Below are 144179 nucleotides of genomic sequence, written 5' to 3' on the forward strand. Positions count from 1 at the left end.
GAGTTATCACTGCTCCAGAAGGAATTGGAACAGCTGAGATCGGAGAAGGATGTTTTAAGAGAACAACACACAAAACTGCAAGCTGACTTCCAGAGCTATAAGGAGCAGGAAAAGAGTCGGTGGGAAGAGTGGTGGCAGGCTTACTTAAAATCTTCAGCCTTTGCCCAGGAATTTGTTCGCAGGATAGTGGGTGCTCTAAATCATTCCGTATCGGGAGTTATTCAACAGCTACGAGAGGGTGGATATCTACCCAGGGAACCTCCCCTTTCTTTCATAAGTCGTCGCAGGCTTAATGAAGAGTTACCCTCAGATTTGAAAGGCCCTTTTCCGAATGTTTAATGAATTTATTCATAAAAACTTGTAAAGTAAGAATTGATAATGAGAAAAAGGTGCAGTAGATACTGAGTGATTAAGTACTTGCAAGGTATAAGAAAATTTTAACACTTACTTGCTTCTTCTTTATGCTAGTTTGAGAATACCCCTTCCTGAAATGCTTTTGATTGCTAAATATAAACTTTATTAAAAAATCCCTTGTTCATCTTTCAAAGTTAAGCCTTGTCTTGATGGATTCTTCCTTAAGTAACATCCAGTATGCTTTGTATCTCCCCAAGGATGAATGATCTTAGTTGAGACTGGATACAGAATTGTATAAAATTATTGATCTTCAGGCTGAGTATAATATCCCAGCCGGATTTTGAATAAAGGCTTTCATATATCTGGGCTCCCGTATAGAATCTCTTCTCAATTCCTGCTTAATTAGGCTTCGAAGCCAGGAGATTCCCTGATTAATTATGCCTTGCGCTAGTTTGAAATCTCAGATTTCTTCTGTGAAAACTTGCCTGATGTATTTCATAGAATTTCCCGATCGGCTCTGGTTTATAGTCTCCGGTTCCTCCTATGAAGACCCGACCGAATTATTTCATAGAATTTCCCGATCAACTTTGCTCTGAAATAGTTTAGAGTCTTCGGTTTCTCCTATGAAGACCCGACCGAATTACTTCATAGAATTTCCCGATCGACTTTTTCTCTGGAATAGTTTAGAGTCTCCGGTTCTTCCTATGAAGGCCCGTCCGGGTTACTTCATAGAATTTCCCGATCGACTTTGGTTTATACTGGTTTATAGTCTCCGGTTCTCCTATGAAGTTCCGTCCAGGTTACTTCATAGAATTTTCCCAATCGACTTTGGTTTATAGTCTCCGGTTCTTCCTATGAAGTCCTGTCCGAGTTACTTCATAGAATTTTCCCGATCGACTTTGGTTTATAGTCTCCGGTTCTTCCTATGAAGTCCCGCCCGGGTTACTTCATAGAATTTCCCGATCGACTTTGCTCTGAAATAGTTTAGAGTCTCCGGTTCCTCCTATGAAGACCCGACCGAATTACTTCATAGAATTTCCCGATCGACTTTTTCTCTGGAATAGTTTAGAGTCTCCGGTTCTTCCTATGAAGGCCCGTCCGAGTTACTTCATAGAATTTCCCGATCGACTTTGGTTTATACTGGTTTATAGTCTCCGGTTTCTCCTATAAAGTTCCGTCCGGGTTACTTCATAGAATGTTCCCGATCGACTTTGCTCTGAAATAGTTTAGAGTCTCCGGTTCCTCCTATGAAGACCCGACTGAATTACTTCATAGAATTTCCCGATCGACTTTTTCTCTGGAATAGTTTAGAGTCTCCGGTTCTTCCTATGAAGGCCCGTCCGGGTTACTTTATAGAATTTCCCGATCGACTTTGGTTTATACTGGTTTATAGTCTCCGGTTTCTCCTATGAAGTTCTGTCCGGGTTACTTCATAGAATGTTCCCGATCGACTTTTTTTCTGGAATAGTTTAGAGTCTCCGGTTCTTCCTATGAAGGCCCGTCCGGGTTACTTCATAGAATTTCCCGATCGACTTTGGTTTACACTGGTTTTAGTCTCCGGTTTCTCCTATGAAGTTCCGTCCGGGTTACTTCATAGAATGTTCCCGATCGACTTTTTCTCTGGAATAGTTTAGAGTCTCCGGTTCTTCCTATGAAGACCCGTCCGGGTTACTTCATAGAATTTCCCGATTGACTTTGGTTTATACTGGTTTATAGTCTCCGGTTTCTCCTATGAAGTTCTGTCCGGGTTACTTCATAGAATGTTCCCGATCGACTTTTTCTCTGGAATAGTTTAGAGTCTCTGGTTCTTCCTATGAAGGCCCGTCCGGGTTACTTCATAGAATTTCCCGATCGACTTTGGTTTATACTGGTTTATAGTCTCCGATTTCTCCTATGAAGTTCCGTCCGGGTTACTTCATAGAATGTTCCCGATCGACTTTTTCTCTGGAATAGTTTAGAGTCTCCGGTTCTTCCTATGAAGGCCCGTCCGGGTTACTTCATAGAATTTCCCGATCGACTTTGGTTTACACTGGTTTATAGTCTCCGGTTTCTCCTATGAAGTTCCGTCCGGGTTACTTCATAGAATGTTCCCGATCGACTTTTTCTCTGGAATACTTTAGAGTCTCCGGTTCTTCCTATGAAGACCCGTCCGGGTTACTTCATAGAATTTCCCGATCGACTTTGGTTTATACGAAAGTATAATATTTGGGCTAACCTCATGCTGGCTCGTAATTCCTTAAGGGGAGCTGAATAGGCCTTTAAGATTTCCCCTTATTTTACTGCTTGAAAAATAGAAAGGAGGCTTCTCCTGATACTTATCAATTTGTATGAACCACATTTATTTCCTGTGTCGATATTTATCTTGCTTGGCTTTCATCAAAAGAAACAAAGTACATAAACTGCAAGTATCTCAATTCGCCACTGTGAACATATTTAAAGTAGTAGGATCAAATCAGGCTCGATAGGGTTGCAAATGATTAGCGCTCCAAGGGCGTTCCAACATTCTTCCTTCGGCATCTTGGAGATAGTATGAGCCTGACGCGAGCTTTTCTATCACTTTATAAGGCCCTTCCCATTGTGGTGCCAACTTACTGACATCTCCTATAGGCTTAACTCGTTTCCAAACCAAATCCCCTACTTGGAAGAATCTGGGGATGACTCTTTTGTTATAATTCTGTCTCATCCGCTGTCGATAAGATATAAGACGAGTAGCAGCTTTATCTCTTATTTCCTCGATCAGGTCCAGCTCCATCAGTCGTCGATCTCTATTATCCTCATCATACAATTGTCTTCTGTCAGACTCTACTCCTACCTCAATGGGGATTACTGCTTCTCCTCCATAGAATAACTGGAAAGGAGTGATTCCTGTAGCTTCATGAGGTGTAGTACGATATGCCCAGAGAACACTGGGTAACTCATCTACCCAGCTACCTCCGACATGATCTAGCTTAGTTTTCAGTCCTCTAATAATCTCCCTATTAGTTACTTCTGCTTGACCATTGCTCTGCGGGTAAGCTACAGAGGTGAAGGCCTGGGTAATCCCATAACTTTGACACCAGTCTAGGATTCTATCGCCTTGAAACTGCCTTCCATTATCAGAGACCAACTTATGAGGAATGCCGAACCTGCAGATTATATTTTTCCATAAGAATTTAATGACCGCGTCTTCTGTAATCCTAGCAAGTGGTTCTGCCTCCACCCATTTAGAGAAATAATCCACAGCCACCAACAAGAACTTCCTCTGTGCAGCAGCCATAGGAAATGGACCCACTATATCCATACCCCACTGATCAAAGGGACACAAGACTATAGAGGTTCTCAATAACTGGATAGGGTAATGTAATATATTCTGATGCTTTTGACAAGAAATACAAGTTCTTACCAGTTTAGCGGCATCTTCATGTAGAGTAGGCCAGAAATATCCCGCTAAGAGGATTTTATGAGCCAAAGATCTTCCTCCTATATGACTACCACAAGAACCTTGATGCACCTCCTGTAAAATAAATTGTGTATCTTCTGTGCCCACACACTTGAGCAAAGGTCTGGAAAAAGCCCTTTTATATAATTGCTCCCCCACCATAGTATATTGAGCAGCTCGTTTCTTGAATACCCTGGCTTGTTCTGTATCTTTCGGAAGAAGACCTTGCTGTAAATATAATATGATTTGAGTTCGCCAATCACCCTGAATTTCTATATCGGTTTGTCTCTCAATACAAGAAATTAACAGAGTCTGTTCCACTGGTCGGTCAAAACTCCATGGCACTACAGCAGAGGCTAATTTAGCTAATTCATCTGCCACCTGATTCTCAGATCGAGGAATTTTTTGTATGTTTACGTCTTGGAATTGAGACTTCAACTTATCGAATGCTTCAGCATATAACTTAAGCCTGTCATTATTGATTTCAAAATTACCTGATAATTGTTGAGCTGCTAGCTGAGAATCAGAATATATAAGGACTCGAGCTGCCCCTATATGCCAAGCAGCTTGTAAGCCAGCTATTAAAGCTTCATATTTTTCCTCATTGTTGGTAGCTCTATAGTTCAACCTGATGGAAAGTTGAAGTCTATCTTCTTTCAGGGATATAAGGAGAATACCAATTCCACTGCCCTGTCTAGTTGCAGAGCCATCCACATAAACCTTCCAGGTATCTTCTTCTTCTGGGCCTTGAACCTCTATGATGAAATCTGCTAGAGCTTGCGCCTTGATGGTTGAGCGGGGTTGATATTGAATGTCATATTCCCCAAGCTCGGTTGTCCATTTAATTAAGCGTCCCGATGCCTCGGGGTTGAGTAATACCCGTCCAAGAGTGCTATTGGTTAAGACAATAATCTCATGTGCTAAGAAATATGGGCGCAACCCCCGAGCAGTCAATATTAGAGCATAAGCTAATTTTTCTAGTGTAGTGTATCTACACTCAGCTCCCTTTAATAAATGACTAGAAAAATATACAGGTTGTTGCTCTTTTCCTTCCTGACTAATACAGAACCTACGGCGTTTTCATTAGCCGACAAATACACCCACAGAGTTTCTCCTGCTATAAGTTTAGCCAATACAGGGAGGTAGCGAAATAATCTTTCAATTCTTGGAAAGCCTTATCACATTCTTCATTCCATTGAAACTTATTAGCCTTTCTGAGTATTTTAAAGAAATGGAAACTACGATCGGCTGATCTAGAAATAAATCTAGACAAGGCTGTGATTCGGCCTGTCAATCTTTGAGCTTCCCTCATGTTGCGAGGTGGCTCCATGTTCTGTAGTGCCTTGACTTTGCTCGGGTTGGCTTCTATCCCCCTCTCGGACACCATATATCCAAAAAATTTTCCTCCTTTCGCGCCGGACAAGCATTTGTTTGGATTTAATTTGAACCCATACTGTCTTAATGTCTTGCAAGTTTCTTCCACATCCCTTTTCTTGATCTTCTTTGGCCAAGGGGACTTGATGATAACCTTGATACGCATCCAACATAGAGATATATTCGCATCCGGCAGTGGAGTCAACCAGCTGATCGATTCTGGGTAGTGGATAATAGTCCTTTGGGCAAGCTTTGTTGAGATCTCGAAAGTCAATGCACATTCGCCATTTATTCCCGGATTTAGAGACTAATACCACATTGGCCAGCCAGCTTGGGAATTGAACTTCCCTGATGTATCCGGCCTCCATAAGCTTGGCTATTTCTTCCTTGATAATCTGATTCTGTTCCGCACTAAAACTCCTCTTTCTTTGCATGATTGGGCAGGCATCTGGGAAGACATGCAAGGAATGTTCCATGACAGCAGGAGAAATGCCCGAAACTTCTTTGGGAGTCCAGGAAAACACATCATTATTCTTCTTCAAACATTGCACCAACTCAGCTTTAAGATCAGGATCAAGGTCGGCTGCAACATATGTGGTAGCTTCCGGCCGCTCGGTCTAGATCTGAACTTCTTCCTTTTCTTCATAAACCAGGACAGGTTGCTTTTCCCGAATGGCATTAACTTCCATTCTTTGAATCTTCCGGGCGGTGTTAGCCTCAGTCCGAATGATTTCTACATAACATTTCCGGGCTGTCTTTTGATCGCCCGTACTTCTCCGACCTGATCCTCCACAGGAAACTTAATCTTCTGACAGAAAGTAGAAACGACCGCCCTGAACTCATTCAGGGCAGGCCGACCCAATATCACATTATAAGAAGATGGAGCATCTACCACCATAAAATAAGATCTCCTGGTTCTCATCAGGGGTTCCCCCCCTGAGAAATGGCCAACTTTATTTTCCCCAAAGGTTGCACTTCATTGCCTGTGAATCCATACAGAGGAGTTGCAATCGGTTGAAGTTCCCTTGGATCAATTTACAGCTGATCAAAAGCCCTTTTGAATATAATGTTGACAGAGCTGCCCGTGTCTATGAAGGTACGAGCGATGGCGTAGTTAGCTATCACAGCTTTGATGATTAATGCGTCATCATGAGGTATCTCTACCCCCTCCAGATCTTTAGGTCCGAAGCTTATTTCAGGACCGGCCGCTCTTTCCATGCTGCACCCTACTGCATGAATCTCCAATTTTCGGGCATGTGCTTTTCTGGCTCTGTTAGAATCCCCATCTGTGGGTCCGCCCGTAATCATGTTGATATTGCCCCGAGCAGCATTGTTTCTATTCTCGTCTTGACGGGTTATTGTGGTTTCAGAAGGTGCTTTCTCGGATACTTGGCTAGTACCCGCCGGGACCGGTATTGCTTCTTGACGGGTTCCATCCGGGCGATATTCCGGCTTGAGCGGACTCTGCTGCCTAGGGTACGGTTGCCGGTAATAATTCTGTCTCTGATATCGCTCTTTATTGACTCGTCTATTTCTCAAAACAAAACAGTCATCAGTGTGATGACTGCTAGTTTTATGATAAGTGCACCATCTCCTCGGTGCCTCCGGCTGCATCTCTACATGCTGTACAGCTTGTGGACGATAATCTGGTTGCCGATGAGGTGGATGAGTTATTCTAGGCCCTCTTGGTGGGGGTACTGGGGTCGGAGCTTTCTCCTTAGCATGAGTAGGAGAAGAGGGAACACCTTCTTTCCTACGAGCAGCTTGGGCTTCTTCTACGTTAATGAACTCAGTAGCCCGCTCAATCAAGGAATCAAAATTAACAGGAGGATTTCTTACCAAATCTTTAAAGAAATCATTATCATTTAAACCCTGAGAGAAAGCACTTACTAATATTTCAGTAGTAGCATTAGGTACATCTAAGCTACCTGATTGAACCTTTTGATATATGCCCGGATGGATTCTTTAGACGTTTGCTTAATTGAAAATAGACTCCATGGGGTCTTATGATACCTTTTGTTACTGGAGAAATGATGCAGAAAGACTTTCTTGAAATCCTTGAATTTTCTGATAGACTTCTCAGGTAACCTTTTAAACCAGCGTTGTGCTGCTCCCCCCAGAGTAGTGAGAAACATCCGACACTTCACTCCGTCGGAGAATTGTTGCAACAAGGCTACATTCTCAAATTTCAACAAGCGATCTTCTGGATCCGTAGTCCCAGTATATTCTCCAATTTGAAGATTTTGATATCGTTTAGGGAGTGGGTCATCTAATACACTTTGTGAGAATGGGGAGATGACCTTCTCTGGTGAACTATCACTAGTTATCATCTTGATCTTACGCTTTTCTCTGTCCGGTGCTTCGCCAGAGGACTCTTGGAACACCGGCCTCTTACCCCCTGGATCCAAAGGGGTGCGAAGGAAGGCTCGTGGTCGTCTGTGTTGGTGCGGGAGCATCCGACGATCGAACTCGTGTTTTGATAATGGCAAAGAATTCAAAGTTAAGATGTTTGGTTGTCACGCCCCAGAGGAGTCCCTGTCCGAGAAAATTTCGGCAGCATCTCCCCTGTACGGTGGACAATCTGAAACTTTTCTACATCTCACAAATACCTCAGCCACAGGCGGCTGGAATAATAACAATAAAATAAAACATCACCACGCAGTTATATATAATCAATCAAAGTAGTAATACTCTGATTTAAAAAAACAAGATAAAATAATACTCGAAATCCACCCTACTCCACTACACTCGTAAAACTCAAATCCGACGAACTCACCTCTTCTGCCGTCCAGGCAGGCATGTGGTAGAATAAAAACCAAATCCAAATCCATCGATATAATAAAATCTATATCATGTCCATAAGCAAATAAATCCAGAACATAACAAGTGCAAACAGTCTAGAACAGAAAAGGAAACCAAACGAAAAACCAATCACATCCTCGAGGTCTGTAGGGACCAGCAACTGGAACTCTCTCCTGACAGCATCAACCTGAAAATATCAACAATGGAGGCGGGGTGAGTCCAACACTCAGCAGGTACAATTGATATGCAAAGTAAAGAAATAACACCTAACACTAATCATGCGTACAGTCTCCTGATATAAGAAAGATATAAATATGCATCTGAAGTAAACAGGAGAATGCTGTACTAACCAGGTCCTGAGTATAAGGTCAAACAGTCCGAGTGGTATAGGAATCCTGTATGCATGTCAAACATAGGCATCCAAACAATATGCAGCATATAAATGCAAAAACCACAAACACAGCAATAAATGCATCATGCATATGATGCCAATGATGCGCCCTGGTCACCCCAGTCGATCGTCTCATACAAAAGTGAGGCCGAGTGGGGAGGACAACCGTGCACTCGTCATCACTACTCATGAGTGACCGAGTGGACGGGATGTTGTCGGAGTACACCTATCCTCCTACCCCAAATCATAGATGGGGGCGCACTCTCAACTCCCGGTACACAATGACGGGGAGGAATCCCTGCCGGATAACACGTTGTGTCACACTACCCATGAGCGGACCAACGGTGCCTAACAGAGTCCCTGCTGCAACACACTCAGCCTGAATCGACCACTAACCCATGAGTGGTGGTGTGTGCAGATCCATGTAACTGGCGATGTGCTCAACAATAATGGAGCGGACTATCGCACAGCATGCAATCATGCAAATGATGCATGGCAATAACCATATAAACATCCTGACCTAATCCATACATATATAAAAATGCATCATAGGTCAACGAATCCAAAACAATCCAAAGGTATACAGAAGGTATAAAACCTAGGTCCTGAACATGGTCAAGCATGGCATATCACTACCCCTATAAGCATGTATAAACAGGTAAAATATACCTGAGATGCAAAACTCAATCAATCAATCAAGCATGTAAGATTTGGGTAGTGATTAACCGAAACAGATAAGAAACACAATTAATGCAACATGTTAATTTAATTACTAAGCATATCAAATGACATAAGTCAAAAGTACCCGCCTCCGAAAATAGAAAGGTCCGATCTGACTCCGAGATACTCGTCTCGCGTCAAAGTCCTGTGTTAAATTGCACAGTTTAGCTAATTCAATTTTAAACAAATAGCTAAACTAATTCCTAATCCACTAACCAGTTAGGGTTAGTTACATTAACCCCAATTACACCGTTATACAACTTATAAACCTAAATCAATAATTATTGCTAACCCAACTAGCAATAATCTAACACAAAGATCGAAACCATAAACCTTACCTCAAATCAACCGCTGCTAGACCAAGCTGCTGCCGGAAAACAAAACTCTACTGCTAGCAAAGATTAATTGCTACTGTAAATCAAAGGGTCGCTGCCAACAAACCTAATGATCAAATAATTATCAATTAATTATGTGTCAATTTATCCTTCACTCACATAAATATTAAATCACCAAATTCCTTACCCTAATACTGCTGGATCAAGGTTTGTGGCTGAAGTTACTGCCGGATCCAGTGATTGCAGCAAGGTGGGGGTCAAAATCTCCACTCAAACACTCCTAACCACATTGGCAGGTTACTCTTTGGTGAAGTGTGTCACTGATTGGAAACCGTAGCCTACTCCAGTGAGTGGGGAAATCGGCCGGAAACTACGGTAGAAGATACCGCGGCAGTGGCACTGTGCAAAGGCTAGGGCACAGCTCTCCGGGAAGATGGCGCCTCCAAGGTTAGAAGAAACACAGTGGAGGAGAGGAAGAAAGAAGCTCGGTGCGTCGCCGGCGGCTAGGGCTTCGGCAGCAGAGGAATTAAGGCCTCGGCGTCGACTGTGGTGGCGGCACCGGCGCTAGGGCATGGAAGGGGAAGGCGTCGGGCGGCAGTGAGGAGAGGCGCCGGCGAGTAGGGCAAGATGCGGCGGCGGCGACCGACGCTAGGGCACAGAGAGCCCTTGTGGCCGACGCTCGGCGTCGGCTGGGGCGGCAGAGGAGAGGAGGAGAAGGAGAACCGCCAGATGGTCGGCGGTTAGGGCAAATTCGGCTCGGCGAAAGGGAGAAGAAGAGAGGAGAGAATGAGGGCTCGGGCACGGGCACAGTAACGAGGAAGAAAGAAAAATATAAATGAGGAAAAAGAAAAGAAATAAGGAATTTATAAAGAAACAATTCCTCGTTAAAATGGGGTAGCCTAAACAGGCTTTCCCGGAACCCAAATTTTATCCCCGTTAACTCGTCCATACGAGCTCCGAAAAATTTCCGAAAAATTACCAAAAATTTCGAAAAATTTCCTTATTCATATCCGCCTATTTCCGGTATTTTACATTGGTAGTCTAACAAGTCTACTTGAGGATTTCAGGAAAGTCCTAGTTGCGGTTAGGCAAGGGAAAACCCTAGGGGGCGGTAACCCTAGGTCATAGGGGGTGGTAATCCTATGCGGAAAGTCTTGGTAGGTCGATGTCTTCAGGCAAAAGTCCTAGGGGGTAGTAACCCTAGGTGGAAAGTCCTGGTGTCGCGAACCAGGTGAAAGACTGGATTGGCCGGGAAGCGGATGTCCAGCAGAAAGTCCGGAAGCGTCGGGTGCTGAGCAAAAGTCCAGTCGATCTGGAGGATCGACTGGCAACAGGTAAATCTCCTGAGTGGAGTAGGTGAGGACGCGTTCCCCGTAGAGGGAACAGTAGGCGTCGGGTCGACCTAGGGTTTCCGGTCGGAAACCCGAAGTCAGACTCGGACAGTCTGGAGACTGTCTATACTTTATTTATCATGTGTATTGTGCTAACTTTGTGTTGCAGGATTGTGTTTGGGACTAACATATCTTGCAGGTGCAAAGGAGCAACCTAATTCCTCGGATGAACAGTGTCCGAGGCGCCTCCAGGCTGGGTCCGAGGCGCCTTAAACAGGGGTTGAAGGCGCCTCAAGCTGGAGGCGCCTTGAAGGCGAAGGCGCCTTGAAGGCGCCTCAAGGTGATAAGCGCAAACTGGTCAGCGCTCATCTGCACGGTGGACTCGGAGCCTTGAAGGCGCCTTCAGAGGCCTTCAAAGCGCCTTGGATGCCCTTTATAAGGGGACTTCGAGCAGCATTGAAGAATAACAACTTCCAAGCGATCCTTGTGCTGCGTGCTGCTCAATCAACGACCCTGAAGTGCTGTTACGAGTCCACGACGACCAGGAGCTTCGAGATTACGATTCTGTCATCGGTATACTTGTTTTTAATTATTGTACTAATTGTAAATCTTGTACTCTTTTCCGTACTTATAAGTGTTGCCCACCGAAAGCGATCAAGGATCGCGGGCCTTCGAGTAGGAGTCGACCTAGGCTCCGAATGAAGTAAAACTTCTTGTGTCCTTCTGTGATTGCATTCGTTATTTCCGCTGCGTATATTTACTTTGATAGTTTTACGATTCCGATACGATCAAAATAGCCGCGAGCGCTATTCACCCCCCCCTCTAGCGCGTCTCGATCCAACAGTCTGGTCGGAGAAACAGTAGCTGGAGGAAAATATAAATGTTCTTCTTCTTCTAGCTCCTTCCCTTTCCGGTGCTCAGTGGTTGATATCGCTGGATGGTGAGCCGTCGGCAGAGTAGCCCCTGTATGAGCTTGCAGTTGTTGTTGCTGTTGTTATAGGGCTTTCTGAACATGAGAATTAATGAGGAGATCCAAATCCTCGCGACTGATAGTAAGTAGGTTCGACTTCCCAGCTTCTTTCATCACGTAGTCTCAGATTCAGGTGAAGTTCCCACAGACGGCGCCAAATTTGATCCTGTCTGAGAAGCTGACCGTGAAGGAGATCCGGAAGAAGGAAACCCACCGTACTGATGAAGAACAATTCCGATAGAACCTCGATCTGAGAAACCCAAAGCGGATCGAGAGAAAACCAGGATCATCGGAAGTAATCTGATAAGTCGGAAGAGATCGTAATCCAAAAGGGGAGAGAAACCAAACTCCCAAGCTTCGAAGCCCCTGCACACAAGAGACCAACCAACACTATTGTCAGTGACCTAAGACCGGGGTGGGAATCCCTGGCTAGGCCCTCCGACGCTCAAGTTAGTGATCTCTCTTGATGTGAAGAAAGAAGAAGAAAGAAGATGAACAGTAGTCAGAAAATTAGGGTTGTGAAAGTACACGATGATGTGAACTTACCTAGCCAACGGAGAGGATTCCCCCTTTTATACCACTTCATATAACCTCCGCAGTCATGAAGTGGACCCCGGTTTGTTAGAGTTCGTTATGACATCAGCTGCGTACTTGGGGAAAATGATTTTTAAGGAATCTTTTTTATACCCCAGATGTACCTTCTTTGTCGTTTAGCGCCTGCAAGACAATCTGAAAGCATATTCCCCGCCAAAATATATATTCTCTATCATGAATTATTCTATTCGATATATTCATGCATGATTCTTCTTCCTGCGACTTTTGTCTTGTCAAAAAATAATATTTTATTCAACATGTTTCTAAGGTATTTATTGAAGGAAATGTGTGGGTTCTTTGCTCGAAAGAACCCTCTTGACCGATATTGGCCTATCTTTGCTCTGAAGGTATGTCCCGACTGATATTGGCTTACCTTCATACGGCAGGCATGTATCGACCGATATTGGTCTATCTTTGCTCTGAAGGTATGTCCCAACCGATATTGGCTTACCTTCATACGACAGGCATGTATCGACCGATATTGGTCTATCTTTGCTCTGAAGGTATGTCCCGACCGATATTGGCTTACCTTCATACGGCAAGCATGTATCGACCGATATTGGTCTATCTTTGCTCCGAAGGTATGTCCCGACCGATATTGGCTTACCTTCATACGGCAGGCATGTATCGACCGATATTGGTATATCTTTGCTCTGAAGGTATGTCCCGACCAATATTGGCTTACCTTCATACGACAGGCATGTATCGACCGATATTGGTCTATCTTTGCTCTGAAGGTATGTCCCGACCAATATTGGCTTACCTTCGTACGGCCGGCATGTATCGACCGACATTGGCCCACCTTCATTCGGCAGACATGTATCGACCGATATTGGCCTATCTTTGTTCTGAAAGTATGTCTCGGCCGTTATTGGCCTACCTCCTTTGATTCTTTCTTCCTTTTCTTTCCTTATCTGGAAACCCATAAAACCTAACCCATATCAAATGTGTATATGGTGTAGAATCCTAGTTATGACTTTCTTAATTAAAGTTATTAGTCTGTGACAATTGACATAAAGTCTGCAACTTAATAAGCACCATTGGGAATACTCTGAGATGATAACAAAGTCTAGACTTGTGCTCAGGTGCACTTCAGTAACCCATAGGAGTTGGAAAGTGTTCAATCTGAGCTTTCTAACTCTACTAATGGATTTTGATCAAAACTCATTGATAGAACTGGAGTAATAAAAAATCTAGACATGTTTTGGAAGAGGGTAGTGTTAAAAAGTTAGATATGCTATGAAATCATTATTCTAACTCTTACAAGAAGCTATGGGTCGGTGCCAATTACCACAGACCATGGTGCTGGTTTAGTACAATCAGTACCACCAAAATTAGAACCACAATTTAGAGACTAGACACAAGGTGATCCTGATTTTGTAAGAAGATCAACACCATCATACCAATAGACATTGTGTATTTCGTTTGGCTTAAGACTAAAGTGATTCCTATGACAATTCAATATAAACTTTACATTTCATACATAACATTGTTCAATATCGATTAACAACATGAATAACACAACCATAATACAATTATTCAATATAGTTATTAAGATTGATACAAATATACTATATACAATATACAAATAGTATAAGATTGATGAAACCATAGCTCTCTTGTATCATACAAATATAAATATATATGTAATATAATTACATAATTTTAAGTATATAATCTCAACCAATTGTTCTTGTTACAACAAGATGGATAATTAAATAGAAACTTTGTAGAACACGTTCCTCAAAATTGATAATGATACATCACTTCTATATTTTTTAATGTCCATTTATTTGAAGTCCATCTTCAGATCATATAGTAGATATCTAATATATTTCATTATAAAGAAGCAAAAAACATTGTTGTAAATAACATGAACAATTTAGAATTTCAAATTTAATTTAAAATTACATATTCATACTATTTCTCTTTTACTTACTTGACTTCTTGTTGTCGGCAATCAAGTGTGATAGAGACCTATTTGTCAATGGGATGGTGATATTCTAAACCAGGATGAATAGAAGTAAGTTTCTCATGAGAATATTCTATTAATTTAGATACCTATAAGAATGTAATGGAAAATATAACATAAACTATAGTTTATACTATAATATTAACATAAATATGAATATTGTATGCTCGTAATTGTTTCAAATTCTGATGTTGAATTATCATTATATACAAGAGAGTTGTAATGTTTAAAAGTTATTGCCTGTGAGTTGATAGACAGTAAGTAAAAGTGTGCATTATTAATGGTAATAGGTATAAAATAATACCTAACCCCTCGCTCTTCCATATTGATTTTTATGATATGTGTCGTGGCACACTCCCAAAAATATTTTAACGTTGCATACAATTATGCAAAGAGATATATAAGTAACCAATTAATATAAAATATTATCATATAATTTAAATTCCTTACAGTAATGCTGGTTGAATAATATTTAAACTTGTTATATGGTCTACCAGACGAGGAGACTCCCTTAAATAGAATCGAACAATAAATATCAATTAACTCTCTTATTATAAAAACATTACCATTTACATCAGAGAAGAAAGAAGTCATAGTTAAAAAAAGGTGTTTCCTCCCAAACCAATTCTATAGTAAACTTGCAAAGAAAATCAATTACTTTCAATAATGTATATAAAAACCTATCAATTATTAAACTTATGAAAAAATTAAATTAACTCTCTAATGAGGTGTTGAAACTAAAATATTTTAATTCTTCCAATGTATTGAATAAGTAAGTACATCTTCATCTTGTTTTTTCTTTTTGAAAGTATTAAATTGTTATTGACATATTACCATAAAAAACACATGTAATTAGTAATTAAAATCAAACTACTTAAACTAATTGATGTGTAAATACAGACTTATGACTATGGTTTTCAATCTCATTTTGTAAGTTTGGCAATCCTTCACGATCTCTCCTTCATAATTGTCTTCAGAAATTGATACAATATCTCTCTTTTCTTGCATATTATCCATATCAATTTTTTCCTTTTCCTATGTCCATAATAAGTTCTACTCCTCGTCTTGTGATGTTCTCAGAAGGTTCATAGATTTATATCTTGCTTCTCTTCTTATGAGGTAAAAACTTGTGTCACATAAGAGTATCAATAGGAGTATCCCTATAATCATAGTGAGTTTGGTTACATCCTCTCCTAGTTTTGGCTATAGAAGCAATTGATTCAGGGTGAGGATCCACTACAAGGCTGCTTGATTCAGCCCATATGCCTTGATTTTGTATTATTTCAAGTAATTCTTTCACCCTTAATTTAGATGCATGTTGTCCATTATTAGCTCCTTGATTTGGTTTTGATGAATAATGTAGTTAGGTTGTTCACTATCACTTGATGATCTACTTCTATATCATGTAATCATGATGTCTTTAATGGATGCGGAGTATCATTGAGATAAGGGTGGTTCTCAACTAATGTATTTTCAGAAGGGGTAAAGACTAGTTCAATAATAACCTATCAAATTATATAGAAACTACAAATGAAATAAAGTTAGGTGACAATTTTCGATATTTGCATCTTCAGGTAAAACTTGGTTCAACAACACTCTCACCTTACTAATAAGGAAAGGAGTATACCTCCACTTATTTATTTGTGCGCACCTTCAGTATTATATGATTTTTAGATTAGAACATACTTCAAAAATCATGTTTTGTTCATAATATGGAGCGTTACATATGTAAGATCAAACTCAATGTTGAGAGAGAGAGAGAGAGAGAGGGGGGGGGGGGTAAATAGCATTACGAATTTTTTAAACAGATAGTAACAAAAATAATTGAATTAATTAAAGTAGCACAACGGAAATATAATTACTTGAACATATTCAATAGCAAAACAATGTAAGCATGCAAAAGACTTAACTATAAATAGGCACGCAAGTAGTTGACCAACAAACTAGAAGTATAGACATAAACAATAGTTATAAAAATATGATTCTTATTTCTAATCTTCCCATTCTAAAAAGCCTCTAGAGATTGAAAAATCTCATAGAAAAAAAATCTAAAAAGTTAAGCGCATTCAAACAAATATGACAACACAAAAATAAATAAAAATATTATTCTAGATGTTGTCAATAAGAAATGAAGCGAGGGTCGCATCGTGTCATAACATAGAAGGCGAGAGAGTACTAGAGCATGAGCTCAATAGATTAAGAGAATGAGTGAATGGGTGATATCCAAGTTCTACTTGAAGTTCTTTTTATAGCCTATATTTGGTCGCCTGTATTAGTGTTGATGTGACTACAACTTCTATCCATGAGATAATATTAACAAAGATCTTTGATCGATTGGACGCCCTCCAATTGCTTGGAGAAGGGTCAAATCTGATCTTAACCTAATGTGCTCGGATTACTGATTAACTTCATCTCCTGATCACCTAGAAGTTGCCCTGGTCACCTAGAAGTTGCTCTAGTCACATGTATTCTCTGATCTCTTATAACTTGGCATCGTAACCTGGACCTCTGAACTTCCTTCGTCGAAAGTTGTTAGCAATTAGTCACCTTGGACTTCCTCTGATCGCTTAGAACTATTGAACCGCTTCCCTGTAGTTGTTTACATGTAATGAGTAAGATATAAGATTTAAAGTTACTCGCACTTACGTTGGGTCTAGATGTTTAGCCTGTTGGATTCAGTCGCATGTGAGAGGGGGGATGAATCACGTGGTTTTTAAAATCTTGTTCTTTTCGAATTTTAAAAGATAATTACGCAACAAAAATTAAGTAAAACAAACACCAAAAAACACGATCGATTTTACTTAGTTCAGAGCTTTCAGCGATTTCTACTCCAAGACCTAGGTCCCACGGACCTATCGATGGATAATCCACTAAAATATCTCTTTCGGTATCTCCGGAAGAGGGAATCAAGTACAAAGAATTTAGATGAAGTGTAATACACTACACTTCCCTTTTTCAGTAATTAAGTACAAAAAATTTGCTACCAACACTTAAGGATCGATGTGAGAGTACTCTTGTGTCAGTGTTAGTCTGCCGGTCATGACAGAAGTCTTCAGAGTAGTAGTCAGGCGTAGCAACTTTGCAGCAGAGTTGTAGCAGAAGTCAAAGCAGTCAGAACCTCGAATTGACGCATAGTAGCTCGTATAGTAGTTGTTGTATGAAGCTTGTTCGAGACTGACTTATAAAGGCCATGGATGGCGCCTTCCATAGGCGTTGAAGGCACCTCCAATGGGTCAAATCTGATCCTGAAGTCATTGTGCCTTATCTTCGACGACGTCCAAATTTTATCCCTTTGAAGGAACCGTCAAGCCATTGAAGGCGCCTTCCATGAATAGTGCGAAGGTGCCTTCCAATGCTTAAAGGCGCCTTCAGGTACTGTTCATCCGAAGGCTTTTTGCTCCTTTTGCCCTGCAAGTTATGTTAGTCCAAAATTAAAATATCTAACCTGCAAAACAAAGTTAACACATTGAAAATAAGAAGTAGTAATTATCTCCTGTCCTCCTAGGACCAGGAACTAGTCAAGGTCTTAAATTAGGTATCCAAAATGGACCTAACCTGGACCGACTCCTACTGTCCCTCAACCGGGGTGCGTCTTCACAAAGTTACTCTCCTCTAGTGACTTACCTTTACTTACCATCTTGCAATTGGTTGACTAGTCTTCTGACCCACCAAGTCTTCATGCCAGTTGTCCGATCCACGGATCCAACTGGACTTCTGTCAGTTGTCGGTCCCGCGGACCCAACCGGACTTCCTGCTAGATATCCAGTTAGCCTATTGACCTATATGGACTTCGCACTAGTTATCCGGTCCCGTGGACATAGCTGAATTTCAGCCTGGTGTCTGGTCCTTTAGACTTGTCAATTCCTACACACTTGGTAATGTAATTAGAACACAAAACATCTAATTTAACTGACTTATCATTCATCAAAATCTGAGTTAGACTGTTAGTACAAACTGCACCAACATAGCCTTCAGCTGACTCATCTAGACTGAGTTTCCAAGCTATAGCTCCCAGCTGATTCTGTTGGTGCGGCTAGCACTAACGATTTAACCTAGGTTTTGATGAATGACAAATAGGTTAAGTTAGTCTTGTTGTTGTCTGACACTTTGATCGAGTGTGCAGGAGAAGTCCAGCTAGGTCGACGGGCTGACCGGATAGCTGGCGAGAAGTCCAAGCGGGTCGACGGGCTGACCTGACGCTCGGCGAGAAGTCCAGCTAGGTCGACGAGCTGACCGGATAGCTGGCGAGAAGTCCAAGCGGGTCGACGGGCTGACCGGACACTTGGCGAGAAGTCCAGACGGGTCGACGGGCTGACCGGACGTCTGGCAGGTAAGTGAGGTAAGTCACTGGAGGGGAGTGACTTCCCGGGAAGGGGACATTAGGCGTCGATCCGGCTTACATCCATTTCGGATGTCTAAGTCGAGATCGTGACTAGATTCCGGTCTCGGAAAGACGGAATCTAAGTCATACTCTCTTTATCCATCTGTTGAACTTTAACTGTGCTAACAATTTGTTTTACAGGATGTATATTTGTCTCGGACTAACTTTGTTTTGCAGGAAAAAGGAGTCTTTCTGGAACAAGGTGGTCCGGGCGCCCGGAAGGCTAATTTTATCCAGCCAAGTCGCCGCCACGTGGAGCATCTTGGTTTGAGCAGATTCGTCACACTTGGAGTAGGAGGGATCCAGGCCCGAACGAAGTAAAACCAGTGAGTCAAAATCAATTTTTCCGAGAACTTCTACTCTGTATTTTCGAATCGATATTCACCCCCGCCCTCTATCGAATCTAACGCTCCGACAAAGTGCTCCTCCGGTGATTATTCAATTTTTCTTTGTCGGTATTGCTTTATTATTACTAGCATTTCCTGTACTTATTCTGTAATCATATTTCGACTTGTTAATGATTGCCCAACGAAAGTGGTCAAGGACCACGGGCCTTCGAGTAGGAGTCGTCACAGGCTCCGAACGAAGTAAAAACATCTGTGTCTACTTTATTTTTCCGCTGCGTTTATACTCGTCTTTTTCGAATCGATATTCACCCCCCCCCTCTATCGAATCTAACGGTCCTACAAGTGGTATCAGAGCAGGTACCGCTCTGATTTGGTGCAACCACCAATCAGACAGGGGTGAATTTTTTTTAATTAACTTTAAAACTGTTGTTTCGTTAACTTAATATTTTCTCTAATCAATTTAAATTAGTGCAACACGAATCTAGATTCCTTTCTATTTTTCTCTTCCTGCACTACTAATCCAATACCAAGTCTTGGGTTTTTTTGGTTATTTACCTGTGCACAGAATGTCCCAACAAGAAGGATTCAGCACAGTGCGACCTCCACTCTTCAACGGGGACGACTTCCTTTACTGGAAGAAGCACATGGAGGTCTACCTCAAAACAGACTTCGACCAGTGGATGAGCATCACGAGACCCTACAAAATTCCGGGAATCTAGTGGATCCTGAAGACTGGACAGCAGATCTCAAGAAAAAAGCATCAACAGAAAATAAGGCGATCAACACTCTGCAATGCGGATTGACAAGAGAAGAACTGAACAGAGTCGGTCCACACAAAAACGCTAAAGAGCTATGGGACAAATTGATCGTGCTGCACGAGGGAACGAGCGACGCCAAGGTAACAAAACGAGACCTTCTCTTAAATAAAATTTTTAATATAAAAATGCAGGAAGGTGAAACGGCGAATCAACTACACGCGAGGATCAAGGACATCCTCAACGGGCTCCATGCGATAAGCCACCAGATGGAGAACAGAGACTTAATAAGGTACGCATTAAACGCCTTTCCACGAAATAGTTTGTGGGCATCAATAGTGGGTGCCTACAAAATCTCTAAGAATCTTTCTAACTTAAAATTAGATGAGCTTTTCTGTGAATTAGAATTACACGAACAAACTAATGCTGGAGCCGAGAAAGGTATAGCTCTACTTGCAGGTTCCTCCAAAGAAAAGAAAAGCAAGCCTGAAAATGAAGATGAATCTGACCAAGACTCCGAAGACGAAGAACACCTGGTGAACTTGGTAAGAAAAATGTTCACCAGGAAAAAGAGGAGCTTCAGCAAAAAGGACCTTCAAAAGATCAACTCTCCCTCAGAACAAAAGAACGTGACTTGCTACGGCTGCAATAAAAAGGGACACTACAAGAACGAATGCCCAAAACTGAAGTTCGACAAACCAAAGCCAACCAAAAAGAAAGCACTGAAAGCAACGTGGGACGACTCCTCGGACGAATCAGAAGAAGAAGAACAGAAACATCAGAGCCACCTCGCACTGATGGCCCGCGAAGCCGAAACAGAAGACGAGTCGGAAGATGAAGACGGGTCTGAACCCGAAACAAGCCACGAGTCCGTACTCGTTTCCGAAGGCTCGAATGAGGTATACTTTAATTTAAACAAAATTTTTTTAGAATCATCTCCTGTTTAAACAGTAAATTAACTAAAGTTGAAAATGAAAATAAATCACTTCTTGAGGAAAATCAAAACCTCAAGGAACAATTAAAAAATTCAAATCCAACTCAAGATCTAACACTTGAAGAGGAAAATCTATCGTTAAAAAATGATGTTAAAAATTTAAAAGAAATGCTAGAAAAATTTACAACAAGATCAAAAAATCTAGACTTAATCCTAAATAATCAAAAAGCATGTTATAATAAAACCGGACTAGGATATAAGTCGAATTCAAATAAAACTTTCAACTCATTAATAACCCAATACAAATCAACCAATTTAGCTTGGGTTCCGAAAGCATGTCTGACCACGCAAGTAGGACTTAATCAATATTATATACCTAAAGAAAAAATACATTATATAAAATCGAATAAACCAAACCAAAATCCAAAATACAAACCTAAATCAAATTCAAAATCTAAACAGTTTGAAAATCAACAAAATTATCAACAAGTTAATCATAACTATAAAAAGAATCGACACAAGCCTAAAATCAAAATTTATTAAAAGTCAATAATTCAGGGGGAGGCTCCAGAATAGCTGACACCTCCAAAACTAACTTACCCGATAGGGTAACCCAAAATTTATCAACCCGGCAGGGTAATTAGAATTAGTTAAAAAGAGACCAAGTTTAACTTGAATCATGGTATTGGTGAAATTTTTGGATGATAGTACGTTAGGGAAACTTGGGCATCGCATGTCTAGAAAGATATGGTTTCGATCTGGTGCATTTGGCCAAGTGGAACTGACCAAAGCTACCCTTAAACGAATCCTAACCAGTTAGACCAAGATTTAGTACTAAGTTCCGTGGATAGGACTATTCGGAAAACCTCGAAAGGTTGGTTACTTCTAATGATGTCCTTGTGACTCACCAAGCTTAGAAGTTTATCCGAAGAATGCCTATTTGTGAAACCAAAGCTAAGTCTGAATCTAACACAAGTTAAACCAAAACTCTGTAATCAAACCAATTTCATCTCACAAAATCATAGGATTCCCTGATTGATAATATAAATCGGGTGAGATGAATAAGGCTTAAAAAAATTAATTTTAAAATTTTAAACTTAAATTAATTTTAAACTTAAATTAATTTTAAACTTAAAAATTAATTTCAAAATTTTAATTTTAAACTTAAATTAATTTTAAACTTAAATTAATTTTAAACTTAAAAATTAATTTCAAAATTTTAATTTTAAACTTAAAAATTAATTTCAAAATTTTAATTTTAAACTTAAATTAATTTTAAACTTAAATTTATTTTAAACTTAAAAATTATTTTCAAAATTTTAATTTTAAACTTAAAAATTATTTTCAAAATTTTAATTTTAAACTTAAAAATTATTTTCAAACTGTTAATTTTAAACTTAAAAATTATTTTCAAAATTTTAATTTTAAACTTAAAAATTATTTTCAAAATTTTAATTTTAAACTTAAAAATTAATTTCAAAATTTTAATTTTAAAAATTAATTTCAAAATTTTAATTTTAAACTTAAAAATTATTTTCAAAATTTTAATTTTAAACTTAAAAATTATTTTCAAAATTTTAATTTTAAACTTAAAAATTATTTTCAAAATCTTAATTTTAAACTTAAAAATTATTTTCAAAATCTTAATTTTAAACTTAAATTAATGCATGCTCAAAAGACTAACTTTAAATCCTACTTACTGTAGGAAACCAAGTGGATTTTGGACAGTGGTTGCTCCAAACATATGACTGGAGATCACACCAAGTTCACTCAACTCACTTACAAAAGCCTAGGAACAGTTGCCTTTGGAAACAACGGCAAACTCAAGGTAATTGGTATAGGTAATATTGAATTAAAATTAGACTTTATAATTACAAATGTCTTACTTGTTGAAAACTTTAAATATAATCTTCTAAGTATAAGTCAATTGTGTGATACTAGGTATAAGGTCAAGTTTCTATCTACAGAATGCTCAATCAAACATCTAGATAATCCTACCATAAGCCTAAAAGGTTTTAGAAAAGACAACATCTATGTCATCAACTTAACCATTTCTTCCATTAAGTGCTATTTAACACAAAAAGAAGAAACTTGGTTATGGCATAGGAGAATGTCTCACACCAACTTTAGAAATATAAGTAAACTAAATGGACTTGTAAAAGGCTTACCGAAGTTACCTAACTTAGATTCAACTATATGTAATGCTTGTCAACAAGGAAAACAAACTAAATCAACCCACAAACAAACAAATCAACCACAAACTAACTCAATCTTAGAACTTCTACATTTAGATCTTTTTGACTCCCATGGAGTCAAATCCATTAATGGAAACTTATATTGTTTAGTAATTATAGACGATTACTCTAGGTTTACTTGGGTAAAATTCTTAAAACATAAAGATGAAACTTTTGAAATTCTTACAAATTTTTGCAAACAGATTGAAAACGAAAAAGATATTAAAATTAAAAGAATTAGGAGTGACAATGGGGGAGAATTTAAAAATCACAACTTTAACAGTTTTTGTCTAGAAAACGGTTACCATCATGAGTTCTCATGCCCTAAAACCCCCCAACAAAATGGAATTGTAGAAAGAAAAATAGAACCTTACTTGAAGCTTCTAGAACAATGTTAAATGAGTATAACCTACCTAAATACTTTTGGGCAGAAGCTGTTAGTACAGCCTGCTATGTACAGAACAAAACTATAATAAAATATTTTATAATAAACAACCAAACATAAAATACTTTAAGGTATTTGGGTGCCCAGTTTTTATCTTAAATACAAGAGAACACTTAGGAAAATTCACCTCTAAAATTGAAAATGGAATTTTTGTAGGATATTCCCTAAATAGTAGAGGCTACAGAATTTATAATAAGGTTACCTTAAAAATTGAAGAAACTACTAATGTAAAATTCAAAGAAACTAAACAAGACATAGAACCTACACAACCACCGGAGTTTCTTCCAGAAATCAACCAAACTCTAAGTCATGAAAAAGAGGAACAACATCAAGAGAATCAACCTCCTAAAACAATAAGGGTAAACCCAAATCATCCAACTGATCAAATAATAGGTGACCCAGACTTAAGAGTTCAAACCAGATCATCTTTTAGAAACCTAAGTCAAATTTCATTAATTTCAAAAATTGAACCTAAAACTGTGGATGAATCCCTACTAGACCCAGATTGGATTATAGCTATGCAAGAAGAACTAGCCCAATTTGAGCGTAATGAGGTCTGGGACCTAGTCCCACCACCTAAGAATAAGAAAATAATAGAAACAAAATGGGTATTCAGAAACAAACTAAGTGAAACTGGGGAAATTACTAGAAATAAGGCTAGGCTGGTTGCCAAAGGATTTAGTCAAGTTGAAGGACTTGACTATGATGAAACATATGCCCCAGTAGCCAGATTAGAATCCATTAGAATGTTACTAAGTTATGCAGCCCATAAGGGATTTAAACTATACCAAATGGATGTTAAGTCTGCCTTTCTTAATGGACTAATCAAAGAAGAAGTTTATGTAGGTCAGCCTCCTGGTTTTGAAAGCTTAGAACACCCTGATTATGTTTTTAAATTAAAGAAAGCCCTATATGGACTTAAACAAGCACCCAGGGCGTGGTATGAGAGGCTAACATCTTACCTAACATCTAAAGGATTCAAATAAGGTCAAATTGACCCAACCTTGTTTGTTAAATCATTAAATACAAACATATTTATTGCACAAATATACGTGGATGACATAATATTTGGCTCAACAAATTCAGAATTTTTAGAAGAATTTATTAATCTAATGGAAAAAGAATTTGAAATGAGCTTAGTGGGAAAACTAACCTATTTCTTAGGATTACAAATCAAACAGACAAATGAAGGAAACTATATTTCTCAACATAAATACACCAAAGAATTACTTAAAAAATTCGGAATGGAAAATACAAAAGAAATAAAAACACCGATGGCTGTAAATACAATCTTAGATAGTGACCCAAATGGAAAACCAATTGATTTAAAATATTATAGAAGTGCAATAGGTAGCCTACTGTACTTAACTGCAAGCCGACCTGATATTTTATTTGCAGTTAGTATGTGTGCTAGATACCAAACTTGTGCTAAGGAATCCCATTTGACACAGGTTAAAAGAATTTTTAGATATCTTAAAGGAACGACAAATGTAGGAATCTGGTATCCTAGGACAAATAATTTTGAACTAATAGGGTATTCTGACTCAGATTACGCTGGATGTAAATTAGACCGCAAAAGCACAAGTGGTGGATGCCAATTATTAGGTGCATCACTTGTTAGCTGGTTTAGTAGAAAGCAACATTGTGTTGCTCTGTCTACAACTGAGTCAGAATACATAGCTATAGGCGAATGTGTTGCACAAATATTATGGATGATGCATACTCTAAAAGATTTCAACTTAAATATCACAAATGTAAAAGTATTAATTGACAATATAAGTTCAATTAACTTAACCAAGAATCCTGTGCATCATTCAAGAACCAAACATATTGAAATTAGACACCACTTCATCAGGGATCATGTTACTAAAGGCGATATTGAACTCAAGTACATTGAGTCCAAATCAAATTTAGCTGACATTTTTACAAAACCTCTCCCTGAAAGTGAATTTAGCAACTTACGACGAAAATTAGGGATGTGCTTAATAGACTAGGATCTTTCAAAAATACTTTCAAAAATGATTTTACCAAATTATAAGTCAAATTTATTTATTTTCAAACTTTCCATTTTTAGATTTTCAAAAACAGTTTTGGCCTTAGACTAGTTTTGAATCCTTAGAAAGCATGTACCCATAGGACTAGTCTTTGAGCATCTCACCAACACCCTAGGTTTACCTTGCTTGTGTTTGACAAACATAGAAAGGGGTGAGATGCATAGGCCAACTGTCTGGACTTAAGATGCTTATTTCAGTGCATCAACATAAGTCTGGACGTTAAATACAACTCAGATATTAATCAGATTAAAGTTAATCAGTCAAGTAAAAAAAAACTGACTGCTTGTAATCAACTTAATCTGACTAACCATGTGAAAGCTACTATCTTCTGATAGCTAGTTAGTACCTAATTGGTTAGACAGCTGGTTAAAGTTAAATATCAAGTTCAGGGGGAAAATTAACTCAAATTTTGTGTGTTTGAAAAATGTCTTTTAAAACCTAACATATGTTTGAACATTGAATTTAACTAAGTATTTGAAAAATGTGAAAGTTTAATCCCACCTGATTTTCAAACCTGATTTGAAAAGTTAACTATTTTAAAATTTAGCTTTTATCAAATTAGCCTTAAAAATTAATTTTTGACCAAAAAAAAAAATTGGTTTGAAAAATCAAAGTTAAAAAAACTTACCTTTTTGAAAATTAGATGTTACTTAAACATAAAAAGTAAATTTGAAAAACCTATTTTTGAAAATTTCCACACGCTTGAGAGTTAAACTTGATTAACTTTAAATATACTTTTCAAAACTCAATTTGTCTCCCCCAAGTCAACTTGACTATTTTTTGACTTGGTGTTAAAAATTGCACTTTTATCCTTCAAATTTTGAACCAAACTTAGATATCTTTCAAAATTTGATTACCTGTTACAGTAACTCTTCACTATGATTATTTACCTTTGTTCATTTTTTTTGATGAATGCCAAAGGGGGAGGAGGGTTAGGTGGTTAAGTTAGCTAAACCAATTTGAAAACACAAACTAACTTTAAAACCACACAAATGCATATTGTTTCTTGCATATGCTTTCACTAACTTAACCAGGTTGTCATTCCATCAAAAAGGGGGAGATTGTTGGTGCGGCTAGCACTAACGATTTAACCTAGGTTTTGATGAATGACAAATAGGTTAAGTTAGTCTTGTTGTTGTCTGACACTTTGATCGAGTGTGCAGGAGAAGTCCAGCTAGGTCGACGGGCTGACCGGATAGCTGGCGAGAAGTCCAAGCGGGTCAACGGGCTGACCGGACGCTTAGCGAGAAGTCCAGCTAGGTCGACGGGCTGACCGGATAGCTGGCGAGAAGTCCAAGCGGGTCGACGGGCTGACCGGACGCTTGGCGAGAAGTCCAGCTAGGTCGACGGGCTGACCGGATAGCTGGCGAGAAGTCCAAGCGGGTCGACGGACTGACCGGACGCTTGGCGAGAAGTCCAAACGGGTCGACGTCTGGCAGGTAAGTGAGGTAAGTCACTGGAGGGGAGTGACTGTGAGGACGCGTTCCCGGGAAGGGGACATTAGGCGTCGATCCGGCTTAGATCCATTTCGGATGTCTAAGTCGAGATCGTGACTAGATTCCGGTCTCGGAAAGACGGAATCTAAGTCATACACTCTTTATCCATCTGTTGAACTTTAACTGTGCTAACAATTTATTTTATAGGATGTATATTTGCCTCGGACTAACTTTGTTTTGCAGGAAAAAGGAGTCTCTCTGGAACAAGGTGGTCCGGGCGCCCGGAGGGGATCCGGGCGCCCGGAAGGCGAATTTTATCCAGCCAAGTCGTCGCCACGTGGAGCATCTTGGTTTGAGCAGTTACGTCACACTCCAGGCGCCGGAAGGGATCCAGGCCGGAACAGCATATAAAAGAAGCCCCAGCAGGAGCTTCAAATCAATTTCGAGAACTCTTCTGCTGGTCTTGCTGCTCGACGTTCAAGTGCGACGTCAACAACGCTCCGACAAAAGTGCTCCTCCGGTGTTTATTTAATTTTTCTTTGTCGGTATTGCTTTATTATTACTAGCATTTCCTGTACTTATTCTGTAATCATATTTCGACTTGTTAGTGATTGCCCAACGAAAGTGGTCAAGGACCACGGGCCTTCGAGTAGGAGTCGTCACAGGCTCCGAACGAAGTAAAAACATCTGTGTCTACTTTATTTTTCCGCTGCGTTTATACTCGTCTTTTTCGAATCGATATTCACCCCCCCCCTCTATCGAATCTAACGGTCCTACAGATTCTACTTGGAATTGTTCGCCAAGCTTTAGCTCCCAACTTATTCCACCTGAACTTCATCTGCCAAGTTTCAGCTCTCATCTTGCTTCACCTAGACTTCATTCACCTAACTCCCAGCTAGGACTTTCTTGCTTGGTCCACAACCAAGACTTAACTCATGCATGATTCCCAATCAAGACTTTAGCTACTTAGCTTCACTCACTATGATTTAGTCACTGCCTAGCTTCACTAAAACTTTTTAACTACCTAACTTAACAAGTAGAACTTTTTAACTGGTTAGCTTCACTCACTAAAACTTTTTCACTTGTCGAGTAACCTGTACTTGCATACTTAGCATCAATTTGTTATATCCTAACAAATTTAACTTCAACTTTAGTCATATATCAAAATTTTGGATTAAAAGTTGTGCTCCCAACACCAACAAAATACATATTAATGCCCATATAAAAATCAAATTTACTATTAAAAAATAAACTTAGAGTTAAAAGATCAGCAAATCCCTTTGAGTAGGGAACTGAGGTGGTCCTTTGATATGTCTTACTTGATGAAAAAAGATCCGCGATGGTAGGTAATTGAGAAGCAATAAATTGATGGATGGCTTCAACCCAATTGAATCTACTTAGTTTTTTAAAATTATCTACAATATCTACATGACCTAATGGAACCTTATATGTATTAGAAGAAAATAACATACAAATAAATATATACAAAATTTATAATTTACAAAATACTAAAATATTATCATTACTTTAACTCTATGAATATACATTTTAAGTAACTCCTTAATTTTTAATCTAGTAGGTTTTTTTTTATTAGAGAAGTGAGCAAGAACAGGGTCACCCTATGCATTAGTTGAGTTCATAGGAATGAAATCACCTTTATTTGTAATATCAAGCAACAAAGATACATCTCTTCTAGTGAAAGCAACTAGACACCTGAAAATTTAAAATGAATAGTTTGCTATTATGTGTTGACCAAACTAAAAAAACATACGGTTTCTCTAACTTTCAAACTTGGAGATGTACTTGAAAATCTAAAGGTTTGAGATGTTGAATCTCAACTTTGAAATATATTTACCAATAGACCATGAATTTGACGAATATCTTGTAAGTAAAAAAATAGCAAAAGAAGACTGTTTAATGATCACTTTGTGCTGAGCATGTAAACGAGCATACCTACGATGCTTTCCTTTCATTATTGGAGGGACCTAAAACACTAATCTAGTGGAGTTTCTAACCAACATCAACTAATGCCTACAAATTTTAAAAATTTAAATTATTAACATGAAAAAAAACAAATGTCTAGATGCACAGACAATAGTTATAAGATTTTGGCATTGGTATAACACTATATCCTTTGACTTCTTCTTCTTTAGCAATATATTAGTGCTAGTTTTCATATTCCAACACCATAGTGATGCTGATTTTTCAGAAATAGAATCACGTTGGTTGGTTTGACTTATCTATTTTTTAAAATTGGGTGGTGCTAGTTTTTAAACAGCAATACCATAATGGTGTTGATTTTTGAAAATCTAGCACTATAGTGATGCTGATTTAGGAAATTCAACACTACAGTGGTGCTGATTCTTAAAATTCAGAACCACCTTGTTCAGAATACCAGAGAATCATAATTTCTCTTCGGGGTGATGTTGTTCTTTGAAATCCAACATCAGGGTGGTGCTAGTTTTTGAACAGGACCACCACAGTGGTGTTGGTTTATGAAATTTAGCCTCGTAGTGGTGCTGATTATTGAAATTTAGGGTGCTGACGTTGTTTGAAATCCAACACCACCTTAGTGTTGAATTTTGAAATCCAATGAATTTTTATCAAAATTTATCGATGGATTTATGGATGCTAAACCCTAAACAAAGTGGTTGTTAGAAAACCCAATATAAAATCAAAGAATGTGAGTTAATGTGTGAAAGACAAATTGTAAACATGTGCAAGAGATAAGGACTAGGTTAGAAACCGAATACATACTTTTGGAGATGGTCAAGATGGAGAGGTTGAAACACCTTTCTGCACTATTATGAAACAGAATTATAATTTACAATCGGAGAAGAGGGAGATGACCAGCATTGATGTTAGTACACGGTATGATAAGGCAAACTAAACCCTAAACTTGATTGGGAGAAGGAAATCTTGTTAGTAGGCGAGTTTTAACGAAAACCCTAACTCACTTGCCGTGAGCTGAGAGGGGAATAGACCTATGTGTAGGGTTTTAGCTTTTGAGGTTTTCAATGATGAGAGAGAGATTGCTTTCGGTGGGCTGAGAAAGAAGATATTTGCTTTCCTCGAGGAGAGAGAGGAGATATAGGACTGTAAATAAATCGAACGTTCATGAATAAACTTGATATTTAGCTTGGTAAGAGTTTGTTTATGTTCATTTAATACACACAAGATTGATTACATAAATAAGTTTAAACAACTCGTTAAAATAAATAAATAAATTTGAACACGTATATATTCAATTCGTTAATGTTCATAAACAAAGTTCGTGAACTATGTTCATTAATAAAACTTTTATCAACATGTTAAATAAAAAAAATTAAAATAAATAAATAATTTTAAATTATCAAGTTCAATAACCAATCAAACAAGTTTAAATTGTGAGCTCGATAACATCTAAATGAATCAAACACACAAACTTGAATTGAAAGTTCGATGATATCTAAACGAACCAAGTTCAACTAAGTTCATCAAAAATAAATCAAATCAAGTTTGAACAATCATTTCAAACGCTTGATTAATTTTAGACTCGACTTGATTTAATTCGATTATCTTATCAAATAAATTTGTTACTTGAACACTCTAAAATTTAGCTTGACTTGGCTTATTTACCATTCTAAGAAGATATTTACTTTCCTTGTGTAGAAAGAGATGCCAAGGTTATGCGCATCCGAACCAATGAAATGTTGCCCTTTTTTAAAAATGTAAAATGTGTCTTGAATGCCTTAAAAAAACACAAACGAAATTAACGGTTAACAGGAGGGGTGAAATGAGAATGATGGGTGTCTTTTGGGAAATATAAAATCTAGGTGCGTCTTTTAAGCATTGGGAACTTTAGATGTACCTTTGATAATTTGCCTATTTCTTTTACAATTCTAATTGAGCCTTAGGACCTTTTCAATATATCAATGAGATTAAATAACATTGTTTAACATTTTTTTTAAAAGTAATCATTCATTACAAATGCAACTGCCTCCCAAAGACAGTAATTAAGCTTGAAAGAAAGATGCGACTGAAAAAAAAAACTTATTCATATTCATCAACTCCGTGCAGAACACGTGCACGAGCCCATGGTTATCTCGTCATCCCGCCACGCATCGCCGGAGCCCCCATCACAGGATCCATCATCATCCCTCGGCGCTGCCTCTCCGCGTTCGCCTTCCACCCTTCGCAAGATCAAATATTGAAGCCGAATTTAAACTCGCAGATGGTCAAATTACAGTACTATTGGAAGAAAAATTAACCAAGACCAGTCTATCCGGCAGCAGGCTCACCGATTCCCATGTCGAAGCCCTTCCTCCTGAGCTCGCGGTGCTCCTGGCACAGAGCGCAGGCCTCGCAGCAGCAGTGGACGAGGAAGTCCGGCGCCGGCCCCTCAGAGATGTCGTACCGCCCGCGGAGCTTCGAGCGGTAGCAGTAGGAGTAGAAGCAAGCCGCCCCGGTGAAACAGAGGGCGGCGTAGGCCGCGCCGCTCGCCACACAAGCTATTCAATCAATCGATTTTTCAGCATTTTCTCTGCTTTTCTTGGTAAAATAAGTCTGAAACAAAAGTGAAATTAAAACAAACAAACCAAAAGAAAAAAAAAAAAATCTTAATTACAGCAGCCGCCTTCGTCCACTATGTCCGCTATCTCTCCGAATGTGATGCACGGGCAAAAGCATGTCATCAAACCTGATTATTCAGGGAGCATTAAAGTTGTGATTAAATGGATGTATTCAGCAAATTATCTGCCTTCTGTATCTTTAAGACTTACAGTTTCCAGGGTCATCCATGCAGTGGCAAAGACCGGTCGACCAGGGAACAGTATGGCTGCCGCAAGAAGGCAGGGCGGCGTGCTGCGGCGGCGGCACCGGGGCCGGAATGCCGGCGGTGATTCCATGCTTGTTGTAGGGGTGCGAAGGATACATTATACAAATGCATCCACCAGCTAGCAGATGGAGAAGTGCAGCAATTATATCGATTCTCTTCATCAAAGGTAAATAATTAACTATAAGTTTCTCATTGAACTCCGTGAAACTTGAAGGAAGAATCTTTGACTGCCTTGATTGATTAATGTCAATTAATTATAGGGTTTGCTTAATTGATTTGCTCAATCTTGTAATTGTTTAGGTGGCCTCGAATCGAATATTGGACTAGTCAATTGACGAGGACGTCGACCTTAGCGACGAAGCAAAAGAACTAGGCCAAGTGTTATTAATTTAACTTGTATGTGCTTTGGAAAATGTTATGAATTATGATCCGTATCATATTTTACGAAAACCAACAGATAAACAAAAACTACTTTTAGCTGGAGTTGGAATTAAAATTAATTCTTATTGAGTTAATTATGGCTGCAAACTCGCATTTAATTCATGATTAATTGGTCAATATTTAAGGATGGAGGCTCATACGTGATGAAAAGGGGTAGTCAAAGATGGGTTAAGGTAAGGAAAAGTGATTACCGTGGAGGTTAAAGTTAAAAGAGTCAAAAGCTTAGGTCCATTGATCAGGCGAAGTTGACTAAACTGACCTCTAATGCGGTTGGACGTGACTATTTGAACGGCTATCTTTGAAAAGTTTACAATTGGGGTAGGAGATAAACAGTAAATTTCTCGGCCCACCAACACTGTCGAGCGGACGCCATATCTAGTCGGACAAAAGATAGTCCTTCGACTATAGAAAAGCCAAGTGAAGGAAAAATGCTCTGTGCAGTATGACTGAGTTGGGACTTCCTCGCCGAGCTGCATTCAGTCGGCCTAGGGGGACCCACTTGCATATCTCATCGTATACTTTTGGAAGTTTGTGCCGCCGACAGCAGAGCATGTCCAACATACAAGTCGTACTTTAAAAACTTCTAGTATGTCACATATTTGTGTGCATGCTTAAGGAAATGGATCAGAGACACTTTTTGACTTGGCTTTTCCTAGGACGTTTTGGAAAATATGTATATACTTTGAGATGCGTGCACAAAAACTATAGTGACACTATAAAATAGAATTTTATACACAAACGGAGGTATCAATTATTTTACTATTCAACACGTTCATTGCTACAGCTTTTCTACTATTCTTCATTGTACCGAGGATTTACTTAAGGGTGCGTTTGGTTCGGGGTTATTCTTGATAACCTTGGTTATCCATCCAAGGTTATCAGCAAAAACCTTGTTTGGTTTAGGTATTCGATGATTCCCGAGTAATGTTTCATGCCCGACACGTCAGCAAAAGGGTCATGCAGCCCGGAATCGGAAAACCTCAAAAAACTAAGGTTTTTCTTGATTCCGGGGTTATCGAATTTTTTTACCAAAAATACCCCCGATAAGGAAAAACATTAAAAAAAAAAGAGAAAAAATGTAAAAAAAAATATTAAAAAATAAAAAAAATGTTTAAAAAAATTTAAAATTTAAAAATTTATTTTTTTAAAAAATAAATAATTTAAAAAAATAAAAAAAATTAAAAATATAAATTTTAAAAATAAAAAATTTAAAAAATAAATAAAAATTTTAAAAAATTTTAATTTTTTTTAAAAAAATAAAAAATTTAAAAATTTAAAAAAATTTAAAAATTTAAAAAAATTTAAAAATTTAAAAAAATTTAAAAATAAAAAAATTTTAAAAAAATAAATAAATAAAAATTAAAATTTAAAAATGTAAAAAAATATAAAAAAATATAAATATAAATAATATAAAAAATAAAAAAACACATAAAAAAGTAAAAAAATATATCGGAAAAAGAAAAGTAAAAAAAAATTAAAAAATAAATAATAATAATAATAATAATAATATTATTATTATTATTATTATGTATAGTTGGTTTTGTAACTGAGGGTAATACGGTAAAATATTAAACTAGGATATTCATTAAAACCTTCAAACAAACAAGTTTTTGTTGTATTACCTAGGTTGAACCAAACAACATTGGTTATGTTTTATTCCCCATAACCTTGGTTATGTGATTACCAGGTAATCACATAACCAAGGTTATACATGATGACTTGAACCAAACGCACCCTAAGTGTCAGAGGACCAACACTGAAAATCCTTTTCCAACCCAACACTAACAATATTCTTTGTCTTACAGGACCCCACGTGAAGTTTTCATCTAGTTAAATATAGAGTCCCATCTTTAATTAATCATCTTCTTAGTTTTTAGACGGGATAAGTTACTAATTAGCACGTGTGGTTCTCTTATGCCTTGTTTATTACGGAAGAAGTCGTCAATTTTTTTTTTGGTTAAGTTGGCACGCCGAATAGATAAATTAGAGGATACAACTAGGCAAACAATGGAAAGAGAAAAGCAACAATAAAAAAATGTGGGAGAAAGGGAAGATTTTTTTGGGAAAAAATAAATGTTTTGGATTATTTTACATGATACCCTATTTTACAACAATTATTAGCTAGAGTGCACCTGTTGATTACATATACTTTACTGAGCTTTTTCATGGAAATTCCCATCGAACGAATATTATAACATATACTCTTTTTTTTTTTACATTAATTTCACATGCATTTGCCAGAGAACCTTGACCACCACACCATGCAAAGCAATGAAGAAATAATGAAGTTAACTTGATAGAAAGAAACATCTAAATCAAGGGGACAGCCAAATAGCTAGCTTCTTCGATCGATCACACTTTCCCCTGCTAGCTATCTATCACTTTCAATAAATTGACAAATAATGGCGAACAAAGTGAGCATCGATTCCCTACCCTAACTTGTCCTCCACTACACCTCCATCTCTTCCCATCCATCCATCAATATATATATATCAAAACTAACAAGTAACTTATTCCTTCATCAGGGTTCGTCGTCGTCGTCGTAGTAGTAGTGTATGGCGTTTGCGCATGGGTATGTGCTGCCGCAGAAGGAGATGAGCGCCGGCGAGTTCAGGGCGTGGCTGAGGCAGTTCGACTCCGACCACGACGGCCGGCTCACGCTCGACGACTTGCACCGGGCGCTACGTAGTCTGCATGCATGGTTTGCATGGTGGAAGGCACGGCGAGCCATGAAGCAGGCCGACGTCAACAGAAACGGACTCATCGATATGATGAAGAGAAGCAATAGCAATGGCGACGACGACGACGAGGAGATGAACAGGCTGATCTCGTACGCCAACCAGCATCTCCACATGAAGATCTATCAATATGACTCCTCTTCAAGCTGTTAATTAATTAATTAATTAAGACTACTATTTGATTAATTTATATATTTGCATGCAGTGCCTCTGTATAACATAATGTCCTTGACTACATTTGGGTCTTCTGCTTGTTCTAATTATTAATTTATGGTGGTGTGTTGTATATTTTTGAGTGGTATATATGTCTGTAGGTATAATTAGTCATGTGCTTATATATGTATCTTATCTTTATGAAATTTGTGTGGATATATATATTTGCACCATAAATGCTTCTATATGTTTTAATTATGTAATAAACGGTTTCTACTTTAACCTCATCATTTTTTATTTTATTATTATCCTCACATGGCATTAAATATTATAGTACTATTATTTCTTATTAAAGAGGATAACTACTGGATTAATTGATAATTGTTTTTTCAATTAGATTCTGAAATTGATTTGCGCGTCATGCGGCGGCCCCTTCAATTCCGGCTTTAATCAAACGATTCTAATATTCCCGATCTCTTGATGCCTTGATTCCTGTAATTTCCATGCATGGAAAAAATTAAAGGATATAAATCTTTATATATAATCTATAAAAAAAAATGTGGAACCGTCACATCAGCGGCCCCCCTAGAGCCGGTCCCACGGATATGGAGGGAGGTAAATGCAGGTACACAGGTGGAAAGTGCATAGCGGAGACGTTAACCCCAGGCAGTGACACCCCGGGGATCGACCCCTGGACCTTTCAGCCACAGAACCATGCACTCCCCATCTGTGCTACGCCCTGGGGACTTTATATATAATCTATAAAGATCCATACGAGTCTTGACCTAACTGTCCACCCTTTGATTGAAGAATCCACCTAGTGATAAAACAATATTATACTTTTAAGGAAAGAGAAGAGAAAGAATGGAAGTTCATATAAGAATACTTTTGGAAAAATTTAGGTACGATCTTATATACAGTAGTGCATATATTTAAAAATACCTTTTGCATTTGTAGATCTCATGGTTTATGGATAATTGTTCAGTTTAAACTTATTCTTTTACAACTAAAAATTTGATGCACCCGTTGTTGTTGAAATATAAAACTTCACAGAATAATTTAAATGGTCTATGTATACTGTCTATTATGCACAGTCCTGTAATAAAATTTCATAATCATATTCCATAATTTGTACGTCTCGTAACATGCTACGGACTTTGCTTTCATGTTGGAAGAGGCCATAAGATATATTGTTTGACACTCTTCTAAGAGATAACTCCCTCAGTTAATGTAGCCTGATGTAAATTTCATACTATTTTAGCATCTAATAAAATCAGAATTAGTATATCCAATGATCTCTAGCTATTTGATTTCCGATAGATGAGCATGCAATCCTTTATATTCTCTATATATAGATACTCCAAATTAAAATCCGTTTGGTTTTTTAATGGCCTAGATTACTAAAGTATCTACATAACATCCGTAACATATCGAATATTTGAACACGTACAAACCTAAACATACATTAGACTCCCTATGAATGCATAAAAAAATCTTCTCTATCTTTTTTTTTTCTCAAAGTTATTCTTGGAGCATACGAAATTTGTCTCTCTTAGCCATAGGGGTATCACACGGTTTACAATTTTGCATGTCATATCTTTTGAAAATCCTTTCAATTTAGCTCTTTTGTGATAATGCATGAGATGGAAGATATTTGGTGTATTTATATTTCTAACACAAAAATGTATCATCAAGATATTTTATCTCAAAATTCTTAGCTAGAAATTTCTTAATTTCGTGAAACAAATATGTATTAATCATTGTTAACAAGTAAAATATCATCAATATATAAGAATAGAAAAATCTACCTACTCCCACATCACTTATGGTATTTACAATCATCATTCAAATTCATCTCAAAATCAAATGAGAAGATCACTCTATGAAATTTGAAATGCCATTATATTGTTGAGATGTTTGCCTGAGCCCATAGATTTTTTAAGTTTGTAAACTATATTATTTGAATCTCTTGACACGAAATTTTCTGGTTCCATCATATAGATTATCTCATCAATGTACATCACCATTGATGAAGATGATCTTTACATCCATATGATATAACATAAGATCGAATGCGCCACTAATGTCATTATTATCCTAAAAGCCTCTTTCAAAGAAAACAATGAGAAAATATTTTTATAGTCGATGCATTATTTTTGTATAAAGTCTTTCATGACAAAACAAGCTTTACACCTCTTCACATTGCCTTTAGGATCCCTCTTAGTCATGGGATATGCATAAAATTTCTAACCCCTTGATCTTTTAGAGTACCCAACAAAATAGCAACTCACCGTTCATTAGGTCTTTAAGATCGTGCTTCGATTGGATATCCCTAAATGTTTAAGTGTTTAAAACTCAGCTTCTTATCCGCCAAAAACTCATAAGGGGGTTTGTTAGTTGCTTTAATTGGAACCCTATTACGAATATATGCTCCAGTGTTAAACACTTCCCCCTAGAGTGATTTCAATAAGGTACAGTGACAAATCATACTCCCTACTATTTATTTAAGCATTCCATTTCGCCTTTCAATGACACCTTTCATAGTGGATGAACTTGATATGGTGTATTGTGGGACAATATCCTATTCCTTTAGGAACTTAGTGAAAGGTCTTAAAAGTTATTCACCTGAATCATCATATCTACCATTACCATGATCTACTTTGATGCTTTTGATCCTTCTATTGAGTTGATTTTCAACTTCAACCTTATAATTTTTAAACATATCCAAGGACTAACTTTTCATGAATGAGATATAAGTAGTCATCATAACATGAAAAATTATCTATGAACATTATAAAATATTATGACCATTCCAAACAACTGCAAGAATGACCCACCAATATTTATATGTACAAGTTCTAAGACACCTAAAGTCATGTTGGCTTAGTTTGTTTCCCTTTTAAATAGTTGACACAAATGTCTAAATCTGTAAAAATCCAAGGGTCTAGAATTTCCTTCAAATCTCTTCATTCTCCATATCTAGAGATATGACCTAATCTCTTGTGTCATAATGTAGCGGAATTTTCATTTGTTAATTTTCTATTTTATCTTGTGTACTTAATTATAGTGTTTCATTAAATGAAACAATAATAACAATCAAGTAAAAATTATCATAATCAAATATAGAATTGGTTCCAATAAATTTTGATTCATGAAACAAACTAAATTTTTTATTTCTAAAAGAACAAGAATAACCAAATTTATTCAAAGTAGAAATAGAAATCAAATTCCGTCTAAAAGATGGTATAATTATAGGGACCCTGAGGTAGTTTGATGTGGTCAACCGAGTTAAGTTAGGGCCTGTGTGTATTTGATGTCTTATGTCTAAGTGTGCAAGAACTTAGGAGCACATGAAGTCGAGCAAAAGACATTGTTAGCGAGAAGAATGACACTGGAAAGATTCGACGGGCTCGGTGCGTTCAATGGATAAGGTACTGCGGAAGAGTACGCTGGCGAACGAAAGAGGCGCCCGACATTTTTAAGGGACGAAAAGCTGGAGCGGAAGCTTACTCAAGAAGAAGGCCGGAAAAAGAGTTTATGTGAGCCCTATTATAAATGGCCGAAATTACCCAAGTGAGCGGAAGATAAACCGGTCAGTCAACAAGAAGTTGACTGTCTGGACGCCTAGACAAAGTCCAGGCTCATGGATCAAGTCCAAATGCCCGGACCATTCAAGCGCTTGGACCAAGTCCAGACGCCCGGACCGTCCAAGCGCTTAGACCAAGTCCAGGCACTCGGACAGTCCGAGCGCCTGGACCGCCCTGGGTAGTCTAGGGCACTTCCTCGACACGCCCTTGTTGAAGGTGTTTCGGGCCCTCGGAGTTATTCCAGACCCCCGGACCAGATAACTTTTATCAACACCAACCATTACGAGCTATTACAACGTGGATAAAGTTTTATCCACACCCAAGCGTCCAGAGCCCTTCTAGGCCACCAGAGCTGTCATGTCAACAAATGGTCAGATTCAACAATATACTATAAATAGAGCACTGGTCTTAATAGCTCAAGACAACACTTTATGTACTTTGAACTACATCTTTGTTTTCAAGTTCTGTGCTTCCAACGCTTGTAAGAGGCTTCTCCGCCTACGACAAAAGGAGAATTTGATTAGTGCTTTCAATATCTTAGATTAATAACCTCCCCCGTTGTAACCAAGTAAAAATCGGCAGCATCTTTTAATTTATGCATTTTAGTTTATTCTAATAAAGCGGTTGTCTTAATTAAGCTATAAGTTTCGAGAAAGGTCTATAGGTCTATTTGCTTTTCCAGGGCAATTCATCTCCTCTTGTCGGTCGGTCGAGGACCTACAATAATAAATGTTTTGTCAAGATCCAAATAAAAATAAATCTAATATGTTAGGTAGACTTATAAGATTAGACTTGTTTGTTTGTTTGCATGTTTGTAAGTATGTTTTGTAGGAAAGTTGAAAGAAATATTGGAGAACATATGAATGCAATCAGATGTAGATGAAAGAAGATTGGAGTGAACCAGATCAAAGCCAGTCTGAACCAGATCAAAATCAGTTCAATTGATCGGATGACCTCGAGCAGCCAAACTCGAGTTCGAGGTCTAGTTTGGGTGAATGATCTTGTTCAATTGATCAGAAAGGTTTCGATCTACGGATAAACCTAATAACGACAAGATCACATGGCTAGGTCGTGAAGAATTTGGTCATGGGAATCAGGTTTGACCAAGTTTGGTAGACCAAACGAGGTTTATAGGTCAATCGGAAGAGTCCTATAAATGAATCTCAAGATTAGAGTGCAAATAATCAATCTAATACTCAAAGCTCTTCAATTCATTTTGCTCTAAAGGTGGGTCGAAGTTGTGTGATAGGAGACTCCAAGACAAGTTTGAGGCACTCAGGATCTCCAGGGGCGATAAGTGATTTTATCTATTAAGCTCTTCATTATTATTATTATTTCTTATTTATGCTTAATACAAAACTGTAAGGGATTTCTCCCCCTCTGAAAAAGTTCCAAAAAAGAGATAACCTTAGTGGATAGGCGTTTCTTGTACATAGGCCTTAGAGTACTAACTCTAGGGGTGACAACTAAGTAAAGCTTGATGTTGTATTCTTGTCTTTCTTGTCTTATATTCTAATGTGTACTAACCATAACAGAAATGAAAGAATGATAAAAATGAAGAAGGCGACACATGCTATTCACTCTCCTCTTGCGCATCCTAACAATTCGACATTTTCCATCTCCCTCTTTTCAACCGAGGTACTATTATCCATAAAAGGTGGGGGAGGATTAGCCCTTAACTAAGGTTAAGATCTATAACTCCAAGGGTGTGTTGGTTTAATTTATCATGCATAACGTTAGTTATATGATTAATAGAAAATCAATACATAACTAAGGTTATAGGAAATAAAATATAACCTAATAATATTATTTAGTTTAACCTTTGGAATACACTAACCTCACCATAATCGTCCTTAACAAAAACTCTTCTACCGCCATTGTAGCCACTTGCAAGGCGTCCAGGTCCCCTTAAGAAAGGGCTGATCACTTTGGCCTAAACTGAAAGGGTCTAAACCCATTGAGCAAATCGTTCCTTTGTAGTTCATCACAATCTGATGCGGTGGCCATGGTGGAAGAGGAGACAAAGATGAGTCTTCGTAGTAATAAATATAAGTAGCCATGGGCGATGAAGGGTGAATATAGATTAAGAGCTCTGGTTGTCAACGATGCTCTTCGAAGAAGAGTGGACTGGATGAGTGCCCATAACACTAGGGTATTTTTTTTTATCCAAAAGGGAAAAAATTGGAGGATAATTTTGAAATTTTTTTTATCAACCCTGGAATCACATAAAATCTCACACTTTCAAAGTAATCACATTTCAAATTACATCATCCATTTGTTGACTTGGCCGACATGCTCAATGATTTGAGAATCACTCATTACTTGAATCAAACATAATTAAATAATATAACCTTAAGTAAATAACTAAGGTTATCAACAATAACTTTTACCCGGCCCAAGGCTATTAAGAAATTTTCTTTCCATGATTTTAAAATTAGAGTCGTTGGAATGAAATTGATATTGACAGGTATATTAGCAAGATTATTGACAGCTGAAAAGAATAACAAACATATATACTATTATAAGCCTTAAATAAGAATGATAAAAGTACATTCAAATAAAGATATTAGATAGTCCATTAATACTAGACATCGCTTACACGTGTTGTATGTGTAATATAATGTATGAATATGTATAAATTAGTACCTAGATTTATAAATTGGCCAAGAAAGATATACTTTCTAACGTCGTCGGTCTAAGGTATTTATAAAAGTTTCTCTGCTCACGACGTTGTCAATCCTAAGATGTGAGAATAAAGAGAACTATGACAATGTATATTTTTTATATAAAAATAATTAGAGAAAATTACTAATAAACCTTAAAATTATTTTCAGCGTGAAAAGAAAAAAAAAAGATATTAACGTAATTTAATTTTTGGTTTCACTAAAATTAGTTATTAAAGAGTCCATATTCTTAATTAAATAGTAAATTTTATATAAAAATAACCAGAGAAAAGTACTAATAAATCTTAAAATTATTTTTAGTGTAAAAAAATAAAGGATATTAACGTAATTTAATTTTGAGTTTTACCAAAATTAGTTATTAAAGGGTCATTCTTAATTAGATAGTAAGATTTTATTTTTGAATAAAATATTAACTGAGTGATATTTTAATGTATTTGATTCAAGTTATCATGTTATATGATTACTACGAGGAATAAAATATAATCTAATATTGTTTAATTTAACTCTTGAAATACTCATTTTGATAAAAAAAAAACTAGAAGAAAAAATTGGAAAAGTTTTTTTATTAACTCCAAATTAAAATTACCTAAAACCTCACATTTCCAAAATGATATATTTCAGGTTATATCCCCTATTTATTAACATAGTGAGTATGCTCCATTATCTAAGAAACATTATCAAATAAAATTATATAGCATAACCTTAGATAAATAATCAAAATTACTAACAACAAACTTCAACCAAATATATCCTTAAAAAAACATGTCAAACAATAAATCTTCCTCTGATTTATTGTTCACATGAAAACTAAATAATTGCCATTCATTTATTATCACAAGTGTATTTGCAATTCTAGTAAATATTAACTTTCTTATAGGTCGGTTAAATACTCACATAACTAGTAACACACAACCGTTTATATTTTAAATAAATTAATTTCTACAAGAGGGATCACTTTGGTGGTATATTACTTCTAGGGGTGAGCAGTCAATCCGCCAAACCGATCAACCCGCTTATACCGACCCGAACCGAACCGAAAAAAAATGATCCGCCGGATATAGGGCCGGATGTAGGGTCCTAATATTGCATTATCTGATCTAGTAGGGTCGGATAGTGTTTTATCCCAATAACCGAACCAACCCGATCTGATCACCCCTACTTGTAACAACTAATGTTGATAAGCTGTTACACGTTGTAGTAACTACTGCCGATAAGCTGCTACACGTTGTAATAATTATTTTCGATTAGCTGGTATAACGTGTAATGAGTAATGTCTATTATCATTTTAAAATTTTTTATTTTTTTTGTTATATTTATATTTATATTTTATATTTCATTGGATATAGGGTCGGATATCCAAATAACTGATAACCCGTCGGATATTTGAAACATAAGAACCGCCGGATATAGGGCCAGATGTAGGTCCCAATTTTGCATTATCTGATCTAGTAGGGCCGGATAATTTTTTATCCCAATAACCGAACCAACCCGATCCGTGATCATCCCTAATTACTTCAGTTAAGTTATCTATATATGAACATACCGGTATTCAAATTTAAAATTATATCAGAATTTTCTTTAATTAGTCAAATTTTCAGTAGTCAACTACGGAATTCACCTTCTGTCCGTTGACATATGGACAATCAGCTAAAGTCAACTGCACAATCTATTGTGCACAGTTCGTCCACAATGGTTCAGTAAGCCAGTTGTGTTGGATATTGGGGCCTTAAATGGACCAAAACAATTTAGAGGAAGGAAGCCATCAATTGTTGAAAGTCGTAATTGACTTCAAAATTGAAATCTACGATTCGCGTAGATAGATTTAGACTATTAATTTGCTCAAAACCGATTAAGGATGAATGAGAAATTAATGTTTAAAATCAACCCAAAATAAAATTTGTTATTCATTAATAAAGTGCATAGGAGAATAGTCCCACATCGAAAATTTTCGATGTGTATTCTCTACTTATTAATGAAGATGTGTTAATGGAGTTAACACAAAAAATAAAAGGACAGGTGACCCCTTGGCCCAGGGCGAGCAGGTGCTCGCACCTGTGAGCCCGCCACCCGCCACCCGCCACGTGCGCACGTGCGCACGTGCGCAATGAGCGCTTTGTTGCAGTGCCTGCGTGGCACTCGGGTGACGTGTCAGGCTCTTACCTGACGTGGCAGCGCCTATGCGGCATCCTCGTGGGCAAAGGGAGATGACTGGACAGTTGACTTAGGGAATGGATGGCTACCGTTGATCAACGTTGATCAAATAGATATGATGGATCGCTTGTGATGCGATCTAGAGCGTTGGATCGCAAAGAGTAACGATCTGACGGCCTGGGATGAGGCTTGATCTGAAGCATCGAATCAATGGATCCAGATCCGATGGCTGATGACAATAGGCGGGATCTGAGGGTCACAACTCCTCAGATCTGATGGATGAGATTGAAGTGGGCTTGGTGAATGGTTACAACCCTTCAGAATAGATGATCTAGATTGATCCAGCCCAAGGAACACATCCACTCACCCAAAGGACACTCAACCTCTTCGTTCAGTATAAATAGAACCCTCCAGATGATGGAATACTCACTCAATCTTCTCTTCTCTTCCTCAAGCATTCATCACATCTTGTGCATTCAAGAGTCCAAGAAGTCTACTAAAGGTTCGCTGGTCTCGGAAGTCGGAGTGCTACGATTCCGAGATGTTCGTCGTCGTTGTATCTTGAGAACGAATTGCAACAATCCGTTAAGCACCGTAGCGGAGCAATATCGTTTACGGAGATAGTGTCGAACACTAGCCTCGACGATCAGTTTGCATACTCTAGAAGCTACCCGGAGGCAACAGCCGTAAACGATATTTCCTGCAAACTGATATGGCTACCAACGACATTCCGACCGTCGTTCCGACCGCCATTCCGACAACCATTCCGCACGGAGAAAAGTCGGAGAAATTCACCGGAACCGACTTCAAAAGATGGCAACAGAAGATGTTGTTTTATCTAACAACGCTAAACCTTGTACGGTTTTTGCACGAAGACACGCCAGCCGCTACGGAAGGAAGTAAGGCTGCTAGCGATGCGTGGTCTCATGGAGATTTTCTGTGCCGCAATTGTATACTCAACGCCTTGGACAACACGTTATATAACGTATATTATTCTCTGGAGATGGCAAAATCTTTGTGAGAATCCCTTGAGAAAAAATACAAGACCGAAAATGCTGGATTGAAGAAATTCATGGTCGGTCGATTTCTGGATTTCAAGATGGTGGACTCAAAAAGCGTCTCATCTCAAGTCCAAGATATGCAATTAATACTGCATGATCTGGACGCCGAAGGCATGAAGTTGAACGAGACATTCGCAGTTGCTGCGGTAATTGAGAAGCTCCCTCCGTCATGGAAGGATTTCAAGAATTACCTAAAGCACAAGCAAAAGGAAATAGGGCTGCAAGACCTGATCCTGAGGCTACGAATAGAAGAGGATAATCGAAAGTTATCCGACTCCAGAGGAACCAAGCGGACTATAGACGAAATGTCCAACCTGGTCGAGCCGAACGCCAAAAAGCCGAAGCAGTTCAAAAGGAAGGCTCAAGCAAAGAAGTTCAAAGGCTCCTGCTACAACTGTGGAAAGGCAGGACAACTATCCAAATACTGCAGACGCCCAAAGAAGCCAACCAAGGGGCCAAAGGATGTTGCGAATCATGTCGCAACCTCTCTTGAGGACTTGGATCTCACTGCGGTTGTATTTGAAGCCAACTTGGTGGATACCAACCCGAAGCAGTGGTTCATTGATACTGGAGCAACTCGTCATATCTGTTCCGATAAAGCGATGTTCTCCAAGTATACTCCGATAAATGGCAGGAAGCTCTATATGGGTAATTCCACGACGTCGCCAATTGTTGGATTCGGGAAAGTTGTTCTGAAGATGACGTCCGGAAAGGAGCTAACACTCATTGATGTACTCCATGTTCCCGACATCAGTAAGAACCTAGTTTCTGGAGCGGCATTGGTAAAGGCCGGATTTAGGCTAGTGTTCCAGTCAGACAACTTTGTACTTACGAAGAATGGTGTCTTCGTAGGAAAGGGGTACCTAGAAAAGGGTCTATTCAAAATGGTTGTAATGCCTGTACTCCGAAATTTTGATGGTAATAAAATAAATGCTTCTAGCTATGTTGTTGAGTGTTTTAATTTATGGCATGATCGACTCGGACATGTGAATAATAATACTCTCAAACGTCTCGTCAAATTAAATTTATTACAAAACGTCAATGTTGACGGAACACTCAAATGTGAAGTGTGCGTGGAAGCGAAAATGACGAAACTACCTTTTCATTCGGTGGAAAGGACGACAACTCCTCTAGAGTTAATACATAGTGATCTATGTGACTTGAAATTTGTGCAAACTAGAGGAGGTAAAAAATATTTTATTACTTTTATCGATGACTGCACAAAGTTCTGTTATGTCTTTCTTTTAAGAAGTAAAGACGAAGCCCTAGAGGCGTTCAGAACCTATAAAACAGAAGTTGAAAACCAACTTGACAAACGAATTAAAATAATTCGAAGCGATAGAGGTGGAGAATATGGTGCACCGTTTGATGAATTTTGTACAGAATCTGGCATTATTCATCAAACAACGGCACCTTACTCACCTCAATCAAATGGTGTTGCCGAACGTAAAAATCGGACACTAAAAGAAATGATGAATGCCTTGTTGATAAATTCAGGCTTACCTCAAAACTTGTGGGGGGAAGCAATATTATCGGCAAATCACATTCTCAACAGAATCCCTCATAAGAAAAATGATAAAACTCCATATGAACTATGGAAAGGCCGCGAGCCATCAAACAAATACCTGAAAGTGTGGGGGTGCTTGGCAAAGGTCGAAGTACCTAAACCAAAGCAAGTAAAGATCGGACCTAAAACGTTCGATGCAATATTTGTCGGATATGCCCATAATAGTAGTGCATATCGTTTCCTAGTTCACAAATCAGATATTCCTGATATACATGTGGGAACAACCATAGAATCTCGAAATGCGATATTCTTTGAAAACGTATTCCCAAATAAAAAGGAAAACGTTGAAAGTGATAACAACGGAAGTTCAAACAAAAATGACGTTACCGAACTTAGCTGTTATAAAAGGACTATTGACGATCAAAGTGAAGAGCCACGTCGTAGCAAACGGGCTAGAGTTGAGAAATCGTTCGGGCCAGATTTCATGACTTTCATGTCAGAAATGGAACCAAGAACATTAAGTGAAGCTCTCTAGACCCGATGCTCTAATGTGGAAAGAAGGCATCAATAGTGAAATTGAGTCTATCATGAATAATCATACTTGGGAATTAGTAGACCTTCTTTCTGGTAATAAACCATTAGGTTGTAAGTGGATACTAAAACGTAAGTATAAAGCTGATGGATCAATTGACAAGTATAAGGCCAGACTTGTAGCCAAGGGGTACAAGCAAGAGGAAGACCTTAATTACTTCGATACATACTCACCGGTGACAAGGATTACGTCCATACGAGTGCTAATAGCCATTGCAGCACTGTATGACCTTGAAATACATCAAATGGATGTTAAGACTGCATTCTTAAATGGTGAGTTGGAAGAAGAAATTTATATGGAGCAACCCGAAGGGTTCATGGCTCCTGGAAATGAGAAAAAGGTGTGTCGACTTGTTAAGTCGTTGTACGGACTTAAGCAAGCGCCTAAACAATGGCACGAAAAATTTGACAAAGTAATGCTGTCAAACGAATTCAGAATAAATGAATGTGACAAATGCATTTATGTCAAAAACACACCTGAAGGCTATGTAATTGTCTGTCTATACGTAGACGACATGCTAATAATGGGCAGTAATCATGATGTAATCATGACTACAAAGAAAATGTTGACCAGAAATTTTGATATGAAAGATATGGGTCAAGCAGATGTTATATTGGGAATTAAAATTCTCAGGACATCAGAAGGGATAGTTTTAACACAATCCCATTATGTAGAATCTGTATTGAAAAAATTCAATGCATACGATCTCTCTACAGTGAAAACACCTATGGATCTAAGTCAACACTTAGCAAAAACCCATGGTGAGACCATATCACAGTTGGAATATTCTCGGATAATAGGCAGTTTGATGTATCTCACAAACTGCACACGTCCAGATATTGCCTGTACGGTCAACAAACTAAGTCGTTTTACGAGTAATCCAAACGACACCCATTGGAAAGCATTGATGCGAGTTCTCAGATATTTGAAATATACTATGAACTATGGATTACATTATGGAAAATATCCCGCTGTATTGGAAGGATATTGTGATGCTAATTGGATATCAGATACAAAAGACTCCAAATCCACTAGTGGATATGTATTCATGATCGGTGGGGGAGCAGTATCTTGGAAATCCACTAAGCAGACTTGCATTGCTCGGTCAACTATGGAATCCGAGTTTATAGCACTAGACAAAGCAGCTGAGGAAGCTGAATGGCTGCAGAATTTCTTGGAAGATATTCCTAGCTGGGTGAAACCTGTGCCTGCCGTACTAATCCACTGTGATAGTCAATCGGCGATTGGAAGTGCACAGAGTAATATGTATAATGGGAAGTCACGACATATACGTCGTAGACATAATACCATTAGGCAGTTGATCTCGAATGGAGTGATTGCAATCGACTATGTTAAGTCCAAAGATAATTTGGCAGATCCTCTAACGAAGGGGTTGAGTCGAGATCAAGTATACTGCTCATCTAGAGGAATGAGATTAAAAATCTACAACTAAAAACGACTGTAGCGGTAACCCAACCTTGTTAACTGGAGATCCCAAGATCTTGGTTCAATGGGACAACGAAGTTACAGAAGTTGTGGTCCAGCACATTAAATAGTTTATCTCTATCCCAATCCTAGGATGAATTTGTGCTGTCCTACCTCATGTAGTGAGGTTAAGCTTATGCTTTTAGTGACTTCTATACCTGATAAGGTGGAGTATGGTAGGATACTCTTGATAAAAGTGTCACCTATGTGAGTGTGAAGACAGGCCGCTTCAATGAAACACTCATGAATCCAAGATGGTATCCATGGCCAAAACGGAACCAACAATGAGAACCTAAACTAGGTGAGATAGATCTCTGTGTGGATGTTATTGTCTAAGTATACATCAACAGCTGAGCAGTTCAAGACATCACGTTCACTGCGCAGCCTAGTATACTCGATAGCATTTCACTACGGAAGGTTCAAAGCCACAAGCTACCTCTCCCGATGCAGTGACTTATCGATTGGACTCTTGAAAAATGTCAGCATGCATACACGCATTGCATTAATTTCCATTCATGTGGGGGATTGTTGGATATTGGGGCCTTAAATGGACCAAAACGATTTAGAGGAAGGAAACCATCAATTGTTGAAAGTCGTAATTGACTTCAAAATTGAAATCTACGATTCGCGTAGATAGATTTAGACTATTAATTTGCTCAAAACCGATTAAGGGTGAATGAGAAATTAATGTTTAAAGTCAACCCAAAATAACATTTGTTATTCATTAATAAAGTGCATAGGAGAATAGTCTCACATCGGAAATTTTCGATGTGTATTCTCTACTTATTAATGAAGATGTGTTAATGGAGTTAACACAAAAAATAAAAGGACAGGTGACCCCTTAGCCCAGGGCGAGTAGGTGCTCGCACCTGTGAGCCCGCCACCCGCCACGTGCGCACGTGCGCACGTGCGCAATGGGCGCTTTGTTGCAGTGCCTGCGTGGCACTCGGGTGACGTGTCAGGCTCTTACCTGACGTGGCAGCGCCTATGCGGCATCCTCGTGGGCAAAGGGAGATGACTGGATAGTTGACTTAGGGAATGGATGGCTACCGTTGATCAACGTTGATCAAATAGATATGATGGATCGCTTGTGATGCGATCTAGAGCGTTGGATCGCAAAGAGTAACGATCTGACGGCCTGGGATGAGGTTTGATCTGAAGCATCGAATCAATGGATCCAGATCCGATGGCTGATGACAATAGGCGGGATCTGAGGGTCACAACTCCTCAGATCTGATGGATGAGATTGAAGTGGGCTTGGTGAAGGGTTACAACCCTTCAGAATAGATGATCTAGATCGATCCAGCTCAAGGAACACATCTACTCACCCAAAGGACACTCAACCTCTTCGTTCAGTATAAATAGAACCCTCCAGATGATGGAATACTCACTCAATCTTCTCTTCTCTTCCTCAAGCATTCATCACATCTTGTGCATTCAAGAGTCCAAGAAGTCTACTAAAGGTTCGCTGGTCTCGGAAGTCGGAGTGCTACGATTCCGAGACGTTCGTCGTCGTTGTATCTTGAGAACGAATTGCAACAATCCGTTAAGCACCGTAGCGGAGCAATATCGTTTACGGAGATAGTGTCAAACACTAGCCTCGACGATCAGTTTGCATACTCCAGAAGCTACCCGGAGGCAACAAGTTGAATGGAAAGTCTACCGTGCACGGTTCGTGTACAGCCAGTTGAGTAGGTTAATCAATTGATAAATTTACTATGCAGTGTTTATACACAGCAATCAAGTGTATGCTTACATGGGTTGATCCTGATGAATCGTGACTATGGTTACATGCATTTGGTGTTTTCCTTCACGGTTTGCAATTAATTTTACATATCCAATCAAAATTGGCAGTTGCAAACTAATTTTTACAAGTCCAAAAATAAAAATAAGATAATGTAATCAATGAAATTTTTATTTGGAAAGACAATACAAAATTATCAATGGATTAAAAAATGGCTAAATTTTCTTTTGATTTTTTAAAACCTTTTAAATGATAAAATCCCCTAGAAATCAAATTGTGGAGTAATTAAGAAACTAATAATGCAATAAAATCTTCAAAACAAAATAGATTAGGCATAAAAATCGAATATGATTGCTCTGATGATCTAAATATACTTTTTAATGATTAACACGGAGACTCTCATACCACTTGTTAATTAGAATAAGAATTAAATAATATTTTAATGAAAATCATTGGATATAAAACTCTAGATCTTTTGTGTTTATTAATCAATAATTATGTGAAAGTGCACCTAAATCTATAATACTTAATAACCTTTTAGGGTGCTGGTTCAAGTTATCATGTATAATCTTGGTTATGTGATTATCAGGTAATCACATAACCAAGGTTATGAGGAATAAAACATAACCAAATATTGTTTGGTTCAATATAAGTAATACAATAAAAACATGTTTGTTTGAAGGTTTTAATGAATAATAAAAATAATAATAATAATAATAATATTATTATTATTATTATTATTAATTAAACTCTATTCTATGTTACTATATTTTCACGTTTTTTTTATTTTTATATATATTTTTTTATTTTTTTATTTTGTTTTTTAATGTTTTTAAATTTTTATTTTTTTACTTTTTTATTTTTTTAGGGGTTTTTACATTTTTCTATTTAAAAATTTTTTTAATGTTTTTTTAACATTTTTTATTATTTTTTACGATTTTTCTATTTTTGAATTTTTTTAATGTTTTTTAACATTTTTTATTATTTTTTACTTTTTAATTTTTTTTACGATTTTTCTATTTTTTAAATTTTTTATGTTTTTTTGTATTTTTTAAAATTTTTAATGTTTTTCTATTTTTTTATTTTTTTTGCTTTTTTGCTTTTTTGTATTTTTAATGTTTTTTCTATTTTTAAAATTTTTTTATTTTTTAAAAGTTTTTTTTACCATTTTTTATTTTTTTATTATTTTTTTAAAAAATTTACGTTTATTTTTTTTTTATTTTTTATACTTTCCATTCTTTCTTTTTGCATTTTACTTTTTTCATATTTTTCTTTTATCCGAGGATATTTTAGGTAAAAAAATTCGATAACCCTGGAATCAAGAAAAATCTCAATTGTTCGATTCCTGGTTGCATGCACCTTTTGCTGACGTGTCGGGCATGAAATATTACTCGGGAATTATCGATTACCTAAATCAAAAAGGGTTTTTGTTGATAACTTTAGATGGATAATTAAGATTATTAAGATAATCTTCAATCAAACACACCCTTAAAATCATGCAATCGATCTTCGAGATCAACATGATTCCCTTAAGAGGTTCTTTCAGTGCTCTCTCTCACAATGAAATTCAAAAGATAATAGATAACAACTTGTGTAATTCGGAAATCATAATTAACCTCTTATTTATAGAGATAACCTATCTATTATCCTTTCATATTTTTTCTATTTTGGCTCATCATGAAAATAGGAATCACTCATTTGACTAAGTTTGGTTAGGAGTAATATAATTAAACTTATAATAAATTTTATAATGTGATTATATTACCATATTTAGTAATGTAATGTATGTAATTTTAGATTATAAGGGTGATTATATTCTTTTATTTGGTGTCTAATATTTTTTATAAGGAATGTAATTCATATTATTATAAAATTACAAAAATATCTTGCGATTTCTACCAGAGGTCGCCACCGTACCTCTATCGGAGGTAGTGGTCGGCGGTCGTGGCCGATGACGGTGCTCGGAGGTGGTCGGTGGCGGTTGGCCGGTGACCAACGATGGCGGCCGACCGACGACCAATGGCGACGGTTGTGACTGGCGGACGACCAGTGACCCGCAGCGGAATGGATCGTCGATGATCGGTTGATGCAAAAAATGAACTAGGGGTATATTTGACATTTAAATTTTAGTTAAATGATGACTTTGTAATATAATCATATTACATGATGTTTACTTTGTAATCCATATTACAAAACTTCATTATCTTTTGTAATTTAGATTACATTACATTATAACTTTAAAACTGTACCAAATAAAATAATTAATTTTATAATATAATCTTGATTACATTATAAGTGCATCTACATCAGTTACTCTATCTAAAATTTTACTCTAAATTTTGGATAGTATAACTAAAAATCATATGCATCAGTTACCCTATCCATTCCCTAAATTTAGATTTGATGAATAGTGATTCTCTAAATTTAGATAATGAAACCTCTATCCTAAAAATAAAATAATATTTTTTTTAAATCTCTCTCTTTCCACTCAATCTTTTCAATCTCTCTCCTTCCATTCATTTCATAAATATAATAATAATAAATAGAAGAAAGAGAAGAAAATAATAAAAAAAAATTAAGGATGATAAAAATTTTAAGGTATTTGATGTAGTATATAGTGAAAAGTAATTATCTAAATTTAATAAAGTGGGTCATTTATTCTAAATTTTAGATATAGTAATAAAAAAATTGATATTGATGCTCTAAGGAGGATTACATCGGTAACCAAAATGTTTACATATACTCTATGAGATATATTAAAATTTAAATACTTAAAACTTTAATCCATCACTTTAATTGGATTTAACCATGATAATCTCCCATATATAATTATACGTTATATTAAGGATCCAACGTATATATTTTTATGTATAATAAGTAAAAAAAATGGACGGCCCGATCTCACACCTCGGCTATCAAATAAATCTAGACAGCACAGTTTAATACATCCAACGTCATTGGTTATTAGAACTCCAAGGGCAGTCGAAAATGCTCGTCATAAGATTTAAACTCTCGTTATATAAAAATCGCCCTTACCGTTCAGTCGGCGTTTACCACTGCACCATCCCAATACCATGGGGCACGCATGTATAATCTGTTAAGATCCATACAAGTCTTGAGATGGAAGAATCCGGTTAGGGAGGAGTCTGACGGGCTTGAGGAAGTAAGAGGCGAAGATTTGACTAAGGAGGGCTGCTAGTGTAAAATAGGCCGTTAAGAAGGCCGGTTTATTGGGCCGGGGCAGAATTGGTTTTAGTGGTCCGGATCCTCACCCGTTTTATTTGGCTGAAGGGTTCGAATCGATCGTACTCGTCGCGTGGGACAAGAGGAGGTGGCCATGGCAGCGACGCCGCTCCCTCCGGCGATGCAAGGAGGTCCTCCGCAGGAAGTGGGGAACCCCGGCGTCGTCGCTTCTGACGGGATGCCGCAGCCTCCGGGGACCGACATGACCGGGATATGCTTCCGCGACCAACTCTGGCTCAATACTTACCCCCTCGACCGCAACCTCGTCTTCGACTACTTCGCCCTCTCTCCCTTCTACGACTGGTCCTGTAACAACGAGCAGCTGCGGTCTCGGTCCATTCACCCGCTCGACCTCTCCCATCTCTCGTTAGATGAGATCCACTTCGGCTTCGTTTGTTTCCTTTTCTTTGACCTAAAGGTCTCGCCTTTGAGCTGATTGTCTGTATGCGTGTGCGATCAGGAAGATGACGGGGACGGAGTACGCGCTGAGCGAGGTGATGGAGCCGCACCTGTTCGTGATCCGGAAGCAGAAGAGAGACGGGCCGGAGAAGATCACCCCCATGCTCACCTACTACATCCTCGACGGATCCATCTACCAGGCGCCGCAGCTTGCTAGTGTCTTCGCGTCACGGATTGTGGGTTCTTTTCTTTTCTTTTCTTATCTTTTTGCCCTTTTTACCTTCTTCGAAGTTGCCGGAGCTGCTTGGCCGATGGCATATTAGTCTCAAATTCACGTTCTTGCTTCAGGGAAGGGCGCTGTATCATATATCGAAGGCCTTCAATACCGCAGCCTCGAAATTGGAGAAAATTGGTTATGGTATTTGGCTGCTTAACTACGTTTGCTACTCGTTTATGAAATTGTAATCATAGATAATTTGAACTACTCTAGCTACAACTACAGGAGCTATTTGAAACCTTAGCTACATATAGGATTGGATATGGTATTTGGCCGAGTACCTATTCGTTCTATTGAAACCCTGGATACAACTACAAGAACTATTACATTTGGAATATTACCTACAAGCTCTGCTTGCATTTTGTAACACCTTAACTATGAGTGTGCCATTTACAAGCAACTAAAACCATTGAATTGAGTTACATGCTACAGCATGCCCACTTGCAATTTGAGGCCTTGCCCACTATTTTACACTAAGCTTTTAAATATTTGAACTTTTCAGTCAATTATGTTCTTGTTAAACTATAAGAAATATCTTGTTCCTGCTCTATGTTTTTTTTTTAAAAAATAAAAAAAAATGTTTTTATATAGTCATTATCTAACGTGTTTGTTATAGTAAGAAACACAAACCTGCTATTCTTCTAGGTTTTATGACTTCAACTTTCTGAAGCTTCATAAATGTGATGCATAAAATTGTTACTCAAAAGGTGTTTAGTGATGATGATTGCATGTTTATTTCCATGGGAAGCTATCATTTGTATTTGCCTTACAGCTGATGCTGAAAACGAAGAGCCCAACTCAGAATCAATTAATGGAAAGGAGGCAATTGACCTCAAGGAACTGAAACGAGTTGATCATATTCTTGCCACCTTGCAGCGCAAGGTAATTTATCTTATTATGGATAAATATTCCCATACGAAAAACAAAAGAAATGAATTTTGGATCTGAGAACTCACGCCATAGGATAATTTGTAAACATTGGAGAAAATACATAGCATTTGGATAAGATAGGATTTATTTATAAGTTCTTTTAACAATGTTCAGAAAACATTCTGAATGTTTGTCGAGCTCAAGGGTAAATTTTCTACCTACATTTGAATTGTTAATGTTGGGAAGTTTGACTTACGGCATAACCCTAAATATAGCTCAAATGAAAACTTAGTGGGATACCAACCTTTCTTTGCATAATTGGCATGTAGACAAATAACAAAAACAACTTGTTTACTTGGGTAGATGAAAAAAAAAAGAGCTGGGAAAAGGAGCTGTAAAAAAAAAAGTTCCCTCCCCCTCACTTCTCTCCGATTCATACATCCAAGCAAACAAACCAAAGAATGTGTTTTATAATTATGTAAACCTTGCAACAACTAAAACAAGAACAATCCATGTCTTGTGTACTTGACACGTGGGTATTTATTTCCATTGGGTTCAATTTGCCCCTCGCAAACAGTGAATGCTAGGAACTGCATGAGAATTCCTATGTTTAACTTTCCTTTACAATTATAATGCTTATGGTTTCTAGCATGAAGTTACATTTCCTCGAAGTTAATTTGATGCGATATAGTAGTTGTACCTTATCCCCTCCAAAAGGAATAGTGGTTTTTCTCCATGTCTTGGGTTTCATGGGGCCTCTTTCCATCTAAGCATATTTCTGCCCTAGCTTTGCTTTAAATATTTTGTTTTACGTCAAAGGAAATATCTTCGAATTCTTGGATAATGCAGCTGCCCCCAGCTCCTCCACCGCCGCCATTCCCTGAGGGGTATGCTCCATCGGAGATGGAGAAAGACTTGGAGAAACGAGCTTCAGAGCAGCCAACATCTGTTGACCCAATAATTGACCAAGGTCCTGCGAAAAGAACTAAATTTTGAGGAGCATTATATTGCAGTTTCAATTGATGTATTGTCATTATAGATTTATTTATGAATTTGAAACAACATCGTGATGGGTGTCCCAAGTTATCATTTGTTCCATACCACAAGTGGCGGCCATTTCTTGTCATGTATTTCCCATGATGTAAAATTCTTTTCACCTATAGATTAAGAAATAGTTTCTTACCTGGTCAATGAGAGTTAAATGATTAGGTTCATCTTAAACGTTTCTCACTGTTCATCCTCAGATTATGTGAAATGAGGTAAATCATGGGTCATTTTATTATCGACCATTAGCAAGTGGTTAGAAGATGTTTTGTTTTTTTGAAAGCATGTCTGTCAAGAATTGATCTATGCCCCCAAGTATTAGATCCCATTCAAGGTTCTTCCCATAAAGGGTTGTAAAAAAACTTAACCAAGCTCTACTTTGTTGAGGTCCAGTGTTTCATCTCATTTTTATTCCATTCTAATATCAAACAATTACAAAATGAGCTCATTCTGAGTTTGTTCATGAATATTTCAAACTTTATTATTCATGGTGAAAAATTAGGCAATAGCTTTAACCTCATTGCCATAATGAATTGCAAGTTAAAATTTTTGCTCCTTTTCCATTTCCTTTTCACTGCTCATAATACAACCTAATAATTGTTTTTCCTTACAACCCAAACAGATCAATAAAATGCTTGGGCAGTTCTTTTACCTACTTAATCTTCTTTTCCATAATACACCAAACTTGACCTCATTTAGGTTAATACAGTCGGTCTCTACAGTCCTAAGATTTCTGGTTACATCTCTACATTTATACACTTTCACAATGCCAGACAGGATAGGCTCATCCCCCTTCAAAATACCGGTATGCCACCGTGACATTGAGCGTGCTCATGACACATGACCCATCTCCCTTTCCGAAGAACTAGCATCCAATCAATCCAACATTGTCCTGTTCATGATTGCTATTTTGAATGACTGAATTTAGAAACACTTGGGGGGCTATTCGGATTGATGAAGTCTAGATCTCCAGAATTCTCTTCTGTGGTTGTTGAGTCAACTTTTGCTCTCGATGCTACAGGAGGAACTCTCGTCGAAAAGAGAAGAACCATCGTTAGAAGAATCAGTTGGAGGCTGAAATCCTTTGTCGACTGAATATGATGGTGGAAAATTGTCATTCTCCCTCTCTACTTGCTGCTGGAGTAAGTCCTCCATATCGTAACCACCAAGCTTTCCCTTGGCTTCCTTGCTCTTAGTCTTCCTTGCTTGTACAATGTCATTAGCCATTGCTCTCCTTACCGACCTTGGAGCACGCGGCAAGCACCTATTTGAAATTTCATCTTAAGAAAAATTTCCAACAAAAAAAAAGAAAGGAAATTAAAGAAAGAACATGCAGCGTGAGTGCATATAACATAACTACCTGGCATAAAGAAGTATGTATGGACCTTTTGACAAAACCTTTTTGAGTTCCACAAGTTTTACCTGCTTAAAATTTAGAAATTTGTTAATGCCGGAAAATATTTTTTTGGTAAATATAAATTAGTCGATGTTCTTAAAATATCAAAAGTAATCGAAAATACCTTGCTATCATCAATCTTATACCATTTGCTCTGTGTATCTTTCACATAACAAACATAGTGACCGGAAAAGATTGAATTCCTAACATCTTTATGGACGATCACCGCATACAGCTGATAAACAGGGGATGCATCATCTCCACTCATATAAAGCGCTAAATTGAGATACTCCGGAAACTGAACAGACTTGTTGAGTTTCTCAAATTTACCAGACTATAGAAAGATAAAGACACAGAACTTACTGTTGAGACAATTCAAAATAAAACAACTAAAGATAAAAAATGCTATGACCATAGTGATCACCTGAAACCGCTTCAATACGATGGTTAAAATGTTGGGAGCCTCCAATATCACCAATCTCTTTCTTGCTTGCTCATATGACTTACATCTGACAAGCGAAGAAAGATGATATAAAATACTTAGTAGACCACAAGAATGGCTTAGCACTTTGGCCGTAATTATCTTTGGAACTTGAAAAGGTGATAAATGCAAAAACTGTGTACAAGTTTGTGCTCTCATCTCCTATAAAGGAGATATAGGATGAGATCGATGTGTGTGGATAAACAAATTTACCATCTACTATCTTCATTTATTTGACATATCCCCACTTGAAATATCCTTCCGTCAAGATTAACTTGAATTACAGTGACTATAAAGATTTATTTAGCAAAGATGGAAGGGTAACTCCATTATATTTAAAAGTATCTCAGTCAGTCAGTATTCTTTGAAAGAATTGTAGTTAGATTCAGATCATCCGAACTAATCCTGGATTAAACAATAAAATTACCAACCTGTTGCACTCATACTTGTTCTCCCCGTCTAAAATTTCAGGAGATGTAAAATGATGAAGTGCTTCATCAAGGGTAGCAATGTCTCCATGTATCTCCACAGTCAAGTCCATCATTCTTTCACAACGTTTTGATTTGACCTTACACTTATTGCACCTTATCTGCACTCAGAATATTGAACATTTACCCTTTTGCAAAGTTGCTAAACAGCAAGATTTGGCATCTAGTAAACTCATCAGTTTTAGATTAACAAGATCTATAAACAAATTACCTTAGACATCAAGTAGCCACCAAAAGTTTGTTGTACGAGTGTTGTTTCCTCTGCTAACATGCCTTCTGGCTTTGCTCTGGCTTGTTTTAAGCATTCAGATTGCATAACATCAACTGCATACCTGCCGAAATATATAAATAAAGATAATTCTACTAAATACAATGAATTTATGAGAAAGAAGACATTTTTATATAGTTCCCGAACAATCTTTGCATGTCTCAATCATCACTAAATGTTTTATATGACTTTCTAATAAGGACTACTTTGCATTTTGCAAGAATGATTGTTAGGAAACTACTTTGCAAGGTTGATAATGCCACTGAATGTTTACATAACTCTCTAAATGGAGCTAATTTGCAAGAGTCAGCAAAGCCAAACTTCATGTAGCAACTAATCTGAAAGTACAAAAGTAGCTTGGGGGGATAACAAGACAGTAATGTTTAACCTCAAATGTGCATGCAGCATTGTCTTTCGCAATCAAGTGTCATGAGCAGGAAAGAAATGTCTGGTGCAAATAGCTAAATGGAATGAGCAAAATATGTAGTGCATGAGTTCTTGATGCTTACTACGGATGATATAATCTAACTCCAATTTGTAACAGGATCTCCCTGTCATCATTTTCTTTTATACCATAAAACAAAAGCAAGATATGAGGTAGCACGCAAGAAAAGAAATCAATAAAATATTATTTGAAAAACCATGACTTATGACCCGATGATGATTTCTCATCTATCTAGGTCTTCAAGCATTCAAGAAAATGTACCACCACAAACAATACAAAAATATTATGCAAAAACAGCTTATAAGATAATCAATATATTAGCTTCAGTATGATGACAATAATATATGACAAGAATCTGGACAAGAAAAGTAACTTCCGATGCAAAACTGACCTCAAAAATTCATGGGCATCTTGTTGCTGCCCATGAGTAAAGTTACTTCCAATCTTGTGTAAATGGGAGAGTACCCCTAGTGGGGATAAAGGTGATTCACTTTGCTTCGTGTGCATCACGAGTCTCTCAAGTTCACATGTAAAGCACCACTCTTTCTTTGGACCTAGTCGCAGTGGCACATATTTTATTAATTTTTTTATGTATTTAATAAAAGTAAAAGAAAAACAACTCAAGTAGCCATTGAGCATACATTTCATGGAATGAAGACCATTGAGAAGATATGTTGACAATGGCCGAGTAAATGCCAAACACTGGAGAACAACATTAGCATAACAGCTGCAATATAAATATGGACATGCTGAAGTGAGTTAACAACAACAACCAGAGTCCCAACCATATTAAAACCAGTTGTTGATAGAACATATACTTGGGTGCCATTGGGTGTACCATGAGTAAATGATAATATGAAGGGGAAAAAAGGTTAAGATGATATGGATATCAAAAAACCAAAAATTATGTAGTTAGACAGTAATTAACTAACTAGTTGAAGGTGTGGGTGGATAGGAGGAGACTAAACAAAACTCTATTTAACTTAACTAAAACGGATTTGACACAACTTTAGCTAGCTTGCATCCAGCATCTTTGACGAATATTTGCTGTGCAAGTACAATATTAAATAGAAACATTAGGACATGCCAATTTGCCGTGCCCGTGCCACATGGTGACATGCAAGCTTACTACAATTTCACTTGCCTAGACCTTGCTTGAGCCATAAAGAATTAGAAGCAGAAGAAGGAAGATCGAAGAACTAAGAGAAACAAACTAGCACATGGAAAATCATTAATTGACAAATCACGCAGAACAGAATTTTCTTACCTGTTGCCATTGTTGGTAAGACCACAAGGATGCAACTGAATCTTGCCAGGGTTGTAGAGTTTGATGAAAAGATGATATGGGAAAAGCATCTGTAATAATAAGATAAATCAAGAGGGACATGACTAGGGTAAAGAAAACATTAGAACCACAACAGATTTGAAATCTGGCACACCCATAAACACTCGTCTGAATATACTTTATAAATTCAAGTGATAGGACAGGACAACTTACCAATTCGGAAGGGTAATTCCTCGTAGTTTTATAAGGCATAGGCTGTTTAAGAACTATCTTTGCAGCAGTTGGCAGACCATTTGAGGTAGCACCAGAAGCATCGTCTGATCTAATTAATCGTCTAACAGCACTGCCTCTTGCTAAGGATTCACAGGAAGTGGTAGTCTGACCACCACTGTTATCTAATAGTTCTTTAGAAGAAGATGCTAAGGATCTCAATGTGTTGGACTTGAGTGACTGTTCTTTGATTGCTGCCCCATTAGTGGGAGGATCTGATGTCTCTATGTTTGAGGCTGGAACCTCATTGTGCTGTGTCTGAGATTTAACCTCTAATAAAATAGAGGCAGCTGGTTCTGAGGACTTTGTCGACACTGACACTGCATTTCCTATAGCAGCAAAAGAATTAGATGATCTAACTGGTTCTCCAGGAGAAACTTTTGGGGAACTAGGAGATGCAACATTCATAGCATTGCCAGCAGTTGATAACAGATCAGAAGCAAATGCAAAAGTCCCAGAAGTTTTAGATTCCATTAAGTATATCTCAGCAGCTATTGCTCTAGCAGCAGATATTGGAATTCTATTGCCTGAGTTTGAAGTCTCCTCCTCTGTCTGGGATTCTGTCTTTGAGAGAAGAGCATAAAGAGAATTTGTCACTTTTAAACTTGATTGGCTAATCGCCATAGAATGATTCACCTCTGTTTCAAACGTAGATGGCTTCTCCATTAAGGAAGGATTTGATCTAGCAAGCTCAGGAATCAATGAGGCAGAAGGATTTGCATTGTAAGCATCAGGTCCAGTTTTGGGGTTAGTAGTAAGAATATCAGAAGATGAAGTCTCTCCTAACTTAGGATCGAGTTCTTCAGGCTTGTTGGCTTCCCTGAAAGCATTAGGGGATGCCGATTTGAGTGCAGAAGACCTCCTTGGATTCTCAACTGCTGTGGCACTTAATCCTTCATTAGGCGCTAAACTCTTCTCCAATAAATCAGGCTCTTCGGATTGCGTTCTCTCCGAATCATTAACCTTCATCAGGCCACATTTGCTACCATTGATAATTGGAGAACGACATTCATCTTTGTGGCCTCTTCTCCAATGAATAATTTGACATTTTCCAGAACTATAAAGAAAAAGAAAAGAAAATGAATTTTTCATCGGATAAACAAAGAAGTGAACAATATATATTATATATAGATATTGTAGATGCAGGGTTGAGATGACATAAGTCGAAATCTTTAGAAACTGTGTCCAATAAAAGACCGCGCAACGATGTAAGAACTCCATAACGAACAGCGATAACAAAACAAATCCAACCAAGAGAACAGAGCATTTTCCGGGGCAATTGTGGGTTTCGAATTGGAAACTTATAACAACGGGGAAAACCCTAGATGAAGCAATTCAAAAATGGAGACAGAAGCCTGCTATCACCCCCAAAAGATACAGCATTTGGAGAAATACTTGAAATTAAGAGGAGGGAAAAGGGGAAAGAATTCGCATGTGCCTACCAGTATCTGACAGCCTTGCATTGTCCGCACCTCGCCATTGCAGGATTGAAGCACACGAGGCATTCCGGCGGCCGCACCGAGGTGTCTTTTTCCACACACAAAGCCGCAGCCGAAGTCGACACGTAGGCTTTCATTGCCTCCGCCTCCTCCCGGATAGACTCCTGCGCAGCGAGGAAAGCCAACCGACGGACCTCTTCCTGCCTCGCCGTGGCCAGCCGCCATCTCCACCGTACCACGAAGGTGAACACGGGAGCGACGAGGAAGACGAACAGCGGCGCCCATGAACGCCTTAGGTCTTCTTCCGGAGGCATTCTCTGACCGTCTAAATCGGAAAGTCAGCTCCTTTCTCAGACCGACCCCGCCCCGCCGGACGCCACATATGTCCACCGCGCCGGCCACTCCGCAATGAGAGAACTGCCTCCTCCACCGCGGAGATGCTCAACCCACTACCTCGTTCCTCATGTACGCTTCTAGTGCAGCGCCAGATCCTTCGCCGGCGCCGCCGGCGCAGATGGAAACAAGAGAACGAGAGAGAAAGTACAAAGCCGCACAACTGGCGGTGTTTAATGGCGATAAAATAATCAATACGGACGAAAAATGGCAGGCAAAACATTGTGGTGACCTTCAAGAACTCGCAGCTTATCCTGCTCGATCACTCTTATTTTTCCTATTAATTTTCCACCATTCTCATATGAAATTAATCATTTTGACCCAAAATTATCTCAACCTCTTCTTAAATGCTCCAAATTTATCTAAAATTTCCGACATATGACAATAAAAATCAAATTAAAAAATTAAAAAACTAAATAAAATTAAAAAAGCAAGTCGCGATCACTTTCTTAGATCATGGGTGAGGTGCATATTTTTTTTTAAAAAAAAATGACAACAACTATTTTATTTCTCAATATTTAATTCTAGAGTTTCCGTCCCAGGTGTTTAAAATGATCGTGGATGCGATTAAGAAAAGACAATATCAAAATGACGTCATGGCGATCTTTAGTGTTGTCGTTGACCAACTTCTATTGGCCGGATGGATTTGGTTGCGATCGGAGGTTCAATTCTACGACGACGGCTTTCCAGTCACGCGCTATATTCAACTTTACAATAATTTAAATTTGATTTGAATTGTTGCACTGTTCTGCAAAAGTCTTTTTTTTATTTATTAATTATTAAAAATTAAAATTTCATTTATCAGATTTAATTTGGCGGGTAATATCGTAATCAAAATTCGATAGATTTTTTTAGTGCAATGTGGTCGGACTTGCATGTATCAACATGTGTCAAAGGACGCTTCAATCCTTGAAATTTAGAGAACATAAAACGAAACAAAAAATCAAAAGCGAGGAATGCAAAGTCTCTCAGGGGTGCGTTGGATGAGAGGTTATTTTTAATAATTTTTTATTATTTATTTAAAGTTATTAATCTTATTTGGTTTGATTTTTAGTAATTATTCATATCTGATATATCAGTAAAATGGACATATAATTCTCAATCGCAAAATATAAAAAAGTAAGATTTTTTTTTATTCCGAGTTAAGGAAACTTTTTAATTAAAAATACCTCTAAAAATTTTATTTTAAATTATAAAAATTATATAGGGGAAGTTAAAAATTTACTAAAAAAATATTTTAAAAAAGATGTAAAGTTAAAAAAAAAAACAAAGTAAAAAACAAAAATAAATGTAAAGTTCAGAAAGAGAAAAACCTAAAGTAAAAATAAAAAAAAATGTAAAGTTTAAAACAGATAAAAACATAAAGTAAAAAAATATTAAAAAGAGAGAAAAGCTTAAAGTAAAAAACAGTGTAAAGTTTAAATAGAAAAAGAAAATATATATATATAAGTTGGTTTTGTAACGGAAGAAATAATAAAATATTAAAATAGATTATATATTAAATTTTTTAAATAAATAAATTTTAGCATATTATTTAACTTAAATTAAATAATATTAGATTCTATTTTATTTTTTATAATTTTAATTATATGATTATTTGATAACCTTATAATAAAAATTATATATGATAATCTAAACCGCGCATCCTTATCTTATGAATATACTTAATCCTTATATATGGAATATATGGAGGTAAGTGAGACATACACAAGTAAGACTGGTAATGGAATGGATGCGAAGTCATATATCTGAGTAGATAAAATTTTTTAGGTATTTGACATTGTTTTAAAAAAAAATTTCTCACCTTTTATTTCATTGAGATTTAGATAAAAAATGATGATTTAAATTTTTTTATTAAATTAAATATTAATTTTTAAAAATATTTTTTTATATAATTTAATTTCTCACTTTTTTTATGTAAAATTATTAATTAAATTTTTATATTCAATTTTTGATAACTTAATTCAGAGAAATATAAACAGAGTATTATTAGATATAATAATGTTCTTCAAATAGATAATAAATTTACCATTCACTTAGTTAAAAATAAATATATTTAAATGAATGATGGAAAGAACAACTCTTACAAGAAGGAATAAAATTGAGAAAATAAGAATAATAAAATAAAATAACAATATAAAAAAATCATGCTCTCATACTTAACTCATCATCATAGGACAAAAAAATAAAAATAATGTATAAAATAATAAAACTGAATACAATCCTTATAAAATAAAGATTATCATTTATCAATAACTAAATGGAAGTCTTTTTAGGCACACAACAAAATAAAAAATAAATCATATTTTTCATTACCTAAACCAGAACAATTGTAAATGATAGAATGAAGACAAATGGAAAATCGAATAATTTATGACTGTAAATATATTTAAATAAAAGTTAAACTTAATGTCTATCAAGTAAGTGAAATGATAGAGATATCTAACTTGTTATTGCTAAAAAATAAAATCTTCTATTTTGATCAGACACAATATGGATGAATGCATGAACATTTGAATTTAATTAAGTAACGAGCATCGTAGCACTGATCGCATCAGCGTGTTAGTATTAGATGTGATTTCTCTTCTCCAATCTCAATGAGCAAGAGACGCAAGAGGGGTAATTTAAAAAAACTAGTATTTTAAAGCGAATGGGAAATATAACCAGAATAGGCTGAGAGATATTGAAGAGGAATATATTAGATTTTATAAAATAACATCCATAATTAAAAATAAATTTAATTTATTAAAAAAAATTCTTTTATGACTCTATCTATTGAACTCTAATGAAATCTTTGTGAAATCCGAAACTTTGATAAATTCAGATCATGTAAATATTTAATCACATGGGTCATATTCTTTTTCATTATCTTAAAAAATATATATAAAAATATATTTAATATTTTAAAATAATTATCTCAATTTTTAAAGAATGAGATTATATAATTTTTTTTATCACGCGGATCCTATTTTTTCCATTATCTTTAATATATATATATATATATATATATATATATATATATATATATATATATATATATAATATATATTTAATATATTAAAAATAATAAGTCCTAATAAAAATTGAAATCCTAGACATAAACCTTAATAACCTATGCCGCCGGCCATGATCATTAGTAACTTAAGGCTTAAATCCTCATAAGTTCATAGGAGGCAGAGTCAAAGTACCATGCCTGTGCTAGGAGATTCTCACGGAGGAAGGTATGTACGACACTTGATGTTGAATTGTATTAGGAACGTGGGTTGCCAATTTATAGTACAAAATAATTATATTTTTAGTTTTATAAATTTTGTAAAAAGTGATAAATTATAGAATCAAATTTATAATCAAGACATTAATTAGAAAAAAAAATTGAGAGGAGTTATTTTTTAAGGGCATGTATCCGTTAAAAATTAATCTCTATTTTATTATAATAAATCTGTCATCTTCTAATCAATTAGATATCTCATGATAATAAGAACGTAAATTGCCAAGCTAGATAGGATACTTGAGATAATGAGTACTATTTGGGCCATCGAATGGTCTATCGGGAGGCTGAGGAAGGTGCTTAGGTTGTTGAGTCTTGAGAATGTATGTCGGATAGAAGTATTTGGATCATTGGACAGTGAGACCAGTCGGAGGGAGATGGTAAAGTCCAATTGAGTCAAGAGGATTGCTAACACCGATCATGTGTATGTGCTAAGATCACGGATTAGATCAAGGAATGGAGATCACTAGTCAAACAATAACCTAATTCCAACCAAACTTACCTCCAAGATCAGCGACAACCCTAATTTCTCTCCGACGGAACCGATTAGGGCGGAGATGGCCGACTGCCGCTGGCGCTTGCCGAAGTTGATGGGCAGAAAGAAATCAGAGAGGGCGTCGCAAGATCTGGGTGAAGCTATCTCCTCACCTCTGTGCTCTGAGACCCGATCTGCGCCGACGATCGGCGATGGCAGTGAGACGAGGCTGCGAGGAGACTCGATTGGATGACCATCCGAAGAGGAAAAGCACTGGCCGGATCTGAGTTCAATGGACGTCGATGCCGGCGGAGAAAGATCGCCAGAGCTGGAGCCTCGCTCCCGTCGATGTTGCTCGTCTGCGAGAGAAAACAAAGAAGAAGAAGGGACGAAGAACAGAGGGGATATGGGGGAAGAGAGGTCGGGATCGCGGTGATTTGGGGAAAATGGCGATGGGTCGGGGAAGAAAAGGAATTTATAAATAAAACATTTCCTCACTTAAATGGGCATCCCAAACATACTTTATTCGCACCCGCTGATCGACCCCCCTCCCTCAAAACCCGTCGTATGAGTTCCGAAAAATTTCTAAAAAATTTGAAAAAATTCTATAAGGTTATTTCCCAAATAACCCTATTTATTTAAATTTTTTGATATCTTACATTCTCCCCTACTAATAAAAATTTGGTCTCCAAATTTCACTATAACCAACAGCAAGCACTAGAATATAACCAAACAGTATAAATGCTGAAAGGAACTCTAACCCACATATCTCGAGTAAAAAGATGGGGATATCGAGCTCGGATCCTATCCTCTAGCTCATAAGTAGCATTCTCATCAGAATGATACTGTCATCCGACTTTGACCAATCGGACAGTCTTGTTCCGCAGCTGACACTCTCTGTGGTCCAGAATCCATACCAGAACCTCCTTATAAGTAACGTCAGGCTGAATGAGAACTAATATATCTGACAGAATATGTGCTGGGTCGGATACGTATCTCCTCAGCATAGATACATGAAATACATCGTGAATGCCAGCTAGAGATGGTGGTAGCGCCAGACGGTAAGCTACTGCTCCAATCCTCTCTAAGATCTAGAACAATCCAATATATCGTGGAGCTAGCTTACCTCGGAGACCAAATCTCTTCACCCCTTTTGTGGGTGAAACTCTCAGAAATACATGGTCACCAGTAGAGAACTCTAGGGGTCTCCGTCTCTGATCAGCATAACTCTTCTGACGGTCCTGAGCCTCTAACATCCTCCGTCTGATAGTGCGAACCAACTCTGCCTCATGCTGAGCTCGATGAGGTCCTAACAGCTGGGCCTCCCTAACCTCCTCCCAAAGGATGGGTGCCCGACAAGGTTTACCATACAACGCTTCAAACGGTGTCATCTGGATAACTGAATGATAGCTGTTGTTGTAGGCAAACTCCATTAATGGCAGGTGGTCCTCCCAACTGCCTCCGAAATCCATAACGCAAGATCTCAGCAAGTCCTCTAAAGTCTGAATGGTCTGCTCTGACTGCCCATCTGTCTAAAGATGGAATGTCATACTGAAACGGAGTTGTGTGCCCAAGGCCTGCTATAGACTTTGCCAGAATCGGGACGTGAATCGTGGGTCTCTATCCGATATAATGCTCAAAGGAACACCATGTAATCTGATAACCTCTCGACAATATAGCTCTGCTAATCTATCCAAAGAATCAGTCTTCCGGATCACTAAAAAGTGTACGGATTTAGTTAATCGGTCAACGATTACCCAAATCGCATCATGGCCTCGTCGGGTCCTAGGCAATTCTACCACAAAATCCATAGTAATGTGCTCCCATTTCCACTCAGAAATAGGGATCCTCTGAAGTAATCTAGCAAGTCTTTGGTGCTCAGCCTTCACCTGCTGACAGACGAGACATCTAGTTACAAACTCCGCGATGTCTTTCTTCATACCGTTCCACCAATAGGAATGTCTCAAATCTCGATACATACTGGTTCCACCTGGGTGGATAGCAAATCTAGAGCGATGAGCCTCCTGAAGTAACTCCTCCATGACCAGGTGAGACTGAGGCACGGACAATCTGCCTCGGAAATAAACAATACCCTCGTCATCTTGTGTAAACTCAGTCTGCTGTTCGGAAGCTATCTGGCTGCCAATGAACTGTAAGTGCTGATCTCTGGCCTGAGCCTCTTGAAATCGACGACTGAGCAACCATGGTAATAAAAATAATTTGCTCTGTCCGTCCCTTCTCCTCAATGCCCAACTTGGAGAAACCGTGAATCAAGTCCGTGACTAAAACTTGGTAGCAAGTTAAAGTCCCTCTGTGCTGGTTGCTACCCGGAATATCGTACTGGTTCCTCTGTACAAAAATTTTGTACAAGTCTTGAACCTTTCCTAACAACCTATTGTGTTCTTTATAAATTAAATTTGGAATCGCAAATAGAACTTAACATTATTGATTCCAAATTCAACTTATCTGTTCTTAGAGGTTTAGACTTGGATCGCAAACGATGCTTAACATTATTAATCCAAATCCACCTATGTTACAAATTTGATTAAATATTTATTTCAGAGATCGGCTTCTAGGTTAAACATAGCGAGGCACTAGCCTTATTAGGTATGGGATCATCCACCACTTCCTAGACAAAGCCTTTCAACGAAATTCAATATTTAATTTCCTTACAGTAACCTAGGTTTAACCATTAAGAACAATCAAATCACAACATAAAAAAACAAAAGAAACACAAAATCGAATTATAAATCCGAAACCTAGAATCGTTAGCCTCTTGTATTTGGTATTTCAAGATCTAAACAAAAGAATAAACTAGTTATGATGCGGAAACTAATAACTAGTTATACCTTTTGTAGCTTATAGACCTCACGATCTTCTGTCGTATTCCTCTTCTTATCTCGGACGTCGTGTGGGCGACAATCTACCGAGATGAGAATCCACCCAAGCCCCTTCTTCTCCTTGCAAGTTTCGACCACCAACTCTTCTTCAAGGGAAGCTTTCTTTCTCTTCTTCTTCTCCACAAGCAACCGACCACCAAGATGAAGTAAGACCTCCAAGTGCCGCTGGCCTCAACAAAAGGAGAAGAGAGAAAGAAGAGAGGAGAGGGCCGACTACCACCAAGGAAAGGAGAGGAGAGAAATAATAGATATGTTGTAAAGGTGAGGCACCTCTACCCTGCCTTTTATATTTCTTGGTCTTGACAAATAAGGAAAGTTTTAGACATAATTAAAACTTCCTTATTTTCCTTGCCAATAAAAGGAAAATTTAATTAAAAAATTTCCTTTTATTCTTTTAATGGCCGACCCCTACATGTCCTCCAAAAAAGGAAAGTTTTAAACACAAAATTAAAACTTCCTAATTTGTTTTCGGAAATTTTTAAAATAAAAATTTCTCTTTTAAAATTCCCTTCATGGTTGGTTATAAAAGGAAACTTTTATAAATTAAAATCTCTCTATTAAAACATGTGGATGATTACAAAAAGGAAAGTTTTCTATAAAATTAAAATCTTCCTTTTAACTACAAATAAAGAAAGATATCAAATCTTTCTCTTAATCCTTTGTAGAAACTATAAAAGGAAAAAATTTAATTTTAAAACTCTCTTTTAAATCATGGCTTCCACATAAGGAAAAATTTTAAAATTAAAATCCCTTTTATTTTTATTATGGCCGACCACCTTCTTGGGCTCCAACCTAGGGCCGACCACCTACCATCTCTCCTTGGTTTGGCCGGTCCTAGCTTGGGCTCCAAGCTAGGCTTGGCCGACCACCTTAAGGTGGGTAGGAAGTTGGATTTAGGTGGTATAAGACTTTATAAATAAGAGACTATGACAGAGATTGAGAGGAGGGATTGATTTTGATCTCCCGATGAACTTGAGCTTCCCGTGTCGCCCCGAACACCCAACTAGAGTTCATCAATAATAACTCATACCACTAAAGAGTTATTATTGAACTACCGCACCAATCCCATATTACTATATGAGCTCCTTCTTATCATGAGTGTGTTAGTCTCCTTGTGTTTAAGATATAGAACGCTCACTAATTAAATGAGTTACTGACAACTCACTTAATTAATATCTAGCTCCAAGAGTAGTACCACTCAACTTCATTGTCATATCGAACTAAGGTCACCTGCAGGGTTTATATGACAATCCTTATAAGCTCCTCTTGGGGACATCATCAACCTAGATTACTAGGACACAATTTCATTCTATAATCAACAACACACCATATAAATAATATCATTTCCCAACTTATCGAGACTATTGATTTAACGAGCTAAATCACACCCTTTGATAAATTAAAGAAATAAGTATTAAATATATGTGCTTGTTATTATATCATGATTAAGAGTACACACTTCCATAATAACAAAGGTATTATTTTTTTATATAGTCAGTATAAAAAGATGCTACCTCAAATGGTCTTGCTCAAACACTCAGAGTGTACTAGTGTAATTTTATAGTTAAGATAAACTAATACCAAATTACACTACGACTTATTCCAATGGTTTATTCCTATCTATCTTAGTCGTGAGCTACTATTTATAATTTATAAGGAACTGATAACATGATCTTTTGAGTGTGACACCACACACCATGTTATCTACAATATAAATTAATTGAACAACTACACTTAGCATATAAATGTAGACATTTGACCAATGTGATTCTTTATTTCAAAATAAATGTTTACAAAAACCTAGGCTTTTAGTATACACTCTAACACTCTGGATTTCTTGCTAAGTGCATCGACAACCACATTAGCTTTACCCAAATGGTAGCTAATAGTACAATCATAATCATTCAGGAACTCCATCCATCTCCTCTATCGGAGATTAAGTTGCTTCTGAGTAAAAATATATTTGAGACTCTTATGATTAGTAAGAATCTCAAAAGTAATACCATAAAGATGATGTCGCCAAATCTTCAAAGAAAAGATAATAGTAGATAGCTCTAAATCATGTACTGGGTAATTTTTCTCATGCTCCTTCAACTGACGAGAAGCATAGGAGACTACCATGTCGTGCTGCATTAGAACAACGCCCAAGCCCTGTAAAGATGCATCTGTGTAAAGTATGAATCCGTCCTCTCCGGAAGGTAAAACTAAAATCGGTGCCGATACTAATCTTCGTTTCAGCTCCTGAAAGCTGGTCTCGCAGGCATCTAACCAAGTGAACTTCATGCCTTTCCTGGTCAGACGTGTTAACGGCATAGCAATGTGAGAAAAACCCTCAACAAATTATCTGTAATATCCAGCCAATCCCAAGAAACTACGGATCTCCTGGACTGACTTCGGCTGCTCCCAGCTGGTGATAGCCTCGATCTTCTGAGGATCTACTGAAATACCTCGGCTAGACACCACGTGTCCCAGAAAACCAACTGAGGGTAGCCAAAAAGCACACTTGCTGAACTTTGCATACAGATGATGTCGTCGAAGAGTCTCTAAGACTATGCGAAGATGCTGCGCATGTTCCTTCTCGGAATGCGAATAGATCAATATGTCATTGATAAACACTATAATAAACTGATCTAGATACTCCAGAAAAATACGGTTCATCAAATCCATAAATACTGCGGGAGCATTGGTAAGCCCAAATGGCATTACCAAAAACTCGTAATGTCCGTATCTAGTGCGGAATGTTGTCTTCTGAATATTTGAATCTTTGACTCTCAGTTGATGATATCCGGACCGTAGATCAATCTTAGAATACACCGATGTATCTCTGAGCTGATCAAACAAATCCTCAATCTGTGGCAAGGGGTACTTATTTTTGATAATCACTGCATTCAGCTGCCTATAATTGATGCACAATCTCAGAGTACCATCCTTTTTCTTGACGAATAATACCAGAGAACCCTATGGAGATATACTAGGGTGAATGAACCCCCTATCTAATAACTCCTGGAGTTGAACCTTTAGTTCGTCCAACTCTTTCTGTGTCATACGATAAGGAGCTTAACTCGTCCAGTATCTGACGAAGGTAGAGGTGGTAGCACTGCCAAAGACTGCTGAGTTTAAGCTTGAGCCTGCCACTGAGTCGGTACTGGATATTGAGCCAGAGATGGGCTGCAGTAAGTACTGAACTAGTGGTTGAGGCTGCAACTGATACTGTACCAATGGCTGAGGCTGTAACTGATACTATACCAGCGGCTGAAGCTGCAACTGATACTACCCGTGTGTCAGATACTGAGGTCCTGAAATAGAACTCTGGGACTCTATAAGGACACCAGAATGCTCCTGACCGTGCATGCCATATGCAGCTGCTGCAGGGGGAGTTGTCCTCTGCTGGCGATGTGAAGATTGGGCTTTCAACCCGCCTCGCTGAGTCCCGGACTGACCAAATTGTCCTCCCAGAACAGAAACTCCGGAAGCTACATGCTGAGTCCTCAGCGAACAGTCTCGGCTCATGTGCCCAAGCAGTTTGCAATAATAGCAAACTGACTGTCCCGTGGTGCATGCAGAGGTGATGTGATCTCCGGATACGCATCGGGTGCAGTAAGGGTCACCAGCAGACTATTTTCGGTTCTATTAAGCAGACCGGGAACGTCCAGATGAAGATCATCCTGACTTCTGGTGTCGGCCAGATGCCCCAGAAGTACCCTGACCCATCTGAGTGTGACTGCTCTGCTGTTGTCTTGTGGTCTGTGGTTGCTGGATCTGTCAGGAAGTCCGATATGTCTGCTTTCTTTTCTTATCAACATTCACTCTCTACTGAGCTGACTCAATCATAAGAGCTTTATCCAGTGCCTCTATGTATGATGAAGTACCAAAATCGGCAATCTTCACCTGAAGATGCCCGTCCAGTCTCTGGACAAACTGGAGCATACGAGATCTGTCTTCGGCAACCAACTCAGGACAGAATCTGGCCAACCTATTAAATTTGGCATTGTATTCCATTACCGAGTGGTTATTCTGTCGAAGACTCAGAAAATCCTATCGACGTGTCATTTGATACGCAAGGGGAAAATACTGACTCTCAAATGCTTCCCTAAATCTCACCCATGTAATATGGTGCTCGCCTATAATCGAGCGCTGCGTGTCCCACCAGATTTTTGCCCCGTCTCGTAGGTGGAAAGTAGCCAGCTCAGCCTTCTCCCACTCGGAGCAAACCATATAAAAGAATGTCCACTCCATAGTCTCTATTAAAGACTGAGTTATACTCGGATCAGTCTCCCCACGGAATAATGTGAATCGACTTTTCACCGATTTTGCCAAGGCTAGGATCCATGCTCATGCCGCAACCATATCAGTAGGGATCGCTGCAGAATAGGCAGAACCACTGGAGCTGATCCTATGGGTGGTATTGGTGGATAGGTCGGAAGAGGTACCCCTGGTGCTGCTGCATAAACTGGGGTAGGTATCACTGGTGGCATTATAGAGTATACATAAGTAGGAGCGACTGCAAGTACGGTGGGCGGTACCGTGTAAGAAGCAACCGGTACTGCTGGTGCGGGTGCTGAGTATGTAGTAACCGACACAGGTATCTGTGGTACCGAGTACGCAGTAGCAGACATGGCTAGAGGGGGTGCCGGGTATGCTGCAGATACTGCTGATGGGGGAGGCACCGGATATGTCGATGATGGTACCACTAGTGGTACTATCGAGGTAGATACCTCTGAAATCAGAACCGTCGGGGTCCGATAACCTGACATGCTCACAATACCCTGAGTAGTTTGTCCCTGACGGGCAAGCTCGACCCCAGCAGATCTCTCTGGAGACTCTGTCTCCAGAGAATTTATCGCCCTCTTACGTGGTCGGCCACGTCTCAGTACTAGAACACGTGTATGTGTCATATCTGTTAAACAATGTTACCTAGATATCACTACAGGTATGAGAACTATAAAATTACCTAATTTACCTATTTTTCATATGGAGATGTCTTGTCGCTGCTTAGTCCCCCAAATAGAACCTCGTCAAATACACCTCAGAATTTTGAATCAGAAAATCGACAGAAATCCGTACAATCCGAAAATACCCAGATACGCTTACAAACTCTAGAACACAAAAATCCGAAATCAGAGCCTAGCTCTGATACCAAAAATATTGTCATGCCCCAAGTAGTCCCTACCAGTAAAATTTCGACAGCATCTCCCCTGTACGGGTGACAATATGAATCCTGAAATACATATATTACTCTTCGACTCAGACAGCCGGAACAAATACAACACAAATAATTGTTGGTGCAATCGACCTCCAAGGTTTTAATGTCAGACAAATATATTTAAGTATGTTTAAGTATAGAGCTTGATCTAGAAAAGTTCTAGTTGGAGGCTAGGCAAGGAGAGAAATCTCAGTATATTGTGGAAGCCAGATGGATAGGTCTAGAGGACTTGATCCCTGGGTAGCCAAATACTGAGTCCTAGTTGTAGGCTAGGTAAGGGAAATCTCAGTATATCGTGGAAGTCAGGTGGATAGGTCTAGAGGACTTGATTCCTGGGTAGCCGAATACTGAGTCTTGGTGAGTGAAGCCAAGTGGAGAAAATCCTAGGGGGTGGTAACCTTAGGTAACAAGAAGTCTTGGAGGAGTGAACTCCAAGCAAGGTTGATCGGATGGTTTCCGGTCGACCGCGCGCGGTTGATCGGACCAGCGAATCTTGGTAAATCTAGATTTAGGTTTACCATTGTATTCTGTATTACTATTATTGCTGTTGGCTAATGTAGTATTGCAGGAAAAGTCTTAGTGGATCGGGCGATCAAACACTGAGCAGGCAAAAATCCAAACAGGTCTGGAGAACCAATGTTTGGCAGGTAAGTTGAGGTATGCAACTGGAGGAGCGATAGTGAGGTCGAGTTCCTAAAGGGAACAACCTTAGTTCGCTGATCCAACTGAAGAAACCGAGAAGGTTTCCAAGTTGAGATCAAGACGGTTCTAATGTCTATATTACTGTGTTAACCTTTGTTTTGCAGGAATATTGTTTAACTCTGTTTTGTATATTCGGCCTGATCGGTCGACAGAACAGGAGGATCGATCGACCGAACCAGCTTGACTCAGACCAGAGATCAGTTCAGACCAAAGCGAAGCACAGTCCGATCGAAGCTTGATCGGTCGACCGAACCAGGGATCGGTCGACCGATCCAATCAGCATTAAACAACATTAAAAGAAGATCTCTTGCAGATTTCGACAAACAAGGAAAAGGCTTGTTTGGTCGATCGAAAAGATGGTTCGGTCGACCGAACCATTAAAGACCAGTAAATGCAAAAGATCGAGCCAGCTTCGGACTTCAGCCAGGAAGGAAGGGAGCGGGTTCGATCGACCGAACAGTGGGATCTATCGACCGAACCTCCAGTACACCTATAAAAAGTGCTCGAAGTCAGAAGCTCAATATAAGAATTCTGATTGACTCAAGTTCATTTCTGCCTTACTACTCGTGCTACAAGTCTTCATCAGCTCAGCAAGCTACTTCGTCCAAAAGCACCGACCGAGCCTCAACCTTCATTTACTACTGTCGGTATATTTTGTATTGCATTTAAATTCATATAAGATAGTAGGGTTGTTACTATCTTATATCTTTGTATCTGTACGATCTGCTTCTTTCCGAAGGATTTCGGAAAGAAGGGTTTTAGTGCTTTGCCCATCGGTGCGATCAAGGACCGCGGGCCTTCGAGTAGGAGTCGAGCTAGGCTCCGAACGAAATAAACAATCTGTCTCCCTTTTACTTTCCGCTGTGCACAACTGTGATTTAAAAGATAAAGAAAAATTTTCAAAAGACGCGATATTTACCCCCTCCCCCTCTATCGCTCTAAATCGATCTATCAATAATAGCACATTCCATGCAGTTTAATATGCAGCCTCCGGCTGACAACAAATATGACTAAAAGAAAAGACGATATAGAAATCATCGCAGATATATATAAATCCTACTCCATTACAATGAAGAAAACACAATCCAAGAAATAATGAAAATACCGCAGCGGAAAACATAAGAAGTAAATCCAAATAGTCCAACATAAGTCCACAAGTACACGAACCCACATCACAAATGTATAAAGACATAGTAACGAAAACAAAAATTGACAACCGAAAGTCCTCGCAATAAGGGGGCTAGCGACTGGAATCTCCCGATGGCCTCAACCTGAAAAGTAGTAATGTAATGGTGTGAGTCCAAAGAACTCAGCAAGTAACCTATAGATATGTACAATAACATATAACTACCAGCAATAACTTATAGTACAGTCTCCTAAACAATATAGCAAGTATGCATAACTGAATAAACTGCAGTAACCAACAATAGGCATGTAATACAGTCTACTGTAAGAATAATAAGAAATGCATAACTGAAATAAACTGTACTCACCTGTGAGTCTTGAGCAAATGACCGTGAACATACATAGATAAAGATAGTTAGAGCAAATAAGTATGTATCCTGTATGCATATCAATCATATGCAGTCACCAAAATGCAGCATCCAATATGCAACAATCACATAAATGTAATCTATACATATAATGCAATATGGCATGGTCATCCCTGACGCCAGTCGGCCATCTCACACACGATAGTGAGACCGAGTGGGTAGGGCTATGACAACCGTGCACTCTGTCATCACTACTTCTGAAGAGTGACCGAGTGGATGGGATGCTGTCGGAGTACACCTATCCTCTTACCTCAAACATAGTGAGGGAGCGCAATGCTCTCATCTCCCGGGTATGCGATAACGGGGAGGGATCCCTGCCTGCTACCACACTACAGTTACACTACCCATGAGTGAACCAACGGAGCCCTATAGAGCAACTGTCATACACACCCTGGGTGTTGTGCCACTACCCATGCATTAGTCACGTTGTGTGCAGGCCTATGTAGCCGGCCGACGAGCTCAACAATAATGGAGTCGTCAATCGCTCAACATGCAATCATGCGGGATGGTGCATGATGCTACAGTATGTCATACCTGAACATATCCTCATCCATATATATGTGCCAGAAAGATAAACGCATATATAACAATGATATAAGCAACATGAATCCAAGATCACATATCCAATATGTCTAGCAATTAATCTAGTATACAGAAGCACTAAATTCATCTATCTCTATGAACATAGATACACATGACCGAAGATAAGAACATACAAGTCTAATGTATAGCAGATAACAATAGAAACATGTAACAAGTATCGAATAAACTATAACCAGGGAAGTGATAAATCTACCAATTACCACTAGTTATATATATACTACACATATCATAAGACAATATCAAAAAGATAAGTCAAAGGGTACCCGCCTCAAATATAGGGTCCAATCAAGCAATCCAAAGTCGAGACGCTCGTCTCGAATTAGAGTCCTGCGTCAAACAATATATATATATTTTATTTAGCTAAATCGAAATAAATAGCTAGATAAAATCCCTAAAATTAAATTAGGGCAAAACCCTAATCGACACAACCTCAATCTACCTAATTAAATCTAGTGGTTAATTAGGGTTAGTTATCTAATCCCTAATCACCAATTAGATTAGAAATCTAAACTTAAATCAATCTAGTCATTAACCCTAACTAATCATAATCCAAATCATGATCTACATCTAAGCAAAGCTTAATCCGTAGAACACATCAACTAATTACTGAAAATTACTTACCCTAACCGGATCAAGAAAAAGATCAACAAGATGACCTAATTGAAAAACCTAATCTAAGTAGCTCACTGCTAAGAAGACCAAGATTCATCACTGTACAGATGCTTACCTACCGTGATTGTTGATCCACCGCACTCAACTTCACCTCACATCCCCCTTCGAGTGATCCTTAGCCAAGATTATTGCAGCTGGCAACAAGGGGAGTTGTTATACCAGTGAACACCACAAAGCAAGCACCTCTCTGCTGGATTCCAGTATATTATTCGGTTCAAGATGAGATCAAGAGTGGAGATCACGGATCAGATCAAGGAATGGAGATCACTACTCAAACAATAACCTAATTCCAACCAAACTTACCTCCAAGATCAGCGACAACCCTAATTTCTCTCCGACGGAACCGATTAGCGCGGAGATGGCCGACCGCCGCTACCGCTTGCCGAAGTTGATGGGCAGAAAGAATCAGAGAGGGTGTCACAAGATCTGGGTGAAGCTATCTCCTCACCTCTGTGCTCCGAGACCCGATCTGCACCGACGATCGACGATGGCAGTGAGACGAGGCTGCGAGGAGACTCAATTCGATGACGATCCGAAGAGGAAAAGCACCGGCCAGATTTGAGCTCAATGGGCGTCGATGCCAGCGGAGAAAGATCGCCGGAGCCTCACTCTCGTTGACGTCACTCACCCGTGAGAGAAAACAGAGAAGAAGAAGGGACGAAGAACAGAGGGGAGATTGCGGAAGAGAGGTCGGGTTTCGATGATTTGGGGAAAATGGCGATGGGTCGGGGAAGAAAAGTAATTTATAAATAAAATATTTTCTCACTTAAATGGGCATCTCAAACATGCTTTATCCGCACCCGCCGATCGACCCCCCCTCAAAACCCGTCGTACGAACTCAGAAAAATTTCTAAAAATTTCGAAAAAAATTCTATAAGACTATTTCCCAAATACCCCTATTTATTTAAAATTTTCGATATCTTACATGTTAAGAGTGCGAGACTCTTGTACACATGTACGAGTAATTTGAATTCGTAGAATGGGGAAGTATTACTTGGGCTAGGTGTGACGTAGTCAGCCTAGCGGGGACAAGACACATAGACCATGTCCTGAACCAAGTGGGTATAAGACGAATGAAATGAATGAGCCATAACTCATTGTAGCTGCGGAAGGGTTTAGAATTAATTTTAACATCAACTATGATTTTTTGACTAATTGAGGATCATAATATACTACTACTGCGCTCCTAAGCTCCTGCACACTCAGACACAGGGATCAAACACAAAGCAGGACCTAACCAACTTGGTTGATCACATCAAAACACCCACGAGGACTAACAATCTCCCCCCTTTTTGATGTGCATCAACCCAAGTTCAAGTTAGGGTTAAAATAGACAGAAAAGTAATTTTAAAAGAAAATTACTAAACTAACATATTAAGCATTAGTTTGCAATAAATACAATTGCAACTACTAAATTAAGAGTTAACCAGAAAAAATATTTTTAATTTAAAAAAAAAAATTTCTCTCCCTAAACATGTACTTCTCTAAACTTGTACCTTTCTCTCCCCCTTTGATCACAATAAAAACGGGGTAACAGAAAAAAAAATTTTGCAAAAAAAATTTATAGAATTTTCAAACATAAAAAAAATTTCTAAGTAAAATTTCTAAGAGACAAAAGAATTCTAACTAAAATGATTTATTTGAATTTTTAAAAATAATTTCTAAGTCAAAAAATTGATTTTTAGAATTTAAAAAAAATCTAAGTACAATTTTCAAGAGACATTTTTCTAGAAAAAAAATGAATTTCTAAGGAAATGTTTTAAAACTTTTCAAAGTATTATCTAATTCTAATTTTAATACTTTTATCAGAAAGTTAATTAAACATTTTTATTTCGATATTTCCGCTTCCAAGTCGTGGCGAGGCACTAGGCCTTCTTGGTTATTGGAGCAACAACCACTTCCTTAGACAAATCTTCCATAAAGAAACTCAAAGTTTAATTTTCTTACTGTAAGCTTTTAATTAAATAAATTAATTTAGCATAGATTTCGGAACCCAATAGAGGTTCCTTCCTACAGGGTTGGTCAAAAACTTAGGGGGTACATATCCTTTAGGTATTTTTCTAAGTTAGCCCTGATGTTTTCTTATATACCAGTTTAATTTTTCATATAACTTTATTTTTGATTTTGGAAATCTATTTAAGCATGCATCAGTTTTTAAATTTTTAATTTTAGATTATCATTTTCTGATTTTAGATTATCGTACATCTCAAGTGGACATGCTTTTACTAATTTCAATTTCAATTCAGCATTTTATTTTTCTAATTTGAATAGGTCTTTAGAAAGAGACTTAATAAAGCGAAAAGACTGAGTTGGAGTTAGATTGCGTACCTGACTTACCTGACTCGGTGACGCTCCCCCTTCATCGTCGCTTTCTGCTGATGATGTTCCTCCCCCTTCATCTATGCTCATCTTTGAGCTTGACTCTTCTTCTATCTGATGGTTAACCATTAGCGCTAACCCCGAGAAGGCTTCGATGTCTGATTCGGAAGACGACGAATCTGACCAAGTGACCTTCAGGTTCTTGTGCTTGGAGGATTCTGTCTTCTTGTACTTGACCTTTTCTTTCTGCTTGCTCTTTAATTTCGGGCAATCATCCTTGATGTGCCCTTCTTCATTGCAGTTGTAGCAACGAACCGTTCTCCTTTTTCGCTCATACTTCTGCAATCTAAATTTGTTAGATTTAAAAAACTTATTAAATCATCTTACCATTAATGCAACCTCGTTTTTATCAATCGAGGCTTCGGAGTCAGAACCATTTGCTCTTGCCTTCAAAGCAATGTTCTGACTTGTCTTTTCTACTCCAATGGGCTCTGCAATTCGAGATTCGTGAAGTTCAAAAGTTGAAAATAGATTTTTTAGAGTACTTAGCTCGGAGTCCTTAGAGATGTGGTACGCATCTACTAAGTACGCCCATTCTTGAGTTCTGGGGAAGGCGTTGAGCGCGTACTGGATTGAGTCTCGGTTCGTTACTTCTTCTCCAAGATTGGTTAGTTGCGTGATCAGCTCTTTGATCCTTGCTTGGAGTTGTGCTACCTTCTCACCGTTGTTCATCCGAAGGTTCGTTAACTGGGTCCGGAGGATGTCGCGCCTCGCTAGCTTAGCTTCCGAGGTACCTTCGTGAAGCTCCAGGAATTTTTCCCAGAGGTCTTTCGCAGAGGAGTAGCTTCCGATTCGACTTACCTCTTGTGGTGGCAGCACGCTCAGCAAGTGGAATTCTGCCTTTCCGTTGGCAACAAACTCGGCCTGCTCCTTCTTGCTCAACTGATGCTCTTCTTTGTCTTTCAGAACTTCAAAACCATATTTCATAGTTAGTAAAATATCGAAGTCAGTTTTAAAGAATACCTCCATCCGGCGTTTCCACGTCGCGAATTCTCCGTTGAACTTTGGGGGATGAATATTCGCTCTGTCCATTGTCTTGATCGTTGTGCTTCAGTCGACGGTTAGTCCTTCTGAGGCGGTCTGATTCTGATACCAATTGTAGGTGCAGCGGAGGCCGGCAAGGGGGGGTGAATTGCTTCTGAAAAATAAAAACTATACCCTCCTCGGAATTTTCAACTCAAAAGTGCAATAGCAATAATTAAATATCAGAAGTAAAGAAATAGAACTGAAATGGAACTCAGAAGTTAACCTGGTTACAACCAAGAGGGTTGTTAATCCAGGGCGATGAAAAGTGCACTCGAAAATGTCTTATTCTCTGAAGGCGGAGAAGCCTTTTACATTTTGGAAGCTTAGAATTTTTGCTAGGAAAGACTACATAGTTGATTGCTTGAGTTGTTGTTTATTTCCTAGATCCAGGGGCTTTTATATAGCTCCTGGAAAGTCTATCCCGAGGGTCTAAGGCGCCTCCAACAAGGTTCAAGGCGCCTCCAGCTCGGTCAGCGGATAAAACTTTATCCGCAGCGCAAACGGTCACTTTTGACCAGTTGAAGGCGCCTTCATCAAGTCTGAAGGCACCTTCAAGCTTGAGGCACTTCCAAGGCAGATTGAGGCACCTCCAAGGTGGAGGCGCCTCCAGTCTGGCTTAAGGTGCCTTAAGCTCTATTTTCAGCATCCTTTCGCCTTGCTTTGACTTCCGTAGCTCTATGCGATTGGGTGATTTCGGCCAACCAAAATAGGGCTCACCCGAACCCAATTTCCGGCCTTCTCCTCGAGCAGGCTTCCGTCCGGCTTCTCATCCCTCGAACACCGCGCATGTTCTTCTCGTCCACCGGAGTACTCTTCCGCAGCTCTCTTGTCCTTCGGACGCTCCGAGCCCGTCGACTCCCTTCCCGTGCCGTCCTTCTCGCTAGCTGCGTCTTCCGCTCGACTTCCTGCGCTCCTAAGCTCTTGCACACTCAGACACAGGGATCAAACACAAAGCAGGACCTAACCAACTTAGTTGATCATATCAAAACACCCACGGGGACCAACAAATCCAAGACAGAGGAAAGCATTGAAAATATCTCCTTCGTGTAGGCGGAGAAGCCTATTACACTTGTTGAATGCTCAGAAATGTACTAGAAAATGAATACAAGAGTTGTTGAATTATTCCTAGCTCCAGGGGTAGTTTTATAGCCTCTGGAAAATTCTATCCGAGGCTGGAAAGTGTCTTCAATAGGGTGGAAGGCACCTCCAGTGTGACAATTTTATCCGTGTGAAGATAAAGTTTTATCTTCACTAACGGTCACTGGGAAGGCGCTTTCAAGCCATTGAAGGTGCCTTCACACTGTTTATGGAATGTGCCTTCTATGAATTGAAGGTGCCTTCGCACTGTTCATCGAAGGCTCCTCCCAAGTCATGGAAGGCACATTTCATAAGGTAGTTCAGCTTCTTCCACTACTCTGATCACTTGGGTGATTTTGGCCATCCAGAATAAGGCTCACTTGAACCCATTTTTTGGCCATCGAGCAGTCTTCTGCTCTTCCTTCTCATCCCTCAGAAACGTCGAGCACCTCCATCTCGTTCACCAACGTACTCTTCCGCAGCACCTCATCCCTCGAGCTTATCAACTCTCTTCCATGTCGTCCTTCTCGCTAGTTACGTCTTTCGCTCGACTTCCTGTGCTCCTAGTTCCTACACACTTATATATAAAGGTTAAATACCAACAGGACTTAACCTGACTTAGTTGATCACATCAAAACTACCTTAGAGTACTTGCACATTTTAGGCTCAGGAATTGAAGCAGATTATGCATGTAGTGTGCTTAAAAGGAGTGGATGCATTTAAAGACATAATGACCGAGGCATGCTGACATTTAATTTGTAATATCTTCAGAAATACATAGTGGATTGATTCACCACGTGGCTTAAGTAGTCGAAGTAGATAGAATTATTCCGATCACACAACAGTCCAGTCCGTTAGATCTTGCCTCTTTCAACTAGACTTAAAAAGAGACTTATGATCTGAGAGTAATTAGTGGGCACTACATGGTGGTGGTTCCAGCAAAGGGAAAACCTAGTCGACCACTGATTTTTAAGGCAAACCTCGACTTCTGGGGTGCACCCCGTCTTCTAGGGTATACCTCGACTTCTGGGGCACACTCAACTTTTAAGACACACCCAACCTCTGGGATGCACCCAGCCTTCTATGGTGCACCCTAACTCCTCGACGTCTTGACTCCTAGGTCTCCCATCTCCTTGGCGACTCAACTTAGAACACAAGATCATTTTAGGAAAAGGATAACCATAGTATAAATCTCACATTATTTCGAGAAAAGGATAATCATTGCATAAATCTTAGATTATTTCAGAAAAAAGATAGTGGTATGAATAAGTTTTAGATTATTTAAGGAATTAAATAATGATAACGAGAAGATCAGAATGGAAGAAAAAAAGTCTATCATCTCATTATAAAAGGTATTCCTTTTTCAGCATCTGAGGTACATACACACATACGTCTAAACCCTAATATTGCTCTTTTCCTCAATCTTCATCCTCTAACTTAAGTGTCAGAGTGGTTGCGCCAGGGAGCCTTCATTCTATCATCTTTTCTTCTTGTTTGTTGTCGTCTAGGCTCATGGAACCACATCATCCTCGTTGTCATCAAGCGATTGGTGATTAAGTTGGCAACAGAGTCAACTCATCGATGATTCACTCGTTAGTGTTTGCGAGCAAGATCAGCTAGGATGCCTAGAAGGATAAGCTCCTAACTAGTAGACCGAGCTTAGTTGGGTTGAGATGAGGTTGTCAAATTTTGATCGAGCCGAGTTATTGAGTGCCAGAGCTATCAAGTACCGACTTGGCAGAGTATCAAGTCTGTCGAGTGCCGAGCAGGGCGATGCTATGTCAGTTGAGTTACCGAGTGCGAGAGTTATCAAGAACTAACTTGGTTGAGTATTGAGTTAGTCGACTGCTGAGCTATCTGAGTGCTAAGTTGATTGAGTTGTTGAGTAAGTCGAGCTATGAAGTTGTTGAGTGGGTCAAGCAGTCGAGTGCCAAGTTGGCTAAGTAATGAGTCAATTGACCTATCAAGTTCGAGTAGGAAAAAGAAGCACTAAGGCCTATGTTTGATATAGTTTTCTTAAAATAGATTTATCTCCTCCGGATGTACTGTGAGATCATGTTGGACATCTGTTTCTTAGAATACAACAAAAAGACCATGCAAATAATCAAACATTAAATTTTCATGGCTAACAAACCGACTCAAGGCATAAGCCTCTAAGGCCTATGCCTAGGGCCCCTATTTTAATGAGACTCTTTATTTTTTTTTGTAATATTATTGCCCCCATCCTATATATATATATATATATATATAGGGCTAATACCCTACACTCCATAGTGGGGGATCCTCATAAGTCGAAACACCCAGATCATTTTTAGGCCCCCATCATTTTTCATGTGATCGTCCACCGTGGTAGTTCATGATGAATGTGCGAAGTAAATTTCAATCGATAAATATTTAATTATAGATTAAAATAAATTTTAATTAAATTTATTTTACTATAATTTAAATTTTTACTAATCAAATGAGATTTCATCCATAATTTTTATTTTTTTAGGATAAATTTAAATTTCATCGATAATTTTTAATATTTTATTAGTTTTAGTAGTAATTTTTAATTTTTGATTAATCCTAGTTAAATTTAACTATTAATTTTTATATTTTGAATGACTAAAATTAAATTTAAATGATAATTTTAATAAGGTTAAAAGTTTAAAAACACATTTAATATTATTTTCTTTTTTTTCATCTTTTATGTATCATTTTTATAATATTTTTTTATAATTCGCAATGTTAAGAAAAGACTACAAATTAAATATTTTTTACTATATAAATTTAATTGATTATTTATTGAACTTAAAATTGATCAATAAAAAATTAAAAATTAAAATATATACTAACATATTATAATCATTTATCATTCATGTCAAATTTAATTAGTATTTCCAATATTTTGTTAGTCAAATTTAACTTTATTTTGTTGATTAAAAATGTTTATTAGATAAATATATTATTTTTTTAACAAATTATATTTAAAAGTTTAGGATTTTTTTTAAAAAATTTTACCAATAAAGAAGTAGAACGTGATGCAAGTTGCTATAGTGTGATTAGTGGTCATAATTTTTAATTACAAAAATAATCTTTTACAATGTACCGAGTTATTCTTTCAAATTTTATTAATAAAATTAAATATATTTAATAATATTTTATATAAAAACTATTTTTAAAAATTAATATTTAATTTAAAAAAAGTAAGGCCCAAAAAATTTTTAGGTCTAGAGGTTAAAAAGTAGTAAGACGATCCTAGTGATGAATTGAATTAGTACCTGAGTGCTATGATTTGAAGATTACAGAACGAAATGTACGATAGAGAGGAAGAAATTTTAGGGAACTAAAGTGGATGGATTATGTATCTATCTGTTTGACTTCCTATATAGGATTACTAACTCCTTGACAATATTAAATGGACAAATAAAAGTTATTTACTATCTTTACTCGCTTGGTTCGAAACGTTAACCATTGATCATCAATGGTCAGTTGTTTCAAACAACTTAGGCAGTTACATATACACCATTGACATTCAATCATTTCAGATTCGACACATTAATATACCTGTTATGCACTTGAACAGGTAACAAAATAGATTCGGGTGGCAAACACACTTAAACAGGTAGCAAGCAGCATGGATTTTGATGGTGAAATATTAATATAGGTTGATTAGCTTAGGCAAATTTTACTCTGACCATTTCGACATTTGATGCACACATGTCTTACTTGTTAACGAATCAATGATGAACAATCCAAATCCTAAATTTACAATCCTTACAAGTCTGCACGTGAGATTTTCTCTCCTGATGATACATGTTCACAACTTAAATAACCATGATTAAATATAAATCAACCAATAAATCATTCATTCCGCACATACACCATTTCATCTCCCTCTCTTATTTCCATTCACATTTCCTACCGTAATTGCGCAAGAATTTCAACCGTTTCGTACAAGAAGAAGAGGTTAAATTACAAGAATTTAACATCATCCTCGAGTAAAATATTTTTGCATACATCGAGTCATTTGTGCCGTCGATTACACACTTCGTCGAAGGTCCAGCGTCCGCCACGTCGTCATATGGCGTAGTTTAAGTATCAGATGGGGTCCGCGGGCGGCGATAGTTAAGGCCGCGGGCGGTCGTCGGCCGAGGCGGCGCTTCCCCTTCCACCGAACCCGTTGACGAGCCAGTCGAAGGAGCCCCTCACGGACGGTAACCCCCTCCTTCTCCTCGTGGATCCGTCCACCTCCCTCTTCTTACCCGACGACTCCCCGCTGTCACTCCTTTTCCACGGAGGAAACGCCATCGACAGCGGTAGCAGGAATGAAGGTGACCACCGTTCCGACCAACCTCGCCGCACGCTCAACATCCACCGGCTGATCCCCCCCGTCTGAGAGCTCGAGGTTCCGACGGTCGGAAAGACGACGGCGCAACTGGCGGAGCGGGGGAAAGACGCAGCGGTGAATAACTGCCTTCGGACGTGCTCCGGAAGCCGCAGCGTGTAGCGATCCACGCTCGGGGTCGGCTCCGACGGCGCCCTTGAGTTCCCTGAGGAGAGAGAACGCGGCAGCGTTGTCGGACGCGTCGATTCGTCCTGCTTCTCGCTTTCGGTCCTGGCTAAATCGGCCGGCGCTGCCGCCGGATCCGACCATGTAGAGGCGGTTTCGACAACGGTTTCGTGATCGCCGGGCAGATCGGGAACCGAAATGATAGTTGAGGCGGCGACGGAAGGGGCCGAATGGTGGTCCTCGGTAATCAAGTCTCCAGCGGCGGCGACGAGATCGGCGCGGCATACGGGGCATGTGGCGTGGTCGGCGAGCCAAGCGTCGATGCATTCCGTGTGGAACACATGGCAACAACCGGGGAGGAGGCGGATCACCTCCTCCTCCTCGAACTCGCTGATGCACACAGCGCACTCCAGTGTGTCGGAGCCCTCCCTTACAGCTTTAGCCTCCTCGTAAGTCATCGTCGGGAACATGCCGATCATTTCCGGGCTCAGCCCCGGCAAGCCCTCCTCCCGTTGAGCCACAGCTGACTCGGCGGCGGAGCCACGCTGGTCCATGACGACGAACTGGCGAATTAAGACAGTGAGGATGCCGATAAGTAAGAGGGCGGAGACGGAGATCATAACGGCGGTGATCATGGAGGGGTTGTCCTCGGCCACTTGGCCGTCCAGATCAAGGGGCGGCGGGGCTCTGCGGGCTGTGGTCAGAGGAGCAACGGGCATAAGAAGCGCGAGGAGAAAAAGCTTGTCCACGATAGTCCCCCAGCCGGCGGCGGACGTCTGACGGCGGTGGCATCGCGTCGTCGCCATTGTAAAGGACGGAAAGTTTTGAGAGGCGCAGTGGCGTTTTTAAACGGGACAAATTGCAAACGCGTGACTAGCACGTGGTAAAATTTCCATTTTTTGATATCAACAATCGTCAAAAAAAACTGAAACAACAGAAGGAATTCATTACCTGTTTTCAGTTATGACATTTCCGAATTAGTGGTAAATAAGTCTGTTGCCTATTGAAAGAGTTCTTAATTACTGTACTAAAATTAACAAATTCTAGGTTAAAACGGATGGTGAAAAGAAATAATTAGCTGTCTGGAACCAGAGGTGCCTTAATTATACGTAATTTAAAAACTAATTAATAAGGGATTATCAATAAATTTAAAAGGGCCCTCTAGCTCATTAAAGTCAATGATGTCATTTTCATTCACCCAGCCTTAAAATATAATTATATTGCAAAAAATTTATGTACCGTCATCATCCATTTCTAAGCCTGCATTAAGGAACAGCAAATAAAATATCGTTACATAGGCAAAATTTAGAAGGGCTTCTTTTCCAAATCATCAAAGAGAGCTCACTTTGATTTTTATCAAAAGTTCGCTCTATCGTATAAGTACAGTTATCCAACTCCTTTTTGCTATATTATTTTTATTATTATCTCTCATATATATTTCTGATCTAAATCCTAAACTAGAGAGTAGCTATGAACCCCTAGTTATTACACAGTTATAAGCAGACAACTATTCCAAGTGAATAACTAAGCAGACAACTATTCCAAAATAAAGATACATAAATAACTTCTCTCTTTTTTTTTTTTTTGTTTCAAGTTCACCAAGTGAGTGATAGACATGAAGTGACGAGAGATCGTCGGCTCTTCCTCGAGGTCTTCCTTTTATCACTCTAATATAAAATCTTTTGTAGGTTTGATTATGCTTAATCCAATTTTTTTACCTTTATTTTTTAGAATTTCATTGATGCTGTGTTTATTTGGATGTAAAATATATAGAAAAATCTCACTTTGATTTGTAAGATTAATCTTAATCTACAATGCAAATTCAATTTGTTTATTTAGCATTCATATTGTAATAGATATGATTTCGTAGCTACCTCAATTATAACAGTTACGTAATTATAATTATTAATAATTATTATAAATATGTATAACTATCGATTCATAATTGTTATAGCACACCCTGTGTTGTCGTTGAATTTAGGATTTAGAATAACACACCCTCTGTTGTCGTTGAATTTAGGATTTAGATGAAAAATATAAATGAGAGATAATAATAAAAATATTATAATAATATCAAATGGTGATACTTATGTCATTTTATAAGTGAGTTGGTGGGGGTGAGATATCTAATTAAAGTAAAGGTGCTTTTGATGTCTTTGCTCTAGTTTATTGCAACAAGAACGTAAATTTATATCCCACCATGCAAAAATTATTCCCACACATGGAAATTAACCAAAGTAAAAGGGATATCAATTCATATCGTACTAAGAAGAATTAATGATGGCCTGAACAACAACTATTATACAATCAAACATATTGATAAATGATTCAAAATTAATGATGAAATTAGTAGCTTGATGAGGTGACGATTAGTGATAAGAATGGTCGTTAGTGGTTAAAAGAAAAATTATATGTTCAATGTATTTGATATTAATTGAGTTAGTGGGATATAATTATGGGGTTAGTGGTTTGTTTGTGTTATGTAATTAGCCTATAAATATACTACTTATTTATGAACGATATTATTGAAAATTTTTGTGATCCGCTTATATACACTACAAAAAAACATATATTTGGGGACAAATATTTGGAACGAAAATTATTCGTCCCAAAATTGCGACAAATTTTGGGTCGAAAAAAAATTTCGACCCAAATAACCAACGAAAATTGCAACAAAAAAGTTTTGTTTCAAATTTGCAACAATAGAACATTTCGTTGCTAAATTTCGTCCCAAATTCTGGGACGAATTCAGAATTCGTCCCAAATTCTGGGACGAATCCAGGATTTGTTCAAAAAATGACATTATTTTTAAAAAAAGACAATCAAATATCGAAGGCTTATATCTTGACCTAGAGACATCGAAATTTGATAAAACAAGTTTCTATGCATTCGTATCATTAATTTGATCGTAAATATGTCACCATCCATATTTTTTAAATAATATTTTAAGTGATTCAAATTTATAATACCAAATTAGGTCAAATTGGAATTAAAAAATGCCAAAAATAAATATATTTGGTAATAAATATTTTTATGGATATATTTACGATCAGGACAATGATACGAACGCATAGAAATTTATTTCATCAAATTCCGATGTCTCTAGGTCAAGATATAAGCTTTCGGTCTTTGATTTAATGTAATTTAAATTAAATTTAGTTTTGGGACGAATCCAGGATTCGTCCCAAAAATTTAATTATCTTAAAAAAAAAAAAACAAAATGGGACGCCTCATATACGGACCTAGAGACATCGGAATTTGATGAAATAAATTTCTATGCGTTCATATTATTGTCCTGATCGTAAATATATACATAAAAATATTTTTTAACAAATATATTTATTTTTGGAATTTTTAATTCTAATTTTACCTAATTAGGTATAAAAAATTTAAATAAATTAAATTATTAATTAAAAATTATGGATGGTGACATATTTATGATCAGGGCAATGATACGAACGCATAGAAATTTGTTTCATCGATGTCTCTAGGTCAAGATATAAGCTTTCGGTCTTTGATTTAATTTATTTTAAATTAATTTAAGTTTTGGGACGAATCCTGGATTCGTCCCAAAAATTTAATTATCTTAAAAAAAAAAAAAAAATGGGACGCCTCATATACGGACCTAGAGACATCGGAATTTAATGAAATAAATTTCTATGCGTTCGTATCATTGTCCTGATCATAAATATATACATAAAAATATTTTTTAACAAATATATTTATTTTTGGAATTTTTAATTCTAATTTTACCTAATTTGGTATACAAAATTTAAATAAATTAAATTATTAATTAAAAATTATGGATGGTGACATATTTATGATCAGGGCAATGATACGAACGCATAGAAATTTGTTTCATCAAATTCTGATGTCTCTAAGTCAAGATATAAGCTTTCGGTCTTTGATTTAATTTATTTTAAATTAATTTAAGTTTTGGGACGAATCCAGAGATTCGTCCCAAAAATTTAATTATCTTAAAAAAAAAAACAAAATGGGACGCGTCATATACGGACCTAGAGACATCAGAATTTGATGAAATAAATTTCTATGCGTTCGTATCGTTGTCCTGATCGTAAATATATTCAAAAAAATATTTTTTAACAAATATATTTATTTTTGGAATTTTTAATTCTAATTTGACCTAATTTGATATGAAAAATTTAAATAAATTAAATTATTAATTAAAAAATATGGATGGTGACATATTTACGATCAGGGCAACGATACGAACGCATAGAAATTTGTTTCATCAAATTCCGATGTCTCTAGGTCAAGATATAAGCTTTCGGTCTTTGATTTAATTTATTTTAAATTAATTTAAGTTTTGGGACGAATCCTGGATTCGTCCCAAAATTTGGGACGAATCCAGGAATTCGTCCCAAAGTTTGGGACGAATATCTGGATTCGTCCCAAATTTTGGGACGAATCCAGAGATTCGTCCCAAAAATTTAATTATCTTAAAAAAAAAAACAAAATGGGACGCGTCATATACGGACCTAGAGACATCAGAATTTGATGAAATAAATTTCTATGCATTCGTATCGTTGTCCTAATCGTAAATATATTCATAAAAATATTTTTTACCAAATATATTTATTTTTGGAATTTTTTAATTCCAATTTGACCTAATTTGGTATTAAAAATTTGAATCACTTAAAATAATATTTAAAAAATATGGATGGTGACATATTTACGATCAAGGCAACGATACGAACGCATAGAAACTTTTTTCATCAAATTTCAGACACTAATTTACAACCGTTCACTGCACAACACCTTTTTAGTTAATAGCAACCTATATATGTATTAAAAAATATCTACCTAGAGACATAGGAATTTGATGAAACAAATTTCTATGCGTTTGTATCGTTGTCCTGATCGTAAATATATACATAAAAAAAAATTTTCACAAATATATTTATTTTTGGAATTTTTTATTCCAATTTGACCTAATTTGGTATGAAAAATTTAAATAAATTAAATTATTAATTAAAAAATATGGATGGTGACATATTTACGATTAGGGCAATGATACGAACGCATAGAAACTTGTTTCATCAAATTCCGATGTCTCTAGGTCAAGATATAAGCTTTCGGTTTTTGATTTAATTTATTTTAAATTAATTTAAGTTTTGGGACGAATCCTGGATTCGTCCCAAAATTTGAATCGAATCCAGAAAAAAGTCCCAAAGTTTGGGACGAATATCTGGATTCGTCCCAAATTTTGGGACGAATCCAGAGATTCGTCCCAAAAATTTAATTATCTTAAAAAAAAAAACAAAATGGGACGCGTCATATACGGACCTAGAGACATCAGAATTTGATGAAATAAATTTCTATGTGTTCGTATCATTGTCCTGATCGTAAATATATCCATAAAAATATTTTTTACAAAATATATTTATTTTTGGAATTTTTTAATTCCAATTTGACCTAATTTGGTATTAAAAAGTTGAATCACTTAAAATAATATTTAAAAAATATGGATGGTGACATATTTACGATCAAGGCAACGATACGAACGCATAGAAAGTTTTTTCATCAAATTCCAATGTCTCTAGGTCCATATTTAAGTTTTCAGACACTAATTTACAACCGTTCACTGCACAACACCTTTTTAGTTAATAGCAACCTATATATGTATTAAAAAATATCTACCTAGAGACATCAGAATTTGATGAAATAAATTTCTATGCGTTTGTATCGTTGTCCTGATCGTAAATATATACATAAAAAAAAATTTTCACAAATATATTTATTTTTGGAATTTTTTATTCCAATTTGACCTAATTTGGTATGAAAAATTTAAATAAATTAAATTAATAATTAAAAAATATGGATGGTGACATATTTATGATCAGGGCAATGATACAAATGCATAGAAACTTGTTTCATCAAATTCCGATGTCTCTAGGTCAAGATATAAGCTTTCAGTCTTTGATTTAATTTATTTTAAATTAATTTAAGTTTTGGGACGAATCCTGGATTCGTCCCAAAATTTGGGACGAATCCAGGAATTCGTCCCAAAGTTTGGGACGAATATCTGGATTCGTCCCAAATTTTGGGACGAATCCAGAGATTCGTCCCAAAAATTTAATTATCTTAAAAAAAAAAACAAAATGGGACGCGTCATATACGGACCTAGAGACATCAGAATTTGATGAAATAAATTTCTATGCGTTCGTATCGTTGTCCTGATCCTAAATATATCCATAAAAATATTTTTTATCAAATATATTTATTTTTGGAATTTTTTAATTCCAATTTGACCTAATTTGGTATTAAAAATTTGAATCACTTAAAATAATATTTAAAAAATATGGATGGTGACATATTTACGATCAAGGCAATGATACGAACGCATAGAAACTTGTTTCATCAAATTCCGATGTCTCTAGGTCAAGATATAAGCTTTCGGTCTTTGATTTAATTTATTTTAAATTAATTTAAGTTTTGGGACGAATTCCTGGATTCGTCCCAAATTTTGGGACGAATCCAGAGATTCGTCCCAAAAATTTAATTATCTTAAAAAAAATAAAATAAAATGGGACGCCTCATATACGGACCTAGAGACATCGGAATTTGATGAAATAAATTTCTATGCGTTCGTATCATTGTCCTGATCGTAAATATATACATAAAAATATTTTTTAACAAATATATTTATTTTTGGAATTTTTAATTCTAATTTTACCTAATTTGGTATTAAAAATTTAAATAAATTAAATTATTAATTAAAAATTATGGATGGTGACATATTTATGATCAGGGCAATGATACGAACGCATAGAAATTTGTTTCATCAAATTCCGATGTATCTAGGTCAAGATATAAGCTTTCGGTCTTTGATTTAATTTATTTTAAATTAATTTAAGTTTTGGGACGAATCCTGGATTCGTCCCAAAGTTTGGGACGAATCTTGGATTCGTCCCAAAATTTGGGACGAATCCAGAAATTTGTCCCAAATATAGGGACGAAATTGGGAACAAAAAATATTTGTTCCTAAAAACCCTAGATCTAATTCCCAACCCGATTCTTTTTCCCTTCTCTCTTTTCTTTCCTCTCTCTCCCCCGTTCCCCCTTCTTCCCATCTGCGATTTCCAGGTTTCGGCCACATCTCCGACGCGTGATCTCGACGATACGGCGGTGGAAGGTTTTCGTTGGTAAGCAAAACGCTCTCGGATCTCTCTCTCTCGCCGTCGCGGGACTCCCTGCCGGCGCGGGCTGGCCGGCTGGCGGCGGCAGCCGCTACCTGGCCAGCGGCAGCAGCCACTGCCTGGCCTCCGGCAGGGGCTGCCTTGCCTCCGGCAGCCTCTGCATGGCCTCCGGCAGTCCGTTGCCTGGCCGGCGTGTGGCTGCCCGCTGCTAGGCGATGGCTGGACGGCGTATGGCTGCCGCTGTGCACCATTTTGGCAGTTGGCTGGACTGTTTATGCCTGTCGCCGTGCACCATTTTATCAGTTGTTTAAGTTAATATTCAAAAATTACTGTCTGAATTGATAATGTTCTTTTGTGCAGGTCTCATTTTGGCGTGATCTCAGTGTAGTTGAAGACCTGTATTTGTTGACTTCTTTTCGGTATTCTTAAGTTCGTTATTATGCATTTACTTTGTATATAAAGTTAGCTTTAAATAATTTTATTATAGTTGATTAATTGCGTTCCGTCTTTTTAATTAGCTGTTGTTTTTTGTTTTGTCTTCAATGATAAGATTTATGTATAGTAACTTTTAATAATGTTTAACTAAACAGTTGAATTCAGGTAAAATGCAGAATGAGCGAAGTTGGATGTATAACAAAAATTTGCTTAATCGTCAGGGGTTAACTCCTGAGTTTATCACTGGACTGAGGCAATTTTTAAATTTTGCATCTACTCAAGTTATGTATATGGATGGCAAGAAGATAAGGTGCGCGTGTAGAAAATGTCACAATGGGAAAGTTTTACCCACCGATAAAGTTGAAGAACATCTTTGTAGATTTGGTTTTACTCCGAATTATTATAATTGGACAAGTCATGGTGAACCGTTCATATCTGATGAGGATTATGGACGGAATTTTCAAGCCTCTGCTAGTGGGGATCAGAGTTATTATGAACAATTCAATCCATATCAGAGGATGGTAATTGATGCAAGTTGTCAGAATTATATTCCCGAGACGCTTGGTGCAAGTTCTAGTTTTCCTCCAACAAGTGAACAAATGTTTGCCACTAATACATTGCCGTTGGAGGAGCCTGATGTACCAGGTCTGGATGAAATATATTACAAATTTCAAGAAGTATTGAGTGCTGCAAATGAACCATTATATTCCGGTTGTGACAGTCAGACTAAATTATCTCTCACATCCAGATTATTAAATATAAAGGCAGATCATAATATGTCGCAAGATTGTTTTAATGATGTTGTTCAAGCGTTTAACGATACATTGCCACGTGATCACAGTTTGCCTCTTGATTTTTACAGTATGAAAAAACTGGTGAAAGATTTAGGTCTTCCAGTTGAAAGAATTGATGTTTGCAGAGATGGTTGTATGTTATATTGGGGAGATGATGCAGAAGTAGAGGTTTGTAAATTCTGTAATCAAGATAGGTATAAGACAACCAGGAGTCAACAACGACGTAAAGCACACAGCCAGTTGTTTTATTTACCTTTAACTCCTAGATTACAAAGATTGTATGCATCAAAGGCAACTGCGGAACACATGACTTGGCATGCAACTCATCAAACAGAAGAGGGTTTAATGTGTCATCCATCAGATGCAGATGCTTGGAAAAATTTTGATAGAACATATCCAGATTTTGCAAAGGAGACTAGAAATATTAGATTATGTCTATGTGCTGATGGATTTGCTCCGTTTGGTAAATCAGGAAGAAATTATTCTTGTTGGCCAGTTATTTTAACGCCGTATAATCTTCCGCCTGGGATGTGCATGAAAACACCTTATATGTTTTTAACATTGGTTGTACCAGGTCCGCAAAATCCAAAAAAGTTAATAGATATTTATATGCAACCTCTGATAGCAGAACTTAAACAACTATGGGATGAAGGTGTTCCTACATACGATGTTCATTCTAACCAGATGTTTATACTGAAGGCTGCTCTTCTTTGGACCATAAATGACTTTCCAGCTTATGGTATGCTATCAGGTTGGAGTACTGCTGGGATCTTGGGATGCCCAATATGTATGGAGAGATCAAAGTCATTCAGATTGAAACACGGAAAGAAACCAAGTTATTTTGATTGTCATAGGCAATTCTTACCAACAAATCATAAGTTCAGAAAGAATAAAGATGAATTCACTAAAAATAGGATCGAAGAACACTTCCGCCATTGAGATTGACTGGTCAAGATATTTGGTACAGAGTGCATCACTTTCCCTCTGTTATTGAACAACCATATGGTACAAATTATGAATATGGGAGTACACATAAATGGACTAAACGAAGTATATTTTGGGATTTACCGTATTGGTTTAGTCATTTGATACATCATAATCTCGATGTAATGCATATTGAGAAGAATGTTTTTGATAATCTGATAAATACTGTGATGGATATCACCGGAAAAACAAAAGACAATCTCAATGCAAGAAAAGATATGCGACTCATATGTAAAAGACCCACTCTTGATGTCGATGAAAATAGTAGAGGACCAAAGCCAAAGGCAATTTATACATTAAATAAGGATCAAAGACGTGTCCTATGTGAATGGTTGAAATCTTTGAAATTTCCAGATGGGTATGTCTCTAATCTTGGAAGATGTGTTGATATGAAAGAATGGAAGTTAATTGGTATGAAAAGTCATGATTGTCATATCATAATGCAAAGACTGATTCCTATTGCTTTTAAGGAACTCTTACCACAATTTGTATGGGGAGCGATTACGGAGTTAAGTATTTTCCTACATGATATTTGCTCAACAGTTTTGAAACGTTCACACATGGAGAAGTTAGAGAGAGATATTCCAATCATTTTGTGCAATTTGGAAAGAATATTTCCACCCTCTTTTTTTGACTCCATGGAGCATCTTTTGGTTCACTTGCCATATGAGGCCAAAGTTGGAGGACCCGTTCATTTTCGGTGGATGTATCCATTTGAAAGGTAGAGTGTGTTATTTGTATAATTCGAATGTTTGAATGAAAAAAAATATTTCTACTCCTGGATTATTTATATATATATATATATTTAATATAATTTTATATATCTTCAACAGATTCTTATATTATTTGAAGAAAAAGGTGAAAAATAAAGCACGAGTTGAAGCCTCTATTGTTAATGCATACATTGTGGAGGAAGTCACCACTTTTGCATCATATTATTTTGAACCTCATGTTCAATGCAAAAGGCGAAGAGCGGGCAGAAATGATGAGGGTCCTATTGATCCAAATGTTACCTCATTTTCAATTTTTAACTACCTTGGTCGACCAAGTGGACCATGTAAACAAAGATACTTAACTGGTAAAGAATGGCGGGCAGCCCAAACATATATTTTACTAAATTGTCCTAAGTATCATCATATTACGAGTAAGTATATATTTTTATTTTATTTCTTTATTTTTTCAATTATTTGTGTAACAATATGTTTTTTTGAGTAGGATATTTACCAACTTATATTCTGAATTATCGACACAAGAGTTCGATCGATTTTGTGAAGAAGAATTTGCTGCATGGTTCAAATCATATGTAAGTAAAAATCTATATTTGTGTGATACATATGCATACTTTTAACAATTTGTGTTTTGACCTTAGGTTCAAGCTAATCAATCTCACCTTGAACAAGAATGGCTAATCCATCTGTCATGGGGTCCAAATTCATGCGTACGCACTTGGCCAGCATATTTCATAAATGGATATAATTTTCATACTCAAGACTATGGAATGGGCAAGAATACCATGAATAGTGGGGTGTGCGTATCGTCATCCAATGAAGGAGGTCCAAGTAATGATTTTTATGGTTTGTTGGATGAAATTATAGAAGTAGAATACCCAGGACCACAAATGCAAGTTATATTATTTATGTGTCGCTGGTTTGACCCTGTTAGAGGGATGAAAGTGCATCCACATTATAATTTAGTTGAAATAAATCATAAGAGATTTTATAAGAGATATGAACCATTTGTGTTGGCACAATAAGCAATTCAAGTATTCTATTCTTCATATCCGAGTTTGAAGCGCGATAAGATTGATTGGTGGGCTGTTTGTAAAACTAAAGCACGAAAAAAAATTGAGGCACGTTGGGAAAACATTGCATATCAACAAGAGGAAGTTTCAAACACCTTTCAGACTGAGGAATATATTATTCCAACTTTACGAGATCCCAACGGTGTAGTAATCAACGTAGATAGAAGTGAAATTGATGATGATGATGATGATGAGGAGGAGGAGGAGGAGGAGGAGGAGGAGGAGGAAGAGGAAGAGGAAGAGGAAGAGGAGGAGGAAGAGGAAGAGGAGGATGAGGATGATAATGACAATGATGACTTTGATTTTTGATGATGGGTAAGTTTTGTTAGCTTATTTAAAGAAATTTCCCATATTTTATTGTATATACTGTCTCTTTTATAATTTGATTTACTTTATCTGTTAACACATTGTATTTATTCCTACAGGTCATCAGAGGTCACATTTCATAAATTTCCCCTCCATCCTTTTCCATAATCTTTACATAAAAATGGTAAGTTTTTAATTATCCTTTGTTATGTATTAGATATGTAATTAACTTTATTAAATTGTTGAAATTTCCAGCATATATTTCGACGTGGTGGACGTAGACGACGACCACAGGACCAGACACATCCATCACCTGCCAGTGAACCTAATCCACCCCCTACTCAAGCAGGCTCATCCCATGTGTCTTCTCCACCGGCATCATATTCTCCTGCCAGTGTACCTATGCCACCCCTTCATCAGCCGGGCCCTTCTCATGTACCTTCTGCACCGGTTTCATATTCGCCGCCACAAGTACCTTACCCAGAACAGTTACCTGTCCACTCAGATCCTCCTGACTCAGCAAGAAATTCATTTGCTGAGTTTAGGAATGATAGAGCCCCTTTAGTCCCCATCGGTGATTCGTAAGTACTATAAAATATTTTATTTGTTAGATCTATCTTAATTATATAATATCACTATTTTGTAATTTAATGCAGCTTTGAAAATCCGGTACAAGTTGTTCGAGAAATAAATAGGATCGTGAACAACCATTGGGGAGGGGATTCTTTGACATATTCAAGCACTCCACCAGCCACAAAACAACTTTGGTGGAGCGAGTTCAAAGTATATTTTCTTGAGTTTACTTCAATTTTACAGTGATTATATAATAAAATAAATTTCTATTTCAGCGCTTAAATAATTGGGACCCGAATGACGAAATGGAGATACGAAGAATATTTAAAAAGAAATGTGGCGATCATATTAGACATGTATTAAGCCACGCAAAGAGTCGGCGGAAAAAGCCAAACTTCATCACTGAAGAAAATTGGGAGAGGATCACTATATTTTGGGCAACGGAGCAAAGTAAACAAAGGAGTGACCTGAATAGAATGAATCAATCTCACAATTCTGGTGACTCAAGTGCTATATATGCGGGAGGCTCCATTAACATAGATGAGCATAGACGGAGAATGGTAATAGTTTCACTCTTTCACAAATTTTTAATATATATCAAATTATTTCGTTATTTGAAATAATGTTTTTTTAGACCAAGGAGACAGGGAAGGAGCCTTCTTTCATTGATGCTTTCACTCGCACTTTTAAAAAAAAAGATAACACATGGAGTGGGGCGAGAGCAAAAGCAGTCAAGGTTGGAATTAATTTTTATTTTACCTTAATATATGGTTTAAATTTAATTATTTACCTACCATTATTGTCTTAATATTATATGTGTTTCTATTATATCTAATCAATATCGTATGTGTTTTACAAAACAGGAAAAATATGATCAACTCGAGCTAGCTCAAACATGCTCACAAGCTGGCATCGATAGTCAGGGGTCTGAGGAGTCTGTTGGCAATAATTTGAGTTTATGGTTAGAGGCCAGTGGAGGACCAAAAGGGGGAAGGATATTGGGGATGGGTTCCTTGAGTAGAACCCAAAGATTAGTTGGAACTTCTTCCTCCACATCAGCACTTACGACCCAAGTAAATACCTTGACTGATGAGGTTAGTCATCTGAAGGAAATAATTTCGCAAAGAGACCAAGAAAGGGTGCAAAGAGACCTAGAACGGGCTAATTTGGAGAAAGATATTAGAGAAATGCGCCGACAACAAGAATTTATTATGCAACACCTTCAGTTGAGCTCCGCTCAATGTCAGAATCCTCCCAATGATGACGATGATGATGCCTACGATGATAACGATGATGGCGGTGATGATTTTTGATAATTTTAATAATGTATGATGATTTTTTTCTTATGTTTACTGCTTTACACATTAATCAATGGTTTTTTAACTTTTCAACTCTGCCATTTGTAGGTTAAGTCTGTTGTCTTCTTGCACTGTTCCACTGTCAATGTATGAGATGACTTATCTTTGACGTAGACTAATCTATATGATTCTTAGTTGTGTACCAGTAACAAAATTAAAGCATAATTAGGCAATATGAATGAAGTCTCTAATACTCTGACTTTATTTTTTTCCTGATTTGATAATGTTGTTTGTGCAGGTCTCAAGTTGGTCTGATCTCAGTGTAGTTGAAGACAGCTGTATTTGTTCACCTCTTTTCGGTATTCCTAAGTTCTTTAATATGCATTGACTGATCTATATATAAAGTTAGCTTTAAATAATTATGTTATAGTTGTTTAATTATATAAAGTTAACTTTAAATAATTATGTTAAAATTAACTTTAAATAGTTGTTTAATTGTGTTCATTCTTTTTGATAAGTTACTCTTTCTTGTTTTGTCTTCAATGATAATGATGCATAAAAGTTCTGAATTTGATCTATGTATAGTTTCAAAACTATATAGATACATAAAGTTTTATATTTCATCTAGAATTACATTACACTATTCTAAAATTCTTTACTAGATAACGATGCATCCTCCTACCTTAATATTTTGTAAAGAGTTGTTAAAAATGTGCTAAAGTTATTCATATGAAATTGTCAACTAGTTAACACAATGAAATGAACAATTATTTTAAACATCCTTTAGTTTACATTAAATATCAACCAAAGACAAACCTATAAATTCAGCAAATTAAAATGAAAAATAAAGTTAACTAAGTGAGAAAATTTAAACCCTAATATCATACTTCACAATATCTCTCTCTTTTTCTCTATATGATGTGTCAATTATATTAGGTTGTATCGTAGTTACGATACATGTACTTAGCTTCAAAATAATTCTTATAATTTTCTTTACCGTTGTTATGACATAGATGATTCATATCGTTGGTAAATATGACTTTTATTATATTTAGGGCTTTTATTAGAATGTTTAAGGAATTTCATATTTATGTTTTGTTTCCAATTATTCTTTTTACATGGTCATATCGTATAATATTTACAATCTTTCTTGTTAGACATGATCTAGTTTATTTGTTTGTTGTTATGTAGGCAAAAGAGATTTGATGGGGATCAAAGATTTTGTGGCTCATGAAGATGACTATATGTATTCTTAGTGTTGTTGGTTGGATGATGGATTTATAAAACATTGGGTTGTTGAACTTTGTATCATATTTTCTAGTAGCTTGAACAAGATGGATATTGTAAACTTTGTTGCAAACTTTATACTTCTTGAATTATGAGTTGATCGATGTGTTGAATGTTAAATTTGTATGTGTTGAATGTTAAATTAGGATGTGTTGAATGCATATTATTTGTTATTTGAATTTGGTTTGTATGTATTTGGATTGTATTGCAGAAAGAGATTGAAGCTGGAAAAAATTATTTGAAATAGGGACGAATTTGGCAACGAAAATTATTTGTCCCAATTCTATCGTAATTTGGGACAAAATTATTTTCGTCCCAGAATTCGTTCCAGATTTTGGGACGAATTTTGGGACGAATCCACAAAATTCGTCCCAAATTTCGTCCCAGAATCTGGGACGAATCCACAAAATTCGTCCCAAATTTGGGACGAATTTTGGGACGAATCCACAAATTTCGTCCCAGAATTTGGGACGAATTCTGGGACGAAAATTTATCTGGTGTGCAATGAACTTGGCAAGTTTTTGTTGCGAAATTCGTTGCCAGTTTTGCAACAAATTTATTATTCGTTGCAAAATTAGGAACAAAGATGGCAACAAAAATAATTTTGTCACCGAATTTGTCCCCAAATTCGTTGCAATATTAGGGACAAACTTGGCAACAAAATATAATTTGTCACCGAATTCGTCCCCAAATTTGTTGCAAAAATCAAGACAATTTTGGCGGATAATTTATGTAAATTCGTCCCTAAATTTGTTCCTAGGTTTGCAACAAAAACAGTTTTCGTTGCAAATTTCTATACTTTTTTGCAACGAATTTGGGGACGAAAATTTTTTTCGTCGCCAAATTCGTCCCCAAATTCGTCCCCAAATTTGCAACAATCCATAATTCGTTCCAAAAGTTGGCATCAACCATTTTGGGACGAAAAAATTTTCGTCCCAAATTTTGTCGCAAAAATTTTTGCAACGAATTTTTTTTCAAAATTCGTCCCCAATTTTGTCCCGAAATCCTTTATTTTTTGTAGTGATACTCTTTACCTCCTGATCCGGTAATAAGGACGAGGGACCCTCGGTAGCGGGGGGGTCAACAACACGTGGAGGTCAATGGTCAAGAGAGTCAACACCAAGGTCGTGCCGAGCGGACTGGCGGGCCATCCCTGGACATTCGGATGACCGGGCACCCGGCCCGGGTCTCCGAGGCGGCCGGACGAAAGACAACCCGACCATGGGATGGGTTTCCGATGCTCAAGGTAAAAGAGTCTCTAGGCCGAGCGGCGGAGCCACAGGGTAAGAAGGCGCAATCCCATCCGAGCACACGAGCAGGGCTTCCCCGCCCGGTCTGAGGTACCGGAGCATTCCCGAAGGCCAGGAGCGTCGAGCGATTGGTCCGCTCGGCCCGGAGATAAGTAAGGGCGCAAAGAGACAAAAAGGACAGCTGGTAACTTCATCCTCGAGACATCTGCCGCCGACAAACAGCATGGTCGGCGGCCGAAGCGGACATAATATCGTACGGTGGAAGTTTCCACCATCACATCAGGGATATGCTCGGACGATTGCGGAATGACGTCAGGCATGCTTTTCTGACACAACCCTACTGAGGTATGTTTGGGGAAACGTGCATGCATCGAGAAGCGTGCTCGCGCTTCCCCGGGGGCCTATATAAGGACCCCCAGACTTCGACGGAGGTATGCAATCTTGATAACTGTAGCCATAGTAACGTTGCCTTGTTCTCCTTCTTCTTCGCCTGACTTGAGCGTCGGAGGGTCGTCGCCGGGAAACCCCTCCTGGCTCGGCTTGTTTGCAGGTCCGCCGGAGATCCACATCACCAGTTGAAGACAACGGAAAGTGCCATGTCCCCAGCGTCATCGACTCAGCGCTCGGACAGGATCAAATTGGTGCCGTCTGTGGGAACGCACCTGAATCCGAGCAGAGATGATTGAAGAAGTTGGACGCCAACTCATGGTGACGCTCTCTCCCGAAGAATTAGACGCGCTCATCCAAGAGCGGGCGGCCAAGATAGCCGAGCAGCAGCAAAAGGCTCAAGCCGATCGGTTAGCGCAACAGACAACGTCGACATCAGGCGGTCGGGCGGCACCAGACGACCGGCCGGAGCAGCTCTCAATATGGGGTCAGAATAAAGGTCCGACCGGCACTCAGGTGGAAGCTCCGCCCGCCCCGATACCATTCCATCTGGCTTTATTCCAAACGCCGTCAGAAATCGCTCAGGCCAACCTCGACTGAGGATCTTCGTCAGACGAAGCCCCCACGCGGGACAATAGAAAAGGCAAGGCGCCGCGGACAGACTCATCCCCCGAGCGGATCAATAGACAGTTCTCCGAGGCCATCCTACGCGACCCACTACCAAGGCATTACGCGCCCCCGACGATCGGGGAATACAATGGGACCACTGACCCGGACGACCATCTGGGTAAGTTCGACAACACCGCCACTTTACATCAATATACAGATGGGGTGAAGTGCCGAGTGTTCCTCACCACCCTTGCTGGGTCGGCGCAACGGTGGTTCCGGAGGCTGCCGGACGGATCGATAACAAGCTTCAAAGAGTTCCGCACGACCTTTCTCCACCACTTCGCGAGCAACAGACGCTATCAGAAAACCAGCGTCAGTCTATTCGCCATCAAGCAAGGGGCGAGGGAGTCGCTACGAGCTTACATCCAACGCTTCAACCAGGTGGCCATGGATATCCCGACGGTCACCTAGGAAACTATGATGAACGTGTTCACACAGGGGCTTATGGACGGGGAGTTCTTCCGTTCGCTCATCAGAAAGCCACCTCGCAACTACGACCATATGTTGAACAAGGCCAATGAGTACATCAACGTGGAAGAAGCGCAGATGGCAAGGAAAAAGGAAGCACCAGCCGAGCCACCAGCTCAAGCCGAACGGAAGCCGCCTTCCAACTATCAACCACCGAGAGGACCCCGCGTAGAAGTCGCTCGGCCTCATCAGCAAACAAGGTCGCACGCCGTCCAACAAGTAGCGGCCGATCGGCCTAAGCCAAAGGGGAAGGTATGGACTCCCATGTTTTGGTCGCTCCACCAATCCGCCACATACAATGTAACACCCCTAGAAAGCCTAGATAAGAAAGTAAGGATAATGAGAGTTTGAAGGTAGTGAAAAGAAGGTGTAAATATTCTAAGTTGAATATTAAGATGGGAAGGATTTAGATGATTAAAACTTTATGAAAGAAAATAAAGTTGAGAATATAAATCATCTATATTTATAATACATGGAATTAATGTAAACAAAAGGAAGGAATATGAGATAATATATATGTGTATGAAATATTTATGCATAATACATAATATGGTGATATATAAATTATTATGTACAAAAGAATATCAATAATATGTTAGAAGAGAAATAGGATTGAACCTTGGACCTCTTGTAAGGAACATGTATAGGATATCAAAGGGGATAGGAGAATTATTGATAAGGAGAGAAAGGACTAAGTAGTTAAGAATAAGAAATGATTCTTTTTACTTAAAAGGAAAAGGAAGTAAAAAGAAGTAAAAATATACATAACCAAGTTTTGATCCTTGGTTCTCTTGTGGATGCATGCATATGTTAACCAAGTGTGATAGGAGAGGATATTGTAAGAGGAGAGATAGGAATTTTAATTAAAGGAAAGAAAAGAGAGAACTCAAGAAGCATTTCTCTAGAATATTCTTATCATTAAAGAGGAGAAATAAATAAGGAGGATGAATCAAGTCAAGTTTTCCTCCCCTCATTTTAGTATAAATAGGCATGGAGGGGTGGCTTCATCCTCAACTCACTCTCCTCCTCTTCTCCTAGAGGTGCCGAGACACTCCTCTTTTCTTTCTTTCTTTCTTTTGTTGCCGAGCAACACAAGAGGAAGAAGCCTCCTCTTCTTCCTCCTCCTCTCCACCAAAAGACCTAGCCACTTCTTCCTCCATTGGTGCCGAGCAAAGCAAGCAAGGAAGAAAGGTCCACAAGCAAGTTCTCAACTCTAGGAAACTTAAGCAAAGAAGGTAAGCTTCCCCTCACCTGTGGTACAAGGCTTTTATGTGATTTTCGGATTTATAAGGATTAGAAAACCTAGGAAAGAATTTAAGAAAATTCGGCTAAAGAAAAGGTTTTCAAATCTAGGATGATTTAAACAAGACCTCATTTCATGATAAGATTTTCTATGCTATGTAGAAGGATTCTTTTCCATGATTTTATACTGATATGATGTATGATCAGAGGAGTATCTAACCCTAGGATTTAACCAAAAATATTTTAAAGAGGCTAGGAAGATTATTGTCTAACCAAACTAGTGCAAGGTTCCTTCTATGAAATGCTAAGGACCTTTCTATGGTTTTCTTGCTTGGAAATTAATTGGAACCAAAAGAAAACTCACTTGTATGCTTCGGACCAGAAAGGTTAAGGGTTAGAAAGACCTTCAAAAATTTAAATAAACATGCTCCTATGATAGGATATAAAGTTTCTTAAAGGGTGTTCACATTGCTAGAAACTCATGAACTCTTTTTAGGGTTTTTCGGCCATGATAAAAGGGATAGCTTAGATTAGCCTAAACAAAAATATTAATATGCTCAAGACCTCTGTGATATTATGATATGAAAGTTGATTAATGCTCTCATGTTTAATTGGAATGTAGAAAATTAGTTACATGATATAAGACATGTAAGATCACAAGAGTCCTAGCTTGTTTATGATCCAATTTTGTGTATGATGTTCTTAGTAACTTTTGCCATGATATTTACTTAGGCTTTCCATGCTTTAGGCCACTTAAGAAACCTAGCTTAAGGACTGGTAGGTTTCGGCCATGAAGGAAAATAAAAGAAAAAGGGAAAGAAACCTAGGAAATGCTATACATAATGAGAAGAAATGAAATCATGTTACGTAATATGTCATGATATGTTATAGCATAGGAAATGCTATACATAATGAGAAGAAATGAAATTATGTTACGTAATATGCCATGATATGTTATATCATAGGAAATGTTATACATAATGAGAAGAAATGAAATTATGTTACGTAATATGCCATGATATGTTATAGCATAGGAAATGCTATACATAATGAGAAGAAATGAAATTATGTTACGTAATATGCTATGATATGTTATAGCATAGGAAATGCTATACATAATGAGAAGAAATGAAATTATGTTACGTAATATGTCATGATATGTTATAGCATAGGAAATGCTATACATAATGAGAAGAAATGAAATTATGTTACGTAATATGCCATGATATGTTATAGCATAGGAAATGCTATACATAATGAGAAGAAATGAAATTATGTTACGTAATATGCCATGATATGTTATAGCATAGGAAATGCTATACATAATGAAAAGAAATGAAGAAGGAAATGAATGAAAGATTGTTAGGGACATGATATGATAGTTATGCATGATAAGTTATTTTTGTATGGTTTGTACCAAGGGTGAGCTCCGTAAACGCCCCGGGGTCGATGGAGTAAGACTCGGGTCTCGTCAGTAATGGGCCTCTGAATGCCCTAGGTCGATGGAGTAAGACTCGGGCCTAGTATGTATGCATGGTAGGGTTCAAGACTTGCTACCTTGGACCTACCTATGAAGCGCGCGCATTATGTATGTGGTACAAATCGGGATCCCCTCTAATGATGATATTAATTTCAAGTACTTATAAGTATAAGTTTTCAAATTCATGATGCATTGCCTACATATGTGCTTGAATTATCTGATGATTAGATATAATGTCATGTGATATTATATGAATATGAATATGACACCCTTGTATGTCGTATGCTTATGATACCTCGCATGATATTGATATGCAATGATATGAATTCGGTTTTAGTGAGTAGGAAAAGAACTTACTGAGCCATGAGTGCTCATAGCTTACTTTCCTTGTACCGCAGATATGGGGGACGGATATTCGGAACGACGGAGCAGCAGGAGGAGCAGATAGTGATGTGTGTGGTGGTGGCTCGGCAAGAACGATTCGGACAAATTAATATTTTTAGTTATATGATCAATATATGCACATTCGAACTAATCAGAATATGTGATATCATGCTTATTTAAATAAAAGGAATGATTTAAAATTTTCCGTTGTTATAGTATAACTAAAGCATGTACGTAAGTAGTATAAGATCGTAGCGCCGCCCTTGGGTAAGAAGGGTGGGCGTTACATACAACACCCGGGATTGTCGGAGTCTCCCTCCGATCGCTCATCCCGTTCCCAGGAGTTATCGCCGATCCCCCTCACCTGAGAGGCGGCATCGACACCAAGAGACCGGGCGGCAGGCAACCAGAAAATCTCCCGAGCGACATCATCACCAGCCGCACAGAGATAATCCCCGGGCGTCGCATGAACGACCTAGGCTGTCCGCTCGGGAGGAGGAGAACAGAGGAAATGCCTCGAGGGGCGAAATCAACATCATCGCCGGAGGGCCGACCGAAGGCGACTCCAACAGGGCACGAAAAGCGCATGCAAGGCAGCTCACGATCCATGCAGTTTGCTGCAGTCAGGAGCGGGCGAACGGGCCCGAGATCAGCTTTGGGTCTAGGGACCTTGAGGGCGTCGAAGTCTCGCATGATGACGCCCTCATCATCCGAGCGGTAATAGCTAACTACAATATTCACTGCATCTTTATTGATACAGGCAGCTCGGTCAACATAATCTTCTGGAAGGCCTTCGACCAATTGCAAATCGACCGAGCCGAGTTACTGTCGATGACCACCCCCCTCTACGGGTTCACCGGTAACGAAGTTTTGCCAGTCGGACAGGTCCGACTGGCTATCTCGCTGGGGGAAGAGCCACTCCGAAGAACGCGGACCTAGAGTCGAACCGGCAAATATAAACCCCCCAGCTTGAAGACCGTCAAGCGGTGACGTTAAACTCTAGAGTCGGGCCGGCGACTATAAACCCCCCGGCTTGAAGACTGTCGAGCGACGACGTTAAACTCTAGAGTCGGACCGGCGACTATAAACCCCCCGGCTTGAAGACCGTCGAGCGGCGACGTTAAACTCTAGAGTCGGACCGGCGACTATAAACCCCCCGGCTTGAAGACCGTCGAGCGGCGACGTTAAACTCTAGAGTCGGACTAGCGACTATAAACCCCCCGGCTTGAAGACCGTCGAGCGGCGACGTTAAACTCTAGAGTCGGACCGGCGACTATAAACCCCCGAACGGAACAGCGTCGCGCGGATAGACTAAGGCCCAGCATCTAGGGCCAATGATCAGCAAGCCTTGATCCTAAGGACAGGGAGAAAACAATGGCGTGCGCTTACCAGCGCCGATCAACGAAAAACTAACGGAAGTTCCATGTGGAATGAAGATCGTTAGACCGAGAGGTGCAGTCAGGAAAGACACTTGTAACAAGGAATTAACGGGAGTTCCATACGGAATGAAGGTCGTTTGACCAATCGAGGGAGTTAAGAAATTACATGCGGAAAAAAGGTCGAGCGACTGGTCGACAATGTTACAAGGAGCACAACGAAAGGCTAACAGAACAAAAGTTGGCATTCCAAAGAAACATTTAAAAGTTCGCCGACCGGGGGCAAAATTACAAATGCTATTCATTAAAATTAAGGCTAGCCAATCGGGAGAATTACAAAAATGCCAAAGACACTTCATTCAAGATAGTCAAAAATGCTCTTCGGGATGGTGGAGAGAAGAGTTGCATGTTCCCGAACGGTAATGATGAAAGACTCCGGCAAATGACCTTGTGCCTTCAGGTGGTCTGCAGTAGCAGTGATAACCAACTAGAATGCCAGAACGAGCTGATCGCACACCTTCTGGATGAAGTCGACCGAGCGGATGTAGGACTGCCTCATCGCAGCAAGGCGGCTCGGCTCGGCCCCCTGATACTCCGTAAGGGCAACACGGGAAGCGTCGAGAGCCTCTTGCACGACCTTCAAATCATCTTTGAGTTTGGTCACCTCGACCGAGTGACCTTTTTTCTCGCGGTCCAGGAGATCCGCCAACTCCTTTACCCGCTGTTCCAGGGCGCGGGCCTCCACGTTCTTCGCTTCCAAATCGGAGATGGCGGTATTCTTCCGAGTGGTGGCGAGCTCAATCTTGCAATCATAGGTTTTGACCTGCTTGTCAAGCTGGTCCAACATGTATGCCTGGTCGGCCATCTTCTTCCTCTCGGCCTCTAACAAGTCCTTGGTTTTTGCGAGCTCCTTCTGCAGCTCAGCATAAGAGGGACCTCGAGAAGAAGACGGGCCGCCCGGACTCTTCAGTCTTTTCAGCTCCTCCTCCACCATTGCCAAGCGGTTGGCAACAGTAATTTCTTCCACCCATCTCTGATATACAAAGGTATGTTAAAAGGCCGACCGGGAAGGCTACATAAAAGGGCAGAACTCTTCAGTCTTTTCAGCTCCTCCTCCACCATTGCCAAGCAGTTGGCAACAATAATTTCTTCCACCCATCTCTGATATACGAAGGCATGTTAAAAGGTCGACCGGAAAGGCTACATAAAAGGGCAGAAATGAAGCTTACCCCTGTGGACTGCTGCATATGACTGTCAGCCAGCTTGTCGAGCGGTATCATGGCTACACGGGCCCGGCGCATCCGCCCACATCTCAACGAGGGGCCCCTTGATGGTGATCATATGTTCAGGAGCTGTTGGCTGATCAGACTTGGCCATAAACGCCTCAGTGGGGAGGTGCAGGGTGACCCTAATAGTGCGGCGCCGGCCCGGAGTTGTATGAGCGGACGCAGAGGGATCGGAGGCCAGGCTGGACATTGTGGACAGAATTCCCGAGCGGCGAACTCGGTGGGGTACACGGGGGAGAGAGCTGACCCGTACCGCTTCGATGGGGGCCGCGGGCACATCTAGTTGAGAGGGGGTCCGGTCGGAGGAGAGCGCCTCGACCGATGGCTCTTTGCCGCGTTGAGATGTGGTGCCTGTCCGCTCGGACGCTTGCACTGCGGAAGTTGCCGAGTGTAGAGGCTTCTCAACACATCGTCTTTTCCTGTCAAGAGGAAGCTCATCCTCCGGTTCGGAGTCTTCCTCCCGAACGATCGTTTCCTTACTAGGAGTTGCACCGCCAGCCGCGTCCACAGGCAAAGCCTGAGCGGCCGACTCCCCTGCATTTGTCTCGCTCTCACCCTCATGAGAGCCGACTGGAGCAATACCCAACTGCTCCATTTCCTTGGTCGCTGCCGCCTCTAGCGCGGCCGCTTTCTTTTTCAAGATCCCGAACATCACAGACTCCATTACGATGTTCGCTGCAAGGAAAGGAGAAAGAAATCAGTTAGAACTCAAGGCAAATGTACAAGTGAAGTTCTTACCAAAGCTGCTCGGGAGTGGGGTCTGGCTCGGACTCAAACCGAATATATACATCACTCCTTCAAGTAGGAGCTTGTTGATGTCGAGCTTCAGACCGGCTAGCAGAATCGCTGCTTGAAGGTAGTCCAGTCGGGTCTTATATTTCTTCAGCTCGGGGGAGATGGGCGGTCCGACATGCCATTTCGTACGGATGGGGAGCCACCCGGGAATACGAAGGAAGAAAAAGTTCTCTTTCCAATGTTTGTTGGAAGAGGGCAGCTTATTAAAAAAGACTAAGCCGGGCCGAGCTTGAAACAAATAAGTGTCCGGCTCGGACTACTTGGGATAATAAAAATAATAGAAGACATCCGGGCGGAGGGGAATGTTGTGTATCTTAAATAAGACCACAACTCCGCACAGGAGGCGAAAAGTGTTGGGAACCAATTGGGCGAGCAGAATGCCAAAAAAGTTGCAAACTTCAACGATGAAGGAGTGGAGGGGAAACCGCAGACCGACTACAAATTGGTCGCGGAAAAGACAAAAGGCACTGCTCGGAGGTTTGTGCGACCGAGCGGAAGGTGAAGGTAAAATCAGTTCAAAATCGGAAGGGATATCAAAAGCGTTCATCAGGCTCTCGGCATCACGCCGATCGAACCGCGACTCCATGGTGGTGTACCATGGGCCGAGAGCGAGGTCCGCGGGTTGAGAGGAACTTACCATCGCCAGAACAACGGAGGAAGCAGAAGTCAAAAGGGAAAGCAAAGGCGCGAGCGAGAAGATGAGTAAAGCAGTAACCAAAAGATGAAACGCGGCCAAGAGCGCGAAGAAAACACAGGAATCAAAGAAAGAAAGGCAGAAGAACCTTACAGACAAGAAGATCGAAGGAAGAAGACGAGGGTTCGCCGGAGGGCCGATGGACGAGGTCACCGAAGAGAGGAGCGCAGTGAGAACGTTGCAAACAAGAAAGTGAAGGTGCGGCGAAGGAGAAGGGCGAAGGCTTTATAGGGGTATGCCCGATCGTCCTAAGTGTTGGGACCGAAAAGTAGCTAGAGGGGGGGGGGGGTGAATAGCTATTCGCGTGCTCGTCGTCGACGTTGCTCGTTTCTTTAGAGATATGCAGCGGAAATATAAGAAACAAAAGCATACAACGCTAACAAGGATGGTTTACTTGGTATCCACCTCACAAGAGGTGACTAGTCCAAGGATCCACACCTACTCAAGCACCCTCCACTATGAATAACACTCCTTTATGGTAACTACCAAAGGCGGAGAAGCCCTACAACACTCTCAATACAAGAAGAAGAAAAGGAAATACAAGATAAGCAAAAGCTTACAAGATGTACAATAAAAACCCTAACCCTAATTTCTTCTTCTTGTTTTTGATCCGCCTTTTGACTTGGAAGAGCCTCCAAGAATCTTCAAGAACTGGCGATCTGGAGCTTGGAGAGAGCTATGGAGGTGCTGGAGAGTATCTGGAGTGAATCGTGTGTCTACTCTGAAGGAAACACTCGCCTGCAACTAAATACGACGCCAACGGTCGGATCCCGATCGATTGGATTGCTCCCGATCGATTGGATTGCTCCCAATCGATCGGGGAGGCTTTGGATCGATCAACCGATCGATCCAGAGTGCCTCTGTGCTTTCTGGAATAGCCTGGATTGATCGGTTGATCGATCCAGGGCTTATCGCGCATAAACAACAGCTACCAATCGATCCACTGATCGATTGGGACCTCTGGATCGATCCACGGATCGATCTAAAGGGGTTCTATTCGTGGGGACTTACTCAATCATCAGCTGATCGATTGGGCATGATCCAATCGATCGGTTGATCGATCCAGATCTGCTGGATCAATCCGCTGATCAATCCAGATCTGCTGGATCAATCCGCTGATCAATCCAGATCTTGGTTTTTGCCCAAAAGCAAGTCCAAAGCCCCCTAAACCAACATCCAGTCAACCGTGACTTATTGGTACATAAAACCTAGCATCCGGTCACCCTTGACCAGCTAGGACTCTCTCACCAAGTGTCTGGTCAATCCCTTTGACCCACTTGGACTTTTCTCCATCGTGCCAAGTATCTGGTCACTCCCTTGACCTACTTGGACTTTTCCTCATCGTGCCAAGTATCCGGTCAATGCCTTTGACCTACTTGAACTTTCACCAGATGTCTGGTCAACCTTGACCCATCTGGATTTCCCTGTGCCTAGCTTCACTCACCAGGACTTCCCTTCTGCCTAGCTTCACTCACTAGGACTTCTCTTCTGCCTAGCTTCACTCACCAGGTCTTTCACCTAGCTTCACTCACTAGGATTTTCACTTCTGCCTGGCTTCACTCACCAGGTCTTTCACCTAGCTTCACTCACTAGGATTTTCTATCTGCCTAGCTTCACTCACTAGGACTTTCACCTGGCTTCACTCACCAGGATTTTCCTTCTTCCTAACATCCTAGTTAGGACTTCTCAGTCAAGTATCTGGTCAACCCCTTGACCTACTTGACTCTTCTTCAACCAACCTGATCAGTCCCTGATCAGAGGGGAATTGCACCAAACAATCTCCCCAAATGAACAACTGCACCTGCACTTGTCCACATCATCGAAGTCTTGTATTGTCAAACATTGAAACCCAAACCAGGACTCAAGCTTGGTCAACCAGGTCAACCTTGACCTGAGGGATATTGCACCAACAATCTCTCCCTTTTTGATGTTTGAAAATACTACAAGTAAGTTAGACTAATCCCATAGCCCAAACTTCCTTCATGCCACTAGGTAATGAAGGCATAAATTAAACCTTTCATTCTCCTCCTAAGAGGGCAAACTCCCTCTAGGTAATGAAGTCCTAACTTAAACCCTTCATTCTCCCCCTATTGGCACACATCAACAACATGCCCCATCCTTGGGCACACATCAACAAATTCACTTGTTGAAAATTCTCCCCTTTGAGACTCTCCCCCTGAAGAGTTGCTCATCGTTGTTTACAACTTCATGTTGGACCCCGTGGTAGTTTTGATGTGATCCACCAAGTTGGTTAGGTCCTGCTGTGTTTGATCCCTGTGTCTGAGTGTGCAGGAGCTTAGGAACACAGGAAGTCGAGCGGAAGATGCAGCTAGCGAGAAGGACGACACGGGAAGGGAGTCGACGGGCTCGGTGCGTCCGAAGGACGAGAAAGCTGCGGAAGAGTACTCCGGTGGGCGTGAAGAGCGTGCGCGGCGTTCGAGGGACATTAAGCCGGGACGGAAGGCTGCTCGAGGAGAAGGCCGGGAATTGGGTTCGGGTGAGCCCTATTCCGGTTGGTCGCAATCACCCAAAAGAACGAAGCTTCGGAAGTTAAAGAGGAGAAGAAAAGAAGACAAAAGAGGCTGAAATTACTGTAGCAGAAATTACTGTAGCAGTAACCTTGAAGGCGCCTTAAACACATTGAAGGCGCCTTGAACACATTGAAGGCGCCTTGAATGATTGTTTAAGGCGCCTTGAGCAGTCCAGTTTGACCGTTTGCGCTGCGGATAAAGTTTTATCCGCATATCGAGTTGGAGGCGCCTTAAACCTTGTTGGAGGCGCCTTGGACCCTCGAGATAGACTTTCCAAGAGCTATAAAAAGGCCCCTGGAGCTAGGAATTCAACAAGAACTCAAGCAATCAATCTGTAAGCAATTCCTAGCAACTAAGTGAGCGTTCTAAGTGTAAAAAGGCTTCTCCGCCTACAGTAAAGGAGATTCTGCTAGTAGAGCTTTTCATCGCCCTGGATTAACAACCTCCTTGGTTGTGACCAGGTTAAATTCTGTTTTCTTTACTTTCCTGTTTTATTTGTTTTGTTGCTATTTATTGAGTTGAAATCCGAGGAGGGTAGTCATTTTATTTTTCAGCAATTCACCCCCTTCTTGCCGGTCTCCGCTGCACCAACAAGTGGTATCGAGCCCGATCGCTCAGAAGGACTAACCGCCGACTGACGCACAACGATCAAAATGATGGCCGGAGACAGTGACTACCCACCTGCATTCGAGGGGGAGTTTGCTTCATGGAAGCAAAAGATGGAGGTATACCTTAACTCTGATTTTTCTATTTATTTAATAATGAAATCTGGTTATGAAGCACCAAAGAAAGCAAACGGAGAAGAGCTCGAGAAATACCTCTGGAACGAGATGCAACGTGATGAGTTTATGGCAAATGCACGGGCTGAATTTCATCTTCTAACCACAATACCAAATGAAGATCTCGACAAAGTCGGAAAGTACAATAGCGCAAAAGAACTTTGGGAAAAGTTCTTAAAGATCTATGAAGAGTCTGAATCCAAGGTAAATGCCGCAACAGCCCCAACAGTCGAATTCCATCCTGAAGCCATAGAAAACTCATCCCAGATGAGCATCGATGAAGGGGAAGAGACTTCGGAAGAAAACAACTCGACAGGGGGAGAATCAACAGCTGACAAGGTAAGTCAGGTATGGTCTCCACCTTCTGAACAATTAATTACATTAATCGAGAAGGTACCTGAAAATTTTTGTGAATTAAAAATTAAATCTTCGAAAGAATTTTCTGGATTAGGAAAAAAATTTTCGAACAAATCTTTCCAATTAAAAACACCGTCGAAATATTTTTTACCAACTATTTTGTTGAAAGAATTTCTGAAATTAAAAACATTGCCAAAAGATTCTTGTGAGTTACAAAATAATTTGTCGAATGAATTTTCAAAAGATCTTTTATCAATTATTTTGTCAAAACAATCTTTTGCATACTTAATATTGTTTTCCTTAAATCTAAAAAATTATGATAAACGAAAGTGGAAATTTAGATATCATAATAAGGTTAGAGAAATGGCAATAACTTGAGAATGAATTTTATTTTAATAATAATTAAAAAAAAAATTATTTTCGCCTAAGTTAAAAGCCTTTTCTATAATTCTAAAAAGTAATTTAACTTAGAATTTTTTTCTGAAAAATACAAAAAATCATTTTACTAAAATTTTTTTTGGAAAATTTTTTTAACTTGAAAATTTTTTTTTGGAAACTTTTTGACTTGCAAAATTTTACTTAGAAAATTTTTCAAAATTGCATTCTTACTTGGAATATTTTTGAACCATTTATTTTACCTAACATATTGTTGGATAATTCTCTCTATTTTTATTAACCCCGTTTTTGCTGTGATCAAAGGGGGAGAGTGAAGTACAAGTTTAGGGGGAGTTAGAAAAATTTAAAATTTCTGTTATTATTTTTATAAAAAGTGTTGCAATTTTACTAATTGAAAAAATTATGCTTAACTTGTTAGTTTAGTAATTTTTTTTTCTTTAAAATTACTGGTTATGTCTATTTTAAACCCTAACTTGAACTTGAGTTGATGCACATCAAAAAGGGGGAGATTGTTGGACCCCGTGGTAGTTTTGATGTGATCCACCAAGTTGGTTAGGTCCTGTTGTGTTTGATCCCTGTGTCTGAGTGTGCAGGAGCTTAGGAACACAGGAAGTCGAGCGGAAGATGCAGCTAGCGAGAAGGACGGCACGGGAAGGGAGCCGACGGGCTCGGTGCGTCCGAAGGACGAGAAAGCTGCGGAAGAGTACTCGTGTGCGCGGCGCTCGAGGGACGTTAAGTCGGGACGGAAGGTTGCTCGAGAGGCCGGAATTGGGTTCGGTGAGCCCTATTCCTGTTGGTCGAATCACCCAAAAGAACGAAGCTTCAAGTTAAAGAGGAGAAGAAAAGAAGACAAAAGAGGTTGAAATTACTGTAGCAGAAAGTTTAAACATATTCAAGGCGCCTTAAACATTCAAGGCTTGAACACATTGAAGGCGCCTTGAATGATTGTTTAAGGCGCCTTGAGCAGCATTTTTTATGCCATGGATAAAGTTTTATCCGCAGATCGAGTTGGAGGCGCCTTAAACCTTGTTGGAGGCGCCTTGGACCCTCGAGATAGACTTTCCAAGAGCTATAAAAAGGCCCCTGGAGCTAGGAATTCAACAAGAACTCAAGCAATCAATCTGTAAGCAATTCCTAGCAACTAAGTGAGCGTTCTAAGTGTAAAAAGGCTTCTCCGCCTACAGTAAAGGAGATTCTGCTAGTAGAGCTTTTCATCGCCCTGGATTAACAACCTCCTTGGTTGTAACCAGGTTAAATTCTGTGTCTGTTTCTTTTTCTGTCTCCTTAATTTAGTTGTTGTTTTATTGCTGATTTTATTTCTGAGTTGAAATCCGAGGAGGGTAGTTTCATTTTATTTTTTCAGCAATTCACCCCCCTCTTGCCGGTCTCCGCTGCACCAACACTTCACTCGTTGTGATCAACACGATAATGAAAGTCTCATACCCTTCATTATCCTTAACCCTACATTCTCCCATTAATGTAGTCAAATGCCCATCCTAGAGCATTTATAACTTAAACCTACTTGAACAATGAGGATATCCACTCCCCATTAAAGTTCAAACGCTCAACCTTGTTCATGTTGGGCATTTTCTGAAAAGAAGGTTAACCACCTTCCAAGGTTCATGAAAAAAATAGTGTTCATGTCTTTGAAGAGTCCCTCCCCCTAAAGACATGGTGGTTGTTGGTGCAACCCTAGGTCAAGGTTGACCTGGTTGACCCGACTCGAGTTGACGTGACTCGAGTTGTATTTTGATGTTTGACTTGGGAAGATTGTCGGTGCAACCTTAGGTCAAGGTTGACCTAGTTGTGTTGCATGTTGATGTTTGACACTCGTGAGAGAGTTCTATTCTTGATGTGGGACAAGAATAGATGTTTGGGAGATTATTGGTGCAACCGTAGGTCAAGGTTGACCTGGTTGACCTGATTCGGGAAAAGTCCAAGTATGAAGACTTGGCACGGAAAAGTCCAAGCAGGGAGCTTGGCACTGGAAAAGTCCAAGCAGGGAGCTTGGCACTGGAAAAGTCCAAGTATGGAGACTTGGCACGGGGAAAGTCCAAACAGGGAGTTTGGCACGGGGAAAAGTCCTGGTGAGTGAAGCCAGGCAGTCGGGAAATCCTGGTGAGTGAATCCAGGTGAAAATCCTAGTGAGTGAAGCTAGGTGAAGGTGAAAGTCCTGGTGAGTGAAGCCAGGCATTCGGGAAAATCCTGGTGAGTGAAGCCAGGTGAAAATCCTAGTGAGTGAAGCTAGGTGAATGGGAAAGTCCTAACTGGATGTTAGGCGTGTGGAAAGTCCCGTGAGTGAAGCCAGTTGGAAAGTCCCGTGAGTGAAGCCAGCAAGGAGAAAGTCCTAATGGATGTTAGGCGGTGGAAAACTCAGTGAGTGAAGCGGTGAAAGTCCCGTGAGTGAAGCCGTGCAAGGAAAATCCAGATGGATCGTGGATGATCGGACTTCGGTGTTGGAAAGTCCAAGTAGGTCAAAGGGATTGACCGGATACTTGGTGGAGTTCTAGCAGTCAAGGGAGTGACCAGATGCTAGGGATGAAATACCAATAGGTCAAGGTTGACCGGATATTGGTTTGAAGTCTTGGGACTTGGTTTGGGCAAAAGCCTGGATCGGTCACCGACCGATCCACTATTTGTTTTTCTCGATCGGTCGATGACCGATCGATATCAAGTTTCTGTTGCTATCGATCGGTCCGTGACCGATCAGCAACAGAGGCGAAAGAAGGCAGCTGATCGGTCCACGCATCGATCAGTTATGTCCCGATCGGTCCTGGGACCGATCAGAGACGATGTCGCACAGCCAGAGTTAGGATCGGTCCGTGGACCGATCAGGTTGTTCCTGATCGGTCCGGAGACCGATCAGAGCACAGAGAGTTGGATGATCGGTCTGGGGACCGATCAACACAGTCCCGATCGGTCCGTAGACCGATCAGAGTTCTGAGACGCAACGGCTAGTTTCTTCTTGCCTTCGCGGTATAAAGGGCCGAGGGCTTCTACAGGACTTCCTTTCTTCTTGAGCTTCTACTCTTCGACTCATCGAGCCGTGTGCTCTTGAGCTTTCTGAGCTCTCATCACGCCAAGCTCGCGTGAGTTTCCCGGTGTTCTAGCCGGATCCGAGAAGCCGCTTCATCAAGGTTCCAGTCGACAACAAGAGGCAAGCAAGTGTTTTACAATTTCTATTGTTCTTGTTTGTTGTCTCTATTGTTGTACTCCTTTGTTTGCTGTTGCAAAAGATTGTGGTGAGGTTTCTCCACCCACAAGGAGTATATTATTAGCCGGTTCTCCGGGGACTCATCCACCGACGGATTGAGAGGCTTCGTCCACCTTACGGACACGCCGAGGAGTAGGAGTATCATCTCCGAACCTCGTTACATCGACGTGTTGAGGTTTGATCTTCTTGTTTTCGTTTCCTTGTTTGTTTTTCCGCTGCGCTAACGAATTGTAGGAAGAAACGCGATCGATTTGGGGCGGCTATTCACACCCCCCCTCTCTAGCCGAGTACGAAGGATCCTAACAGTGGTAACTTCTGTCATTGCACCAACAATAACTTGGAATTCCTAAACCTTTAGAAAACCCAAATTTAGAAGTTTTGAGGTTCAAAAATTCAATATTGAAACCAACCTTAACCTAAACTTCAATTTAGTCTTCCTTAACCAATTCATCCTTGTTTTCAATATGAAAACACCCTTTTTATGTATACACATGTATTTGAGGGGTTATGAATGGTTACCTAGACTAAAATAGGTTCAAAATATTGAAAATAAACTTTCCCAGCCAAAATCAATATCTTCGATCGATTGGAGTTGGGTTCCAATCGATTGAACTCTGCTGAATCGATCCACTGATCGATTCAGTCTTCTTGGATCGATTGGCTGATCGATCCAGCGAGCTTCTGCTCATGAGAAATGCCTTCTCAATCGATCGGCTGATCGATTGAGGCACTCCAATCGATTCACTGATCGATTGAAGGCCTGAAATTGCTGAAATTCAATTTCAGCCAATTTCAGAAACCCCTAAAAAATTCTACAAAATTTCAAAAATCGTAAAAATTTGAGTAGACATTATTTAGGGTATAATTTATCATGGAAAAATAGTTTTCTATGAAAATATATCATATTTTCAAAGATTGACACAAACTTGAGAACTTGCAAAAACTTTAGTGTTTTCTTCAAGTTTGTGTCTAACTATTCAATGGTGATTACTATCAAAAGATAGCCTTCACCAAAGTTTTCAAAAATCATTTTAGAATCATTTTCAAAACCAATATCCCACCATGTTCCTTGGGCTTAATGCACATGACTTGTACATTAGCTTTCCCAATGATGGGAAAACACATAACTATGTGTTTTGATGAACTTAAAACTCAAAGAAATGCACTAAATCAACATGTTGAGTTTTGTTCATCATCCTAATATCTCACTTGTATCTATTGTGCATAAAACACATACAAGTCATCTTATAGGTCTTTGTGAGATGTAAAATTTGGTTTTGCCCTAATCTAGGGATCATGCATATCTATCTAGGCATTTTGTGGATATTGAACATCCACTTAGGATGTCACTTGTTGACTTGTTGATAAATGTCATTTGTCCTTAATTTTAAGGAAATAAGCATAATGCATGATAATTTTATGACATACATCAAAAAGAAATAATTTTCAAAAGAAAATTTTCTTATAACTACATGATGTATGTATGACATGACATGGTATTTTTGTATTTTCATGATAAGGCATGAGTGCAAAAATAAAACATGATGTCATGACATATAATGGGCAAACAATCATGGCAAAGTCTAACATAAATAAAAATACCTAGATTACCTATCTAAGTATCCTTAGTCTTAGCTAATCCTAAAACTTAAACCCTAGATTGCCCAAAGTGCTTCAAAAGAGTGCCAAAACCTAAATGGGCATTTCTAGTTATCTTGATTAACTTATGCCAATTGAAATTAATCTTTTCCTCAAATGTTGGCATATTTCGTTCTTTCACAAGAGTAACACTAAGAAAATACCAAAATCCCAACTTGATATTTCTTAGATTTTCCAAAATTGTGCCATTTTAAAATAAAATCAATACTTCTCAAATTTGACACATTTTACTCTTCCAAAGAGTAAATGATAAATCCATTTCATTTTCAAAGGTTAATAATAACCTTGAAAATGCTCCTTGAGTGTCAATTTCTTCAAAGTTAGGTTAACTACCTTTCTTCTTAGAGTTGACACTCTCTAACCCATCTATGGGGTAGAGAAGATGCTCCTAGGAACCCAAAACCTATTGGTGCTCCTTGGATGTTCTAGGTATTTACTAGGGATAACTTCCCTAGATACCTTCCTAGTGACCTTGTTTGGCTTCTTAGAAGCCTTGGTCACATTTTCTAGGTCAACCCTAGGGATTGCTTCCCTTGTAACCTTGTGTGTGACTTTCTTAGACTTCTTAGAAGTCTTAGTCACGTTTGTCGTTGCAAAGATACTTCTAGGGATAACTTCTCTTGTATCCTTGACTTGACCTCTAGACTTAGGGTTGGTTCCATAGCTGTATGGAACCCTATGGTAAGTAGGTACATCCTTTTTGATTTTAGGTTTGTATCCCAAACCTCTATGGCCCTTGGATGACCCTTGTTGTCCTAAACCTAGGTTTTGCTCATTTTTCCCTTTAAGGATATTTTCCATCTTTTTTAGGGTCTTTTCTAGTTTGTCAAGTTTTGACCTCAAGACTTGATTTTCCATCACTAAGTCCTTAGTTTTTGGTTTTCCATTAAATCCATGAGCATTTTTGTTTCTAGGCTTGTAGCTAAAATCCTTAGAGTTCTTGCCTAGACTTTTATCTACATTCCTAGCCCTAGGTGTAGTGGTTTTAGCATGAAAAGCTACATGATTTTCTTTAACTTTATCATGCCTCCTATTTTCATGGTAAATAGCATTCAAATGATATAGGTTAGTACTAGCATGCTCTTTACCATAATTTAAAGGGGTAGGCTCAATGAAAGTTACCTTTCTTTTTACCTTGGAGGCTCCCCCTTGAATTAAGCTTCCTCCATGAGCCTTGACCACCTTCTTCCCCTTGGGACATTGACTTCGATAATGTCCCTTTTGGTTGCACAAGAAGCACACAATGTGCTCCTTGCTCTTCTTTGTTCCGGGGATGGTCTCCTTAGGCTTCTCCTTGCTCTTTTGTGCCACTTGGCCCTTCTTCTTGGCCAATTTAGGGCATTTGCTCTTGTAATGCCCATGTTCCCTACATTCAAAGCATATGATATGATTTTTATTATTAAATGAACTATTTATACCTTCTTGTGTAGGGGTGGCTTCTTCTCCTTTGGATCCGAATGCGGAGGCTTCCTCTTGATCCGATGATGATTCTCCTCCAATAGATATGTCTTGATTTTTGGAGGTAAAAGCTTCTTCATCCTCTTCTCTTCTTGACCCGGATGTGGAGATTTCTCCTTCTACTTGATCCGGTGTCACCAAAAGTTGCTCCCCCTCAATCCTAGAGGTGGAGATTTCTTCATCTTCATCTTCATCTTCATCTTGTACATGGAACAAGGAGTATGCACCCTCCTTGCCCTCTTCATTGCATCTGTTTGAAGATGAAGCTTCTTCTTGGACTTCTTGTTCGGAAGTTGAGCATCTCTCAACTTCGGAGTTCTCCTCTTGGTCTTGATCCAATGAGTCACCCTCTTTGGATTCCTCTTGATTCGGTACAGTAGAGGGGATTTCATGGATTGATGCCAATTTGCTCCAAAGCTCCTTGTTTTGATGCCAATGAGCCACCCTTGTGTCAAATCCAAGTCCATCTTGGAATTGCATCTTGAAGTTGAGCTTCTTGAATTCTTTGACTTTGATGAATTTGCTCCAACTTCTTCACCCTCTAGCTTTGCTTGTTTTGTTTGCCCCTTCCGGCGATGATTCCGGTGAAGAGCGGCCTCGCTCTGATACCACTTGTTGGGACTGAAAAGTAGCTAGAGGGGGGGGGGTGAATAGCTCTTCGCGTGCTCGTCGTTGGCGTTGCTCGTTTCTTCAGAGATATGCAGCGGAAATATAAGAAACAAAAACATACAACGCTAACAAGGATGGTTTACTTGATATCCACCTCACAAGAGGTGACTAGTCCAAGGATCCACACCTACTCACGCACCCTCCACTATGAATAACACTCCTTTATGGTAACTACCAAAGGCGGAGAAGCCCTACAACACTCTCAATACAAGAAGAAGAAAGGGAAATACAAGATAAGCAAAAGCTTACAAGATGTACAATAAAAACCCTAACCCTAACTTCTTCTTCTTGTTTTTGATCCGCCTCTTGACTTGGAAGAGCCTCCAAGAATCTTCAAGAACTGGCGATCTGGAGCTTGGAGAGAGCTATGGAGGTGCTGGAGAGTATCTGGAGTGAATCGTGTGTCTACTCTGAAGGAAACGCTCGCCTGCAGCTAAATACGACGCCAACGGTCGGATCCTGATCGATTGGATTGCTCCCAATCGATCGAGGAGGCTTTGGATCGATCAACCGATCGATCCAGAGTGCCTCTGTGCTTTCTGGAATAGCCTGGATCGATTGGTTGATCGATCCAGGGCTTATCGCGTACAAATAGCAGCTCCCAATCAATCCACTGATCGATTGGGACCTCTGGATTGATCCACGGATCGATCCAAAGGGGTTCTGTTTGTGGGGACTCACCCGATCGTTCAGCTGATCAATTGGGCATGATCCAATCGATCGGCTGATCGATCCAGATCTGCTGGATCAATCCGCTGATCAATCCAGATCTGCTGGATCAATCCGTTGATCAATCCAGATCTTGGTTTTTGCCCAAAAGTAAGTCCAAAGCCTCCTAAACCAACATCCAGTCAACCGTGACTTGTTTGTACATAAAACCTAGCATCCGATCACCCTTGACCAGTTAGGACTCTCTCACCAAGTGTCTGGTCAATCCCTTTGACCCACTTGAACTTTTCTCAATCGTGCCAAGTATCTGGTCACTCCCTTGACCTACTTGGACTTTTCCTCATCGTGCCAAGTATCCGGTCAATGCCTTTGACCTACTTGAACTTTCACCAGATGTCTGGTCAACCTTGACCCATCTGGATTTCCCTGTGCCTGGCTTCACTCACCAGGACTTCCCTTCTGCCTAGCTTCACTCACTAGGACTTCTCTTCTGCCTGGCTTCACTCACCAGGTCTTTCACCTAGCTTCACTCACTAGGATTTTCACTTCTGCTTGGCTTCACTCACCAGGTCTTTCACCTAGCTTCACTCACTAGGTCTTTCACCTGGCTTCACTCACCAGGATTTTCCTTCTTCCTAACATCCCAGTTAGGACTTCTCAGTCAAGTATCTGGTCAACCCCTTGACCTACTTGACTCTTCTTCAACCAACCTGATCAGTCCCTGATCAGAGGGGAATTGCACCAAACAATCTCCCCAAATGAACAACTGCACCTGCACTTGTCCACATCATCGAAGTCTTGTATTGTCAAACATTGAAACCCAAACCAGGACTCAAGCTTGGTCAACCAGGTCAACCTTGACCTGAGGGATATTGCACCAACACTAAGCCGTCGGATGTAGGCCACAGGTACTGAGGCCCACATCGTGTCGTTCATTTCAAACTGACGGATGTCGCTTCGAGAGTAAGGTGGTGGCCGTATGATGACATCACCCGCACCACGTGGCACTCGGTCAGAGGAGGGCATTTAATGAGTCCCATCACAAGGTAGAACCCGCGTGCTCAACTATAATGGCGGAGATTTGTACGCATTCCAAGAAGATCCCGCGGACACCATCACAAGCCGATTGGGCAGTCCTCGGCATTCAGCCGACCGACGCTATTCGACCCCATAGTGGCCAAGCAGAGGCACACGCTCGACCAAACTCATAGTCCAGTCAGTCGCACTCAGCGCCTCCTTCGACTAGACTTGAGAGGGAGGCATGTGATCCGGTAATAAGGACGAGGGACCCTCGGTAGCAGGGGGTCAACGACACGTGGAGGTGAATGGTCAAGAGGGTCAACACCAAGTTCGTGCCGAGCGGACTGGCGGGCCATCCTCAGACATCCGGCTGACCGGGCACCCGACCCGGGTCTCCCAGGTGGCCGGACGAAAGACAACCTGACCATGGGGCAGGTTTCCGATGCTCAAGGTAAAAGAGTCTCTAGGCCGAGCGGCCGAGCCACAGGTCAAGAAGGCGTAATCCCATCCGAGCACACGAGCAGGGCTTCCCCGCCCGGTCTGAGGTACCGGAGCATTCACGAAGGCCAGGAGCGTCGAGCGACTGGTCCGCTCAGCCCGGAGATAAGTAAGGGCGCAAAGAGACAAAAAGGACAGCTGGTAACTTCATCCTCGAGACACTTGCCGCTGACAAACAGCATGGTCAGCAGCCGGAGCGGACATAATATCGTACGGTGGAATTTTCCACCGTTACATCAGGGATATGCTCGGACGATTGCGGAATGACGTCAGGCATGCTTTTCTGACACAACCCTACTGAGGTATGTTTGGGGAAACGTGCACACATCGAGAAGCGTGCTCGCGCTTTCCCGGGGGCCTATATAAGGACCCCCAGACTTCGACGGAGGTATGAAATCATGATAACTGTAGCCATAGTAACGTTGCCTTGTTCTCCTTCTTCTTCGCCTGACTTGAGCGTCGGAGGGTCGTCGCCGGGAAACCCCTCCCGGCTCGGCTTGTTTACAGGTCCGCCGGAGATCCACATCACCAGTCGAAGACAGTGGAGAGCACCACGTCCCCAGCGTCCATCCACTCAGCGCTCGGACAGGATCACCTCCTATTATCCTCCTTTTTTAGTCTAACAGCTGTATTAGAGCATTGAGTTTGAAGTGTCATTAGTTTGCAATGTCAATCAATGTAGTTTCTCAACCCTCATCGCCATTTTCAAAGGAGAGTGACATGAGTTTTGGAGTATCAAAATGAAGACTTTATTTAGATGTCAAGATTTTTGGGATTTAGTATAGAGAGGCTTTGACAACAAGGTTGTCGATGAAAATCGATTAAGGGAGAACATGAAGAAAGATGTAAAAAAATTATTCATCCTTCAACAAACAATATATGAGCATAGAAAGAATTTCAAAGTTCTTCCAAGATAATAGCAGCGAAACTCCAGACTCTCAGAAGTGAGTTTGAGACCTTGCTCATGAAAGATAATGAAACTTTGTAAAAAAATTATCTAGATCAATTTCAATTGTTAGTCAAATAAGATCTTATAGAGAAAATATCATTGATACAATTATTGTTTCTAAAGTTTTACGAAGTTTGACTTTTAAACATGATTACAAAGTAATTGTAATTGAGAAAACTAAAGATCTCTTTGTGTTCTTCTTTGATGAACTAATGGGTTCTTTACAAACTCATGAGGTAAGGTGAAATATATTAGTTGAGAAGAATGAAGAAAAGACTGTTGGTGCAATATCCTTTAGGTCAAGGTTGACTGAGTTGACCAAGCTTGGGTCTTGGTCATAGTTTCGATGTTTGACAATACATGTAGACACATGGACAATGCAGGTGCAGTTGTTCATGTGGGGAGATTCTGATCAGGGATTGATCAGTGTGATTGAAGGAGAGTCAAGTAGGTCAAGAGTGACCAGATACCTGACTAGGAAGTCCTAACTGGTATGTTAGGTAGCAGAAGTGAAAGTCCTGGTGAGTGAAGCCAGGCAGAAGGAAAGCCCTAGTGAGTGAAGCTAGGCAGATTGGAAATCTTGGTGAGTGAAGCCAGGTGAAAGTCCTAGTGAGTGAAGCTAGGCAGAAGGAAATCCTGGTGAGTGAAGCCAGGTGAAAGTCCTGGTGAGTGAAGCCAGGCAAGGGAAAGTCCAAGTGGGTCAAAGGGATTGACCAGACACTTGGTGGGAAGTCCTAGCAGGTCAAAGGAGTGACCAGATGCTAGGCATGATGTATCAACAGGTCAAGGTTGACCGGATGTTGGTTTGAGAGGCTTGGGACTTGGTTTTGGGCAAAAACCAAGTGCTGGATCGATCAGTGGATCGATCCAGGCCTTTCCTAGCGAACAGAGAGCCTCTGGATCGATTCGTGGATCGATCCAGATGTCCAAATCGATCAGTGGATCGATTGGGATGCGGCTACTTTGCGCGATAAGCGCTGGATCGATCCGTGGATCGATCCAGGCGTTTTTCCAGAGCACAGAGGCGCTCTGGATCGATCCGTGGATCGATCCAAAGCCTCCCCGATCGATTGGGAATATTCGAATCGATCGGGATCCGACCGTTGCGTCGTATTTGAGCTGCAGGCGTGCGTTGGCTGCAGCAGCTCTTCACCGTTTCATCTCAGATCTTCGCCAGCTCCTCCACAGCACTCTCAAAGCTCGTGATCGCCAGTTCTTGAAGGTTCTTGGAAGCTCTCCGAGTCAAGAGGCGGATCAAAGGCAAGAAGAGAAGCTAGGGTTAGGGTTTTCTGCATTCATTGTAAGCTTTGTGCTTGTATTTGGTTTCCCTTTCCTTCTTCTTGTACCGAGAGTCTTGTAGGGCTTCTCCGCCCTCGGTAGTTATCGAAAAGGAGTGTTTCATAGTAGAGGGTGCGTGCGTGGTGTGGATCCTTGGATTAGTCACCTCCTTTGGAGGTGGATACCAAGTAAAATCCTAGTGTTAGCGTGGTTGTATTTGTTTCTGTATTTTTCGCTGCATATTCTTGAAGAAACAAGCAACTCCAAGCAACGCCAAGGAACGCCGAGCAACGCCAAGCACCGAGTGAACGCGACGAGCTATTCACCCCCCTCTAGCTACTTTTGGTCCTAACAAGTGGTATCAGAGCGAGGCCGCTCTTCACCGGAATCATCGCCGGAAGGGTCAAGCATAACAAGAAGAGCTAGAGGGTGAAGAAGTTGAAGCAAAATTGTCAAAGTCAAAGAAATTCAAAAGCTCAACTTCTACAATGGAATTTCGAGATGGGCTCGGATTCGACACGAGGGTGGCTCCACCGTACACATCCACAAGCTTCGATTCTTGGAAATCAAGAATCGAAAATTTTCTTATGATGTAGATAGAGCAATGGTTTGCTCTTATGGAAGGCTTCAAGACTCCAACAAACTCAAAGGGCAAAGTTCTCAAGAGGAGCAAGTGGAGCCAAGAGCAAGTCCAAAGGTGTGAGGCCAATGACAAAGTGACCAAGCTCTTGGTCAATTTATTGCCAAGCACCATCCTTTGCAAAATTGGAGAATTTGAAGATGCAAAGGAACTATGGAGCAAATTGGCCAAGCTTCATGAAGAGATCCCCTCCACTGTACAAGAGCAAAAAGAATCCAGACAGGGTGACTCTTTGGAGCAAGACCAAGAGGAGGACTCCGAGGTTGAGAGATTCTCAACCTCCGAAGAAGAGGAAATCCAAGAAGCTTCATCCTCAAGGGAATGCACCGGAGGGAATAAGGAGGGAGCATACTCCTTGTTTCATATTCAAGATGATGAAGCCTCCACCTCTAGGATTGAGGGGGAGTAATCCTTGGTGACGCCGGATCAAGAAGAAGGAGAAGCTTCTACATCCGGGTCGAGAGAAGAAGAGGAGGAAGAAGCAACTACCTCTACAAGTCAAGAAAAATCAAATGGAGGAGAATCAAGGTCCGATCAAGAGGAAGCTTCTACCTCCGGATCCAAAGGAAAAGATGTCACCCCTACACACAAAGGTATAAATGTTTCAATTAAAAATAAAAATCATATAATATGTTTTGAGTGTAGGGAAAATGGGCACTACAAGAGCAAGTGTCCCAACTTGGCCAAGAAGAAGGGCCAAGTGGCACAAAAGGGCAAGGTGAAGCCCAAGGAGACCATTCCCGGAACAAAGAAGAGCAAGGAGCATATCATATGCTTCTCTTGCAATCAAAAGGGGCATTACCGGAGTCAATGCCTCAATGGGAAGAAGATGGTCAAGGCTCAAGGAGGCATTAGTCAAGGGGGAGCCTCCAAGGTAAAGAAGAAGGTAACATTTATTGAGCCTACTCCTTTACATTATGATAAAAAGCATGATAATTCAAATTTTTATCATTTTAATGCAATTTACCATAAGAATAGAAAGCATGAGGGCTTTAAGGAAAAGCATGTGGCCCTACATGCTAAAACTACTACACCTAAGGCTAGGAATGTAGGTAAAAGTCTATGCAAGAACTCTAAGGATTGTAGCTACAAGCCTAGAAACAAAAATGCTCATGGACTTAATGGAAAACCAAAAACTAAGGACTTAGTGATGGAAAATCAAGTCTTGAGGTCAAGACTTGATAAAATGGAAAAGACCCTAAAAATGATGGAAAATATCCTATTAGGGCAAAATGAGCATAACCTAGGTTTAGGGGTACAAAAGCCATCCAATGGCCATAGAGGTTTGGGATACAAACCAAAGGCTAAGAAGGGTGTGCCCTCTTACCATAGAGTTCCATATAGTTATGGAACAAATTCTAGGTCTAGTGGTCAAACCAAGAATACTAGGGAAGTCATCCCTAAGAGTATTTTTGCAACCAAAGTGACTAAGACTTCTAAGAAGTCTAAGAAAGTCACTAACAAGGCTACGAGGGAAGATATCCCTAGAGTTGACCTAGAAATTATGGCTAAGGCTTCTAAGAAGCCTAACAAGGTCATTAGGAAGGTATCTAGGGAAGTTATCCCTAGTGAGTACCTAGAGTATCCAAGGAGCACCAATAGGTGTTGGGTTCCTAGGAGCATCTTCTCTACCCCATAGATGGGTTAGAGAGTGTCAACTCCTATTAGAAGGGTAGTTAACCCAACTTTGAGGAAATTGACACTCAAGGAGCATTTTCAAGGTTTTTGTTAACCTTTGAAAATGAAATGGAACTAATATTTACTCCTTGAAAGAGTAAAATGTGCCTATTGGTGGAATAATTGATTTTATCTTAAAATGGCACAAATTGGAAATTCATAGAGAAATACCAAGTTGGGATTTTGGTATTCTCTCAAAATGTAAGGCAACCCAGGCCTTAATTTAAAAGTGCTGCTCTTGTGGAAAAATGAAATATGCCAACATTTGAGGAATATGCTTAATTTCAATTGGCATAAATTTATCAAGGGAATTAGAAATGCCAATTTAAGGTTTGGCATTGTCTTGGAGCAATTTAGGGCAATCTAGGTTTAAGTTGAAACTAGTGGTATTTTGAGTTAGCTAAGTGGTTAAGGATACTTAGATAGATAATCTAGGTATATTTTATTTATGCTAAATCTTGCCATGATTGTTTGCCCATCATATGCCATGACATCATGTCTATTTTTGCATTCATTGTTTTATTATGAAAAATCCAAAAATACCATGTCATGACATTCATACATCATGTAGTTATAGGATATTTTCTTTTGAAAATTATCTCCTTTTTGATGTATGCCATAACATAATCATGCATTAAGTTTAATTCCTTGTACTTAAGGACAAATGGCATTCAACAACACTTTTTAACAAGTGACATCCTAGGTGGATGTCTAATAACTCTAGAATGCCTAGATAGATATGCATGATTCCTAGATTAGGGCAAAATCAAAATCTTACATCTCACAAGGACTATAAGGTGACTTTTATGTGTTTTGTCCACAATAGATACAAGTGAGATGTTAGGATGATGAACAAAACTCAACGTGTTGATTTAGTGCATTCTTTTGAGTTTTAGGTTCATCAAAACACATAGTTATGTGTTTTCCCATCATTGGGAAAGCTAATGTACAAGTCATGTGCATTAAGCCCAAGGAATGTGATGGGATATTGGTTTTGAAAATTATTTTAAAAGACTTTTGGAAAACCTTGGTGAAGGCTATCTATTGATAGTAATCACCATTGAATAGTTAGACACAAACTTGAAGAAAATGCTAAAGTTTTAGCATGTTTTCAAGTTTGTGTCAATATTTGAAAATATGAAGTATTTTCATAGAAAACTATTTTTCCATGATAAATTATGCCATAAGAAATGTCTACACGAAATTTCATGATTTTTGGATTTTTGTAGAATTTTCTAGGGATTTCTGAAGTTGGCTGATTTTGAATTTCAGCAACTATCAGAGCTCCAATTGATCCATGGATCGATTGGAGTGCCTGAATCGATCAGTGGATCGATTCAGAAGGCAATTCTCGCGAGCAGAAGCTCGCTGGATCGATCAGCCGATCGATCCACACATCCTGAATCGATCAGTGGATCGATTCAAATAGGTTGAATCGATTGGAACCCAACTCCAATCGATCCAGGACGCTGATTTTGGCTGGGAAGGTCTGATTTCAGCACTCTAAACCTATTTTAGTCAATGTAACCATTCCTAACCCCTCAAGACACGTTTGTATACCTTTAGAGGGTGTTTTCATGTTGAAAACAAGGATGGATTGGTTAAGGAAGGCTAAGTTGAAGTTTAGGTTGAGGTTTGTTTCAAATTTTAGAAGTTTTTTTGAATATTTGAACCTCAAAACTTCTAAAATTTGGGTTTCCTAAAGTATTAGGGATTCCAAGTCATTGTTGGTGCAATGACAGAAGTAACCACCATATCTTTAGGGGGAGGGACTCTTTAAAGACATGAAAAATTATTTTTCATGAACCTAGGAAGGTGGTTAACCTTCTGTTAAGAACATGCTCAAGGTTGAGTGTTTGAACTTTAATGGGGAGTGGATATCCTCATTGTTCAAGTGGGTTCTAGTGGATAATGCTCAAGGATGGGCATTTGCCTACATTGGGGGAGAATGTAAGGTTAAGGATAATGAAGGGTATGGGACCTTCATTATCGTGTTGACCACAACGAGTGAAGTTGTGAACAACGATGAGCAACTCTTCAGGGGGAGAGTTTTCAACAATGGGGCATTTGTTGAAGTGTGCCTAAAATTGAGGCATGGGTTGATGTGTGCTCAAAGATGGGTTGATGTGTGCCAATAGGGGGAGAATGTGTGGTTTAAGCTAGACTTTCATTACCTATGGGGGAGCTCATAGGGGGAGAATGAAGGGAACCAACATTCATACTTTTGGCATGAATGGAGTTAAGGCTATGGGACTAGCTTAACTCAGAATGGTCCTAACTTAAAGGTATTGTCAAACATCAAAAAGGGGGAGATTGTTGGTGCAATATCCTTTAGGTCAAGGTTGACTGAGTTGACCAAGCTTGGGTCTTGGTCATAGTTTCGATGTTTGACAATACATGTAGACACATGGACAATGCAGGTGCAGTTGTTCATGTGGGGAGATTCTGATCAGGGATTGATCAGTGTGATTGAAGGAGAGTCAAGTAGGTCAAGAGTGACCGGATACCTGACTAGGAAGTCCTAACTTAGGCGCAGATGAAAGTCCTAGTGAGTGAAGCTAGGCAGATTGGACTGGATACTTGGCATGTGGAAATTCAGATGGGTGAAGGTTGAAGAAATCTGGTGGAAGCCTGGTAGGTCAAGTGAGTGAAGCCGGAAAGTGGCCGAAGAGGAAAGTCCAAGTGGGTCAAAGGGATTGACCGGACACTTGGTGGGAAGTCCTAGCAGGTCAAAGGAGTGACCGGATGCTAGGCATGATGTATCAACAGTCAAGGTTGACCGGATGTTGGTTTGAGAGGCTTGGGACTTGGTTTTGGGCAAAACCAAGTGCTGGATCGAGAGGAATCGATGCCGGATCGATCGCTGGATCGATCCAAGCCTTCCTAGCGACAGAGCCTCGGATCGATTCGTGGATCGATCCAGATGTCCAAATCGATCGGGATCGATTGGGACGCCGCTGCTTCGCGATAAGCGCCGGATCGATCCGTGGATCGATCCGTGGTTCCATAGAGGCGCTCGATCGATCCGTGGATCGATCCAAAGCCTCCCGATCGATTGGGAATATTCGATCGATCGGATCCGACCGCTGCGTCGATTTGAGCCGAGCGTTGCTCTCGGCAGCTTCACTGCTTCATCTCGGATCTTCGCCTCCTCCACAACACTCTCAAAGCTCGTGATCGCCAGTTCTTGAAGGTTCTTGGAAGCTCTCCGAGTCAAGAGGCGGATCAAAGGCAAGAAGAGAAGCTAGGGTTAGGGTTTTCTGCATTCATTGTAAGCTTTGTGCTTGTATTTGGTTTCCCTTTCCTTCTTCTTGTACCGAGAGTCTTGTAGGGCTTCTCCGCCCTCGGTAGTTACCGAAAAGGAGTGTTTCATAGTGGAGGGTGCGTGCGTGGTGTGGATCCTTGGATTAGTCACCTCCTTTGGAGGTGGATACCAAGTAAAATCCTAGTGTTAGCGTGGTTGTATTTGTTTCTGTATTTTCCGCTGCATATTCTTGAAGAAACAAGCAACGCCAAGCAACGCCGAGCAACGCCAAGCACCGAGCGAACGCGATGAGCTATTCCCCCCCCCCCCCCCCTCTAGCTACTTTTGGTCCTAACAAAGACATTTCAAACTTCTCAAGTGAAGGGAGAGATGGAAAGAAAAGAAGACTCCATTAGTAGAGGATGTGGAAGAGGAGGTTTTAATGGTAGAGGATGTGGCAGAGGAAGAGGTCATTTTGATAAACAAGAGAGGCAATTCACTGGGGATCAAAAATTAATGGAACAAAAACTCTATTTAGTGTAATGAATGTAAAAGATTTGGGTATATAAAGGCAAATTGCAAAATTACACACAAGCAAATTATTTGAAAGAAGAAAACGAGGAAAGTTGCTATGATTCATTCTCATTCTAATGAAGTTCAAAACTATATTTGATTTTTTGGATAGTGGATGTTCAAACCACATTATTGACTAAGTCATTATAAAGAGCTTGATGAGTCACAAAAGATGCTAGTAAGATTTGGAAATAACAAGTAAATACAAGTCAAAGACAAAGACTATTACAATTGAGACTAGCGATGGAAAGTGAAATTACTTTACAATATTTATTTTGTTCCTAGTTTGACACATAGTTGTTAAATGTTGGACAATTACTGATGGGTGACTATACAATTTTATTTAATAATGGAGCTTGTGTTATTACTAACAGAGATTCTGAACATTATATTATTAATGTACAAATGACAAAAAAATAAGATGTTTCTACTTAAGATATCTAATATGGGAAATCAAATTCTTATTGCTAGTGAAAATAATGAATCGAAGATGTGACACTTGAGATATGAACATCTCAATATCAAAGACATGTTAACAAGTTTATTTTTACTTGATTCAGAGCCTTTGATGACTCTTACTCCAAGGTCCGCGATCGTCGATCGCTTTCATTGGACAATCCACTATTAGTTCAAATATTACAAGAATATTAAGTTATAACTTTGCATTAAGTAAAATATACCGACAAAGAAATAGATGTAAGTGTTGGTGCAAGCTGCATCAGAATCAAACCTAAGTTTTGATATTGTCAAAGGTTCAAGTTAAGACTTGTTATGATCTAACAAGTTGACTGAGTGTGCAAGATATTTACTCAACTGGGAAAGACTTAGTTGGAGGCTAAGCAGGAGAAATCTTAGCAGATCGTGGAACCCTGGTGCAAGTCCAAGTAGGTCGAGGAGACCCGAAGCTTGGCAGTGTGATCGAGAGGTCTGGAGGACCGAAGATCAAGAGAAAAGTACTGGGGAGCCGATCAAGGCTAAGTGAAAAGTCCAAACTAGATCTGGAGGATCAAAGTTTGGCAAGTAGGTTGAGGTAAACAAACTGGAGGAGCGACAGTGAGGTCGAGTTCCCAAAGGGAACAACTTTAGGTCGTTAATCCAACTGAAGAAACCGGGAAGGTTTCCAAGTTGAGATCAAGACAGTTCTACTGTCTTTTATATTACTCTTGCTTTATAATATTATTGTTCTAACATCTGTTTTGCAGGAGATTTTTTGTCTTGATACTGTTTTGCAGATCCAGCTAGATCGGTCAGCCGAACAGTAGTATCGGTCGACCGAACCAGGCAAAATCAGAATAACATTCAGATTAGACCAGAACAGATCAGAGTCCGATCAAAGTTTGATCGGTCGACTGAACAATAAGATTGGTCGACCGATCCATGGTGACTCAGCATTGGCCAGCTCATTAGCACTGATCAACAGGAGAAGGAAAAAATGGTTGATCGGTCGACCAAACCGGAGGACCGGTCGACCGAATCAGAGGACCGGTCGACTGATCTAATAAGCATTAAATACAGCATTAAAAGAAAGATCTCAGCTAATTGTGATGAATAGGGAAAAGGTCCTGTTCGGTCGACCGAAAGGCATGATCGGTCGACCGAACCCTTAAAGAGCATTAATTGCCGGAGATCGAGCCAGCGTCAGACTCCAGCCAGGAAGGAAGGGAGCGGGTTCGGTCGACCGAACAGAGGGATCGATCGACCGAATGCCCAAGGCACCTATAAAATGAGGCTCGAAGTCTGAGGCCAGAATAACTCTTCTGATCATCTAAAAAGCTCTTCTTTGCGTACAGATTGTGCTACACATCTTCAACAACTCAGCAAGTCACTCTGTCCGGAAGTACCGACCAAGCTACATCCTACGCATACGATTGTCGGTATATTTATTTTCATATTTCACTTAAATTAAAATACGATAGTAGGAGTGTTACTATCTTATTTCATTGTACTTGTATGATCTGCCTCTTTCCGAAGATTTCGGAAAGAAGGGTTTTAGTGCTTTGCCCATCGGTGCGGTTGAGGACTGCGGGCCTTCGAGTAGGAGTCGAGCTAGGCTCCGAACGAAGTAAACGACTTTGTCTCTTTTTTTATTTCCGCTGCACGATTCTGATTTTAAAAGTAAAAGAAAAATTTTAAAAGAAGCGATATTCACCCCCTCCCCCCTTCTATCGCTCACATCTGATCTATTAGTAAGTATCTCGTGGTGATTTTGATATAATAAACTAAATCATGTTAGACTCTGTGTATTTGATGCCTTGTGTTTGAGTGTGTAGAGACTTAGGAAAGCAAGAAGTCGAACGAAAGATGCAGTGGATGAGAAGGAAGGCACGAGAATTGAGTCGACAGACTCAATGCATCCGAGAGACGAGAAGTTGTGGAAGAGTATGTCGGTGGAGCGAGAAGGACACACACGATGCATTCAAGAGACAAGAAGTCAGAGCGGAAGACTGCTAGAGGAGAAGGCCAGAGCTAGAAGGCCAGAGGATCACCCAGGCGATTGGAAATGAAGCTAGGACCACTAGGGCGTCAGACGAGTTAGCATAGGGCTGACTGGTCCGGGCGCCCCGACCACTAGGGCGCCAAATGGGCACCTCATTGCAGAGCCATTGCTTTGGATCACTTTCAGATCTACGTCAACAACGGTCCGAGCGCCTAGAACGGTCAGAGTGCCCGAACATTGTCTAGGCTCTCGGACATGGTTCAGGCACTCGAACATGAAAAAAATCAATCTTCACGCTGTTGCGAAGCTGTTGCGTGGAGATAAAGTTTGCACAGCTAGGGGCGCTCAGAGAGGGTCCAGGCACCCGGAAATTCCACGTCAACAAACGGCTAGTTTTGACCAGTAGGCTATAAATAAAGCTCTAATCTTCTTCATTCAGAATAACACACTTTGTAATCTTTTTTGTTTCAAACTTTTGTACTCTAAATGCTGTAAAAGGCTTCTCCGCTTTCAACAAAGGAGAGCATTCTACTAGATCTTTAACTACCTTGGATTAGCAACCTTCGTGGTTCCAAACCAAGTAAACTCGGAGTCTTCTTTTACTTTTTATGTTATTATTTTTGATTAACTAATGTGTGTTTGTATTTGCTAAATAGAAAGTAAAAAAAAGTATTTTATTCTATTTCAGGGCAATTCACCCCCCTCTTGCCGACCACACGGGAACAACAATTGATATCAGAGTGAGGATACTTTAGAATGACTAACTGCAGGCTGAATCACACAAGAAATGGTCAGACTAAGCAACTATCCACTAGTGTTCAAGGGAAAGTTCACATTTTGGAAGCAATGAATGGAGGTATTCTTTAAGATAGATTTTAATATATTATTAATAATGAAATATAGTTTTGAAGCATCAAAGAACAAGAACGGAGAAAAACTTGAAGAAGCCGAATGTAACTCTTTGATGGATACCGACTCATCTTCAGAAAGACTCCGAGACTGAAGATATTGCTGAAGTAGCACTGATAGCTAAAAACTACCTAAAGATGATGAAAAAAGCTCGTCCGAGATGAACATCGATGAAGGGGGAGCTTCATCAGAAGATAACATAATTAATGGGGGAGATTCCAGCTCTAGCTTTAGATCAAAAATGGTAAGTGAGATACGTCACTTACCTCCCGAGCAATTATATCAAGGTATACAAATGCTTTCTAAATCTCTTTGCAATAATAAGACTAAATATATCAAATCAAAAAGGGATTATGCATGCTTGTTAGACCAATTTCATAAAATTAAAATCGAAAATGAGGAATTAAAAGAAGAGATAGAAAAATTAAAATCGAAAAGAAATCTTACATGCTTAAATTTCTTATATATTCCAGAAAAAAAATTTAAATATCATCGAAGACTTAATTGATATTTACAAAATCAGAGGGGTCAAATTACAAAAGTAGATAAAAAAAATTAATTTTTAGAAAATATTTGGTTAATTCAGTGGGAAATAACTTATTTTGGATACCAAAATCATGCTTAGCTCAATAAATTAAATTCATATGCATGATAGAAAGTTAATTTACTTGATTTATTTTTTTAGTAAAATTAATTATTTTATCAACTTTCTAGTCATATTTTCTACTCAAAATTTTATTTGCAAAAAATGAAAATAATATCTACTAACAGAAATTTTTAAAATTTTTTTGGACTACTATATTATGTTTTATGAATTTTTTAACAAAAATTATATTTTTTTTTAAATTTAAATTATTTTATATATTTATTTTAATTTTTTTCTATAATAAAATATCATGTTCTCTATTAGAATAAATTGTTTTAAAATTTTCTGATTGTTAATTAATTTTTTATGAATTTTTTGTCAAAATTTAATTTTTAATATTAAAAATTCTCAAAAATGATAATCTTCAAAAATTTAATTTTATTATAGATATACTTTCTGTTTTACTTACTTATAAAAAGTTACAAGACTTTTTAAGCTCAAAATATATTTTTAAATATTTTTTTTGTAAAATTATATCTTTATGTATAAAATAGTTTATTATTACTTATGTGAATTATGGTTATTCATGAAAATTTTATTATTATTCTAGATTATTGTGTTTGATTGTGTCAAAAAATTTCATAATTTTTCAAACAATAAAATTAATTTTAAAAATTTTAAAAATATTTTATCAAAAATTAGTTTTAATTTATAAAAATTTAGATTTTAAAAAAATAATTTTTAAAATTTTTTATAAGTGAGTCACTATGTCTGTAACTCTTAGAATTTATTGTGAATTTATTTTTAGTATTTACCTTTATTTTTAGAAATAAGTTTAAGTCTAGGGGAAGAAATAACTTTTCTAATTTATTGCATTTAATGTTGCATATTTATTGATTGCATTAGTTGGTTTAACCATAACTTAACATAGGTTGATCCAGATCAAAAAGGGAGAGATTGTAAGTACTCTGTGGTGGTTTGATATGATTAACCAAGTCAAGTTAGACTTTGCGTATTTGATGCCTTGCGTCTGAGTGTGCAGGGACTTAGGAACGCAAGAAGTCGAGCGGAAGATGCGACTGGCGAGAAGGATGACATTGGAATTGAGTCAACGGACTTGGTGTATCCAAGGGATGAGAAACTATGGAAGAGTACACTGGTGGAGCGAGAAGGATGCACCCGGTGCATTCGAGGAGCCAGAGTGGAAGATTGCTCGAGGAGAAGGCCGGAGTTGGGTTCGAGTGAGCTCAACTCTGAAAAGCCGGAGGATCATCCAAGCGACCAGAGATGAAGCCAGTGTTGGAATGTATACTAAAAGCCTAACTTTTTGTATAAACATTTATTTAAAAATAAGAATCACATTGGTCAAATGTCTACATCTATGCTAAGTGTAGTTGTCCATTTAATTTATATTGTAGATAACATGGTGTGAGGAGACACACAGAAGATCATGTTATCAGATCCTTATAAATTATAAATAGTAGCTCACAACCAAGATGGAATGAGACAAACCATTGGAGTTGTTGTAGTGTAATTTAGTAATAGTTTATCTTGACTATAATATTAAACTAGTACACTATGAGTATATTGAGCAGAACCATTTGAGGTAGTTTCTTTTTATACTGACTATATAAAAGAACAAAACCTTTGTTATTATGGAAGTGCATACTCTTAATCATAATATAATAACAAGCACGTATATTTAATATTTATTTCTTTAATTTATCAAAGGGTGTGATTTGGTTTGATAAATCAATATGTCCGATAAGTTGGGAAAAGATAATATTTATATAGTGTGTTGTTGATTATAGAATGAAACTGTGTTCTAGTAATCTAGGTTGATGATGTCCCTATGAGGAGCTTATAAGGATTGTCATGTAAACCCTGCAGGTGGACCTAGTCCGGCATGCCAATAAAGTTGAGTGGTACTACTCTTGGAGCTAGATATTATTTAAGTGAGCTGTCAATAACTCATTTAATTAGTGGGCATTTGATATCTTAAACATAGGGAGATTAATGCACTCATAATAAGAAGGAGCCCATAATGTAATTTGGGATCGGTGCGGTAGTTCAATAATAACTCTTTAGTGGTATGAGTTATTATTGATGAACTTGAGTTGAGTGTTCGGGGCGAACACAAGAAGCTCAAGCTCATCGGGAGACCAAAACCAATTTCTCCTCTCGATCCCTGTTGTAGCCTCTATAAAACCTTGTATCCACTAAGTCCACTTCTTATCCAAGTAATGAGCCAAACATAACCTTACTTGGAGCAAGGGGGCCAACCAAGTATAGGCTTGGAGCACAAGTAGCGGCTGGCCAAATCATGCTTGGTGTCCAAGCATGGGGCCGGCCACATAGGATTAAAGGAGATTTTAACGTTTGTTAAAATTTTTCCTTTTATAGCCATTCATGAAAGGGATTTAAAAGAGAAATTTTATTTTTAAAATTTCATTTTATAGTCATCCTCATGGTTTTAAAAAGAGAGTTTTAGATTTTAAAATATTTCCTTTTATAACTATCTACAAAAGATTAAAGAGAGATTTTATTTTTTTTTAAATCTTTCCTTATTTGTAGTTGTCTATAATGTCTAAAAGAAATATTTTAATTTTTTATAAAATTTTCCTTTTAGGTAACCATGATTTAAAAAGAGAAGTTTTAATTAATCTTTCATTTTTTGTAGTTGTCTACATGTTTTAAAAGAGAGAGATTAATTTTTAAAAATTTCCTTTATTGCCATGTACAATAGGAAATTTAAAAAGAGAGATTTTAATTGTTATTAAAATTTCCTCTTTTAGAGGGAGGCCACAAATAAGGAAGTTTTAATTATGTTTAAAACTTTTCCTTTTGTAAACATCATGGTTTAAAAGGAAGCTTTAATTTTTTGTTGTAAAAATTTTCCTTTTTAGTAGATCATGATGTGGCCGACCATAAGAAGATTAAAAGGAAGTTTTAATTAAACTTTCCTTTTTTACCAAGACCAAAAATTATAAAAGAGGGGGAGAGGGTGCCTCATGGACTAGACAACCTATTCTTATTCCCTCTCTATTTCCTTGGTGGTCGGCCATGCTCCCTTCCTTTCTTCTTTCTTATAGCCGGTGGCACCACCTTCATCTTGTCAAGCATCTACCATGGATGCCTACAAAGAATTCCTCGGAAAGGCATTAAGTGTATACCTGATTATGCCACGATTTTCTAGCTTTTGACCTATTCCATGGAGACCGTTTAGCAGATCCTGAATCCTTGCGTGAAGTTGGCTAGCCATCTCACCTTCCTGTATTTTTATGTTATACAGTTTATTTAAGATCAAATCATGCTTGCTTACCTTAGTATCGAAAGTGCCCTCGTGCAACTCGATCAGTTTTTTCCATAGCTTTTTCGCACTTGAGAATGAGTCGACTCGGTTAAGCTCTTCTTTGGTTACGTCGCATTGAAGGGTGCAGGTTCCTTTGGCATCGACTTCAATTTTCTTCATTAAGCTAGTATCCCAATTCACGCATGATATCAGTTTGCCAGCACTGTCAAGTGGAAACGCAAGGACGGTTTGGATGATTATCCACATCTCTACCTCGGTCTTCAGATAGTACTCCATTCGGCTCTTCTAGTAACCGAAGTCTTCTCCGGAGAATAGAGGCGGACGTGCAGTGTTGTAGCCTTCTTGGTGGGTCATTGTAGAGGAAACTCTCGCACACAAAAAGAAAAAAAAATCCAAATATACCAATACTTGGTCTTGGATTAGTAGTGCGGGAAAAAATAGAAATAGCAATTCACTAATTTTTTAAAAAAAATATTAATAAAAATATTTTAAAAAATATTTAAAAATATTATTACAAAATTTTGAAAATGCGATATTTTGCTAATATCGACCAATGGTGAAAAGATGAAAATAATATTTTTAAAAATAATTTTGGAGGGAAAAACGAAAGACATAAGGTTTTATTTTTAATAAAAATGGACGAAAAAGCGACGAATAAGAATGCTCGAATGGTAGTTATACCGATTTAGAGCGACCCCGCTCTGATACCAATTGTAGGATCGAAAGCGCTAGAGGGGGGGGGGGGGGGGAATAACGCTCGTGACTTTCACGTTCATTTTAAAACAATCAAGTAATACACAACGAAAAAATAAAAGCAATACTAACACCAAGGTTTTTACTTGGTTCGGAACCTGTGACGACTCCTACTCCAAGGTCCACATTCATTGAGTGTTTACTTTGGGCAATCACTATTAATTCAAAATATTACAACTTTGAAGTACAATATAAAGCAATAAAGAAAATTATACCGACAACGGAAAACAGGGAATTTTAAAGCTTCTGGCCGTCGGAGTAGAGTTACAGCTTTGTCGGATCATTCTTTGAGCATCACATAGAAGAAGGATCGTAGGTTAGAAGTACTCCTAAGCTACTGCTCGAACCAAGCTTAAATAGCCTATTGAGGGTGCCTCCAACCTCCATGGAGGGCGCCTCCAGCTCGCCGAGTCAGCCGCGTTGATAAGCTCCGTAACGCTCGCTACTTATCCGCCTGAGGGCGCCTCCAATCTCCATGGAGGGTGCCCTCCATCCAGAGTCCAGGGCACCTCCAAGCTCCATGGAGGACACCCTCACGCCTCGCTGTGGGGTTGTCGATCAAGTCATCCGAGGCGCCTCAAGCTCCATGGAAGATGCCTCAGAATTGTTCATCCGAGGCTTTTCTTGTGCAATTTTCATCCTGCAAGGCATGTTAGTCTACAAACAAAGTATATCCTACAAAATAAGGTTAGTACAATAAAATAAGATAAATAGAAAGTTTTTTTGATAATTTCTGGACTGTCCAGTTCTGACTCGGATTTCACCTCTAGAAACTCTGGGTCAAACCGATGCCTACTGTTCCCTCACCGGGGAACACGCCCTCACCTACTCCACTCAGGAGAGTTTACCTATTTACCAGATTGATCCTCTAGACCAACTGGACTTTCTGCCTAGGGTTACCACCCCTAGGAGTTTCCTCAGCCTAGGGTTACCACCCCCTAGGGTTTTCTTCAGCCTAAGGTTACCACCCCCTAGGATTTTCCACCTGCCTAGCCACAGCTAGAACTTTCCACCACCTAGGGTTACCGCCCCTAGGACCTAGGGTTACCGCCCCCTAGGACCTAGGGTTACCACCCCCTAGGACCTAGGGTTACCACCCCCTAGGGTTTTCAACCTGCCTAGAATCCACTAGGACTTTTGTCTAAGACAACTTAAGACTTTCCTACAAACTCAACAAACATTGTTAGATAACACGACAACTTAACTTTGGACCCTTTGACATAATAAAAAAAATAAGTTTGATCGTCGGACGCTTCCCGTGCCAACAAGACCAACCTAAATGAGGGATGGCCTATATGTCGTGGTCTCTGAATTGAACCTAATGGGTTCAAACCTGTGACAATGGTGGCTTGATACCGGTTTCACCAGACATATATGTTGTAATAAGGAGTTGCTCCACAACTTTGAAGAAATCAAAATTAGAGAAAAACTATTCATGGGGAACTCAGTAACCTCAGACATCATGGGCCAAGGAAAAGTGGTACTGAAGATGACATCAAGCAAAGAGTTTGACTCTCAACAATGTACTGTATGTTTCGGAGATTCAGAAGAATCTAGTGTCAAAATTACTTTTAAGCAAGCATAGCTTGCGCATTAGTTTTGAGTTAGAATGAGTTGTTCTATCTAAGAATGGAATGTTTGTTGGAAATGTCTAGGTAAACTATGGATTATTTAAGCTCAATGTAATGGTTATTAGCCCAATAAGAATGAAAGCTCTTCCATTTAGATGTTTGAGTCTTTATACTTTTAGCATGGTAGACTAGGACATATTAACTACAATGTGTTGTATAGATTAATTAACATGCAAAATATACCTACATTCCACCTTGACCCGAAACACAAGTGTGAGACTTGTGTTGAAATAAAAATGACAAGATCATCCTTTCAACATGTTGAAAGAAGCAACGAACCACTTGGCCTAATCCACACTGACTTGTGCGACCTAAAAGGTACACTGACACATTGTGAGAATAAGTACTTCACCACTTTTGTTGATGATAACACAAAATATTATTTTATGTATCTTTTAAAAAGTAAGGATGGACTTATAGAGAAATTTGTTCTCTATAAAAATAAAGTTGGAAATAAACTTAATAAAAGGATTAAGGTAGTTTGAAGTGACTAAGACAATGAATATATATCATTGTTCACTGAGTTGTATATTGAATATGATATCAGACACAAAATAATAGTTCCTTATACTCCTCAGCAAAATAAAATTTTTGAGCAAAATAATATGATGAATATTCTTATTTTGAGCTTTAAAGTGTCAGAATACATGTGGGAGGAAACTATGTTAACAACTAATTGATAGAACTTGAGTTTTCTCCTAACCTCATGAATTCTAGGAACAAAATAAGAACTCAAATAAAGAAAAGATAAGAACATATGAGCATGGATCTTCGTTTCGTCGAAAACATGACATAAGAAAGTAAATGCATAAACATAATGACAAAGAATCTGATTGAAGAATCATGTCTTTATCCTTTAGCTATGTCTAGAAAATCCTAAGGAAGGAGAAGTAGAAGCAAACAGGGAGGATCTTTCAAGGGGTTTAGGGGATGATGGCGCTGAAAAGTTTCTTATCAATGGGGAATAAAAAATTAGGTCAAGATGATTCTCTAAACCCTTAGGGACCTCTCCTTTATATAGGAATCCAATCTGTTATCAGCCCATAGATAATAATAATTAGGCTAACGGGTTCTACACATTAAACCCACATCTAATAACCTGAAACCTAATAACCTTAAGTTAGATCACTTAACGGGTTTCGGTATGGTAAGTCTCTTAAATCACATGTGAGCCTACCTAAAGGGATATTATATCCAACAATCTCCCACTTAGGATATATGTGATTATAGACAACACGTGAATATAACTTTATTTTATATCATACTTTATGAGTACAAGATACTCCTATAAATAATCTGGTCAATTAACTTCATAGATATAAGACTAAAGAGGTCATAACTACTATATATGATCATAACAAGCCCCAACAGTAATTATAATATCAATGTCATTAATGAGATAGATCAAGATGTGGATATGTAGAGTGAAAATTACATGAAATGTGATCAATACATGTCAATTTTCAACTACTCCTAAGTGGCTCAAAAGGGTTTGATCATACTTGTAAATATCGTATACTAAACTTCAATAGCAAATTATGATCTAAACCTTATGATTCCTAAATAAAATTTATATCATATTTATAAATACCAAATACTAAACAATAGTAGTAAATCATGATATTGTATTTCAGAGTGCCCAACAAATAAATAAAATCCCATGAATGTTTTAGACTTTAAGTACGTACAATAATCAAAATAAAATGTTTATCTTTATTATCAAATATAGAGAAATAAATATAAACTCCCACTAGATGAGTTTTTCTTCCATAAGAAGGACTCTCATATCCACAACATGCGCATAAAACACCTT

The 144179-nt window shown here is 38.8% G+C and overlaps 5 protein-coding genes across 6 annotated transcripts; 2 read left to right on the plus strand and 3 right to left on the minus strand.

Moving 5' to 3' along the window:
• Positions 1 to 30749: 30749 nt before the first annotated feature.
• Positions 30750 to 31834, minus strand: LOC122012199 (cell number regulator 1-like). Its single transcript, XM_042568663.1, has 4 exons — positions 31608 to 31834; positions 31454 to 31525; positions 31128 to 31337; positions 30750 to 31019 (listed from the first exon to the last, which is right to left on the minus strand). The coding sequence occupies exons 1-4, from the start codon at positions 31822 to 31824 to the stop codon at positions 30928 to 30930; spliced, it is 591 nt and encodes a 196-aa protein (XP_042424597.1). The 5' UTR covers positions 31825 to 31834; the 3' UTR covers positions 30750 to 30927.
• A 2796-nt stretch (positions 31835 to 34630) lies between these two features.
• LOC122012210 lies at positions 34631 to 35167 on the plus strand. The gene has a single exon (XM_042568674.1). The coding sequence runs from the start codon at positions 34660 to 34662 to the stop codon at positions 34993 to 34995; it is 336 nt and encodes a 111-aa protein (XP_042424608.1). The 5' UTR covers positions 34631 to 34659; the 3' UTR covers positions 34996 to 35167.
• A 17928-nt stretch (positions 35168 to 53095) lies between these two features.
• LOC122038337 (mediator of RNA polymerase II transcription subunit 6-like) lies at positions 53096 to 55797 on the plus strand. Of its 2 annotated transcripts, none has more exons than XM_042598037.1 (5): positions 53096 to 53415; positions 53510 to 53684; positions 53797 to 53866; positions 54498 to 54607; positions 55415 to 55797. In XM_042598037.1, the coding sequence occupies exons 1-5, from the start codon at positions 53144 to 53146 to the stop codon at positions 55589 to 55591; spliced, it is 804 nt and encodes a 267-aa protein (XP_042453971.1). In that variant the 5' UTR covers positions 53096 to 53143; the 3' UTR covers positions 55592 to 55797. The 2 variants fall into 2 exon arrangements, with proteins under 2 accessions (XP_042453971.1, XP_042453972.1); XM_042598038.1 differs by having other exon boundaries at positions 55445 to 55797.
• Positions 55798 to 56172: 375 nt separating this feature from the next.
• Positions 56173 to 62259, minus strand: LOC122038338 (ubiquitin carboxyl-terminal hydrolase 17-like). The gene is made up of 11 exons (XM_042598039.1): positions 61715 to 62259; positions 60216 to 61329; positions 59985 to 60073; positions 59359 to 59444; positions 59109 to 59271; positions 58216 to 58336; positions 57948 to 58105; positions 57460 to 57544; positions 57160 to 57369; positions 57000 to 57061; positions 56173 to 56903 (listed from the first exon to the last, which is right to left on the minus strand). The coding sequence occupies exons 1-11, from the start codon at positions 62023 to 62025 to the stop codon at positions 56636 to 56638; spliced, it is 2667 nt and encodes an 888-aa protein (XP_042453973.1). The 5' UTR covers positions 62026 to 62259; the 3' UTR covers positions 56173 to 56635.
• A 23586-nt stretch (positions 62260 to 85845) lies between these two features.
• LOC122006388 (RING-H2 finger protein ATL38-like) lies at positions 85846 to 87263 on the minus strand. The gene has a single exon (XM_042561878.1). It carries the CDS (start codon positions 87261 to 87263, stop codon positions 86073 to 86075), a length of 1191 nt encoding a protein of 396 aa, XP_042417812.1. The 3' UTR covers positions 85846 to 86072.
• Positions 87264 to 144179: the final 56916 nt, after the last annotated feature.

Source organism: Zingiber officinale, chromosome 1A, assembly GCF_018446385.1.
Source record: "Zingiber officinale cultivar Zhangliang chromosome 1A, Zo_v1.1, whole genome shotgun sequence".
NCBI lineage: Eukaryota > Viridiplantae > Streptophyta > Magnoliopsida > Zingiberales > Zingiberaceae > Zingiber > Zingiber officinale.

What these genes read in the sequence shown, in the direction of transcription:
- LOC122006388 (XM_042561878.1), bottom strand. Translation starts at nt 87,263, where the DNA reads ATGGCGACGACGCGATGCCACCGCCGTCAGACGTCCGCCGCCGGCTGG.
- LOC122012210 (XM_042568674.1), top strand. Translation starts at nt 34,660, where the DNA reads ATGGCGTTTGCGCATGGGTATGTGCTGCCGCAGAAGGAGATGAGCGCC.
- LOC122038337 (XM_042598037.1), top strand. Translation starts at nt 53,144, where the DNA reads ATGGCAGCGACGCCGCTCCCTCCGGCGATGCAAGGAGGTCCTCCGCAG. An exon ending in ATTGGAGAAAATTGGTTATG is followed by an intron (nt 53,867 to 54,497) that starts GTATTTGGCTGC and finishes TTTGCCTTACAG; the next exon opens with CTGATGCTGAAAACGAAGAG. An exon ending in TTGCCACCTTGCAGCGCAAG is followed by an intron (nt 54,608 to 55,414) that starts GTAATTTATCTT and finishes TTTACGTCAAAG; the next exon opens with GAAATATCTTCGAATTCTTG.
- LOC122038338 (XM_042598039.1), bottom strand. Translation starts at nt 62,025, where the DNA reads ATGCCTCCGGAAGAAGACCTAAGGCGTTCATGGGCGCCGCTGTTCGTC. An exon ending in GGAATTACCCTTCCGAATTG is followed by an intron (nt 60,074 to 60,215) that starts GTAAGTTGTCCT and finishes TTATTATTACAG; the next exon opens with ATGCTTTTCCCATATCATCT. An exon ending in AACAAGTATGAGTGCAACAG is followed by an intron (nt 57,545 to 57,947) that starts GTTGGTAATTTT and finishes TTCGCTTGTCAG; the next exon opens with ATGTAAGTCATATGAGCAAG.
- LOC122012199 (XM_042568663.1), bottom strand. Translation starts at nt 31,824, where the DNA reads ATGAAGAGAATCGATATAATTGCTGCACTTCTCCATCTGCTAGCTGGT. An exon ending in AGTGGACGAAGGCGGCTGCT is followed by an intron (nt 31,338 to 31,453) that starts GTAATTAAGATT and finishes TTGATTGAATAG; the next exon opens with CTTGTGTGGCGAGCGGCGCG. An exon ending in GGGCTTCGACATGGGAATCG is followed by an intron (nt 31,020 to 31,127) that starts GTGAGCCTGCTG and finishes GATCTTGCGAAG; the next exon opens with GGTGGAAGGCGAACGCGGAG.